This window comes from Haematobia irritans, chromosome 1, assembly GCF_050003625.1.
Source record: "Haematobia irritans isolate KBUSLIRL chromosome 1, ASM5000362v1, whole genome shotgun sequence".
NCBI classification, from domain to species: domain Eukaryota; kingdom Metazoa; phylum Arthropoda; class Insecta; order Diptera; family Muscidae; genus Haematobia; species Haematobia irritans.
In genome coordinates this window covers 264,808,591-264,949,847 of record NC_134397.1, presented here as the reverse complement: position 1 = coordinate 264,949,847, position 141,257 = coordinate 264,808,591, and the positions used below count along the sequence as shown (strand labels likewise).

General features: G+C 30.9%; 5 protein-coding genes and 2 long non-coding RNA genes across 8 annotated transcripts; 4 read left to right on the top strand and 3 right to left on the bottom strand.

Annotated features, from left to right (window-relative positions):
- Nucleotides 1–3,341: 3,341 nt before the first annotated feature.
- LOC142236147 (uncharacterized) lies at nucleotides 3,342–4,187 on the bottom strand. Its single transcript, XM_075307407.1, has one exon. The coding sequence runs from the start codon at nucleotides 4,185–4,187 to the stop codon at nucleotides 3,342–3,344; it is 846 nt and encodes a 281-aa protein (XP_075163522.1).
- Nucleotides 4,188–22,522: 18,335 nt separating this feature from the next.
- Nucleotides 22,523–23,122, top strand: LOC142219700 (uncharacterized). Its single transcript, XR_012717712.1, has 2 exons — nucleotides 22,523–22,866; nucleotides 22,934–23,122. It is a non-coding gene; the product is annotated as an uncharacterized LOC142219700 (long non-coding RNA).
- A 2,751-nt stretch (nucleotides 23,123–25,873) lies between these two features.
- Nucleotides 25,874–26,408, top strand: LOC142219699 (uncharacterized). The gene is made up of 2 exons (XR_012717711.1): nucleotides 25,874–26,138; nucleotides 26,206–26,408. It is a non-coding gene; the product is annotated as an uncharacterized LOC142219699 (long non-coding RNA).
- Nucleotides 26,409–26,817: 409 nt separating this feature from the next.
- Nucleotides 26,818–85,321, top strand: Gpdh1 (Glycerol-3-phosphate dehydrogenase 1). Of its 2 annotated transcripts, none has more exons than XM_075292411.1 (7): nucleotides 26,818–26,959; nucleotides 34,826–35,387; nucleotides 35,567–35,744; nucleotides 77,377–77,772; nucleotides 77,834–78,171; nucleotides 78,241–78,333; nucleotides 83,870–84,463. In XM_075292411.1, the coding sequence occupies exons 2-7, from the start codon at nucleotides 35,344–35,346 to the stop codon at nucleotides 83,904–83,906; spliced, it is 1,086 nt and encodes a 361-aa protein (XP_075148526.1). In that variant the 5' UTR covers nucleotides 26,818–26,959; nucleotides 34,826–35,343; the 3' UTR covers nucleotides 83,907–84,463. The 2 variants fall into 2 exon arrangements, with proteins under 2 accessions (XP_075148526.1, XP_075148534.1); XM_075292419.1 differs by lacking the exon at nucleotides 83,870–84,463 and adding an exon at nucleotides 84,602–85,321 and having other exon boundaries at nucleotides 26,819–26,959.
- Nucleotides 33,202–34,138, top strand: LOC142236129 (uncharacterized). The gene is made up of 2 exons (XM_075307389.1): nucleotides 33,202–33,811; nucleotides 33,870–34,138. Exons 1-2 carry the CDS (start codon nucleotides 33,202–33,204, stop codon nucleotides 34,136–34,138), a joined length of 879 nt encoding a protein of 292 aa, XP_075163504.1.
- On the bottom strand, nucleotides 54,095–65,843 carry LOC142222319 (uncharacterized). The gene is made up of 2 exons (XM_075292381.1): nucleotides 65,347–65,843; nucleotides 54,095–55,374 (listed from the first exon to the last, which is right to left on the bottom strand). Exons 1-2 carry the CDS (start codon nucleotides 65,361–65,363, stop codon nucleotides 54,495–54,497), a joined length of 897 nt encoding a protein of 298 aa, XP_075148496.1. The 5' UTR covers nucleotides 65,364–65,843; the 3' UTR covers nucleotides 54,095–54,494.
- Nucleotides 85,322–112,570: 27,249 nt separating the features above from the next.
- On the bottom strand, nucleotides 112,571–140,505 carry LOC142222325 (carbonic anhydrase 2-like). Its single transcript, XM_075292395.1, has 6 exons — nucleotides 140,061–140,505; nucleotides 121,544–121,638; nucleotides 117,382–117,472; nucleotides 117,055–117,317; nucleotides 112,970–113,200; nucleotides 112,571–112,901 (listed from the first exon to the last, which is right to left on the bottom strand). The coding sequence occupies exons 1-6, from the start codon at nucleotides 140,122–140,124 to the stop codon at nucleotides 112,764–112,766; spliced, it is 882 nt and encodes a 293-aa protein (XP_075148510.1). The 5' UTR covers nucleotides 140,125–140,505; the 3' UTR covers nucleotides 112,571–112,763.
- Nucleotides 140,506–141,257: the final 752 nt, after the last annotated feature.

Sequence of the window (141,257 nt, the reverse complement as noted above, 5' to 3'; positions counted from 1 at the left end):
TTAATTTTGTAATAACAAGCAACAACCACCAACTTAATTCAATATCGCTCCCTGTTAAAAAGCGTTCCAATCTACTAAACACATATATGTTTATAGGCTATTTCTAAATTAATATATGTTTGCATCCAAGCATATTATATTTACAAACATTTTATGTCCCAAACATAATACGTTCTAACATATTAACATATATGTCCCAAACATGTTATGCTAGTTTATGAACATTATATGCTGGCACTCAAAAATATTGTGTTTACAAATTTGTGTTCCAAACATATACTGTTTATAGCCAAACATATGAAAAACAGTCTTTTTCATCCTTGTAGAAAATGTTGTCAAAATTTTAATTCTATAGAGAATTTTGTCAAAATTTTAAATCTTTTGAAAATTTTGTCAAAATTTTATTTCTATAGAAAAATTTGTCATAATGTTATTTCTATGGAAAATTTTGTTAAAATCGTATTTCTATACAAAATTTTGTCCAAATTTTACTTCTATAGAAAATGTTGTCAAAATTTTATTTCTATAGAAAATTTTGTCAAACTTAATTATATACGTATTTACCCAAGTAATTCGATTGTGGATGACAGTCTTCAGTAGAAGTTTCTACGGATCCATGGTGGAGGGTACATAAGCTTCGGCCTGGCCGAACTTAAAATCTATATCACAAAACTATGTTTAGTCTTCCGTTGCAATAGTTTAAAGAGTAAACACACTGAAAAAAACAGAGAGCCCATCAGGAAAGAAAATTTAATTTAATTTAAAATAGAATAATTTTAGTAAATTTTAACTAAACTTTATTAAAAACGCAGATGTCACGGCGATTTCACAACAATAAGTAAATAATTTTTGAAAAATTCAAGAAAATTTATTAGACAAAATTATTATTTTTCACTTATTAAAGAAAATTTCATAGCTTGAAGGAAAAAATTGGAGTTCAAAATTGCCAAAAAAAAATGTTTGTGCCATACGAAGTTCATGATGGGCGCATTACACTAGTTTACACTGAAAATGTACATTTGATGAGAGATGACTTTTCTTATGTATTTTGATCTGCTGAATTCGAAAAAATATTTTAAAAAAATTTAAACTCGAGATATAATTTGTTTAGTGAAAAAAGAGCGAAAAACTAAAGGTAACGGGATATCTCAAAAACTGTTCCATAATTTTTTTTTATTTTTTTTCGAATTCAGCAGATCAAAATACATAAGAAAAGCTACATTTCATCAAATGTACATTATTTTGTAAACTAGTGTTATTGGGAAAATTTACAAATTTTAAGAAATTCTAAACTATTTTGTGGAAGACACGAATTTAGTTAATCTTTATGCTTCATTTGTGATTTAAATCGAATTTTATTTTTCTCTATACACTCAAAAAAAGTGAACCCCCTATTTCACTAAAGCTAATTTAACTATATTTTAGTTCATGGAATTCTTATGTTTGGAAAAAGTTTCCATTACTCTAATAATTTTTTTGCGTACCTTGGTTAAGTGAACTAAAAAACGCTAAGAAAAATACAACAACAAAAATCGACAAATTCTTAAGAAATATATAAAATTACAAAAAACATATTTCATCTTCAGATAAAATAATTATAAATAATAATATAATAAAATAATTGATAACTCCAATAAAAAATCAATCAAATTATGCAACCAAAATCATTTAAATAATTAAATAACATAATTAAACAATACATGAAGTCTCCAAAGAAGCAATTTCAGTTAAAAAATAATTAGATCAATTAACTTCGTGATTGAATCAAAAAAAAAAAATGTTCGTGTATATTAGTGTTTTATCATTTGCTATACAAATATGTAGTCATCTGAGGCCAAAGAAGTCGCCTGTTGCAAACTATAACATTAAACCTAGAGCCTCAGTATAAGGTACTGTTGATAGCATACAGATGATACGAGTATATCAACCCAGCTCTGAACAGTGTGTCAAGGTGTTTTCTCTATGCACTTGTTTATGTTTGGTACTATTTATTTTAAAATTCTAGTTTTTTGATTTAATTTATTTAGCGAAAAAATCTAATTTATACACTTGCGTCATTGCCTAAGTATGTGATATATCTAACAAAAAGACTATTAAAAAGCTAATAATGTCTTCGAAAGTGGAGTCACAGTTGAATTAAAAATTCTCACTTCTACTCTTCAATAAGATCGATGTAATCAGACTCAAAAATGATTGTAGCTGTTGTTTATCGGTAGGTTGCGGTGCCTCTGAAATTGCCTAAATTTTTTTCATCCGTTGGCCTGATGCCGTGTTGATTTATCTTAAATACGAAAAATTGCACCTCGTTTACTGCAAAGATACACTTGTCTTTTTTAACCTTTACTATTGCCTCCAGTATCCTTTGAAGAACTGATTTTGCAAGTTCACACATCTCCTGAACGTTTTCATCACCAATCAGTATATCTTCGAGATATACTACTACCCCTTTCAACTGTCCTAAAAGGAATATACTCGGAGCTGTAGATATGCCAAATGGTAATCTGGTCACCTCAAAAAGTCCATGGTGCGTATTAATTGTCAACATTTTCGCAGACTCGGCATCAACTTTTACTTGTGTATATGCTCTATCTAAATCCAATCTTGAAAACCACTTACATTTTGCTAACGTCGCCAAAACGTCAGTATTTGTTGGTAATGGATATGTCTCCTTACACAGCACTTGGTTTACCGTACACTTGTAGTCGCCACAGATGCATATACTGCCGTCTGGTTTTATAACTGGAAATATTGGCGTGGCCCATTCGCTATAAGTTACTGGACGTAGAACCCCATCGTCTTCCATCCTTTTAAGTGCCTTTTCAATCCGGTCTTTCAATGCAAACGGTACAAAATCTTGGCTTACTTGATTTTTCCGTTAGTAGTTTTATTGGGTTACCTCTATAGTCTCCAAGAGTGTCTTCAAACACAGAGCTAAATTTCATTATAGGTTCGGGCAAACTTGACCACATTTTATATACTGCGCTTGTTATTGAAATTTCCAATTCTTCAAACCAATTTCTACCTATCAATGCTGGACCATCACCCCGGACAACCAATAGTGTCAACTTCTTATCTACCATCCCCGTAGACACAAGTACATCTACTGCACCACAAAGCTGCAAATTATGATTTGTTCCCCACGTTCTTAACTGTATTGAACATGGTCTCAATTCAAGATCTTCAAATTTTCGTCTAAACTAATTTTCGCTTATAATGGAATGACTCGCGTCTGAGTCAATTTCCATTTCAACTGGTGTCCCATAAATTTGTATGGTTTTCCTGATGGATGACATACCACTGCTGTTTACGGATAGAATATATTCCTGATTTTCTTGAGACATTTAAATTTTGTTTATCCTGTTCTTAATGTTTGTGTTTGCATTGCGTATGCTTTTGCTACCCATTTTTGTCTTGGTTATGCATGCCTTTTGTATATGGCCACGCTTCTTGCAGAAATGACAATCAACTTCCTTAAACTTACACTGGTCCGGTGAATGCTTACCACAACATCGAAAGCAATTCTGCACACTGGTCTTGGAACTTGATTCCTTAGCTTTTGCAATTCTGTTGATTTCTGTAGGGTTAAAAGTTGATTTTAAAGCAGCTAAATTCTTCTGAGCCTCTTCGCTGACGATAGCTTCCTCTTGCGCAATTTGTAGCGTTAATTTATCTTTTGATAGCAATCGTTTTTGCAAACTCTCATCCCTTAATCCACACACCAATCTATCACGCAACACTGCGTCAAGATCACTGAATTCACAGTGTTGACTTAACTTCCGTAGGGCCGCTAAAAATTCTGGAACGGACTCCCCATTTTTCTGATCTCTTCTATAGAATTGGAAACGCTGTATTATCTGGTTTGGTGGAGGGCAAAAATGTCCGGATAACAGCTGTATAGCCCTTTTGAAAGTGAACGCTTCTGATGAAATATCAACTGGAGTCGCAATTGACTTTAGCAGAGTATATGTATCACCCCCGCAGGATGACAAAAATATTGCTTTCTTTGCCTTTTCATCAGCTATACCATTTGGCATAAAAAAGAAATTCATCTGCTCCAAATAAATTTGCCAATTTCCCGAAGCCAAGTTGAACTGGTTTAAGTCGGCAAATTTCGATGCCATCCTTGTAGTTTCCTTTATTTCCTTGTTTTCCGTAGAGTCAGATTTATCCTCGTCGCCACTTAACATAACCAGGTTTTATTTAATCCAATTATTTATTAATATTTTGGAATATTTTAAAGGTACATGAAATCAAAAAGAAGTTGTGAAATATACTTATGCTCGCAGGAACAGGAAGAAGAGGAAGGACGATAAAAGTCAATAGATCAATAAAAATCGATTATTCACAGAGTTACCATGCCCGCTATATCACAACCGCCGTTGACTCGTTCTACAATTTTATGTGCTTAATACGATAAAAAAGCTCGCTTGCCGTAAAATGTATTTGTGTATGTTGGTGCATGAAGCCTGCAAATTTTATGGAAACTTTTATAATATGTTTTTACTAAATCGGTACGATACTTACCTTAAGCCGTACTCTATATTACAATTGGTAGTTGGTAAAATTTTATTCAATTTATTGCGGACTATTAAAAAGTAAATTTAGTGACTCTCCCCCGTTTTGCAAATTTTGTAGCGTCATAACATCTAAATATAGGGCTGTTTTCTTTTACCACTTTGTATGGGCTATCCAGAACATCGTTTCACTGGTGTTCTATCCAGAACAACTCATCAGTGCAAGTCGCGCCGATGTCGCCAGATTGTATTTTGATAAAGTGACGCTTCATTGATTCACAATAGCAATTTATTGTGACTAATTTATCGAAAAACATGGAATTCAAAGTGGTACAGTGTCATAAATAATCGCAGCAGTAAATATTTATTACTATGTGAGTATTTCATACATTAAAAATGTAAGATTTAACTTATTTTCTGTGACTGTTTTTAAACAGCTGATGACAGTGTTGCATATTTTTAGAGATGTTCTGGATAAGCGAGTACTCTGTTTTCTTTTAGTCCTTCATGGCTTAGGGTATCCAGTGCAAAAGAAAACAACCCTAATGTTGACAATACTATTTATTTGTTGCAACAACTACCTTACGTGCGTCCCATGATTGAACTAAAATTTGTTTAGTATACAGTATGTCAAGAAAGTCTTTTGACATTGCCAAATATTTCAAATTCCAGAAATAATTGAAGTAAAAATCGAGTTGTTAATTCGTTTTGAGAAAAATAAAACATGTATTCAAGAAAATAGTGTGAATTGCTTACAAATAATAATAAAAACAAAAATAAAGTCAAACGTTAAGGGAAGATAAAAGCCAAACATAAACTGTAATTCAAAATTATTATGTCAAGAAAGTGTTTTTAAATTCGATTTTTTTTTCTAATAAAGCTTAAAATATTTATTTAAAAAAATTTAATATTTGGTATGTCCACCTTTAGAGTCTATGACAGCTTGTAGTCTTCTTTTCATAGAACAAATTAAATGCGGGACATCGTATTCCAATGGTATTTGTTGCCATTCCTCTAATATTGCAGTTTTGAGATCTGTCCGATTTTTGGGGTGACGTTTGGCAACTTTTTTTTAAATATGCCCAAATATTTTCTAGTGGATTCAAGTCTGGACTCTGGGCAGGGGTATCCAAGACTTTTTACAGTTATAGAGAAGCCACAATTTAACGTTATGCTCTTTATGCTTTGGGTCGTTATCTTGGTAAAATTTAAAATTTGATTTGTTGCCCTCAAAAAATCCAAACTTTTGTGCACTATTTATCAAATGGGTTTGTAGAATCTGTAAATATTGTTTTGCATCCATGGTGTTTTCGATAAAAACCAAATCGCCGACACCTTTGCTGGATATACACCCCACACCATAACTGAAAGCTTTCCAAATTTTACAGTCGGTATAATGTTGCGGTTCTCCAATGCTTTAAGTGGCTGACGCCATACTCTATTGGGTCCATCATTGTAGTAAAGCATTATTTTAGTCTCATCACAGAATATAACATTATCCCAGTAGTCATTGGCCATTTCTATATATGTTTTGGCAAACGATAACCGTTTTTCCACATTAAGGGCAGAAAGTAAAGGTTTTTTACGGGCTACTCTGGACGTGTACTGGTTTCTCTTCAAGGCTTGTCGTATAGTTTCATGTGAAACAATTCCTTGACGCTTTTTCCTTTTTGATGATTGTAATACACCAACTGCACCACGTCGAATGTAACTCTTTTTCCAGGCATCACAAATCTTGACAGTTGCTTCGATAACAAGTAAAGGGTGATTTGTTAAGAGCTTGATAATTTTTTTTTAAAAAAAAACGCATAAAATTTGCAAAATCTCATCGGTTCTTTATTTGAAACGTTAGATTGGTCCATGACATTTACTTTTTGAAGATAATTTCATTTAAATGTTGACCGCGGCTGCGTCTTAGGTGGTCCATTCGGAAAGTCCAATTTTGGGCAACTTTTTCGAGCATTTCGGCCGGAATAGCCCGAATTTCTTCGGAAATGTTGTCTTCCAAAGCTGGAATAGTTGCTGGCTTATTTCTGTAGACTTTAGACTTGACGTAGCCCCACAAAAAATAGTCTAAAGGCGTCAAATCGCATGATCTTGGTGGCCAACTTACCGGTCCATTTCTTGAGATGAATTGTTCTCCGAAGTTTTCCCTCAAAATGGCCATAGAATCGCGAGCTGTGTGGCATGTAGCGCCATCTTGTTGAAACCACATGTCAACCAAGTTCAGTTCTTCCATTTTTGGCAACAAAAAGTTTGTTAGCATCGAACGATAGCCATCGCCATTCACCGTAACGTTGCGTCCAACAGCATCTTTGAAAAAATATGATTCCACCAGCGTACAAACCACACCAAACAGTGCATTTTTCGGGATGCATGGGCAGTTCTTGAACGGCTTCTGGTTGCTCTTCACTCCAAATGCGGCAATTTTGCTTATTTACGTAGCCATTCAACCAGAAATGAGCCTCATCGCTGAACAAAATTTGTCGATAAAAAAGCGGATTTTCTGCCAACTTTTCTAGGGCCCATTCACTGAAAATTCGACGTTGTGGCAGATCGTAAGTCTATTCATGATGAAATGTCAAAGCATACTGAGCATCTTTCTCTTTGACACCATGTCTGAAATCCCACGTGCACCCAGAAAAAAGTGACCCCTTCTTTAAGTTAAAATGAACTCATTGTGAAGAAAGTTGAACTTCGTATAGCGCCAAAGACATTTTTATTTGTTTGAACGATGTGATTTTCGTAGAAATTAGGAATAATGCATTCCATATATTAGTTAACATTTTCCTATATTTATATACCACTATACTACAGAATGAAAAAATTTAACTAATTTGAATTCATATATGGAATGATTTTATTGAAATTTTTTCATTCATTTCGACAAATCTTACACATTTGTGGTAAAACTTTTACTTCATAATTAGAACTTCTTACCTTCGTTTTTAAATACAATTTTATTTATTTCTATAAGCAATTTTATCTTCAATAAAAGACATGTTTTATTAATATATTGAATATATTTATTAAGAATCAACAGCATCGAATCTCTTTGAAATATTAGTTTATTATTCCACTATTTCCAATTTCCGTGTGATATTATCAACTGTAAAACGCACTTTTTCTTCTTCTTGTACTTTTCACTTTTAATAAGTTGCTGCCTAACGATTTTGTCCTCCTTTTACAATTTCAATACCTACAAATATAAAAAAATCATAAAACATTTTTGTTGCAAAAGGTTAGCGTCACTGAATATTACCTGATAATTGAAGATTCCAAAATGAAGACAAATGAAAGGTTTGTTATTCTGCTGGTGTTTTCTTTCTTTATACACTATCACGAACATTGATAGATTTATTTAAAAAAACGAAAATTTTTCTCACTAATTTAAAATAACAAATATTTTATATATTTTATTTGTTATTTATTATATTATTTTACCATATTATTTTTTAACAATCTCTCCGTATACCAAAACAACGCGATTCCAACTAAAAAAACAACCGACGCGCAAATATATCGATTACACCCACGCGCAAACACATCGATTACGATGACAGGTATCGATTACAGGTAGACAATAGAAATGTAGGAAAATTTCCTATATTCTAAGAAGTGTGTTTCCTTAAGTTTTGAAAGGATTGCATACTTCTTAGTACGAATGAACTAAAATATTTTTCTATGCCAAGTGTTGTTCGTATGTATGAAATACTTTCTATTATAAAGGAAATCGCACTTATCATTTTATAAGAAATTTTACTAATTTTGAGGAAACTTGGTTTTAGTTCGGTTTTTGTTTATTTTTACGAATGCTTTGTTATCGGTGAATAAAATTTTCTTTTTCAGTAGTAAATTCTTATACCCAGCGAAGAAAATAGTATGAGTAAAATTCCATGCCTTATTCTAGTTAATGAACTAATCCTAACTGCTTACAGTTTAGGATTTTTTTACTGAAACGAGTAAATTTTATTATTTTTCACAAAAATTTACCTTAATGGAAATAAAATGGATAAACTATATTGATGAAAATTTTTTCCTTTAGTTTCGAAGGCACTTTTTTCTGGGTGTGATCTGTCAAATACTAATGCATGAAAATCCTAACCTCAAAAGAATCACCCTTTATATTTGAATGCTAAAAAATAACTACGCCACACGCTTGCTGATCGCAGTGAATGTGTCTACCGATCTAATAACGGTGCATTTACAGTTATCCTAGTTTACTGCGAAAAAGGGCTGAGTAACAAAATGTAAAAACACTTTGTTGACACACATGTATGGAAGATTTTTGTGTTTGCTATTGGAATTTGTTTGTTTGCATTTGAAATATTTAATTTTTTTGCAGCAATGCTGTGTACGTATGTATACTTTGCAAAATACATAATAAAATATTTTTTAAAATTTCATTATATTTAATTTTGGAACAAAACATAATTTTTATCCTATTGTCAAAACACTTTCTTGACATACTGTATGTTACTCAACTTTTGGTTATACTAACCATTTGTTGATTTTCATGCTGTAGGTCTCACTAGGCTGGTGGTTAGCTCAACAATTTTATGAAACATACAACTAAATTGATCGGCATTGGTTGTTGTAACTAATTGAATGGTTATGGGAATTCCTATTTGATTTTGAGAACTTTTTTACAGTTGTGTTTGATATATAATGGGGTAAATAATCAAAACATTGTTCTTGTAACAAAAAATAGGTTACTGTTATTATCTCCTTATTGTAATGATCAAATTGCAACCAACCATTTCTCTGGGTACAGTATTGGGATTTTTTCAAGAAATTGGGTTATTTTTCAGTGGATGGGGACGAAATCTTTGAGTTGGGGACTTGAGGGGGTACTCTGTTTACTTTTAGTCCGTCACGGCTTGGGTGGGTATTCGGTACTATTGTTGTTTTTGTAATACTGAAAGTACCTTCTTCAATAAGTCTTGAGTATACCATTGAATTGATTTTATTAATATTTGTATACAATGTCTTAACCATGTCTTAGTGGAATCTTTTTGGTTATTTTTTGAAATTCACCGACTTATTCTGTTTCAAGTTTTGTTCTGTGTGATTTAGTGAACAAGGTTCTGTCTTTATGTACCATCGTGTTTATTAAGGAAGCTATATGCGTTATAATGCTAGCGCCACAATGGTCTCTTTTATTTTGTCTTGTTTCTTAAAGATTTCAAGCAAGCAGTTCGATGCATTCGCAGAGGTAGTGGTTAAATGCTGAAAGACAAAACATAAATGATTGCCGTTTGGCAAACATCAAGATTCGGCGTTAATCGACTGTTTGACATTCATATTCAAATTTGAATTTTCTATCACACATAGATAGCAGCAACAAATATAACACGTATATTACGTATCTACTTATTTATCCATCAATCGAATAGTATTTCGTGGTCTAGCTGATCTGTGTTGTTTAACTTCGTTGAGCGAATTGAAAGAATAAATTAGTCCAAGAAAATATTTCCGCTATATTCAAACCTCATCCATTCGAATGCATTAGAAAAGTTGTAGTATGGCTTATTGCTAAGATGGAATGAAACTAAAAATGTTTTATTAAAAAAACTTATTCAAAAATGATTTGCCTAACATTAAAAGCTATTCAAGAACAACGAAATGCCAGTTTAATTCTTTATTCCAAAACTACTTTCAAACAAAGATGAAAAATCTTCAAAACAAGTCTTATGCTATGTTCCCACTGACTCGTTTTCCTCATTCATTTTTCCAAAACATTTCACCGTTCATACCGAGTTTAGATGATTTAGTTTGACGGTTGCCATGGAAATTCGAAATTCCCATTTACTCTAAATTCAAATATACGCACCGTTTGTTCAAATAAATACCGCGTTCGCAAAGGGGAAACAATTTTTAAGTTATTTTCACATTCCTATGTTCTTTAAAGCCTTTGTTTATTCGGTTTTTCTATGAAATTTATTTCAATAGTTTTACATATATTTTGAAACGAGTATGTTCAGTCAGAGCATATTCCAAATTAGGGGCGTTTACTGCCCATGTTCCCAAATCCACTTCCAGGTGAATGTGAATCAATTCCACGATTTTCGTGTCCTACAATCCACTTTTACCGGAATTTTCGTGAAATCAATTCACTTGCAAAAGTCTTGGTGAAAGTTCAATTATGTCCAAGATGGGTGTATTTCCGGTTAAAAAAAGTACTCGCGTAAAAAATTTGAAATGCTTTATATTTAATACATGATTTTTATTAGAACTGCGTAATTTTTAATTAAAAAAAAATAATAAATTATAATAAGTCTATTGATTCCACTTATTTTGATATCCGCCTTAAGGTGGGTATTAAGTTCGAGTTTAGCCGCTAAAAACGTCATTTTTTCACGATTACTTTTCTTTGATAATCCATTTTAAGGAATACAAACTTTGTGAAAATTTGCTTTGGGCTTTTCCCCATCAAGTTATAATAAAATTTGCAACAAATAAATACGTATAATTTCATGCATTTTTATACCCTGCGCCACACTGTGGAACAGGGTATTATAAGTTAGTGCATATGTTTGTAACACCCAGAAGGAGACGAGATAGACACATGGTGTCTTTGGCAATAATGCTCAGGGTGGGTCCCTGAGTCGATATAACCATGCCCGTCCGTTCGTCCGTCCGTCTGTCTGTGAACACATTTTTGTGATCAAAGTCTAGGTCGCAATTTAAGTCCAATTGACTTCAAATTTGGCACATATTCCTAATTTGGGTCAGAATAGAACCCTATTGATTTTGGAAGACATCGGTTCAGATTTAGATATAGCTCCCATATATATCTTTCGCCCGATATGCACTAATATGGACCCAGCATCCAGAGTTTAATACCGATTTGCTTGAAATTGTGTACAAACATAAAACTTAGTCGTGTAGTCAAGTGTGCAAAATTTGATTGAAATCGGTTCAGATTTAGATATAGCTCCCATATATATCTTTCGCCCGATATGGACTTATATAGCCCCAGAAGCCAGATTTTTGGCCGAATTTGGTTGAAATTTTGCACTAGGAGTACAATTAGTAGTATAGTCAAATGTTCAAAATTTGATTGAAATCGGTTCAGATTTAGATATAGCTCCCATATATATCTTTCGCCCGATATGGACTAATATAGTCCTAAAAGCCAGAGTTTTGGCCCAATTTGGTTGAAATTTTGCACAGGGAGTAAATTTAGCATTGTAGCTATGCGTCCCAAATTTGATTGAAATCGGTTCAGATTTAGATATAGCTTCCATATATATGTTTTTCTGATTTCGACAAAAATGGTCAAAATACCAACATTTTACTTGTTAAATCGCCACTGCTTAGTCGAAAAGTTGTAAAAATGACTTTAATTTTCCTAAACTTCTAATACATATATATCGAGCGATAAATCATAAATAAACTTTTGCGAAGTTTCCTTAAAATTGTTTCAGATTTAATGTTTCCCATATTTTTTTTTACTAAAATAGTGTTCCACCCTAGTGCATTAGCCGACTTAAATTTTGAGTTTATAGATTTTGTAGAAGTCTATCAAATTCTGTCCAGATCGAGTGATATTTCAATGTCTGTATTTGGGACAAACCTTTATATAGCCCCCAACACATTTGACGGATGTGATATGATATCGAAAATTTAGATCTTCAAAGTGGTGCAGGGTATAAAATAGTCGGCCCCGCCCGACTTTAGACTTTCTTTACTTGTTCTTACTGATTTAGTTTTCACTTTAGCGATTTTAGCGGCTAATCTCGAACTTAATACTCACCTTTGGTGTATTTCGGTTTCTCTAAGCTCTATCTAAACGACAAGTTAGACGAAAATCAATGCGAACGAAAACGTAACGTTACACTAAAATTGGGTTTCTCTAACTCCATTCGTTCGCATTTTGTCGAACAGAAATGTCAAATCCACTCACTTTGCACAAACCATTCGTTTTGTGGAAAAAGGCATTCATAAATAGAGAAAAGCTTAATAATTGATAAAGTGATTAACGTTTTTTGGTGCAAATATATGATAAAAGTGGTTTATATCGATCTATTTATCTTTATAACCGCCATATAGACCGTTTAACAGAAATTCTAAAACGAACAAACGCATACATTTGGAATGAAACACTCATTAAAAGGAAAACCGAAACCTAATTATTGCAGATATATAGAAACAAAGATAATTGAGTATAACAAGATTAAGCATTGTGCTCTTGTAAAGAGAAAACAAATGTCAAGGTGTAGAGGGAGAAAAAAATTGTTTTATTTGTCAATTTTTTCCAAAGCAGCTCTGCCCAGGAATAAATTCAAAACGGCAATATTCACATAAAACCATAATGAATATTCGCTTTAAAATACACATACGTGTTATTTTAATTGTCTACAATCGTTTTGGTATTGCTTTTGTGGGTTTTTATTCAGAAATTTATGAAAAACACAAATGTTATGATATTTTCCGACGCAAACGGCAGTACATTTGAGAGACACGTCGACGCAAACTTTATGATATTTTGTTGGCAGAGTCCTCTGGTGCTTCAGTTTTGCTATGACAAGACTGCATCTTCTTCTCAATTATCTTTGATAGAAATACAAATACATATGCCAGATTGAATTTTATGGAAAATAATTTTTAAAATGTATGGGCCTTTTTCAAGTAATTGAAATAATTGAGATCTGGTAATATTAGCATTTGACAGTAACGTAAGCCATGCGAACGAACGAAAGGAAGTTAGAGAAACCCAAATCTAGACGAAAGTGAGTGACTGCCGTTCGTTCGCAATTGCTTTCGTTCGGATATCAGAAATAGGCTGTAAGAACACCAAATTTTCACGTACGTGGATTTGACGTGAATAATGGAAGTGGAATTGAAGTGGATATTGGACATTATACAATTTACGTGTTTTGGAGGAAAACTTTTGTTTTGAACTTCATTTTTTGTATGGCGAACGCCGAACGGCGTTCCACATTGCAGTGAAACCACTTAGAGAAGCTTTGAAACCCTCAGAAATGTCACCAGCATTACTGAGGTGGGATAATCCACCGCTGAAAAACTTTTTGGTGTTCGGTCGAAGCAGGAATCGAACCCACGACCTTGTGTATGCAAGGCGGGCATGCTGAGGTGGGATAATCCACCGCTGAAAATCTTTTTGGTGTTCGGTCGAAGCAGGAATCGAACCCACGACCTTGTGTATGCAAGGCGGGCATGCTAACCATTGCACCACGGTGGTTCAGTTAATTTAAAGACGATTTCTTTAAATCAAACATTTTGTTCTTTAATTTAAAGAAAATTTTCCTTAGTTCAAAAACATACGACTTTAACAGTCGACGGCAAATTTCCAAGACACGTGACCTAAATTTAATAAAAATAATTTTCGAAGCAATGACTATAAACTTTCTTTTAATTAAAGTGTTCATTACTTTAAAGAAAATTGTCCTTAACATTGTGTTAATTGAGTGTCCTAAACTTTAGGTTGCATAATCTTTTATATTAGCTCACTATCTTTTTCAGTGAATAAATTTTACATAAATCATGTCTATTTTCATGTTCGTGTAACGCTAAAGACATTTTATAAGTATTGAAACCCACACTCAAAATAAAATGACTTCTTCTTCTTCTTCTTCTTCTTCTTAAACTTCGTATAGCGCCAAAACACTTTTTATGTATTTAAATAATAAAAAAACAAGTAAGAAAAGTCTAAAGTCGAGCGGGGCCGACTATATTATACCCTGCACCACTTTGTAGATCTAAATTTTCGATACCATATCACATCCGTGTTGGGGCTATATATAAAGGTTTGTCCCAAATACATACATTTAAATATCACTCGATCTGGACAGAATTTGATAGACTTCTACAAAATCTATAGACTCAAAATTTAAGTCGGCTAATGCACTAGGGTGGAACACAATGTTAGTAAAAAAATATGGGAAACATTTAAATCTGAAGCAATTTTAAGGAAACTTCGCAAAAGTTTATTTATTTTTTTATCGCTCGATATATATGTATTAGAAGTTTAGGAAAATTAGAATCATTTTTACAACTTTTCGACTAAGCAGTGGCGATTTTACAAGGAAAATGTTGGTATTTTGACCATTTTTGTCGAAATCAGAAAAACATATATATGGGAGCTATATCTAAATCTGAACCGATTTCAACCAAATTTGGCACGCATAGCAACAATGCTAATTCTACTCCCTGTGCAAAATTTCAACTAAATCGGAGCAAAAAATTGGCCTCTGTGGTCATATGAGTGTAAATCGGGCGAACGATATATATGGGAGCTATATCTAAATTTGAACCGATTTCAATAAAATTTGGCACACTTGACTAAACTACTAATTGTACTCCTAGTGCAAAATTTCAACCAAATTGGGGTAAAACTTTGGCTTCTGGGGCCATATAAGTCCATATCGGGCGAAATATATATATGGGAGCTATATCTAAATCTGAACCGATTTCTTTTCAAAATCAATAGGGTTCTATTCTGAGCCAAAACACATACTTGTGCCAAATTTAAAGTCGATTGGACAAAAACTGCGACCTAGACTTTGATTACAAAAATGTGTTCACGGACAGACGGACATGCCTATATCGGGACTCAGGAGCCCACCCTGAGCATTTTTGCCAAAGACACCATGTGTCTATCTCGTCTCCTTCTGGGTGTTGCAAACATATGCACTAACTTATAATACCCTATTCCACAGTGTGGCGCAGGGTATAAAAATATTTTTCTATGCTAAGCTTTCTATAACAAAGGAAGCCAGACTTAGAAAAAGCTAAACCCCTTTTTATACCCTAAACCACATAGTGGTCAGGGTATAATAAGTTTGATCGGCCAAAAAATGTGCCTACCAGAAATATTGATTTTAGACCCCATAAAATATATACCGATCGACTCAGAATCACCTCCTGAGTCGATCTAGCGCTTGGTGTCCGTCCGTCCGTCTGTCCATGTATTTGTTGTTCACAGTCGCAATTATTAACCAATTTGGATGAAATTTGGTACAGGGTGTTTTTTGGGCACAAGGACGAACGCTATTGAATTTGGAAGAAATCGGATCAAATTTAGATATAGCTCCCATATATATGTATCGCCCAATTTCGACAAATGGAGTCACGTTGCGCTTGTTTACAAACCAATCGCCATCAAATTTTGCACATAGTAAACTTTTTCATCACCCTTTAAGTCTGCAAAATTTCAACGAAATCCGTTCAGATTTAGATATAGCTCCCATATATATGTATCGCCCGATTTTCCCAAATTTGGCCATAAAAACCTTATTTATTAAGCGATCTTACTCAAACTTTGATTACTCTAATCTTTTATGGTACTGACAATATGTGCCAAAAATAATCGAAATCGGTTCAGATTTAGATATAGCTCCCATATATATTTTTCGCCCGATTTTGCCAAATTTGGCCGTAAAACACTTATTTAGCAACCGATTGTACTCAAAGTTGGCTAAATGTAATCTTCTATAGCTCTAACTGTATGTGCGAAATTTCATCGAAATCGGTTCAGATTTAGATATAGCTCCCATATATATGTATCGACCGATTTTAACAAATTTGGCCGTAAAACCCTTATTTATCAACCGATCGTAACCAAGGTTGGCTAAATGTAATATTCTACAGCTCTAACTGTATGTGAAAAATTTCATCGAAATCGGTTCAAATTTAGATATAGCTCCCATATATATGTATCGCCCGATTTTGAAAAATTTGCCCCTAATAACCTTATTTTTGACCATAGGGGCCTCATTTATTAACTGATCGTACTCAAATTTTACACAAAGTGACCTTCTGTGGTACCAATCATACCTGCAAAATATTATACAAATTGGTTCAGATTTAGATATGGGTCCCATATATATGCATCGCTCGATTTTGTCATATTTGGCCATAATACTCTTATTTATTAACCTATGTTATTCAAATTTTGATGTACTAGCTGATCGTATTTAGACTTACATGTAGCTCTTACATAAATCTATTGCCCTATTTGCAGAAATTTGGATTTATTACCCACAACTAATTGATCGATTTCCTCTTTTTTAATAATGGACTCAATATTAGTGGCACACTAACTCTTTTGGTGCAAAATAAACTATATCTCCTAATATTAGACATTTCTGCTCAGATTGTGACAAGACACCCATAAACATGTACCCCCCTTCATGTTCTCCAAAAACTTATACCAATGATATCCCACAAATGCTTATGTTTACTAATTCAGTAGGGGTGGTTTAGGGTATGATATAGTCGGTCCCGCCCGACTTTCTACTTTACTCACTTGTTTAGAATAAAATAAAGACCATTTTTATGAATACTCACCGAGAAGAAATCAGAGATAGTAAAATGTCATGCCTTATTCTAGTTTATGAACTATTTCTAATTGCACTGAAAAAATATTGTCGTGAGGCCAAAGATTTCCTGTCCTTCAAATACGAATTCAAATTTGGCTTAGCATAGAATACGCATAATATAAAGTTTATTTCCTTGTCTAAAAGTCGATAAACTTTTCAATGAAGTCGTATTGTTCTTACACTCAAAAAAAAGTTTACTTGGATCCAAAGATTTTGACCTTCCCTTAAGGATTTTGGTATTGATTCCGAGCCAAAGATGGAGCTTCTTTAAAATAAAGAATTATTTTAGCGACCTATCTGGCTTTAAATCTTGGACCAATAATATTAAAATTAGGATACAGATCTCTTTTATGAAATTTTCATTCTCTTTTCGTGGTTTATTAATAAAGGTACTCACTTACAAACAAATGCCAGTTTAAAAATCCAAATTATAACGGATACTTCAAAGTAAAACATGCTTTCTTAATTCCAAAAAACTTTAAACCAAAGACGCTAAATCCTCAAAATAAGTCTTAGCCTATATTTGAAGCGTTTTTATCTCAAATCTAAAGTTTCAATATTTCAGTTAATTTAAGGACAATTTCTTTAAATCCAAAATGTGTTTCTTTACTTTCATTATATTAAAGAAATTTGTCCTTAATATTTTGCAAATTTTTAATCCTAAAATTTAGGTTGCATAATCTTTAATATCACGTAAATATTTTTTTAGTGTATAATTAAGTGATTTTACTTGAAAATGGGTATCATAACATGAAAGAAAATTTTTTTGGGGTAAGGTCAACTTGACTTTAATAATTCAGAAAAATTCTTTAAAATTAATGAAATTGTTGTTATTTTGCATCTTGACTATAAAGCAAAAAATCGTTCAAAAATAGGACATGTTTTTAAACATTTTATTTTAAAGACTTTTTTACTTGAAATATAGCATACTTTTTACTGGAAGTCGAGTCTGAATTTGGAAAATAAAGTTTTTGTTAACTCGTTTTTAAATGACTTTGATAGCATATGAAGAAAAATGCTGAAAAACGAAAAATTAAAAATTAAAATTCAAAAGAGAATTGTGTCGTAAAAGTATCCTTAGTGTGTAAATATAACCATAGCGATAGGCGGTAGGCGAAACATTTTTGCCGCAACGGCAAATACAATAAGCTTGACGGCGAATAATTCCCTTTTTCACGTTTCCTAGCGTTTTTGTTGTCAATACAGCATGCTTTGACAATATTAAACAATGAAGTTGAATAAAAACATACAATGGCTTGTTATTCGTTGAGTTATTTCAAGAAAAAATAATCTACACGTGTCCAGGCAACAGCAATTCCTAGTGGTGAGTTAAAAAAATTGATAAGCGATTGCAACACTATACCAGTTTTCGCCAAGGAGTTAGAATAAGTTTTAATTTAGCGACACGCCCCTAGCCGTCACGGTATTCCGTCGCGGATTATGGGCTTCCCATAAGAAATACACGTAACTAAGTGCTCGACTACCGCCTATCAATATGGTTATATTTACACACTTACTTGTATTCTCTGCTTCTTAGGCTCGGAATCAATACCAAAAGTGGAGACAAAATCTTTAGAACCGCGCATGCTTTTATTAACCCAATTTTTAAAAAATAACACTTTATGCCATGCTTCTGTATATCGAAGAACTTGCATTCGTATTTCAAACAAAAATTTTAATATACCTATTTGTGATAATTAATGTATTCTCATACAAACGAAACGAACATTCAAAAATACAAAAACCCAAATTGATTTGAATTCCTGTGACTACATTTCTTTAAACTGGGGTCTTTCGTTCGATATCGGTACACATGCAGGGCATTAAACTTAAGATTCAAAATGGTCAATATGAGTCTAATGCCCTTTTTCTGTATATAATATGAATATATAATTGAATAATTGAAAAATATGGTAAATTTGTACTGGATGGCGTTCGCGTTTTGTCAATTGTAGCAACGAGAATAAAAACCAGTTTTACTCTCTTGCAAGTTTTTAATGGATAACTTTTAATGGAAAAGTGCGCAATTGGAGCTTAGTCAAAATTTTGGCCTTTTTAAATACTGGAAAATTTCAAGACAAGTCTTCACTTTTTCCAGAAAAATCTTCATAATCGACACTTATATTTTAAAAATCGGCAATGTAAATAATATTAAAATAAAACACAATTTTTTTCTTTAAAAACAAAAGTATTTTCATATAAAGAACAGAAAATAATTATGTACAACTATCCATTTATATAAGAAAAAATTTAGTTTTATATAAAAATTACATTAACATGATCATTTCTTTTTTTAACTATTTGATATAAAAATCAGAAATTACATAAACATAACTATTCAATAAATAACATAAAAATTGATTTTTCTATAAAAAAATGAAATTAAAAAAAACTTAATTCTTTATTTGTGACAAAATGGCCCTACGAAAATAAAAGCTGTATTATTTGTCGAAGTGTGAGAAAACATACAGAAAATCTATAATGACCCTTTACTTTACAAAATTGTGTATTTTTAATTGCATTGTAGTGCCCAACAATATTGAAAATATTTATAGCTTATCTCTATTTTAAAATAACATCGATGTGAATCGATGTTCATTACCTACTCTACAACAGCCGACAGTCGCCATTCATGTGTTTCCACCCTAATTTTATCAAAAAAAAAAAAAAATAAATTGAATGAGATTCTTAGACAACAGATGTCGCCTGTTCCATCACAGAGTTGGAAAAGCACCGTATTAAAAGTATTCGTGAATACGTACTTATTTGAGCAACTGTTCATATACAATACACATTTGCAACAGTGGTGAGATCTATAAATTTTCATTTTGTACCAACCACAATGTATGTACATTGTATGAAATTGCCACAATAAAATTCTTGGACATCCCAATAAACACAAACGTTTGAGAAATACTAAAATTCAATAATTTTTCAAACATTTTTTCAAAGGATTAGGGTAATATAGAAAATCGCGTTCTCAACAAAAACAGACATTACCCTCAACAGTAAAATTCAACACAATAGCAATAATTTCTCAATTGTAATCCTTAAATTGAAATGCATCGCTACTCAATAATTTCTCAAACAATTTTCAATGTGAGAAAAATAAAAAATTAGCATTGTTGCGAATACTTTCAAACCACAATTTGTATGAAAGTCAATCCTAGTTCTAACTGAAAGTCAATACTAAATTTCTAGGGATTTTGTAAATTTTATTATTTTTTTTTTTTTCGTTAACAAATATAATAATCTTAAAAATAACATTAATAATATATAAAAAATAATAATATAATACCAATCAAAATGTAATTATCTTATTAAACGTATTAATAAATAAAACTATGAATACAATACAATGTTGGTGTCAAATAACTATTATTTAATATGCTGGCAATTTGAAATAATTACTATCGGGGAACTTGCTGGCTTGTGTGTTATAATAGATTCCAGCAAGAGGAAATCACAAAATATCAAACTGATGACGGGATGTAAATTGATGTAAAATGCATATTTTCATCCAGAAGTTCTTAATATAGGAAGTGTTGCACTTTGTTTTAATTGATTGCACTTTGTAAGTTTTCTGAAAACTTTTCTTTTTTGTTTCCTTCATCGGTTTTTCATCGGCCAACATCTTCCAAGAATATACCATCCAATGATTTTAGTTTTCTGCAAAACAATCGAGTTTTGTGATTTCCATTATGTTTTCATTTCACTTTTTATTTTGACTTACCAATTTGTATTTCTTCCAACTGACCACGTACTTCGTGATTTCCTCAAGAACGTTGGTGTTACAAAATTGTTGTTATTAAAATACTGGCAATTTTCAGGAACTTGATGACCAGATAATTGGAATAAATTTCCAGCAATTTCAATTCACAAAATAACAAATTAAACCGATGATGCGATGTAAATTAAACTATCGATGTGATGCGAATTATCATCCAGTAGTTGTTGATATGGAAAACCATAAATACCAAGTTTTTTTGGTTGCACTTTGATTTTTGGAAACTTTCTCTTTCGATAAGTGTCCAAGAATCAGCATCCAAATATTTTAGTTGTCTGCAAAGAGATTTGAGTTTAATGACTTCCTTAAAGTTTTCATTTCTTTCTATTTCCTATTTCTATTTCCATTATTATAAGCAATTTCAATTGATTATTAAAAAATTTCCACATTTTTGTATTTCTTCCACGAACTTTGTTGTCCAAAGTAGTATTGAAAACCATGTGGTTTTTTCGTTGCATTTCAGGGTAGTGTTTTGTAAAAGTTTTCTCCAATTATCTTTAACACATTTTCAAAGTTTTCGTCAACATTTTGCCAAATTGGTTGTAATTCGCAAACAATTTGAAGATGTATTGAAGATGAGCTGTTTCAAGTCAAGTTGAATTTATGTTGAAAATGAAATTTACCCTCAAACTGAAAAGGTGTTGCATTTGAAAAACGCTCATCCTGTGTTTATTGGGATTCTTTCTTCATATGAGAGTGTATTTTTTTCAATATGAAGGCCGGTATGCACCTCTAGCGAAATTTTCGGTAGCAAAAATTTATTTAAATCTACAACAAAAAACAGGGCTGTGTACACAAATTTTAAACCAGCTAATCGCTTTTAAAAATTGTTAATATATGTTCAAATATTCCTCAAATAAATTGTTTATTATTTACAGACCTTTTAAAACTTTTACGCACACAATGATTATAATAAATTAATGCCTGTATTCATAATAATTAATTGAAAGTTTATGGAAGGAATTTGTATGGTAATAATAGGTTTAAAGTTTACGTTAACTTTTATGAATAAGGGGGTTAATGTTTGCTGCCAAAATATGCTTTTGACAGCCCTGTTATTTTCATTAGAGGTGCGTACCAGCAGGTACTTCATTATCACTGGGAAAACGAAAATTTCTGTAATGCATTTTGTATACAGCGACATTATAACTCTGCCAACATTTTTTTAGATAAATTTAGAACGACGCCGATAAGAGCCCCTTCAAAATATCAGAAAAGGTGCATTTTAAAATAAGGGCTGTTTTCTTTTAGCACTGGATACCCTAAGACGTGAAGGACTAAAATAAAACAGAGTACTCGTTTATGCAGGACATCTCCAAAAATATTCAACACTGTTTAAAAACAATCACAGAAAAGAAGTGAAATCTTTCATTTTTAATGTATGAAATGCTCAAATAGTAATAAATATTTATTTGCTGCGATTATTTATGACACTGTACCACTTTCAATTTCATGTTTTTCGATAAATTAGTCACAACAAATTGCTATTGTAAATCTAAGAAGCATTATTTTATCAAAGTATAACCTGCAACATCGGCGCGATTTGCACTGATGAGATGTTCTGGATAGAACACCAGTGCAACGATGTTCTGGATATCCCATACAAATGTTGTATCCAGTGCTAAAAGAAAAAGACCCATAGTTGTAAAAGAATCATTGTGGTCAAGTTAAGCACAATCGTCTAGATATTTATCAATTTGATTAAAAATTTATAAATTCTTATAAATATAACGTTTATACGACTATCACACCACATTTAACATAATTTGTTGCATTAATAACAGAATGATGTAGAGTTACAAGTAGCAAGTTACATCCCTGCCAGCATTTCAAAGTTCCATTTCATCCTAATCGCTACCACAGACTCGTAAGTGACACTGCAACAATCGCCAGCTGTAATGGGGGAACCGTATGAAATGTACATGAAAGTATTTTGCCATCACTATTGTTACAAGAGCCATTTTACCCTGCCAACATTTCAAAGTTCCATTTCATCCTCATCGCTACCACAGACTCGTAAGTGACACTGCAACAATCGCCAACTGTGATAGTATTTTGCCATCACTATTCGCATGAAAGTATTTTGCCATCACTATTGTTACAAGAGCCATTTTATATTTTGTGAAACACCAAGCACAACTAGCTTCTTATAATTTATTTAAATAAAAATGATAATGAAGTGCTGAAAACATAGTTATTTCGCTTAAAATTGTGAAAGGTACATTGGTGAACAATTTTTGACTTTCCAAATGGAATAAAGTGATAGTTTTTCAAATATTTTCCAGACACGCTGCCTCCATTGGGAATAAAAGCACTCGCTGATAGACGCTATAACATGTAATTTGCAACTTGTAACTCAACATCAATCTTTTATTAATGCATACAAATATGTTAAATGTGATGTGATAGTCGTATAAATGTTATATTTATGAGAATTTATAAATGTTTAATAAAATTAATAAACATCTAAACAATCGTGTTTTACTTGACCACAATGATTCTTTTACAACTATCTTACAATGCACTTTTTTTGATTGTTTGAAGGGGCTCTTATTGGCGTCGTTCTAAATTTATTAAAAAAAGGCACCTACTAATTGCACTCATGCGATACTTTTTTGTAGTAACTTGGCGTGGTACAACTTGTCAATAGTGATGGCGCTTTTCCGACGAGTTTTGGATATCGTATACGGCTGTTTTCGACGTAGTGGGGATTCTCAGAAGCGCCCCCAAATTCAAAAAATGTTGGCAGGGTATATTTTGTGAAACACAAAGCGCATCTAGCTTCTTATAATATTTAAATAAAAACGATAATGGAGTGCTGGAAGCATAGTTATTTCGCAACTATTTGGCGATTGTTGTAGTGAGATTTACGAGTCTGTGGTAGCGATGAGGATGAAATGGAACTTTGAAATTGTAAACAAATCGAGCATTAATTAAGGTAAAAAAGAATAATATATTAATGAAATCTTACATTTATATGTTTTAGAAGCTCTTACCTTGCAAATATTTTTTGAATTTAACGCCACTTCTTAGAATCCCCATCACGTCGAAAACAATCGTATACGATATCCAAAACTCGTCGGAAAAGCGTAGTCACTATTGGAAAGTTGTATGAGTGCAAGTATTATGCGCTTTACAGAGTATCAGTTATTCCGGACGGAATGTCGGTGTTTGTAAAAAATCTTACAATGTGTCGGATCGATATGACTTGTCGGCGATGACTAAATAATCGGTAAATGTGTTATCGATCCCATAAACATGCAGCAGTATCGATTATGCCTTCGGACTTAATTTATAATGTGCACAATATATGGGATATGTTCGACACGAGCACTGTCGTCCGGAATAACTGATAGACTGTAAAGCGCATTAGGTGCCTTTTTAGATAAATTTAGAACGAATATCGAAATTATTTCACCAATATCTTTTCACAATTTTTGGCTTAATAACTATTTTCTCAGTATTTAATTTTTGTTTTTATTTAAATAATTTATAAGCAGCTATTTGCGCTTGGTGTTTCAATAGTGGTGGAAAAATACTTTCATGTACACTTCGTACTTTTTGATACATTTCCCCATCACAGTTGGCGTTTTTTGTAGTGTCACTTATGCGCTTTACAGACTATCAGTTAGTGTGTAAATATAACCATAGCGATAGGCGGTAGGCGAACACTTATTTACGTGTATTTCTTATGGGAAGCCCAAAATCCGCGACGGAATACTGTGACGGCTAGCGGCGTGTCGCTAAATTAAAACTTATTCTAACTCCTTGGCGAAAACTGGTATAGTGTTACAATCGCTTATCAATTTTTTTAACTCACCACTAGGAATTGCTGTTGCCTGGACACGTGTAGATTATTTTTTCTTGAAATAACTCAACAAATAACAAGCCATTGTATGTTTTTATTCAACTTCATTTTTTAATATTGTCAAAGCATGCTGTATTGACAACATTATTCCGGACGCCAGTGCTCGTTTCGAACATATCCCATATATTGTGCACATTATAAGATCCCTGCCAGCATTTCAAAGTTCCATTTCAACCTCATCGTTACCACAGACTCGTAAATGTCACTTCAACCATCATGAAAAGGTACATCAAAAAGTACATGCAAGTAATTTGCCATCCCTACCGTTAAAAAAGCCATTTTTTTTGTGAAACGCCAAGCGCAACCAGCTTGTTATATTTTAATTAAATAAAAACGAAAATAAAGTTCTGAAAACATAGATTATACGCTTAAAATTGTGAAAGGTATATTGGTGAACAATTTGGTGATTTTCCAAATGGAATAAAGTGATTGTTTTTCAGATATTTTACAGACACGCTGCCTCCATGGAATAAAAACACTGGTTGATAGACGCAGCAACATGTAATTCGCTACTTGTAACTCAACATCATCATTAATGCCAAAAATTATGTTAAATGTAATGTGATAGTGGTATAAATGTTATATTTTTAAGAATTTGTAAATGTTTAATCAAATTAATAAATATCTAAACAAACGTGTTTTACTCGACCACAATGATTCTTTTACAACTATCTTAAAATGCACTTTTTCTGATTGTTTGGAGGGTCCCTTATTGGCGTCGTTCTAAATTGATCTATAAAGGCACCTAATAATTGCACTCATGCGAAACATTTTTGTAGTAACTTGGCGTGGTACAACTTCTCAATAGTGACGGAGCTTTTCCGACGAGTTTTTGATGTCGTATATGATTGTTTTCGACGTAGTGGGGATTCTCAAAAGAGTCCCCAAATTCAAAAAATGTTGGCAGGGATATGTCCGAAGGCATAATCGATACTGCTGCATGTTTATTCCGGACGGAATGTCGGTGTTTGTAAAGAATCTTACAGTGTGTCGGATCGATACGACTTGTCGGCGATGACTAAATAATCGGTAAATGTGTTATCGATCCCATAAACATGCATCAGTATCAATTATGCCTCCGGACTTATCTTATAATGTGCACAATATATGGGATATGTTCGACACGAGCACTGTCGTCTGGAATAACTGATATCCTGTAAAGCGCATAAAGCGCATTACGAGTCTGTGGAAGCGATGGGAGTGAAATCGGAACAATGCAGCGATATCAGGTGCTTTTAATTGTTGCAAAATAGACGCATAATAAAAATACTCTAATAACCCTTTAATTTAGTAACTTGAAACGGCACAACTTCTTTTGGTGGGTGGGTTTCAATTTAAAAAAAATTTTGACGGTATATCCCTGCCAGCATTTCAAAGTTCCATTTCATCTTCATCGCTACCACAGACTCGTAAATGTCACTACAACCATCCTACTGTGATGGGGGGCAGCATATCATAAAGTACAAAATGTACTTCATACATGTATTTTGCCATCACTACTTTTACAAAAGCCATTTTATTTTTTGTGAAACGCCAAGCGCAACCAGCTTGTTATATTTTATTTAAATAAAAACGAAAATAAAGTTCTGAAAACATAGATTTTACGCTTAAAATTGTGAAAGGTATATTGGTGAACAATTTTTGATTTTCCAAATGGAATAAAGTGATTGTTTTTCAAATATTTTACAGACACGCTGCCTCCATCGAATAAAAACACTGGCTGATAGACGCTGCAACATGTAACTCGCTACTTGTAACTCTACATCATCATTAATGCAAAAAATTATGTTAAATGTGATGTGATAGTGGTATAAATGTTATATTTTTAAGAATTTGTAAATGATTAATCAAATTAATAAATATCTAAACAAACGTGTTTTACTCGACCACAATGATTCTTTTACCACTATCTTAAAATGTGCTTTTTCTGATTGTTTGGAGGGTCTCTTATTGACGTCGTTCTAAATTGATCTATAAAGGCACCTAATAATTGCACTCATGCGAAACCTTTTTGTAGTAACTTGGCGTGGTACAACTTCTCAATAGTGACGGCGATTTTCCGACGAGTTTTTGATATCGTATATGATTGTTTTCGACGTACTGGGGATTCTCAGAAGCGCCCCCAAATTCAAAAAATGTTGGCAGGGATATTGTATACTGTGTAAATGTGATACTGCTACAACTTGTGCATGTCCTTAAAATGGTACAAATTCGCTAATTTGGCCATCACTGTTGGATAACATGCGCGCTTATAGGAACGTTTTTTTTAAAATATTTTTTGGAACGCTATTGAATTATGTTGTACCATCTACCCATCTGTCAATGATACTATTTTCCGAACGGACATAGTTAAATATTTTTAAATTGTAAATATATTTGATATTTATACCTCGTCAAATGTCCAAAAAGAGTAAAACTATTAAATGATGAATATTTTAGTTTGGTGAGCATATTAAGTGATGTTTTGTAGTGTCGTTGATCGAAAGAGCCGTCACTGTGAAGTGTGTATTTCTACTTTCCATCCGCCCCCTTATCAAGCCGGTGTATTTTGGCAAAAAGTTAATTACATAGAAAATATTTAGTATTGCTTCGCTTGTGGAAAATCATTTTTGTTAAGTTGTTTGTTTTTCAGTAGTAGTTTTCGACAAATTTCAGGAAACATTTCGTCCTACTCAAGGTCATGTTAGTTAGGGTAATATATACAGAAGGAATCCAATTGGATAAAATATTCACAAAAATTTACCAATTGGAAAAAATCTACGAAATCTGTTCAATAAATTTTGATTTTAAAGAAATGGATTGTTTGAAAAATACAAGGGCCTTAAAAGTCTACTTACCAGAAACTATGTACCTGATTTAATTGATCTCCTTACATTCATAAGAAAGGCCAAAATTGGCCAAATATAATGAACACAACATAATAAATTACATAGTCCGTTTGGACCTAGGAATCATACACATCATGACAGATAACATACACACATATAATTTACTAAACATATCCATCAATGAACACAAACCATCACATCCCAGCAAAAAAATTTGGAAGTTCTTCCAAAGGCACAGCTTTAAAAGAACTTCCAAAAGATGTACCCCAAAAATGTTCTTTATTTTAACTACACAGGAAGTTCTTTTAATTCAATTATTTATAACTCGCATGTTTCTTATTTTTTAATGGGTAAATTTAATTTTGTTGCTTGGTTAAAAACAGTGTAAGAATTAATAAAATTGTACAAATTATTGAAAATTTGTCAAAAAAAATTCTAAATCCATTCAAGAAATATTGCGAATTTTTCGAAATATTTTAATTCAAACGTTTCACCCAAGCTTTAGAATGAATTAAATCGTAAAAAATTATACAAATTTTTTATTTGGCAAAATATGACAACATTTATTAATTCTCATTCAAAACACTGAATTCGAATCACAGCGTAAGAAGTGATGCAAATTCAGTGCATCGGCTGTTGAAATGGTGGACATACGTCCTATGACAAGCCCATGTTAAATTCATCGCTTCTACGCCAATTTTTTTTGCACTACTTCCGGATCCAAAAAGAATATTTTCACTACTTTTTTGGCGACGCGTTTATCGCTGGGATGTAGGATGTAGGACACCTGCTCGAAGAACCCTGGCGTATGCGAGAATCTATCTCCGCCAATTAACCAAAGTCCAAGAAAAGAAATGGATTGATGGAAGCTACTTGATCGGATAAATTTCAATGCCACCAAAATATAATGTGGTAAGATAATTCGATTCGTGAGTTGTAGCTGACATTGGCCATATCTCCGTTTATGACTATGAAATTTGCTTCTACATACTCTGGGCACAATGGAAACAATTTACGGTACGGCTCAATGATTGCTTTGCTGTCTTGGCACTAACGCAATACTAATTGCCCTTGTACGATTTTGCCTCAAAAATGTTGCAATTTATAAAGCCATCACCAATCAATATAGGCCCATAATTTTTTACAAACCCCCAAAATAAACTTGAGTACTTATTTCCTGTTTGATTTCCTGAGTGATCAGAGACAGTTGTTATATTTTATAGTTTGTGATTACCTTTATTTTCTAGCATTGTTTGTGATACATTCATTAAAAAATTGTTAGCACATTTTTCATGCGTAATAAACAGGGAGCCACAGTAGCGCAATGGTTAGCATGCCTGCCTTGTGTACAAAGGGTCAATCCCAGTTTCGGCCAACCATCCACAAGTATTTCAGCGGTGCATTATCCCCTATCAGTAGTGCTGGTGATATTTCTGAATGTTTCAAAGCTTCAAAGCTTATTGGTTTAACGACAATGTGGAACGCCGTTCGAACTCGGCTATATAAAGGAGGTGCCTTGTCATTGAGCTACTACTACTTCTTTTTCCGTCACTGTGTTCCACATTATTCCAAACGAAATCGCCACAAATGAGCCTGAAATATCTGGCAGCCACTATTCCTACTGGGCAAACAATTTTGAACTATAATTTTTACATTTGCCCTATAAAGGGTGATTTTTAGGAGCTATAGGAAAAGTTTGGTATACTCTTGGATCTTGTTGGATAGATGTTGAGTAACTTATAGTATAATTTAACATAATTCACTCTTTTTTTCTATTCGCTCACAATTTTTTTGTTTTTTTTTTTTTTTAATTTTGGTGTATACGAATATAAATAGTGTTTTTTTCTCTTCTTATACCCTCATTTTTTTGTTATTAAACAGCCTTAAGAAAAGAATTGGAAAACATAAAAACTGAAAAAAATATTAGAATAATTAAATTAATAAAATAAATTAAGTAAGTTTTTATTAGAACTAAATATTATTGGAGCTAAATATTTAAAATAAAAAAAATCACATCTTGTATTATTGTTATTTTAGTAGTAATAAGTTCTTTTTTATGTCAGTGTTGTTTTTCTTTCCATTGTTTATTAGTAGTTGCTCTCACTTTGTTTTAAAGTTACTTTTGTAGTTTTTTTTATAACCGTTTTATATTGGCCTAAAGTCTTGGTTATTTTTACAATAAATATAAATAATAGAGTGACCGCAACTTATATGGAGCAAAAAAAAAATGTCGGAATCTTATGCTCCTAGTGGCACCAGGTCGCGTTTTCGAAGCTAAAGGCTGGCGTAACTCGGTTTGACTCAGCGACGAGCGGCACGTGTTATCGTCGTTAAATCGGGCTCAAATTTTGGCTATCCCAATATCTGGAAAGGGGATTCATTTTGTGGGGTTAAGGCGAACAAGATTCCGACATTTTTTTGCCCCATATAAGTTGCGGTCACTCTAATAAATAAATAAAAAATAAATATAGGCCCACAAAAAATCTAATCCCGAAATAAAATGTATACCGAACTCGCCTCTCAATAACTCCATGTTTGCGAGTGCTGTGCTATAACAGGTTGGCTGATAAGTCCCCGGTCTGAAACATAGATGGCGTCGCTACTATTAAATGCATATTATTTTTATATAGTACCAACCTTCAAATGATTTGTGTCAAAATTTGACGACTGTAAGGCAATTAGTTTGTGAGATAGAGCGTCTTTTGTGAAGCAACTTTTGTTATTGTGAAAAAAAAAATGGAAAAAAAAAGGAATTTCGTGTTTTGATAAAATACTGTTTTCTGAAGGGGAAAAATACGGCGGAAGCAAAAACTTGGCTTGATAATGAGTTTCCGGACTCTGCCCCAGGGAAATCAACAATTATTGATTGGTATGCAAAATTCAAGCGTGTTGAAATGAGCACGGAGGACGGAGAACGCAGTGGACGTCCGAAAGAGGTGGTTACCGACGAAAACAAAAAAATCCACAAAATGATTTTGAATGACCGTAAAATGAAGTTGATCGAGATAGCAGAGGCCTTAAAGATATCAAAGGAACGTGTTGGTCATATCATTCATCAATATTTGGATATGCGGAAGCTCTGTGCAAAATGGGTGCCGCGCGAGCTCACATTTGACCAAAAACAACAACGTGTTGATGATTCTGAGCGGTGTTTGCAGCTGTTAACTCGTAATACACCCGAGTTTTTCCGTCGATATGTGACAATGGATGAAACATGGCTCCATCACTACACTCCTGAGTCCAATCGACAGTCGGCTGAGTGGACAGCGACCGGTGAACCGTCTCCGAAGCGTGGAAAGACTCAAAAGTCCGCTGGCAAAGTAATGGCCTCTGTTTTTTGGGATGCGCATGGAATAATTTTTATCGATTATCTTGAGAAGGGAAAAACCATCAACAGTGACTATTATATGGCGTTATTGGAGCGTTTGAAGGTCGAAATCGCGGCAAAAAGGCCCCATATGAAGAAGAAAAAAAAAAATTGGCTGCAATGAAGAGGTGGTCGCCGAAACTGAGGCCTATTTTGAGGCAAAACCGAAGGAGTACTACCAAAATGGTATCAAAAAATTGGAAGGTCGTTATAATCGTTGTATCGCTCTTGAAGGGAACTATGTTGAATAATAAAAACGAATTTTGACAAAAAAATGTATTTTTCGTTGTTAGTCCGGGGACTTATCGGCCAACCTGTTATGTGACACCGTTTTGTTGAAACCAACTGTCAGGCAAGTCAAGCTCTTGCATTTTGGCAAAAAACAAAAAAGTTATATATCATCACATCGTAGCACTTAGTTACGTTATCTTTGAAGGAGTATGGTCCAATGATGCTGGCAGCCCATAAACCGCACCAAACAGTGACGTTTCGTATTATGTTTCACCGTTAAACATCTTCAGTTTTTTATCTATAATTTAACCATCCTAATCCTATACAATAAATGCAAATATTACCCGTTGATAACTGGTGCATTGATTGTAGGTACGTTTTTAATAAACTGGACATGGACCAGTACTCTATTCTAGGCCCTGAGTAATTAATGAGAAATTTAGACAAGTATACACATGTATATTTATAAACTATATAAATCAATGCTAGGTAGAATAGAAACGATTTTTAAATAATAAATATCCTCTATATACTTACTCGGTGTTGCCTTAAAATTATTTACATTACAATTCCCTTTTCAGCCAAAACCAATTTGTCGAATTTTTCCAGTCGATTTGTTGAGTTTAATAACCACTAAATGTTGATTTCGAAAAATATCAAATGTTGATTATCAAAAAATTTCAAGTGAGCATTATATATTGCTTCATTATTTTTATCAAACTAAATTTTAATTAAAATTCTAAACTCAATGCCTTAGAGTTTCAAATTGTCATTATTTCAAAATCACAAACAATTGATCGAGTTTTCAAAATTCCTCAGAAGACCACCTTAGTTGGTATTGTCCTTCAATTACCAATCTCAACTACATTTATCTTTTGAAATAAAATACCTTAAAATATTACCAATGCTATCGAAAGACTTCACTTGGATAACAAGTGTATATCGTCATATGAAATCAAAAAAGGCGTAAGTTACAAAAAATTCTAAATCGACTTTTTGATTGATTACTATGCACCGCATCAAAATACACGGACCTGCTAAGTTTTACAGTCATACGACTAAAACCGGCGATTTTATTAACAAAATTCTAAAAGCCGTAACTGCAAGCGCAAACATTTCATAAACCAAACAGGTAACTTACGCCTTAAAAAAAAAAAACTAACGCAATAGAAGAAATAGAATAGAAAAGAAACAAACAAGAGAAGAGAGGCATTCAATGGGTTTTTAAAAAACAGTTAGGTTTTGTTTTGTTGTTTTTGTAATTAGAGATCTTTCTGTTTTGTTATTTTTGCATTTTTGGTAAGCAGTTTGTCTTTCTTTCATTGTGTTTCTAAGAAAACATACTTCTTAAAGCAAGCAATTCATCAAAGTTAAATAAAAAAATCTCGATTAAAGTGCATTTATTAAAAATGAATATTGAAAAAAATTTAAATATGTCAGTAAAGAAAAAAAAAAAACAAATCAAAGACATTTAAATGCTAATGACCGAATGACTGGTAAAATGTATACAAGCCTCAATAAAGGAATTGTGTGTGTAAAAAATCCTCGAATAATGGGGATAAGATGTCAGTCTAAATTTTGTGAAAAGAGCTCATTGCGTCATTGCTCCCACTTTGCTGAAAATATACGCCAACAAATATTTGATCGATTTTGGAATATGACTTGGGGAGAAAAAAAGTGTATGTAAGAAGTCACGTGGTCGTTTCTGAAAAAGCACGAAATAGGAACATTTTTTCAAGGCGATCGCTGTCCAAATGTTACTATTTGCAAGCTAAGGCAACTCGTATCCAAGTTTGCCAGAAAATGTTTACTTCAACTCTTGGAATAACTGAAAAAACTGTACGAAATTGGGTAGATGAAATCTTTTTAAATAAGGAACAGCCGGATAAAGTTATTCCGAGAAGAAAGACCTCGATTAAAGATAAAAAATACGAGAAGCGTCATAACTTTTTAAAAAATTGGTTAAATGATATTCCGAAGCTTGAATCCCATTACCGAAGACAGTATACCAAAAAACTTTATTTGAAAACAGATTTTAAATCATTCAGCCAAATTTATAAATTATATTGTGAAGAATGCATTAAAAATAGCGATGATGAAGTTTCAGCAGTATCGTATCCCAAGTTTATGCTTATAATAAAAGAACAAAATATTTCATTATTTAAACCAAGGAATGACATGTGTGATACTTGTGTATCATATGAGGCAAGAAACATAACTGAGGATCAATATATCAGTCATAGATCAGAAGTTGATGCCATGCGAGAAGAAAAAGCAAACGATGTCGAAAATGCAAAGTCTGGAATTGTCTTATTATTATGCATGGATATGCAAGCCGTAAAATTGATTCCTCAAACAAACGCAAGTGCTTCATATTATAAAATGAAACTGCAAGTACATAACTTCACTATTTATAATATCATTAGCCATGAATCTGACAATTATATCTGGGATGAATCTGAAGGGAATCTGGTAGCGTCTACTTTCACAACATGCATTATAAAACACTTAAAAAATTGTATACTTCAGTCACCAGATATTAACCATATTATAATATATTCGGATGGCTGCTTTTATCAAAACCGCAATGTCATATTGTCGAACGCATTAATATCCTTGTGTATTAACAAAAACATAACAATTGAGCACAAATATTTAATAGTTGGACACACCCAAATGGAATGTGATTCAACTCATTCGTTAATCCAAAGAAAAATAAACAATAAGAAAATTAATCTACCTTCTCAATTCGTTGAATTTGTTAACGATTCCCGTAAATATCCATTTCCACTCAACACCCATCATCTTACTCATTCATATTTTCTGGATTATGATTCTCTTCCTAAGCTTTACTCCTCCATTCGTCCAGGTAAAATTGTGATAATACATATTTATGACCTGTAAATACTATCAAAAATATTTTGCAGGAAAAATTGCTGGAGATCCCACCGTTAACATGATTCGAGCATTGGGATACGATACGTCTGGAACTATTTACTTTAAAACAAACATTAAAGAGGAATATGCAATTCTTCCAAACCGAAAAGCAAAAGATACTCATGACAACCAACCTTCTCCATTACATTCTCAGAGAATAAAAATTTCTAAAAAAAAGTGGGAACATTTCCAGGATCTTAAATCCTTCATACCAGAAGATTGCCATGATTTTTATACAAATTTTCCCTATCAAAATTAGCAATAAAACAGTATCCTATACTACATTATATTTTTTATCTATTTATGATATGAAATCTTTTTACTGAAAATGTTTTTTTTTTGCTGAATTACTTTTTATGTTTTGTTTACTATAAGTATGTTAATAAAAAACATTTATAGTGGATCTATTTAATGAAGAACATAGTAAAACATTTCCTAAATCGTAGCAAAATTTTTTTATTGTAACTTACGCCCTTTTGGGTTTCAGAAAATCTAATCCTCATAAGGCGTAAGTTTCATAGCTCTGTATATAATACAAAAAATTAAAATTTTTCTTCAAATACTAATTCGATAGTAACAACTTAGCTTAACCTAAAAAAAAATTTTAAACAATTTGGTCTATTATCCATTTTAGGAAGTTTTTTGTTTCTCCTGTAAAATTTTTGCAATGTAAGTTACGCCTTTTTTGATTTCATATGACGATATATAGCATTTTTATCAACCAAAAAAAAAATAGGAATGTATCGTAAAATATATTCCTTATCATTTACATTGTGAAGGGATTAGATATAATATCATTCATTAGTATCCCATAGTCGTACTTGTCTAGTAATTTATGTTATTATCCATTACGACTACATATGGAGAAGACAATCCTTTCAATGCATGTTAAAACTCATATCAGTTTTTAATATTTTTGTTTCCTACAAATGCATTCCTCTTTTAGATGGAAAGACGAGTATCCAAATGAAGATTGCCCCCCCACATACACAAAACCCTATTTTGTAGGCCGACCACATGTTAAGAGAAATAAGAGAACCATTGCTGAGGAGATTCATAGTAGCCACCCTATAGCCAACGACACAACCAAAACAGAGAATAACAGCCAGCCAATACAAAGAGTATCTACATATATATGCTCTCATAGTGTTTCAGATTGTGGTGCAGCAGCGAATGTCTACGAGTAGAGTAACGACACTAAAAAATAAAATTAATTTTTTCTAGTCAGTCGTAGTTGCTGCTTCGGCCGTGTTTAACGTGTCATTTGATGTTCGTAGGAAAAACGCTCACTAAAAGAAAAGTAACAACAACGTATTAACGCAATCTTTGCAAAAAAACAAAAATAAAGAGCGACAAGTGAAAAGTACAACGTAAAGTAAACAATTAACGCTAATTTTATTAAATATTAAATCTCATTGTAAAAACTATTAACAAGTAAACAACAAATCAAAAAAAAAAAAAAAAATGGCACAAAAGACCAGCGTTTGCATTGTGGGATCCGGAAACTGGTAAGATTTCCGTTCTTATGGATAATTAGTTAATAAAGATGATGCATTTTCTTGTAATTTTGCAATAAAAAAAAAAACTAATTATATAATATCTCTTTTGAAAATGCAAACCAAGCAATAGGATTACAACATCACTATAACCTTTTAACCAAAACTGTTTATTTTTTATTTTCTTATAGGGGCTCAGCCATAGCCAAGATTGTAGGTGCAAATTGTGCCAATCTTCCAGAATTCGAGGAACGTGTCACCATGTATGTTTATGAAGAAATGATCGATGGAAAAAAATTAACAGAAATTATTAATACCACCCATGAGAATGTTAAATACTTGCCTGGCCATAAATTGCCCCAAAATGTGGTAAGTAATTGGTTTATTTTTGTTGGTTATTAATTCTAGATTATCCCAAAATTGGTGAGAGAATAATAGGTCATCTGACACTGGAGTATGATAACCCTCATATAAATAACGATAATCATAAATACCATTTAGCAATTGTACTAGGCAACAATGTTTCTTTTCTATTTTTAAGTGTGAATCATTAGTAAATTTAGAATAGAATATAAAAAAAATAACTACATCTTCTTCAATCATATATTTTTGTGTGTGTTTTTTTGCGATATTATAAAGAAATGCAATGGGATAATTTCGTAGGCTGCCATAAAATTGTTGATACTTAAAAAAAAGTCTAGCTAAATTAGTTTGAGGGCGTACCGGTTATTTCCTTAACATGCGGCAAAAACAAACTTGTTTTGCAGATTTTTACATAATCTTTTGTTAGTTTGAATAAAGTTGCAAAACTCTATAGCTTTGTCTAGTCTTGCTTAATGGTTGAAAAAGATGCTGCAAATTAATTATACAGAAATGTGTGTGTGTAACAGAATATCCAATTAATTTAACCTAATTATTATGCGGTTGTCATAGCATTAGTAGAGGGGCTCGATCTTTTATTGTTCCATAGACTAATATACGATAGCAGTAAGAAATATTTTCCAAAAATGTATTCAACAGTTACACACACAAAAAAAATTCAGGAAATTTTTCCAATTAAAATTTTAATTGAGTTTTAAAAAATATTCAATTAAAAATGTAATTGATTCAACAAATTTTTTAATTGAAACAAAAATCAATCACAATCAATAATAGTATCAATTAATTTTTTAATTGGATCAATTAACTTTTTAATTGACCTTCAATTAATTTTTTAATTGGAACTATAATTTCTGTGATTGAAGACATTTCAATTAACCCTGGACAGTCATCCTTCGTCAAAATGACGACGCGTAATTTCATTTTCGATTTAAAATGCATTTTAGTCGTTTGGGAAATCATAAATTTAAGTTATACTAATTCAACCATTTTACGAATTTTTGTTTTATACTAATTAAAAACAAATTGAATAAGAAAATAAACTCAATTTTGGTTCTCATTTTTGCTTACGATGTAAATTATAGCGTCTTGAAATAAGTCGTAGTCAAAATGACGAAGGATGACGTTAGTGTATAAAAAATAAGGATGACTTTCCAGGGTTAAAAATTAATTGGATCAATTAATTTCGCGATTGAATCAGAAAAAAAAAATTTTGTGTGCAGGCTTAACAAAATACATCATTGAGATCGTACTGGCCGTATTCATAAACCCTCAACCTTCGATTTGAGGTTTTAATATACGCCATAGAAAATCTTAATTATTTTTAAAGAAAAAGAAATTAAATAAAATCTAAGAGGTGGGTATGTGTAAAAGTGGGGAAATGTTATACCAAAAAAGTTGCATAATGGAATGGAATGAAAGGGACATTTTATGGAGGGCTAAGGTCGTTATTTGTGAGGATTATACACAGTGGTGGTGAAAAATGGTTCAAATTGGAAGGAATAATTCTAATTTCTATAGGAAATTAACATATAAGATAGAAATTGAATCTCTCACCCCGCCAGATCTACCCTAAAGCCTATGGAAATTTGTATTAGACAACAATGAAATATATGTCTATTTAGGCTTGAGGAGCTTGGTATCTGGCAATGTCTTTTCAATATCTTAATAATACCAATTCCTTAATCTGCATGTCCAATAAGCTCGTATTAAATAATATTGTAATAAAAGGTAATTTCATGAAATGTTGTTCAGTTAATCCTTACATTCTTGCTAAATGATATGTAATATTATTAGACCGAGGGTTTACATTTTTTTCATTTCGGTCTTGCCAAAAATTTGTTCGCACTTATATAGCGAAATTTTATCAATATGAATTTACGAAAGTCAAAACAAGTTGGTGCTAGAAAAAATAAAATTCCGCCAAAAATTTCAACCCTAAGGTTAAAGTGGCAGCCCGATTAAGATTCAGGCTCACTTAGACTATTCAGTCCATTGTGATGTGATGAAAATTTCAACCATGGTCAGATATCCAATTACAATTTAATTTCCAACATTCACCACAAAATGTACGAACATAAAATTTTGGAGTTCTGATATAATAAAAATAGAAAAAGTGAAATCAAAGTTTTTTTTTAATGGTTATTTTTAAAAATAAATATAAAAATTAAATAAAACCTTACAGGATTTTTTGAGTGAGTATTTTTATACCCTGCGCCACACTGTGGAGCAGGGTATTATAAGTTAGTGCATATGTTTGCAACACCCATAAGGAGACGAGATAGACACATGGTGTCTTTGGCAAAAATGCTCAGGGTGGGCTCTTGAGTCGATATAGCGATGTCCGTCTGTCCGTAAACACATTTTTGTAATCAAAGTCTAGGTCGCAGTTTTAGTCCAATCGACTTCAAATTTGGCACAAGTATGTGTTTTGGCTCAGAATAGAACCTTATTGATTTTGGAAGAAATCGGTTCAGATTTAGATATAGCTCCCATATATATATTTCACCCGATATGGACTTATATGGCCCCAGAAGCCAGTTTTTTACCCTAATTTGCTTAAAATTTTGCACAAGAAGAACAATTAGTACTATAGTCAAGTGTGCCAAATTTTATTGAAATCGGTTCAGATTTAGGTATAGCTCCCATATATATCGTTCGCCCGATATGGACTAATACGGTCCCAGAAGCCAGAGTTTTACCCCAATTTGGTTGAAATTTTGCACAGAGAGTAGAATTAGTAGTGTAGTCAAGTGTGCCAAATTTCATTGAAATCGGTTCCGATTTAGATGTAGCTCCCATATATATCTTTCGCCCGATTTACACTCATATGACCACAGTGGCCAATCTTTTACTCCGATTTAGTTGAAATTTTGCACAGGGAGTGAAATTAGCATTGTAGCTATGCGTGCCAAATTTGGTTGAAATCGGTTCAGATTTAGATATATCTCCCATATATAGATTTCGCCCGATTTACACTCATATGACCACAGAGGCCAATTTTTAACTCCGATTTAGTTGAAATTTTGCACAGGGTGTAGAATTAGCATTGTTGCTATGCGTGCCAAATTTGGTTGAAATCGGTTCAGATTTAGATATAGCTCCCATAAATATGTTTTTCTGATTTCGACAAAAATGGTAAAAATACCAACATTTTCCTTGTAAAATCGCCACTGCTTAGTCGAAAAGATGTAAAAATGACTCTAATTTTCCTAAACTTCTAATACATATATATCGAGCGATAAATCATAAATAAACTTTTGCGAAGTTTCCTTAAAATTGCTTCAGATTTAAATATTTCCCATATTTTTTACTAACATTGTGTTCCACCCTAGTGCATTAGCCGACTTAAATTTTGAGTCTATAGGTTTTGTAGAAGTCTATCAAATTCTGTCCAGATCGAGTGATATTTAAATGTATGTATTTGAGACAAACCTTTATATTTGACGGATATGATATGGTATCGAAAATTTAGATCTACAAAGTGGTACAGGGTATAATATAGTCGGCCCCGCCCGACTTTAGACTTGCCTTACTTGTTTTAAACTGGAAATGCATTCATTGCGGACATATAATTCTTCAACTTTCACCATGACTTATGCTAGTGAATTAATTTCACAAGGTAGTAGGTATGGGAAAAAGAACATATGTGTAGCCACTTTGCTAAAAAATACCTATTAGGATACTATCACTCTAATTTGGGTATTTTTGTGAAAATTCGCAATTGTTGGTTATTTGATGCACTTAAATACAAGACCAAATATGAAAATATGATATAAAAAAAATTTTTCGATATAATCCATGCTAAATATGGCTTATACACAGAAAAAAATATCACCAAAATATTTTAAATTAAAAAGTTAATTGAAGTTGAAAATGTTTTCAATTAATTGATACAATTAACTTTTTAATCACGATAGAAACATTAAGTTAATTAAGTCAGTGATTGAAATTTTCAAAATTTTTAATTAAAAAATTAATTGATACAATTAACTTTTTAATCAAATTCGGAAGACTAATTCAGTTAAAAAAAGTGCTGATTTTTTTTAATTTTTATTTAAAAATGTATTTGAAACAATCATTTGTTAATCCAAATAAAAACTCTAAGCCAATTCAGAAAGTAATTAAAAATAGTTACCTTTTTTAATTGATAAATTAATTGAGTTTTGTAATCAACATCAATTAAATTTTTAATTGAATCAATTAAAAAATTAATTGAAATTTGCTGAAAAAATAAATTAATTTGTTAATTAAGAATTTTTTCTATGCACAATTAAAACTGTGATTGATACTATCATTTTCGTGATTGAAGACATTTCAATTAAAAAATTAATTGGATCAATTAATTTGGTGATTGAATCAGAAAAAATTTTTTTGTGTGTATTCATCACTTAAATATAGCCTACGATTTAAACTTACAGGAAAAAATTCTGAATGCTCAAGTAGGAAAATCTGGGTATGGACGTATATGAAGGTCGAGACTATTGGGGTCCAAAGAATTTTGGTTTATCCCATCTTTTAGCTTTGCCTTCCCCCAGACAAAAAGGACGATAACTTCATTATTCTAATATTGACAATGAATATGACTAGATCATCTAAGAATTTCTCTCTGAGAAAGATCGGTAATCGACCATCAATTGATCCGCATGAAATTATATCGTCCACACTATGGTAGGGTACTTGCACGTTATCGGTGATAACTCATGATTTGACTCGAGTCGACCCTTCATAATATATGAGGGAGGCTAAATTACATAGCACAAGTTTTACTGGATTGCATTAATCCGTTGAGCTACTGTGATCAATAAATATAAATTGACATGCTTGATATAAGACTTTTTTATTTTGGAAACCCCTCATTAATTATATTTTTATTATTATTAATCGGAATAAATATATAATCCCTGATATTTATTTAAATTGGCTAATGTTTATGATTGATCTGCCCAAATTACCAAAAATACTATATTTACATTCTTATCAATGTGTTCTCCATAAAAGTGATGACATTTAAATTCTATCTATAAATGCATATTTATTGGATTAAAGTACAATATTAGGAAAAGGGGTTTTAACTAAATTTATAGATATAGCAAAACTTCAAAGGTTAACTAATAAATTTCTAAAATGATTTCACCTACATTTCACCTTTTCGCCCCCATTTTCAGGAAGCTCCGTTAGTGCTACGTTAGCTAACGAACTTTTAAACCGTACTAAGGACATGTATGTCATCATGTCCATATATTCCATATGCTAGTTAGGAACTTAACTGCTAAAAATTGTTCTGTTAAAGTTAACCGGAGAGAAGATATTTCGATTTTACTTTCTGTTAACTGGGAGTTAAAGTCTAACGGAGATACATGAAAATGGCCGTAAATTAAATAAGTTAGTCCTGATGTAGAATTTTTATTCAAATAATCACACAATAGCTGTATTGTTTTTTTTTCGAAACGTTATGGGGAATGTTTTGAAAAACAAAACATGATAGACTTTTGCGTTTGAACCAATTGTGGAAGGAGTTTTATCACTCTGATTTAGGTATCTCCAAAACATGCATTCTGATCGTATCAACTGCTTTTTCAGGTGTCGATTTTACTTTCTGTTAACTGGGAGTTAAAGTCTAACGGAGATACATGAAAATGGCCTAAATTAAGTTAGTCTTGATGTAGAATTTTTATTAAAATAATCACAAAATAGCTGTATTGTTTTTTTCAAAACATTCCCCATTAAGATTAATAGACTTTTGCATACGTTTGAACCAATTGTGGAAGCAATTTTGCCACTCTGATTGAGATATCTCCAAAACATGCATTCTGATCGTATCAACTGCTTTTTCAGGTGTCGAAAATCGTTGACCTCTCATTTTGTTTTTGTCGTACGGGAATAAAAAGAAGTCATTCGGTGCCAAGTATACTGCGGATCGATATCAAATCGATGTTTTGAGTGCTAAAAAACAGTTTTATAAGCCGATGTGTGATTTCTTGGAAGACAACCGGCAAAACATGATTGTTTTTATTCCAATTTTTTTGAATTTTTCATCTGATTTGTCAGATATTTTAGTAACAAAATAAGTCGATTTTTCGAAAATTTTAAAATTTAGATATTTTTTTTTTATTTTTGAGAAAGTCCCAAGGTGATTTTTTCATAATTTGGAGAAGTTGATTATTTGCAAACTTGGCTTGTTTTGAAAAAAGTTGACTTTTGACATACATACACAATTTTGTTGCCTTTTGATAGAATCCAAATGTTTAAGTAAATGAAAGTACTTATACTCTGCGCCACACTGTGGAACAGAGTATTATAAGTTAGTGCATATGTTTGCAACACGCAGAAGGAGACGAGATAGACACACGGTGTGTTTGACAAAAATGCTCAGGGTGGGCTCCTGAGTCGATATAGCCATGTCCGTCTGTCACACACATTTTTTGTAATCAAAGTCTAGGTCGCAGTTTTAGTCCAATCGACTTCAAATTTGGCACAAGTATGTGTTTTGGCTCAGAATATAACCCTATTGATTTTGGAAGAAATCGGTTCAGATTATATGGACTTATATGGCCCCAGAAGCCAGAGTTTTACCCTAATTTGTTTAAAATTTTGCACAAGAAGAACAATTAGTACTATAGTCAAGTGTGCCAAATTGTATTGAAATCGGTTCAGATTTAGATATAGCTCCCATATATATCTTTCGCCCGATATGGACTAATACGGTCCCAGAAGCCAGAGTTTTACCCCAATTTGGTTGAAATTTTGCACTAGGAGTACAATTAGTAGTGTAGTCAAGTGTGCTAAATTTGGTTGAAATCGGTTCAAATTTACATATAGCTCCCATATATATCGTTCGCCCGATTTAAACTCATATGACCACAGTGGCCAATCTTTTACTCCAATTTAATTGAACTTTTGCACAGGCAGTAGAATTAGCATTGTAGCTATGCGTGCCAAATTTTATTGAAATCGGTTCAGATTTAGATATAGCTCCCATATATAGCTTTCGCCCGATTTACACTCATATGACCACAGAGTCGAGTTTCTATTCTAATCTCAATTAAGAAAGGTAACATAAACGACTTTTCGATTATTATGTTTCAAACTTGGTCAATTTTGGTCAACATTAAAACTCGATTAGTAAATTTTGGACAAGATCAATTGGTCAACTTTCCCAGCATATTTGAGTAAATATTGAAAAACATTAATAATTGTTAAATTTAAGATTACAATAAGTAATAATTAATTGGCCACCTAAGGCTTCGAATTACAAAATAAAATCAAATTAAATTAAGTCGACTTATACATTTCGGCTTAGATACCGTCCATTTGTATCCCTACCCTTGATATTCTATGTATAGGTGTGTTTGGGCAAAATGCTTTTATACTGTACACCACACTGTGGACTAATGTATTAGAAGTTAGTGTATAGATGTTTGCAACACCTAGAAGGAGAGGAGACATACACATGATGTAGGCCGGGCACTGTGTCGATCTACACACAAAAAAATTTCACGAACATTTTTCCAAATAAAATTTTAATTGATTTTTAAAAAATATTCAATTAAAAATTTAATTGATTCAACAAATTATTTAATTGAAACAAAAATCAATCACAAAAATAATAGTATTAATTAATTTTTTAATTGGATCAATTAACTTTTTAATTGACTTTCAATTAATTTTTTAATTGATACTATCATTGAAGACATTTCAATTAAAAATTAATTGGATCAATTAATTTCGTGATTGAATCAGAAAAAAAATTTTTGTGTGTAGCCATGTCTGTTTGACTTCGCATTTTTACTCCAATCGACTTCAACTTGGCTTTAGTATGTATTTTGGTTCAGAATAGAACCCCACTAATTTTGGAAGAAATCGACTCAGATTCAGATATAGCTCCCATATATATTTTTCACCCGATTTACACTCATATGACCAAAGAGCCCATATTAGTACTCCGATTTATTTTACTAACATTATGCATCGTTCTAGGGTTCAAATCTTAAGTGTAAATTTTTTTTTCCAAATCGGTTCAGATTTAAATATATGTATACGGGAATATAATCCTTTATTTATAGCACTCGAAGAATTTGAAAGATTTGAGATGGTATCGGAAATGTTGTTCTACAAAATGGAGCAGGGTATAATATACCATAGTCGGCCCGCCCGACTTTAGACTTTCTAACTTGTTAATCTGGAGTTTAACCATGCAATTTCCAATGCAAGTGTATGTACACAGAAAAAAAATATCACCAAAATATTTCCAATTAAAAAGTTAATTGAAGTTGAAAATTTTTTCAATTAATAAATTAATTGATACAATTAACTTTTTAATCATGATAGAAATATTAAGTTAATTAAGTCAATGATTGAAATTTTTAAAATGTTTAATTAAAAAATTAATTGATACAATTAACTTTTTAATCAAATTCGGAAGACTAATTCAGTTAAAAAGTGCTGATTTTTTTTTTTACTTTTTTAATTAAAAATGTATTTCAAACAATCATTTGTTAATCCAAATAAAAACTCTAAGCCAATCTAACTACACAGAAAAAATATCACCAAAATATTTCCAATTAAAATGTTAATTGAAGTTGAAAATTTTTTCAATTAATAAATTAATTGATACAATTAACTTTTTAATCATGATAGAGACATTAAGTTAATTAAGTCAATGATTGAAAATTTAAAAATTTTTAATTAAAAAATTAATTGATACAATTAACTTTTTAATCAAATTCGGAAGACTAAGTCAGTTAAAAAGGTGATGAACATTTTTTAAAATTTTTAATTAAAATTTTTTTTCAAACAATCAATTGTTAATCCATATAAAAATTCTAAGCCAATTCAAAATGTAATTGAAAATAGTTACCTTTTTTAATTAATAAATTAATTGCGTTTTGCAATCAACATCAATTAAATTTTTAATTGAATCAATTAAAAAATTAATTGAATTTTGCTGAAAAAATCAATTAATTTTTTAATCAAGAATTTTTTCTATGCCCAATTAAAACTGTGATTGATACTATCATTTTCGTGATTGAAGACATTTCAATTAAAAAATTAATTGGATCAATTAATTTGGTGAGTGAATCAGAGAAAAATTTTTTTGTGTGTAATATTGTTAGATTTCGTTAATATTGGTAAAGGTTAATTAAGTGGACGATTCAAATGACAAATTCAAATGATACAGAAAAACCCAACAATTTGTTTTCTTTTATGAATATTTGTAATCGTCATCTTTAGCATGAAAAAAATTTAAACAAGATAAATATTAAAAAAAAAAACAATTATGTGAAAAAGATATTTTTTTTCTTCGCAAAAAATATATACTCGTAAAGAGTAAACAAATAATTAGAACATTCTCGTTGCTAGTAATTAATTCATAAAATGTTTTATGAAAATATGACAAGATTGTTGTTGGACTGCCAATGGTTTTTTTTTTATCAGCGACGAAAACACCGTGGACAAATAAACAATGAACACACAATATTAATTATCTTGGGTACTTGTTATAGTCATTATACCATAACCATGAAGCAATCGAATAAATTCACGATACACATTGACTTTGACTTTTACACCGTCCTGTTGCTGATAACCCAAATATTGGAGACTTCAGTTTTTTAAAATATATTTAATCATATACATTTTCCTAGGCTGATTTTTGTTGTAATTTTTTTATATAACAAATTTCTATTAAATGGGCCAATTTTTTGAGAGTTATTATTCAAACCAGTATGTGCTCCATAAGAATCTGAAAGCCATGAAATATTTTTCATCGAAACATACGTAGGGTCTTCGGTTGCAGCAAAAAATGGAAGATTTTGTTCATAACTTTTTTTTTATAGTTCGTTCTTACTAGATTGTTTATTATAATAAGAAATAGGATTGCTCTCAAAACCCTCTAATGTCCAATCCTTCGTTAAATCAGAAAGCTTTTAACAAAACACTCCTTAACCCAACAAAAATGGATAAAATAAAAAGAAAACTTAGTTAAAACTGTTCAGTTTAGTTTTCTTCCATTTGTGTCGTTAACAGTAAATATTTAATCAGCTGGGGCATTAGAGGGTTAAACTAAGACGTTTTATTTTATTTTGTATGCAGCACCGCCATCAATATATTTATGTTCGAAAATGCTTTATTAGATTCTGAAGATATTGTTCTAAAGTTCATCTGTCCAATTGGGTAACTAGTTTTGCATTTCTTTGTGGACTTTGTCATATTAGCAACGAGTCTAGTGAATCTACTTTTGTGTTCTAATGTTTTTTTTTTTTTTTATAAAAGTTCAAAGTATGAACAGTTATTTATCCAGACACTTATTCTAAAATTCTAAATCGATATAACGATGTCCGTCCTTCTGTTTTAATCACGCTACAGCCTTCAATAATGTCTTTTTGTCTGCAGGCAGGTCAAATTCGTAGATAGGCTACATCGGCAGACGTTTCTATATAGCCCCCACATAAACCAACATCGTGATTTGAGGTCTTTAGCATTGATACATCGCGATTTCTATTCGATTAGTCTGAAATTAGAAATCTAAAGGTATTTTCGGCCTGCAAATAGGTAGGCCAAATATTGTTTGTATTGGTCTAATATAGACCAATCTCCCGAATTGATTTCCTAAACTTCTAGAGACCGAAAATTTTATCCGATTTTTATCGGTCCATGTTTTGCTATAGCTCCCTTTATAACTACCTTTCTACCTATTTGATTTCTGGAGCGTCTATACGCTCCAATTACTATTGGATTTGCCTGAAATTTAAAATTTAGAGAAACTTTAAGTTCACTACACAGAAAAAAATTTCACGAAAATGTTTCCAATTAAAATTTTAATTGAGTTTTAAAAAATATTCAATTAAAAATTTAATTGATTCAATACATTTTTTAATTGAAAACAAAATCAGTCACAAAAATTAATAGTATCAATTAAATTTTTAATTGACCTTCAATTAATTTTTTAATTGATACTATCATTTCTGTGATTGAAGACATTTCAATCAAAAAAATTAATTGGATCAATTAATTTCGTCATTGAACCAGAAAAACATTTTTTGTGTGTAATAATATCGTATTGAGTATCGATCTACATTTTGGCCTAGTATATGCTACAAAATATTTTCCACATTTGTGGGTAATATGATAATACATAACAGTTTGGCTGATAAGTCCCCGGTCTAACAAAGAAAAACACATTTTTTTTGTCAAAATTCGTTTTTATTATTCAACATATTTCCCTTCAAGAGCGATACAACGATTATAACGACCTTCCAATTTTTTGATACCATTTTGGTAGTACTCCTTAGGTCAGGCCTCAGTTTCGGCGATCACCTCTTCATTGCAGCAAATTTTTTCCCTGCGAGCATTCTATCGAGGTCTGAGAACAAGAAAAAGTCACTGGGGGCCAGATCTGGAGAATACGGTGGGTAGGGAAGCAATTCGAAGCCCAATTCATGAATTTTTGCCATCATTCTTAATGACTTGTGGCACGGTGCGTTGTCTTGGTGGAACAACACTTTTTTCTTCTTCATATGGGGCCATTTTGCCGCGATTTCCACCTTCAAACGCTCCAATAACGCCATATAATAGTTACTGTTGATGGTTTTTCCCTTCTCAAGATAAGCGATAAAAATTATTCCATGCGCATCCCAAAAAACAGAGGCCATTACTTTGCCAGCGGACTTTTGAGTCTTTCCACGCTTCGGAGACGGTTCGCTGTCCACTCCGCCGACTGTCGATTGGACTCAGGAGTGTAGTGATGGAGCCATGTTTCATCCATTGTCACACATCGACGGAAAAACTCAGGTGTATTACGAGTTAACAGCTGCAAACACCGCTCAGAATCATCAACACGTTGTTGTTTTTGGTCAAATGTAAGCTCAAGCTGACATGAATGAATGATATGACCAACACGTTCCTTTGATATCTTTAAGGCCTCTGCTATCTCGATCAACTTCATTTTACGGTCATTCAAAATCATTTTGTGTATTTTTTTGATGTTTTCGTCGGTAACCACCTCTTTCGGGCGTCCACTGCGTTCACCGTCCTCCGTGCTCAATTCACCACGCTTGAATTTTGCATACCAATCAATTATTGTTGATTTCCCTGGGGCAGAGTCCGGAAACTCATTATCAAGCCAAGTTTTTGCTTCCACCGTAATTTTTCCCATCAGAAAACAGTATTTTATCAAAACACGAAATTCCTTTTTTCCATTTTTTCACAATAACAAAAGTTGCTTGATAAAAGACACTCTATCTCACAAACTAATTGACTTACAGACGTCAAATTTTGACACGAATCATTTGAAGGTTGGTACTATATAAAAATAATATGCATTTAATACTAGAGACGCCATCTATGTGTCAGACCGGGGACTTATCAGCCAACCTGTTAATATCATTCTCGTAACAGTAATCTATAAAATATGGAAACGCAATTCCATAATAAAACCTATCATAGGTGAAAGTGGCAGCCCGATTGAGTTTCAGGCTCACTTAGACTATTCAGTCCATTGTGATAAAAACCTATCATACATTTATCATCATAGGTGCGAATTGGATATATGACAAAAGAAATGTAATTATAAAACAAAAAGGCAGTCATTCATAACGTTAGGTATAACTTACGTAAATAAATAAAACGCCATTCACTAAAAACGAAATTGCAATCTGAAAACATCTGAGCTATGATTCAATTGTGTACTAAGATGACAATAAAAATGTGTAAAATTTACTGTTTACTAAAAATTTTAGAAAATATTAACGATTATTAAAACCCTAAATAGGCTAAATTAATTAAGCTAAGTTATAAATATTGACTTCTTTATTCTGAAGACAATCTCTTACATATTATCCAATTTAACCCAACCACCCCCCAAAACTGGAAAAAAGTAAACAATTTGTAGTATTTCAATAATCCATTTTAAATAACTTTGAATAGGATTTCGAAAGTAATAACGTGAGCAAAGAGTAAAATGAATTAATGGCAAGACTGTTTATAACATCTGGGGCAAATTTATTTACTTTTATTTTCATTGTGTAATTTGAAGCCACATAGCGGCCAATTTATATAAATTATAATGGACTACTAACTATGAATAAAGTACAATTCAAATTCCTTGTCAATATCATTATCATAAATATACCTTTATGAGAAATTACGATTCGGAGAGATTAACCAGAGAATCCTGCCAATACCTCAACAACACCAACTTCTAATTTCTGAATGATACTTTTTTTATCTCTGTGGATCTCTTTGCCTTCATCAATACAATTCATTCACAACGCTTATTAAGAAATCACTTTACAGATTTTGTTCTCAATAGTCTATCTTTATACCCTGCGCCCCACTGTGGAACAGGGTATTATAAATTAGTGCATATGTTTGCAACACCCAGAAGGAGACGAGATAGACAAATGGTGTCTTTGGCAAAAATTCTCAGGGTGGGCTCCTGAGTAATCAAAGTCTAGGTCGCAGTTTGGTCCAATCGACTTCAAATTTGGTACAGGTATGTGTTTTTGGCTCAGAATAGAATTGATTTTGGAAGAAATCGGTTCAGATTTAGATATAGCTGGGAGCCACCGTGATGCAATTGTTAGCATGCCCGCCTTGCATACACAAGGTCGTGGGTTCGATTCCTGCTTCGACCGAACACCAAAAAGTTTTTCAGCGGTGGATTATCCCACCTCAGCAATGCTGGTGACATTTCTGAGGGTCTCAAAACTTCTCTAAGTGGTTTCACTGCAATGTGGAACGCTGTTCGGACTCGGCTATAAAAAGGCGGTCCCTTGTCATTGAGCTTAACATGGAATCGGGTAGCACTCAGTGATAAGAGAGAAGTTCACCAATGTGGTATCACAATGGACTGAATAGTCTAAGTGAGCCTGATACATCGGGCCTAACCTAGATATAGCTCCCATATATATATTTCGCCCGGTATGGACTTATATGGCCCCAGAAGCCAGAGTTTTACCCTTATTTGCTTAAAATTTTGCACAAGAAGAACAATTAGTATTATAGTCAAGTGTGCTAAATTTTATTGAAATCGGTTCAGATTTAGATATAGCTCCCATATATATTTTTCGCCCGATATGGACTAATACGGTCCCAGGAGCCAGAGTGTTACCCCAATTTATTTGAAATTTTGCACTAGGAGTACAATTAGTAGTGTAGTCAAGTGTGCCAAATTTTATTGAAATCGGTTCAGATTTAGATATAGCTCCCATATATAGCTTTCGCCCGATTTACACTCATATGACCACAGAGGCCAATTTTTTGCTCCGATTTAGTTGAAATTTTGCACAGGGAGTAGAATTAGTATTGTAGCTATGCGTGCCAAATTTGGTTGAAATCGGTTCAGATTTAGATATATCTCCCATATATAGCTTTCAACCGATTTACACTCATATAACCACAGAGGCCAATTTTTAACTCCGATTTAGTTGAAATTTTGCACAGGGAGTAGAATTAGCATTGTAGCTATGCGTGCCAAATTTGCTTGAAATCGGTTCAGATTTAGATATATCTCCCATATATATGTTTTTCTGATTTCGACAAAAATGGTCAAAATACCAACATTTTCCTTGTAAAATCGCCATTGCTTAGTCGAAAAGTTGTAAAAATGACTCTAATTTTCCTAAACTTCTAATACATATATATCGAGCGATAAAAAATAAATAAACTTTTGCGAAGTTTCCTTAAAATTGCTTCAGATTTAAATGTTTCCCATATTTTTTTACTAACATTGTGTTCCACCCTAGTGCATTAGCCGACTTAAATTTTGAGTCTATAGATTTTGTAGAAGTCTATCAAATTCTGTCCAGATCGAGTGATATTTAAATGTATGTATTTGGGACAAACCTTTATATATAGCCCCCAACACATTTGACGGATGTGATATGGTATCGAAAATTTAGATCTACAAAGTGGTGCAGGGTATAATATAGTTGGCCCCGCCCGACTTTAGACTTTCCTTACTTGTTTTTCTTATTTATATGCCTCGTTTTGGTGCTCCCTTGCTTCGTTTCTAGCAAACCTTTCCAAGGACCTTTGTAGAGATACATTAACAAACCCCTTTCTTTTGTCACATTGCATACATTTTAATTTAAATGTTGGCGCCTGAATGTATGCAAATAATTTTTTGGGAATTAGAAAACGGTAAACAGGGTTATCGTCCTGCTTGTTAGCTTAACAAACATCGACCTTAGACGAGCTAGCTTAGACCAAACGATTGGTTTCAAAGTTTGTACATCATTCATGCTCTTTATATGAGAGTGCGTCACTTTGCATTAGGGCTGTCACCCGGGATAAATCCCGTCCCGAAATCCCGGGATTTTAGTCACGAATCCCGGGATTTTTTTATTGTTAATCCCGGGATTTTTCGGGATCCCAAAAAACTAATTCAAATTCGTTAAATGTGTGGCTTCTTAGCATTATTTCTTAATAAATTGGTGTCTTCATCCCGACAAAATTCGTTAAATTCGTTACTTTTTTTACATTATTTATTAATAAATTGGTGTCTTCATTCTGTGCAAACGGCCCTTAGATTTCATACCCGACCAATTGAAGTAATAAACATTTATGGTACACCTCGAGTAAGTATTTATTATACTTGAGGTATACTATAAAAAGCACAATTTCACCAAAAATCGAAGTAAACGAAGGTCCTCAAGCAATGATATAAGTCCATCGACAATATGACAAGATCGCGTTTATCTGATAAAAATTGTAATGCCTTGATATATTTAAGAAGATACTTAAAACCATGAAGTACAAAAGGATTAACACAAGTGTACGAATCAAAATCATTATACCTAATCTAATCCGAATACCGGGATTTTTAAAAATTGATCCCGAATGACAGCCCTACTTTGTATTCTAAATGACACTGTTTTTGACACTTTTTGGAAATACTCCCCTGAAGAAAATATTTTTAATATAGATGATGTAGAATTAAGATTTAGAAAACATAAATCATTTAAACTTGTCCGATTATAGAAACATGAATGACTTTGGATTATCGTTATATCAGTAACATTTAAAATTAAACATATGCAGCTACTTCAAGAACCCATGATAAGTCGAGTTAATACACTTTGGACTTAACGATAAGTGCCGACATACATAGATGTGTATGTAAATTGGTTGCAGTTAACTAAAGCTATGCATATACAGAATGAATGTCCTCTTATCTAACAGAAACAACAACATTGACATTGAAAACTCTTGGCGGTGTTATTTTTATAGAAGAAAAAAAACGTATGCCAAAATTAATACATACATATATACAAAAAAAATTCAATCAAAAGACATTCAAGTGAAAATAAAGACAGCGGCAGTAAAAGTGAATTTAAATGTTTGGTCATATGTTAATCGTATTTTCAATATTATGTCAGCTAAATGAGATAGATTCTTGCTATGATAACAATGGGGGGGAGATGTAAAGAAAGTTAATTGGTATTCTCTTTTTCTTAGAGGTGAGCGAGGTGACCGCTATTTTGTCTTTTTTAAAAATTGCATTCAACATTAAGTGATTAGACATTACTGAGTGAATATTTTCTCTTTAGTTTGTGAAAATTTCATACTCTATTCTCTTTGGCATTTCTCTGGGTGAAATGAAATTTCTCTCACTCTATGGGACCGGTTTGTTTTTGTTTTCCTTTTGGCTTATGGTACATGCTGTTGTGGGGTGGTGCAAATGTTTTACATTTCTCTTACATGTAGTTGTAGTTGTTCATATGAATGCTATACCGATGAGTGTTTGCTGCATCTGGTAGTGGCATTGTAGGGGGATATAGACAAATAAATATGTATGCAAAAATAGGTATAGGTCAAGGCTGTTTAAGAGTAACAGCCTCAAAACATCACAGAAAATTAGACAAAAAAAATGCACACATTCATGTTAATGGCAACTTTGTTATTTGTTTGGCCAATGTATATGCTTGTGAATAATATGGCAGTTTCTTAAAAATTAACCACATAAAATTTAATCAAAAATTTTTTTGAAAACTTGTTTTTATGATATCAATAAACTCTTTTCAATGTTTTGTTGAAATTTTAAGAGATGTGGCATAATGATATAAGATCGAAATTAAAAAAATCAGGTTTAAATGTGATTTATGTTAACATTTTGTAAAAAAAATAATCAAAACCGAATTTCATTAATCTTTAAATTCGAATAATTTGATATTTTGAAAATCTGCTCAAATCGACTGATTTTTTTATTGATGCTGGTCAAAATCGATCTGTAAACTTTTAACAATAAACTCGTGAAAGGTCGGTACACGAAAAAAATTATTCTTTCCCCCCAAACGAAATTTTAGACAAACAATCATCTAAACGATGATGTTCTTTTCGCTGAAAGGAATAATGTTTTGAACAAAAGTATACACTTTTTGTGATAAACGTTGACTCTTTTAGAGGAAGTGAAAGTTTTTTAATGAAGTCTAGCTACATTTTTTTTTAATTCCTGGCTAATTTATGATTCCATATGGTTTATTTAGTTCTCAGCATTTTTTCTGTAATACAAAACATTTAGAAGAAATTATTCGATTTTATAAATTTTCATTGCCGAGTCCGAACGGCGTTCCACATTGCAGTGAAACCACTTAGAGAAGCTTTGAAACCCTCAGAAATGTCACCAGCATTACTGAGGTGGGATAATCCACCGCTGAAAAACTTTTTGGTGTTCGGTCGAAGCAGGAATGGAACCCACGACCTTATGTATGCAAGGCGGGCATGCTAACCATTGCACCACGGTGGTGGAGGGTACATAAGTTTCGGCCTGGCCGAACTTACGGCCATATACACTTGTTTCTTTATCGCTGTGACCTTCTCTAAAACAATCAAAATTATAAATTAAAACCTAACCTAACCTATTCCTGTTAAATCTTGATATAATGAAAACGAAAAAGAAAGTAAGCATCAATTGAGTTAACTCATTAAAATTCTTTAAATCGAATCGAATTGTAATAAAGTAACCATGTAGACCTAAAGCCTTAAAATGCTAATGTGATGTAAATCTTATGTGAAACATATATTTTTGGCCTTAACTTTCATAAATGTCATAATTTAAATGAAATTATTTATATATTCAAAAGCAATATACAGCATCTGTTTTGTATCTCAATTTTCTATTACAGAGTGGTAGATTAAATTTCAATTTACATGTAAATATGCGTTAACGCTTTCACTATGGAATTAAACCTTATGTTAAAAAAGTTTAAATAAAATAGTTGTACAAATCCGTGAGAGATTTCTGAAATTGTGGACTGTATTATTGTTGACTCACAGTTTGTAAAAGCAAATTTCCCAAATATGAAAAGAAAAAAAAACGAAAAAAAAGGAAGCAAAGGTTTTGGTTTTAAAATTGAGTTCACATTTATTTTCCTTCTCCTTTTCTGCTTCTTACCACTTCGATTTACAATGCTTAAGTAAGTGATGGTTACATGACAAAAAAATTGGAAAGCAATTGTAATGGATATTCAGCAACAAATAATTGCAACAATAAATATAAACTCAAACATGTAAGCATTTTATCCGTTTGAGCGAAAGCTTTTCAACATAGAGTGGGTAAAGAATTCAATTCTGATTAATAATAGAAATTCATATTAATTTTAAGTACTTTATAAATTCATTGTATGATTCAAATTAGGTATAGAACATAAATTCTCTGTATATGTAATAGTATCAACTAAAACTAGGTATTTGTTAAACACAGTTGAACATGCCGCACCCTCTTGCGATATCGCAACCTTAATAATATCGGGCGCCTGAAATAACCCAACCAAAAACTGTGCTTTGGGCGATTGGCATTTGGCTAGCTGTTTGAATTAACCCGGCTTTTAGAATCTTCGGCATTTCATCATTTCCTATCATAATATCAATATTAACGGGATGGTAGAAATGTGGGTCTGCCAAATCTGGTAAGTGACTATAGGTATCTTCCAAAATTTTGTCTTTGACTTTTTCAGGCAGTGTTGTGTTAAGTTTCTCACGTACCACTGCATGAATTTGTACTTTGAATGCTTTATCGTGAAATGACTGGAGGTTTATGGTACAAAATTCGTCACTACCTCTCTTTGTTGTTTGGAGTTGATGTCTCACAACAAACGATCTTAAAATGGCAGATTCCGTAGTACCAGAGTTAAGAATTAAACGTGTCTTATTCGTACCAGATTTAGTAATGGCTCTGGCTAGAGCCGTTGGTAAAAAAACATGTTTTCTGGATTTCCCTCCGAGGCGGTCTTGTATGTTTGATTTTGATTCTCGTACTGAATGTTTCGTTAAGAATACTCTATTTCGCTTCGGTTGTGCTTTGAAAGTCGACATATTGGTATCGTTTAAGGATGCACGTGATGTGGATTTACTAGTATCAGATGTGTTTTTCCGTCTCTCCGTCTTTGGTTTTATAAATCCCCTCGGGCGGTCAACGTGCAATTTGGTATGGTGGTTGCGATTGCAAACTGCACAAGTATTTCGGGAACGACACCATTCTCTCGTATGGGACGCACAAAGACAGTTGAAACAATATCCATTTTCCTTGGCCACATTTACTCTCTCCAATACCGTCAGTTTGTTAAATTGCCGACAGAATCGCAAGTGATGTTTTTCGTGACAAATTTTGCATTTTTGGCTGTATAAATGGTATAAGTTAAGATTATTATGCAAGATAGGGATTTAGTGTGAGTTATTTATTATTTGGCAAGATACATAATTTTATAAGAGGGCGAGTAAGTGTACCATCTCGAGTTCGTATATCAGCTACTCGAACCTTGGAATCGGTTCCTGTATATACTTTAACTACCCGCCCCAGCCTCCACTCCGTTGGAGGGAGGTTATCATCCTTTATGACAACTAGATCATTTTCGTTCAAATTCTGTTGAGTATTCTTCCACTTATATCTCTTTTGTAATTCCGAAATATACTCATTTTTCCAACGTTTGGCAAAATGTAACTGTAATACCTTTAGCCGCTGCCATCTATTTATAAGAGAAATGTCGTCCGAATATTCTTCAGGTATCGCGAGTAATGGTGATCCTTTTATGAAATGGCCTGGGGTTAAAGCAATAATCTCCGAAGCGGTTTCACTTATAGGCGAAATAGGTCGTGAATTTAGAATGCTTTCAATACGCACCAAAAGTGTTGAAAACTCTTCAAAGGTAAATTTAAGATTCCCAGCAACTTTCTTCAAATGCAACTTCATACTTTTTACTCCCGCCTCCCATATCCCGCCCATGTGAGGTGCCTGGGGGGGAATAAAATGCCACGAAAATCCATGAATATTGTATTTATCTACCAAAGCCTTTTCTGCTGTTCCTAAGAACTTCTTATACTCATTCAAAAGTATTCGATTAGCGCCAACAAAATTGGTACCATTGTCGGAAAACACTTTGGATGGATAACCCCTTCTACCTACAAACCGGTCAAATGCTGCCAAAAATGCTTCTGATGTGAGAGACGAACAGGTTTCCAAATGAATAGCTCGAGTAGATAGACAAACAAATACAACTGCATATCCTTTTTCTAGCTTAGCATTTCGAAGTCTTGATGTCTTAATATCAAATGGCCCAGCGAAGTCTATTCCCGTGTTTGTAAAGGGCGGTGAGTAGTTACACCTCTCTGGCGGTAAAGAAGCCATAATTTGGTTACGTATTCTATGTTTGTAAATAGTACAAATTTTGCAAGTTCTTATGCATTGCTTTATCATATTCTTCAAACGAATGACATAAAACTCCTGACGTATGCATCTAAGCATATTTTGATGTTCTGCATGCATCAAAATCTTGTGAGTGAAATCTACCAATAACTTGCACAGTCTCGATTTTTCCGGAAGTATTATTGGGTAACGTTCATTGAACGGTAAATCAGAATTGCTTAACCTACCATTGACTCGAAGAAGTCCATTACTATCCATGAAAGGATTCACCGTCAATAGGCGACTCTTTGAATGAATTGGTAAATTTTTTGAAAGGCAATTGTATTCTGAAGGGAAAAATGCACGTTGTGCCATCATTATCGCTCTGTATTTCACAAAGGAAATCTCTTCTGAAATTATCAGATCATCAGGAGAATTGATATTGGGTAATCGGCGACATTTCCGAATAAACCGAAACATTAAAGCTAGAACCCGTAAGGCTCTTTGATATGAAGAAAATCTGTCCAATATATCAGTATTTTCCGTTAGAGTCTGAAAACTATTGGTATTTTTCTTTTCCATAGCGTGCTGATTGATAGCGGGTTGTTGCGGCCAAGCTGTTCTATCGCTTTTAAGCCATTGTGGCCCATGCCACCATAATTTATTTACCCCAAGATCTGCCGCTGTGCAACCTCTGGTCCCTAAATCGGCAGGGTTATCTTCACTTTGTACATGAAGCCAGTTGGAATTTCCTACGTGGTCAAGAACTCTAGACACCCGATTTGCAACGTAAGTTTTCCACTGATATGGTGGCTTGCTGAGCCAAGCTAACGTAATTGTGGAGTCAGACCATAAATACAAATTTTGAGGTTCAAAATCAAGATGGTCACATGTAGACTTTGTGAGACGAGCAAGTAGTACCGCCGCGCAAAGTTCTAATCTCGGTAAACTGATTGTTTTCAATGGAGCCACTTTAGTTTTAGATACAAGTAAATTGCATGAAATGTCACTTCCAGATTGCTGAACCCGAATATAGAGGCATGCGCAATACGCCTTTTCGGACGCATCACAAAACCCATGAATTTGAATTTCCTTGTTAGGTCCGTATCCTATCCACCGAGGTATCCTAATGCTTGGAATTTCAGAAAAACTCTCAACAAATGCTATCCACTTTTCCAAAGAATGTGGTTTCACTTTTTCGTCCCAGTCGGTGCCATCCATCCAAAGTTGCTGTATCAATATTTTCGCTGTAACAACAATGGGTGCTAACCAGCCCGCCGGGTCGAATAGTTTCGCAACGACGGATAATATTGTTCGCTTTGTAACATGGTCAAACGGAATTTTAATGTCGTAAACATTATAGTAAAAAACATCCATCATGGCATTCCATCGTATTCCCAAGGTTTTTGTCTCACTGGAATCTTCTAGTTTAAGAAAATCTTCATCTAACAAATCTTCCTGCGGAACAGTTTGTAGAATCTTGGAGTGATTCGCAGTAATTTTCCTCAAAGGAAATCCTGCGGAAGATAGCAAATCCACCAATTCAGCTAAGTTCTGTTTCGCGGTTGATATGGTATGACACCCAGATAATACGTCATCTACGCACCCTCAAAAAAAATCGCTTCTTTAACATATGTTCCAAACATATTTTGCAGGAAGCACATATATTATTGGATACTGCCGAAACATTAATATGTTTGTTTTATGTGAACATATTATATGTTTGGAAGCATTTTTAGCCAAAAATATTATATGCTTGGAAGAATTTTTCCCAAACACGATTGTGCTCATTTCCTAACATACTCGTAATTTTCACTTCCACGAATTTTTTTAGTTCTTGGCACCTTTTTCTGTAATACAAATAATGTTGAAGAAATTATTCACTTTTATAAATTTTTTAAATTTTATCTTTCGCCTGCACGGAGAATCGAACCGAGAACCATACAGTTTGTAAGCCAACACACTATCCACTGGGCTACGTAGCTGTTATAGTCACCATTAGATTATTATAGTTATAAGTTACATTTATATAGCATAGTTTGCAGCGCCCACGAGCCCATGCAAACATAACATTATTTAACAGAAACATACATTTGTTTGCCACGTGGAGCAGTGGTTAGCATGTCTGCCTTGCATGCAAAGGGTCGTGGGTTCAATCCCTGCTCCGACCGAACACTTTTTTTTATTTACACATATATATTTATACTATATTAAATTTTTATAATGAAACTTCGAAATGCGGCTTATTAAAGATTTATAGTCAGTAACAGTGCTTGATATAAACGAAAGTGACTGATTTTTGGATAAAATATTATTTTTTATTGCAAAAATAACAATTTTGTAACAAAAAACAGTTTTTGGTACAAAACTTTAAAATTTGGAAATTTGGAAAAACTCTAACAAAAGAAGAACGTGGAGTCGAGTATAAACATATATAAATAATTTTATAATATAAACATAAAATTATTTAGGCGTGAACAGTTTTTTACTAGCATTTAACACCATCGCTCTAAAATGCCTTTTATTTTTCTTTAATAATTCATTTTAAAGAAAATAAACTTTTTAAATTGTTTTAGCTGTAAAACTCGAACTTAATGTCCGCTTTTATATTTGATGGTGCCCGTCAACACCTCGTGGACTACTTATTAATAAAGAGGAACTAAACTTTGTTTTTATACATTTTACTGTGTAATTTTTCACTATTTCCCCCTTATTTCATATTACTGTCCTAACTCTAAAAAGAGTATAGGGCCCTTTCGTTATTTTTATGAAGACCCCTGATTTCTTTTAACGAACCAAGAAAAAAATTGAGCCCATAATGCCAAAATGATAAACAAAACACATGTCCACAGATACATAAAATGCTGCTCTCAAGGCGAAAACATATGCTGTTTGTTTTTCAAATGTCTATTCTCTTGGTTCCGTATGTCTATTCTCTTTATTCAAATTAAATAATATTTAGACTTAAGCATATCAAATTTTTGGCCTTATCATAAAACAGTTTTCCGAAAAACATACAAGCGGTTTCACAGAAATTGTTCTCTTTTGATTCTTTTGCTGTGTTATGTTGATATCTTTCGTCAACTCTCCCGGTTTCCATCTCTATTTCTTTCTCTATAGTCTCTCTGTCGCTTTGAACATATGTATGTTTAGTCGAAATTTGTAAATTTATATATGTTTGCATTCACACATATGATTTTTATGAAACATTCGTGCCCCAAACATAATATATTCTAACATATTAACATAGATGTCCCAAACATTTAGTGTTAGTTTAGGAACATTACATGTTCGCACTTAAATATATTGTGTTTTAAAATTGTGCCCGAAACACATTTTGTTTATATCGGAACATATGAAAAACATATTTTTCTAACAGTGCGTAAATGTCCTTTTTAAGTATGGCAGAAGCATTTGGATGACTTTTTTCCCCGTCTTTGCTGAGTTGCAGCAATGTCCTTATCGCAAGGTACGGCGCACAATTGATTCCAAACGTTACAGTATTTAAGGCGAAGTCTTGTACATTTTCGGTAGGTGATTTTCGAAATAAACATCTTTGATACTGCCAATCTTTTTCGTCTACTAATATTTGACGATACATTTTTTGAATATCGCCATTAAAGACGTATTGAAAGAATCGCCATCGTAGAATGACGTTCATTAAATCGTTTTGAAGTGCAGGCCCCGTATAAAGAACATCATTTAATGATAGACCGCTTGTGGTCTTTTTAGATGCATTAAAAACCACTCGTACTTTGGTCGACGTTCTCTCAGGTTTCACAACCGCATGATGTGGCAAGTAAAACGATCGATAATTTAAATTCTCACATATTTCGTAACCTGAAACCGCAGTCATGTGATTCAGGGTCAAATATTCCTGCAGCACCCTAGAATATTCCTCTGAAAGCTCTGGAGAGTTTTTTAAGGTTTTTTCCATTCGGAAAAATTGACCCAATGCTGTTCTTCTGGAAGAACCTAATGATAATTCCCGAGGAAATTCTTTCCTGAAAGGTAGTCGGACGACATATCTTCCATCACTTCGGCGTATAGTAGTTTCCATGAAGATTCGCTCACATTCCTTATCTTCTTCGGACTGTTGTGGTTCCTCAGGAATTTCCTCCGCTTCCCAGAATTTTCGGACCTCATCGTTCAATGAGGTAGAGTGGTGCGTTGCCCAAGCTGCGAAAGTAGTGACACATCGTGTATTTTGTGGACCACTAATATACCATCCAAATTCGGAATCCTGTGCCAATAAACCTCCGGAAATATTTCGATGAACACCGGACTTTAATATACAAGGAAGAACATCGCTGCCAATTAGCATATCTATACGCGCAGTTTTATAGAATTGTGGATCCGCCAAATCAAGCTGATTCAATTTCTCCCAATCATCTATTTCATGCGTTGAGGATGGCATCAGGTGATTCAAGCTAGAAATAACTATTGCCGTAGTTCTCAATGCAAAATTTGATTTCCTGGATCTCAATTTTACGCTACATATCATCGAAGAAGTCTCTAACACCGCACCCCCGAGACCCGAAATTTTCGTGAACGATTTTTCTGTAGGAATATGTAACTGATTCACAATTCTTTTTGCTACAAAAGTTTCTTGTGAACCTTGATCCAAAAACGCGCGAATCGTAAAATGATTACCTAAATGTTCCAAATCAACTAAGACGGTAGGAAGAATGGTTCCACGCAGAGATTCAGAAAAATTCAACTGCACTTCTTGCGGCTCATTATCCAAATGGAGAGGTTCTTCCTCATCTTGTGTTGCAAGATGGAACGAAGTATTATTTGTCGGAGAAGAACGGCTTCCATGTGGTCTAGAATTCTGGGATTTATATTGACCTGTCCCAGAATGCAATAGGGTGTGATGTGCCTGATTACATTCCTGACACTTCTTTTCGCTTCTACAACTAGAGATTGTATGTCCGTAACACAAACAATTCTCACAAATTTTATTCTCAACTACAAACTTCTTTTTCTCGTTAAGAGACATAGATTTGAATTTCGAACACAGCCGTAAAGCATGGTTTTGATGGCAAATTTTGCAATTCCGATACGTAGTATCAGATTTCATATGGAAAGCCTGTGTTTTCTGGGATGTTGATGCGTTGTTGGATACTGGTTTCCTTATATCATTAATCGATTCTAAAAAATCCAGACGATTTGTAATAAATTCATTCAAGTTATCCCAACTTGGCATTTCTTTGTGGTTGCGAATAGAACTTTCCCAAGCAGCTAATGTTTCTTGTGGTAATTTAGACGAAATCCAAAAAACCAATATCGGGTCCCATCCAATTACAGTTATATTGTATGATTTTAAAATGGACAAACAATTGTTAACTGTGTACTGTAAATTCCTCAAACTTTTAACTTTTTCCGTAGGAATTGCTTCAATATCGAATATCTTCCGAAGCTGCTGATTAATCAGAATTCTTTTATTTTCGTATCGTTCGCACAAAGCCTTCCATGCCAATTCATAATTCGAATCAGTTAGAGCAAATCCCTTAACTATTTGATTTGCCTCCCCACGAGTTTTGGCCCTTAAATGATACAACTTTTGTGCGGGAGATAGTTTCGGATGTTTACCATATATTGCAGAAAACATATCCCTAAAGCTTGGCCACTTATCGTACCCACTACTGAAAATCTCTGTATCACATGGTGGTACTTTTAAGGAACAACTCGAAGCATCAGCCAAAATTACATCATGTCTGCTGTTGGAATCTGCCTGAGCATCCACAAGTTTCTGCCTTTCTATTGAAAGGAGATCTAAAATCGACGCTTTGCAATCCTTATATGAGCCATAGGATGCTGCGAATTTGGATTGTGTTGACTCTCGCTCCTCTTCACTAATATCGGAGCTCCCAGTTATCATCAAAGATTCGTATTCTCTCACCAATTTTTCATATCGGCGCTCAAGTTCCTCCAATTCCACCTGCAGCTCAGACTTCGTCCGAACTTCCCTGGAGTTTGCGAACACAGCACAATAAGTCACAACTTGATCGGATAGAAATATGAATTTTTTCGAACCCATATTTTAGTCAAGGAGTTGGCAAATGCGTCAAAGAAAAGAAACCCTTTTCCAAATTAGTATTTCTATCAACACTTGTAACTCAGTGAACTAGTAATTTCCTGTGTCAAGTACACAGAAAATCTCGAGACAATATTCCTAAATATTCCAACGAAAAATTATCCGCAGAAAAAATTTAAATTTTCACAAACGCCGATATCACAAAATAAGTAAATGTTCTCCAACAAATTCAAGAAACTTTATTACATATAATTAATTTTTCTGTTTTCATTCGTTATGAAAAAGATCGTAGTTCCTAAGAAATTAACGTGTAGTCCAGAAATGCAAGAATGTTTTTAGTGCCATAAGATATTTTTATTCGTAGTAAATTTTACAAATTTAAAGTAATAATAAACTTTTTTGTGAGAAGTACAAATTTAGTAAATCTCTATGCTTTATTTGTGTATAATGTTTTCCAGTTTCCTAGTTTACTTAACTAACGTATGCAACCAAAATATTACAGTAAACGAAACTTCTTTCAACCATAACAATTCCATGAACTGGAATAAAGTCAAATCGCTTTCAGATTTTTCTTTTTTCTTTCGAGTGTATAACAAGCCCAGAATTGTATAACAGACTTGAGTACACTTGTAATTTTTTTTTTTTTTTTTTTTTTTTTTTTTTTTAATCTCTAATAAAAGAGATTACTCGTGTCTGTATATTAGAAATTCCGATTATGCCCTCTTTATCCTTTCGTTTCCTTTCCAATACTTCATACTTTAACTAAGCACATCAGACTACACCAAATTTCCTCAATGGGCGTTCCAAAATGAAAACAAATGTTTCAGTTTAGAAATAAATCGTAAATCATGCATATATGAAAACTTCAATGAACATAATTACATGAATTCAAATTTCTATCGTAAAAATTTAATAAGGTCAAACTATGTCTCTTGAATCCGATTTGAATTTGAAAATTTCCTGATAATTTGAAAATTTCCGTCGAATTATTTTGGAACGAGAAGACCTTTTATCTCGTTAAACATGGGTCTCCGAATATCTCAATCCTTTCCCTTTCTGGACCAGAATTAAAAGAACATATACAGGTCGTCTATCGCCTTATTTTCAAATTAATTCTTCCGATACGCTGTATTCCACAGAGTAACATTTTCCACATATATCATTACCTATATCTAATTCGGACTCCAACAAATTTTCTCGGCACACTGTTCCTTGTAAATTAAAAGTCAATGGTATGACTAGAAGAGATCTTTCGATATACCGCAAAGTAATGACTTGGAAAGAATATTCACAATTTTTGCCGGGACAGTCTTGTCTCACATTCGATAAACCAACATCTCATCAATATAACTCAGTTAATTGAAAGAACAATACAACTAGTCACAAACTATATAAAATGTAGTGCCCAATTGTGACACATTGTAATAGCAAGAATCGAATAATTCACTACGAACATACACAACAATTTACCTTAATGCGTATTATGACTGTCCAAGACTTTATATCATGGTAATAATGATGATCCACGAAAGTTAATTAAATATCGAATTCACTAAAGCGCATTCACTCAAGCCGATCCCAAACAGTAATCAAATCGAATCGATATGCTTTTATACCACATGAAGAATGTAAAACAAATCACACTCTCATTCACTAGAGTATCAGCACGCACATTTGTTCATTTGCCGATTTTGGTTCAAACCGATGTCTCCAAATCGTTATCGAACTGAAACGATTATATTGTTATGCCAAATCAAGACGAATATAATAGGAAGTCAATCTCATACACGTGTACGTCAAACGTTAATAGAAAAAATGTTGAACCCGTTTCATTAAGAAAATCGCTATATTCACAATATTCTATCATATTAATCATAATATATGATATAATTTCACGATTACCAATACGTTTCGTGGCAGAAAACTCCCGAAAACTTCATCCATATCATAACACGATCACTCTATCCATGGCAAGCACAATTACAATTTCTTGACAAGGTAAATTTAATATACCTCCAATATCCCACTTGGGAGCTATCACGCGTTTCACGGCCAAACTTAATGTAGAAACTAAATCCAATTGCGAACTCACAATTTCCAAAAGCAGTGTATAGAAAACAAGTTTGACAACATACGGCAAATGCAAGGAGGTAATTGTTCTTAAGGTAAAATTAACAGGGAGAATTCTACTCCCACAGTATTGACATTTGTGCTCACGTGTGGTATATCAGTGTCATACTCTTTTATGATTCATACTCTCTTACAACACTCTATACCTATACCGTAGAGAAACTGATCATGTTCCGCTTTGTTATTCCAATTTAGAGAAACGTATTTATCTTCGATTCTCTTAGAAATGTCTACAGTATATGTCTCTATGTGACGGTTCTAAAGCCGAAGTAATTTTATGTATACTACTGAAAATTAAAGTCATAAGATAAGCAAACATAAATAAGCCAAGAGTGCACATGCAAAGTTAATCGAATAATGGGGAATTAAGTAAATGAATTAGTTTGCGGCATGTGTTTGTGATTATGTTATGAAAAACTTTCCTCAAATTTTACTTAACGTTATTATCACAAAACAGATGAACCGAAATTTTAAACAGTCATGTAAGTATTAGCGTTAACACCAAGCGACATGACTTCTGTTAACTCCAATTACAATGTGGTACGGTAACATAACCAACTATATATGTCTCTAAGATTATGTTACTATCATAATTAACATACAAATGACTACGTGTCTAATTCCTCGTGTCGCAGGCAAGAACTTTCGATCACAAATTTTAATAGCGAGTATCAGAATAAAATGATATCAATCGGGTTGCCGTAGAACAACCTATATTCAATCCCAAGTTATTATAATCTAATCGCCAAATGTTGAACTCACACCAAACCCGAAATGCTTGATAATAAATCTTAGCTTACCTTTGGTTATGGCTCATTATTCTTCCGCAACAACGGTGAATTTGGAAATTGTCTCTATTATTAATTTAATCGCTTTGTTCCTTGTTAAGGTTCGTAAGGACCATGTACAAATCCGTGAGAGATTTCTGAAATTGTGGACTGTATTATTGTTGACTCACAGTTTGTAAAAGCAAATTTCCCAAATATGAAAAGAAAAAAAAACGAAAAAAAAGGAAGCAAAGGTTTTGGTTTTAAAATTGAGTTCACATTTATTTTCCTTCTCCTTTTCTGCTTCTTACCACTTCGATTTACAATGCTTAAGTAAGTGATGGTTACATGACAAAAAAATTGGAAAGCAATTGTAATGGATATTCAGCAACAAATAATTGCAACAATAAATATAAACTCAAACATGTAAGCATTTTATCCGTTTGAGCGAAAGCTTTTCAACATAGAGTGGGTAAAGAATTCAATTCTGATTAATAATAGAAATTCATATTAATTTTAAGTACTTTATAAATTCATTGTATGATTCAAATTAGGTATAGAACATAAATTCTCTGTATATGTAATAGTATCAACTAAAACTAGGTATTTGTTAAACACAGTTGAACAATAGTTCTAATTAAAAAATTGATTAATGTTGAAAACGTAATCAATTAAAAAATTAATTGATATAAATAACTATTTAATCAAGTATAAAAATTATTGATTTTTTTAATTTTCATTTAAATGGAAGTAATATTTTAATTATATAAGAAACCCATTTAAAAATATAATTGAATAATTAGTTTGGAAATAATTAGTTTCATACTATTCACTTGTTCATTAAATTTTGACTTAAATCTAAAGAAAAATCCAAAATGCGTAAAGAACAAGTAAGGAAAATCTAAAGTCGGGCGGGGCCGACTATATTATACCCTGCACCACTTCGTAGATTAAAATTTTCGATACCATATCACATCCGTCAAATGTGTTGGGGGCTATATATAAAGGTTTGTCCCAAATACATACATTTAAATATCACTCGATCTGGACAAAATTTGATAGACTTCTACAAAATCTATAGACTCAAAATTTAAGTCGGCTAATGCACTAGGGTGGAACACAATGTTAGTAAAAAAAAATATGGGAAACATTTAAATCTGAAGCAATTTTAAGGAAACCTCGCAAAAGTTTATTTATGATTTATCGCTCGATATATATGTATTAGAAGTTTAGGAAAATTAGAGTCATTTTTACAACTTTTCGGCTAAGCAGTGGCGATTTTACAAGGAAAATGTTGGTATTTTGACCATTTTTGTTGAAATTAGAAAAACATATATATGGGAGCCACACCCAGAAAAAAGGGGCTCTAATGCCAACTGAACTTTATTTTAGTTCATGAAGATTAGTTGATTTTAGTTAAATTTTGCACAATATGAGTAAATGTTCCTTAGTTGAATAATTTTTTGCTAACTTTAATGACATGAACTAAAAATAAGAAAAAAAGTTGTATACAAATGTATAAATGGTTCATATTTTATTAAACTGGCAGAAGTTTGCTTAAATTGAGTTCATAAGTCTCTCAAATGAGTAAATTTTACTAAAATTGTACCTGTCATGAACTTCGTATAGCGCTAAAGACATTTTAACAATATTTAAATCCAATTTTTTCTTTCAACATATGAAATTTTCTTAAACAAGAGAAAAAATTAATTATTTTTAATAAATTTTCTTCAATTTGACAAAAAGTATTAACTTATTTGTAACATGTTGCAAAGTTAGAAAACAATTTTAGTTAAAATTTTCTAAAATAAACCTACATTTTCTTCCACGCTGGGTTCACTTTTTTTTGGGTGCATGTCTAAATCTGAACCGATTTTAACCAAATTTGGCACGCATAGCTACAATGCTAATTCTACTCTCTGTGCAAAATTTCAACTAAATCGGAGTTAAAAATTGGCCTCTGTGGTCATGTGAGTGTAAATCGGGCGAAAGCTATATATATGGGAGATATATCTAAATCTGAACCGATTTCAACCAAATTTGGCACGCATAGCTACAATACTAATTCTACTCCCTGTGCAAAATTTCAACTAAATCGCAGCAAAAAATTGGCCTCTGTGGTCATATGAGTGTAAATCGGGCGAAAGCTATATATGGGAGCTATATCTAAATCTGAACCGATTTCAACCGAATTTGGCACGCATAGCTACAATGCTAATTCTACTCCCTGTGCAAAATTGCAATTAAATCGGAGTAAAAAATTGGCCACTGTGGTCATATGAGTGTAAATCGGACGAACGATATATATGGGAGCTATATCTAAATCTGAACCGATTTCAATAAAATTTGGCACACTTGACTATAGTACTAATTGTTCTTCTTGTGCAAAATTTTAAGCAAATTGGGGTAAAAATCTGGCTGCTGGGACCGTATTAGTCCATATCGGGCGAAAGATATATATGGGAGCTATATCTAAATTTGAACCGATTTCTTCCAAAATCAATAGAGTTCTATTCTGAGCCAAAACATATACTTGTGCCAAATTTGAAGTCGACTAAAACTGCGACCTAGACTTTGATTACAAAAATGTGTTCACGGACAGACGGACATGGCTATATCGACTCAGGAGCCCACCTGAGCATTTTTGCCAAAGACACCATGTGTCTATCTCGTCTCCTTCTGGGTGTTGCAAAGATATGCACTAACTTATAATACCCTGTTCCATAGTGTGGCGCAGGGTATAAAAATCCTAAACCATTTTTTTCACAAAAGGTTAGCGTCACTGAATATAACCTGATAATTGAAGATTCCAAAATGAAGTCGAATGAAGGGGTTGTTATTCTACTGGTGTTTTATTTTTTTATAAACCAATTTTCAAAAAACGATCATTTTTATCACTAATTTAAAATAACAAATATTTTATATATTTTATTTGTTTTTTATTATATTATTTTACTATATAATTTTATAACAATCTCTCCGTATACCATTACAACGCGATTCCACCTAAAAAAAAATCCCACGCGCAAACACATCGATTACATCGATGACAGGTATCGATTACATCTACACGCTCACAAAAAATCGCTTCTGTAACATATACTCCCAAACATATTTTGCTTCAAGCATATATATTTTTGGGTATTGCCCAAACATTTATATGTTTGATCTCCTCCAATATATAATATGTTTGAAAGCATATTGGTTTAAACAATATATGTTTGTGTAGTCTAAGTTCCAAACATTTTGTATTTTTGCATCCAAATTCAATAATGTTGTCTTCCAAAAAACAATATGTTATTATGTGAACATATAATATGTTTGGAAGCATTTTGCAGCCAAAAATATTATATGCTTAAAAAAAATTCTCCCAAACAATATTGTGCTCAAAATTTTATTTATTTATTTATATATTTACAATCATAATGAATTATGAAAATAAACAGGTAATATAGGTGCTAACAACATAGGTTTTCGACCTGTATGCTCAAAATTTTGTTTCTGCCCAATTGTATATTCCCCGACATCTTTATCACTTCCACGAGATTTTTTAGTTCTTAGCACCTTTTTCTGTAATACAAACAATGTAGAAGAAATTATTCAATTTTATGATTTTTTTTTATTTTAATTTTACCTTTTGCCGGATGGGGATTCGAACAGCGGGCCACACAGTTTGTAAGGATCAAAGAAGTAGCTGATCAATTGCCCAAGGAAAAATAAAATGTTAATTTTGTAGTAACAAGCAACAACCACCAACTTAATTCAATATCGCTCCCTGTTAAATAGCGCTCCAAGCTACTAAACACATATATGTTTATAGGCTATTTCTAAATTAATATATGTTTGCATTCAAGCATATTATATTTACAAACATTTTATGTCCCAAACATAATATGTTCTAACATATTAACATATATATCCCAAACATGTTATGCTAGTTTATGAACATTATATGCTTGCACTCAAAAATATTGTGTTTAAAAATTTGTGTTCCAAACATATAATGTTTATAGCCAAACATATGAAAAACAGTCTTTTTCAACCGTGTAGATAAAAGAAATGTAGGAAATTTTCCTATATTCTAACAAGTGTGTTTCCTTAAGTTTTGAAAGGATTGAATACTTCTTAGTACGAATGATCTAAAATATTTTTCTATGGCAAGTGTTATTCGTATGTATGATAAGCTTTCTATAATAAAGGAAGTCAGAATTATCATTTTATAGGAAATTTTACTAAATTTGAGGAAACTTGGTTTTAGTTCGATTTTTGTTTATTTTTACGAATGCTTTGTTATCAGTTAATAAAATTTTCTTTTTCAGTAGTAAATTCTTATACCCAGCGAAGAAAACAGTATTAACATAGTAAAATTCCATGCCTTATTCTAGTTAATGAAATATTCCTAACTGCTTTCAGTTTAGGATTTTTTTGTGAAACAAGTAAATTTTATTATTTCACACAAAAATTTAACTGAATGGAAATAAAATGGCTAAAATAAATTGATGAACATTTTTTCCTTTAGTTTCGAAGACACTTTTTCCTGGGTGTATAAGCTGTAGGTTTTGTATCAATTTCGATTTACTAGAGACGTTTAGTAGAAAAATGGTAACAAAATTGGGTAATTTTCGTTGGTTGTTAAAGAAGATTACTAAAAATGCATTTTAGTATTCACCAATATGGAAAATATTTATAGCGTATTTAGATTACAGACTCTAGTTTAAATTATCATCGAGAGATAAATCAAAACTAAGTAGGGAGTTTGAGTTTGGTATCGTTTTCGAATATCCTCTGTAGTGGACATTGGTAGTCAAAGGGTTAATAGCAAATGTGAAACGTGTGAATATAGTTTCCAACTCAGCAATTTTATGATCTAAATTTGCCACACCTACCTATAAGTGCTTTTCTTCACACTCACCTAAAAAGATTCTTATCAATGTTTTAACAATTAGAAAAATTCTTACGATACGATGACGACAGACGGACATACTGATGATTGAAGAGTACAATTTCAATGTGAAGTACTCGAAACACTTGTATGTGATAACCTTTAAACGGACGACTGGTATTTTTGTTTTTTTTTTGTGTTAAGAATAATATTAGGAAAAAAAATCAACAAACATTGTGTTGAGTAAAAATAATTTTTTTTATTAAATTTTTATTATGAACTTATTTCCAATTTGCTTTAATCCATCCATGTGTATTTTTTGCTTTATGTTGTAATTTTTCGAATTCGATTCTTAAGTTTAATGAACTGTATACCTTTTGTGGGGGTACTGTTGCGGTAGGCCGCTTATTTTGTATTTACAAAATGTAAACTTGTTTTCAACAACGTAATTATTAGTATGCATAAATTATGACGTTATACTATAGATTTATTACACAAACAATGATTTGAATTTAAATCATTGAATCACTGGTGCTATTACATTGTTAAAAAACAAAACTACTGCTGTGGGCAAAAACTAAAACGTTATAAAATTCCTTCTCAAAAAATTGTGTATAAAGCGGATATTAGTAACGCCTGAAAATATGCAAACATTTTTTTTTTGGAATTTTCATATGAGCTGTTAATTTCAAGGATTAGATTTCGATGAAATGATTGTTGAATTTATTTACTTTTAGTTTAAAAATGTGCGTTCTCATAGTTTCATGGAAAAAAAAACTTTAATAAACTCTAATTTAAAAAAAACAATTAATTTAGTTGGTATTTGTATACCCTAAAACACATAGTACACAGAAAAAAATATCACCAAAATATTTCCAATTAAAAAGTTAATTGAAGTTGAATGTTTTTTCAATTAATAAATTAATTGATACAATTAACTTTTTAATCAAGATAGAAACATTAAGTTAATTAAGTCAATGATTGAAAATTTTTAAATTTTTAATTAAAAAATTAATTGATACAATTAACGTTTTAATCAAATTCGGAAGACTAAGTCAGTTAAAAAAAGTGATGAACATTTCAGAAAGTAATTGAAAATAGTTAACTTTTTAAATAAAAAATTAATTGGGGTTTGCATTCAAAATCAATTAAATTTTTAATTGAATCAATTAAAAAATTAATTGAAAATTGCTAATAACATCAATTAATTTTTTAATCAAGAACTTTTTCTATGCCCAATTAAAACTGTGATTGATACTATCATTTTCGTGATTGAAGACATTTCAATTAAAAAATTAATTGGATCAATTAATTTCGTGATTGAATCAGAAAATTTTTTTTTTGTGTGTAGTCATGGTATAATTACTTTAATCTGCCAAAAAAATGTGCCTACCAGAAATATTGATTTTAGACCCCATAAAATATATACCAATCGACTCTGAATCCCCTCCTGAGTAGAGGTGTGCACGTGAGTAATATTTTGCTCACGCTCACGCTCACGCACACTCACGATGGAGAAATCTTATTCACGCACGATATTTTTTGGTAGGACTTACGCTCACGCACGCTCACGAAAAGAAAATTTGTACTCACGCACACTCACGCACGAAAATCTTTTAAATATCGTGACTCACGAAAAACCTCGTGACTCACGAATAATTTTATGAGTAATTTACCTACAGAACCTGACTGAAAATATGAGTATGATTAAAATCGAGAGCGTTATAAAACTCTTAACACCTAAGATATCACAAAAATTATAAATGAATTCAACTCCTAAGCATTTTATGTTCGTAAGTGGGATTATTTTCGTGAGCGTGTTTTTCCGAAATTCGTTACTCACGCACGCTCACGAAGATATTATTTTCGTGAATCACGCTCACGCACGACATTTGGTTGGTTAATCACGCTCACGCACACTCACGCAGTTTCCCTTAGCGTGACTCACGACTCACGCGTGAGTCACGAAAATTTTCGTGAGTCACGATAATTTCGTGTCACGTGAACAACTCTACTCCTGAGTCGATCTAGGCCTTGGTGTCCGTCCGTCCGTCCATGTATTTGTTGTTCGCAGGATTCCGGTCGCAATTATTAACCGATTTTGATGAAATTTGGTATGTAGCGCTTTATCGGCACAAGGACGGAAAAAAATCGTATCAAATTTAGATATAGCTCCATATATATATGTATCACCCAATTTCGATAAATGGGGTCAGATTGAGCTCATTTACTAACCGAACGGCGTCAAATTTGTCACAAAGTAATCCAATTAACCACCCTTTAAGTGTGCCAAATTTCATCGAAATCGGTTCAGATTTAGCTATAGCTCCCATATATATGTATCGCCCGATTTTACAAAATTTGATCATAATAGCCTTATTTATTAACAGATCTTACTCAAATTTAGCAAAAAGTAACCTTCTGAGGTATCGAGCAAACCTGCAAAATATCATCCAAATCGGTTCTGATATAGATATAGCTCCCTTACATATGTAGCGCCCGACTTTCAAAAATGTTTCCACTATAACCTTATTTATGACCATAGTGGCCTCATTTATTAGCCGATCTTACTCGAATTTAGCACAAGGTAACCTTCTGTGGTATAAACCAAATTTGGAAAATATCATCCAAACCGGTTCAGATTTAGATATACCTCCCATATATATGCATCGATCTTTCCCAAATTTGGCCATAATACTCTTATTTATTAATCAACGTTGCTCAAATTTCAAATGTACATGTATTAGCCGAACGTATTTAGAATTGCATGTAGCTCTTACATAAATCTATTGCCCTATTTTCAGAAACTTGGATTTATTACTCACACAAATTGAGCGATTTCATCTTTTTTAATAATGGACTCAATATTAGTATCATGCTAACTCTTCTGTGGGTTCAGAATCAACTATAGCTCCTAATATCAGACATTTCTGTTCAGATTGTGATAAAACTCCCATGTACCCCTTAATGTTCTTAAATATGGTAATGCGGTTTTCCCCAAACCTATTCCATTGGTAACCCACAAACAATGTTCACTAATTCAGTAGAGATGGTTTAGGGTATGATATAGTCGGCCCCGTCCGACTTTCTACTTTACTTACTTGTTTCTTTATAAAAAAGTGTATTTTTTTTAATAAGTGTAACACGCACAAAAAAAAAAATTTAATCAATCACGCAATTAATTGTTTTAATTAATTGTTTAATTAAAATGCCTACCAATCACGCAATTGTTCTAATTATTTTTTAATTGAAATCCCCATCAATCACAGTTTTAATTGGGCATATAAAAAATGTTTGAATAAAAAATTAATTGATTTGATTCGAAAATTTCAATTAATTTTTTTAATTTATTCAATTAAATTTAATTGGTGTTTATTGCAAAACTCAACTATTTTCAATTACTTTCTTATCTGATTTTTCGTTCTTATTTTAATTAAAAAATTGATTTTTTGAAATAATTTTTTATTTAAAAAATTAAAAAATGCCATCACTTCTTTCCTTCCGAGTTGACTAAAAAATTAATTGTATCAATTAATTTTTAATTAAAAAAAATTTCAACTTCAATCAACTTTTTAATTGGAAATATTTTGGTGATATTTTTTCTGTGCAACTTTTATTGAAAGTGACACTTTTTGTGCCACCTTTTAGAAATTCTCAACGGTGCCGCTGCCCCTATTTTGCTGCAGTAGTTCTCCAGTCTTTTTCTTGGTTGTATAACCCCGAATCGCCTTTCCAACCGTCTCTCTGTTCCATATTTCTTTATTGATCCCCCGTGTCCAACCGAATAAATGGCACAAATTTAGTAACAAAAACCAAAAAACAACAAAACAAAACAACAAAAAACAAAATAGCTGAACATTTCTTAAAACACTTACTAAAATAAAAATTTTTTATGATGAAATATATTTCAAAAAAAAAAAAAAAACAAAAAAAAATAATAATAATAATAATAATTAACACAAATTAATCAATTATTCCATTAAATGTGTTAAGTGATTTGCATCATGTTGGCAAATATATTTTTGGTAAAAAATCTACTACACTATCTTTTGTGTGACGACTTACCCTATTAGAAAATAAACACAAAATCAACCAACCTACTCTATAGAAATGTATATTAATAATATACGCATTTTATACATAATTGAGTTGATGGCAACATATTTTGATTTGTTTTTTGGCATTTAACCAAATACATTCATGGATTTATTATTTTGATAAAAAAATAATGTATATTCTTATTATATAAATACGTATTTGTTTTTAATCTAAATACATACATATATTTTGTTATTTTGTTTGATTTTGATTCTATATATTTATCAAAGAAATACATATACACTCAAAGATGTATGTTATTATTGACACCAAATAAGTTAGATAAAGGCGTAAAAGGCTGTAGAAACCCAGTAAAAAATGGAGCACTACTTCAGCAGGATTGTAAGGGAGAGAGACATAAACTAGTTTGATTACTCGTTTACGTTATTGCCACCGATTCATGCAGGGTGGATGCACTGCCTACTTTATTGTATACCAAAAAGCGCAACTAAACTCTTATGTTAACGTTCGCAAAAAATTATTAAAGAAAAGGAAACTTTCTCCAAACATTATAATTCCATGAACTAAAATAACGTTAAATTGGCTCTAGTGAAATAGAGAGTTCACTTTTTTTTGAGTGTACCAAAAAAGGTAAATTTTTTACTGTTTGGTAGATTTTGCAAAATATTCTTCTCCAAATAAGAGACACTTCAATTTTGTATAGAAATAAAATTTTGATAAAGTTTTCTATAGAAATGAAATTTGGACAATTTTTTTTTATTTCCACAATTTTGGCAAAATTTTCTATGGAAATAAAATGTTGGCTAAATTTTCCATAGAAATAAAATTTTGGCAAAATTTTCTATAAAAATAAAATTTTTGCAAAATTTTCTATAGAAATAAAATTTTGGCAAAATTTTCCATATAAATAAAATTTTGGCAAAATTTTCTATAGAAATACAATTTTGACGAAATTTTCCATAAATAAAATTTTGGCAAAATTTTATATAGAAATAAAATTTTGGCAAAATTTTCTATAGAAATAAAATTTTGGCAAAATTTTCTACAAAAATACAATTTTGGCAAATTTTTCTATAGAAATAAAATTTGGCAAATTTTTCGATAGAAATAAAATTTTGGCAAATTTTTCTGTAGAAATAAAATTTTGGCAAAATTTTATATAGAAATAAAATTTTTGCAAAATTTTCTATAGAAATAAAATTTTGGCAAAATTTTCTATAGAAATAAAATTTTGGCAAAATTTTTTATAGAAATAAAATTTTGGCAAAAGTTTCTATAGAAATAAAATTTTTGCAAAATTTTCTATAGAAATAAAATTTTTGCAAAATTTTCTATAGAAATAAAATTTTGGCAAAATTTTCGATAGAAATAAAATTTTGCAAAAGTTTCTATAGAAATAACATTTTTGCAAACATTTCTATAGAAATAAAATTTTGGCAAAATTTTCTAGAGATCTAAAATTTTGGTTAAATTTTCTAGAGATCTAAAATTTTGGTTAAATTTTCAAAAAAAAAAAAATGAAATTTAGAGAACATTTTGTAGAGAAATAAAATTTTGCCAAATTTTCTAGAACTACCAAATGCTGATAAATTAATACGTTTTTTTTTTAATTTGTTAGAATTTTCTTCAAATTTTGGTACATTATTTTTGGCACTAGTGGCAAACCGTGGTATGAATCCGAAAGTAAATAACAGTCGACTGTATGGATGTTTAAAGATGAACCAAATCCAACAAAAGTTGCTCGCGCACCTAGTATTTCAAAGCAAAGGATAGCCAGTTTTTTTTCGGTAAAACAAGACATGTCGCAATCAGTGTTGCCAGTATTGGAGATTTTTCGCCAAATTGGGGATATTTTGGAGTAGTTGTTATTGCAATTTAACCTATATAGGCCCATGGCTTAAAATTACGAGCAAATAAATAATTAAAATAAATAGGAGAATTTTCATAAAGTGTGTGTGTGGAGAGTTTCCATAAACTTGGGGATTTTTTTGACATCGATTCAGTATAAACTATCATAGTTAGAAAGAATTAAAGAAGCCTAGCTAATCGTCAAAATTTAAAAAAGAAAAATTTGAGAGCCTATTTCTTTATTTTTTTTTTCTCACAAAAACTTGTTAATAATTTATCGGGAATTTTTGTGAGGATTTTTAATTGAAATTGGAGATTTTTGGCGATGAGAGTGTTCCAAGTTCCAAAATACTAGCAACATTGTACCACTAGAACAATCAATACTGAGCAGAGAATGAAACCGCCAAGTCGCGCCGCTGATTTCAGTTGCCGCCGACCATGTTTTGAAATTCAGCCGCCAATTAATCAAAAATATCGATTTAAACAAAACAAAAAAAAAACTGTATTAATAATTTTCGTATATTTTGCCAACATTTTAAGCCTTCAATCAATCAATTTCAAGCTGCTGTAATAGTTTGCAAAAATGTAGCTCTGAAAATTTTAAGGATATATAAATTTGATTGTATGATTGGTTGTACAACTAATCTCATTACCATTCGAATAACTTTGAATTGATTTTATAATGGATAATTGTCCGCCGCTGAATGGACACATCGGCAGAGCCGTCAAGTCGCTGCCGCCGGAGGCAAAAATTTAGTGTCAGCCGCCGCCGGCAAAAATGGATCAGCTTCATTCTCTGATTCTGAATGGTACACAGTCAGTTGTCTTCCATGAAATCAGAAACCCGTCGAAGTCGGATCACTCTTCACCATGCAAAAGTGTAGGGATGATATCTTAGTGGATGATATCTATTAATATTTGTTCTCTAATCCCAAAATATAATTGACTGCCCTCGGATATACATGGAGATTATAAATTTAGGGTTTATGTTATATAGGTTATATTTTTTTGTGTGTACATTTTCAGTCTTAATACTACGAATGTAGTAATTGCGAGGTTATGTAGAAGTATATCTAGTTATCTTCAGAAATCAGACATGGCTATTACGAGTCATATCAAGAGTTAGTGAAATTATTGTCAATTATTAATTGACATTACTAATTGATTCACACTACAATGATTAGCCTCAGTTATCTCCATCAATGTTAAAACACATTTTATTCTTATCTATGCCAAGTACTTTAGTTAATTGTTATTTAATGGATTTTTTTCAGATTGCCGTACCCGATCTTGTTGAGGCTGCCAAAGATGCCGACATTTTGATTTTTGTTGTACCACATCAATTTATTCCCAATTTCTGTAAACAATTATTGGGCAAACTTAAACCCAATGCCATTGCGATTTCCTTGATCAAGGGCTTTGATAAGGCCGAAGGTGGTGGCATTGATTTAATCTCACACATTATCACACGCCACTTGAAAGTTCCCTGCGCTGTATTGATGGGTGCCAATTTGGCTAATGAAGTGGCTGAGGGACAATTCTGTGAAACCACCATTGGTTGTCGGGATCCTAAATACGGTAAAGTTTTGCGTGATCTCTTCCAAGCCAATCATTTCAGAGTTGTGGTAGTCGATGATTCCGATGCTGTAGAGATTTGTGGTGCTTTGAAGGTATACAAAAAGTTGGAACAAAAAGAAAACAACGATTACATCTATTTTAACTTCTTTACAGAACATTGTGGCCATGGGTGCTGGTTTCGTCGATGGTTTGGGCTTGGGTGATAACACCAAAGCTGCTGTCATCCGTTTGGGATTGATGGAGATGATTCGTTTTGTTGAAATCATGTATCCCGGTGCCAAATTGTCCACATTCTTTGAGAGCTGTGGTGTTGCCGATTTGATTACGACCTGCTATGGTGGTCGTAACCGTAAAGTTGGTGAAGCTTTTGTGAAATCTGGCAAGACCATTCAACAATTGGAAACTGAATTATTAAATGGTCAAAAACTCCAAGGTCCCCTCACTGCCGAAGAAGTTAACTACATGTTGAAAAACAAAAATTTGGAAGAAAAGTATTTTACGATAATTTTAATTGAAATATGATCTATGATTATTAATTACTCTTAATTTTGTTTTATTAGATTCCCCCTCTTCACCGCCATTCACAAGATCTGTTCTGGTTCCTTGAAACCCCAGGATTTGATTGAATGCATACGTAATCACCCTGAGCATATGTAAGTTGGTTTTTCACTGTTGCCCATAACTCTATTGTGTCATTAGGATAGTACTACGTATTTTGCCTTTCTTTGCATCTTGATCAATTGTCAATTGGAAGTTATTGATTTGAGAGAAATTAGTATATCTTTTAGTTTAATTTCTTTATGTTGTATCTAATTAAAATAATGTGATTGTTTTTTTTTGTTTATTTATTGTACTTAGTATTATAAGAGTGCGATTGATTATTTGTATTGATATAGGTCTGGGCTTTGCAATTATTCATAAATTTATTAATGCCGAAATTTTTAAATTGTGTGAAAATCCCATGTCGTCCAAGGTGGACACTTTTGAAATATTGCCAAATTATTGATTTTTGGCAAAATTGGACTTATAGATTCTTTCACATGACGACGTTAAAGGAATTTGTTAGTTGACGCAGTAGCAAAATCTGCTAAAACAGCAAGAAGTCGGCTGAATATCTAGTGTGCGGCAGGGATGATAAATGATGCTGACGAAAAAATGCTAAAAATTTATTAAAAAGGTGCTAAAATTATATCAAATTTAAAGACTATTGTAAAATTATACATATATTTTAATTTAGACCGATTTGGACACTTGTTTTTTAGATTTTCTAAAAAATATAATTATGCAAAATTTTATTTCTGTAGAAAATTTTCTCAATTTTTTTTTTTCAGAAAATTTTCTCAAAAAAGAAAAATTTGTCAAAATTTTATTTCTATAGAAAAGTTTGTCAAAATGTTATATCCATAGAAAATTATGTCAACATTTTATTTATATAGAAAAGTTAGTCAAAATTTTATTTCTATACAAAATTATGTCAACATTTTATTTCTATAGAAAATTATGTCGAAATTGTATTTCTATAGAAAATTTTGTCAAAATTTATTTCTATAAAAAATTTTGTCAAAATTTTAATGCTATCGAAAATTATGTGAAAAGGTTATTTCTATAGAAGATTTTGTCAAAATTTTATTTCTATAGAACATTTTGTCAAAAATGTATTACTATAGAAAATTTTGTCAAAATTTTATTCCTATAAAAAATTATGTAAAAATTTTATTCCTATAAAAAATTATGTAAAAATTTTATTTCTACAGAAAATTTTGTTCATTTTTTATACTGTAGGAAATTTTGTCAAAATTTTATTTCTATAGAAAATTTTGTCTAAATTTTATTTCTATAGAAAAATTTTTCAAATTTTTATTTCTATAGAAAATTTTCTCAAAATTTTATTTCTATAGAAAATTTTGTCAAGATTTTATTTCTATAGAAAATTTTGTCAAAATTTTATTTCTATAGAAAATTTTGTCAAAATTTTATTGCTATAGAAAATTATGTCAAAATTTTATTGCTATAGAAAATTATGTCAAAATTTTATTGCTATAGAAAATTATGTCAAAATTTTATTTCTATAGAATATTTTGTCAACATTCTATTTCTATAGAAAATTTTGTCAAAAGTTTATTTCTATAGAAAATTTTGTCAAAATGCTATTTCCATAGAAAATTCTGTCAAAATGTTATTTCCATAGAAAATTTTGTCAACATTTTATTTCTGTAAAAAATGATGTCAACATTTTATTTCTATAGAAAATTTTGTCAAAATTTTATTTCTATACAAAATTATGTCAACGTTTTATTTTTATAGAAAATTATGTCGAAATTGTATTTCTATAGTAAATTTTGCCAAAATTTTATTTGTATAGAAAATTTTATCAAAATTTTATTGCTATAGAAAATTATGGCAAAATTTTATTTCTATAGAACATTTTGTCAAAATTTTATTATTATAGAAAATTTTGTAAAAATTTTATTTCCACAGAAAATCTTGTCAAAATTTTTATTCTGTAGAAAATTTTGTCAAAATTTATTTCTATAGAAAATTATGGCAAAATTTTATTTCAATAGAAAAGTTTGTCAAAATTTTATTGCTATAGAAAATTATGCCAAAATTTTATGGCAATAGAAAATTATGTCAAAATTTTATTTCTATAGATTTTGTTAAAATTTTATTTCTATATAAAATTATGTCAACATTTTATTTCTATAGAAAATGTTGTCACAATTGATAGTAAATTTTGTCAAAATTTTATTTGTGTAGTAAATTTAGTCAAAATTTTATTTCTATAGAAAATGTTATCAAAATTTTATTGCTATTTTATTTCTATAGAACATTTTGTCAAAATTTTATTACTATAGAAAATTTTGTCAAAATTTTATTCCTATAAAAAATTATGTAAAAATTTTATTCCTATAAAAAATTATGTAAAAATTTTATTCCTATAAAAAATTATGTAAAAATTTTATTTCTACAGAAAATTTTGTTCATTTTTTATACTGTAGGAAATTTTGTCAAAATTTTATTTCTATAGAAAATTTTGTCAAAATTTTATTTCTATAGAAAATTTTGTCAAAATTTTATTTCTATAGAAAATTTTGTCAAGATTTTATTTCTATAGAAAATTTTGTCAAAATTTTATTTCTATAGAAAATTTTGTCAAAATTTTGTTGCTATAGAAAATTATGTCAAAATTTTATTTCTATAGAATATTTTGTCAACATTATATTTCTATAGAAAATTTTGTCAAAAGTTTATTTCTATAGAAAATTTTGTCAAAATGTTATTTCCATAGAAAATTCTGTCAACTCATCGCAATTTCCTAACTCATCGCAGTTTCCTGGTTGCCGGGCATATGGGACCTGGCCATATCGTTGAGAGATTTGCGTTGAAACATCACTTCATAGCCAGTTTGCCAGCTCGTTTATGGCTAATATTTCACCATGGTAAGGTAATCTTTTCGCGATTTCAATTTCCAGTCCAAAACACAATTGTCCATCCAATTTACAGCCATCGGTGTAGAAATCTATATAATGTTTATTTCCCAGGGTCTGTGTACACCACGGCTCACTGTTGAGAATTAGAGTTTCAATTTTTTTTCTAAAAGCTGTTTCGACAGAGTGTAATCCACTAAGTTTGGCACATCCGGCATCATTTTTTTTTCGACCACAGCAATAGCTCGCGCAACCGTCAGTCGTTGTTGTTTTTTGTTGTAGCCCTTTGGAGTTTGTATTTATTTATTTATTCATTTAATCGACCAACGCCTCTATGGACTATATGTTGATAGATTTAATACAATTCAAAGCAATTGCTTAAAACTAACTCCTAGCGCGCAATCTTTTAATAAACAGTAAATTTGAAGTAATATTTGTAAAAAAAAAAGTAGGAAATAAATTGGCAGTATCGGAGCCCATCAATGTAAAATATTCGAGAAATCTAATTAATTAAATGAAGAAGGTCTAGCTGATCATTTTTTTAGATTGTGAGACAGCAAATTCCATAACCTTGCCACACGCACTGAGAAAGAACGCTCAAAGACTACATGGAATAAATGCTCAATAAGAACCTGACAGTTTCTACTAGAGTTCAAGAACGGTATAGAATTAAAAATATACAAAGGAAGACCCTACGTGACCACAGACAAGGAAAAATAAATACACCTAAATCGCGAAGAGTTGTCAAACCACCAACCTAAGAGAGAGAAACATACATATTTTCGAGTTTTTCGGGAAATAGACATGGGGGTTGGCAGTCCTTGGACAGAGTTGAAAACTCTGTGTCCGCCCCGAGCCATAGACCCGATTGCAACGAGGGCGGCGTCAGCCGTTGTTGCAACTGACTGTTGGCCAATATGTCTGAAGGCAATGGCTCATATATATTATTCACTTGATATGGATATCACAGGTGGTGAACTTGTCTCTATTATCAATAACACTAGGCAACAAATCACAAACTTTTCTCTGTGAATTGTTTCTAGCATATTTTTTCTTATTGATTATGACCTACTAAACACGAAAATGATTTTTAAAAAATTTTCTGTCGATTGGTTTTCGAGATATAATTTTTTTTTTTAATTTTTGGAGGTACACCTACAATTTTGAGCATATCTTTCGTTTTCTTTGACCTTTTTGATCCGAATACTACTCAAATTAAAGAAAATTGAGCCGTCTACAACTCATTCTCAGAAAATTTTCAAATCGGTTAAGTAGTTTGGATGTTAGCGGCTTAAAAAGGTAAAAAAACGGCGTTTTTTAAGTAAAAATGTGGCAAAAAAAAACATATAAAAATTCATATAAAATATAAAAAATTATTAAATAACGGCAATTTTTTGTTTTTTTTTACGTGTAGCTGGAATCTTTACAAAGAAATTAAGACCTTACTTAACAACAACACAATACAACAAATAGCGGACTGATAATTTTTTTTGTAAAGTTTCCAGCTACACGTAAAAAAACAAAAAATGCCGTTAGAATTTTTTTTATATTTTATATGATTTTTTATATGTTTTTTTTGCCACATTTTTACTTAAAAAACGCCGTTTTTTACCTTTTTAAGCCGCTAACATCCAAACTACTTACCCGATTTGAAATTTTTCTGAGAATGAGTTGTAGACGGCTCAATTTTCTTTAATTTGAGTAGTATTAGGATCAAAAAGGTCAAAGAAAACGAAAGATATGCTCAAAATTGTAGTTGTACCTCCAAAAATTAAAAAAAAAAAATAAAAAAATTATATCTCGAAAACCAATCGACAGAAAAATTTTTAAAAATCATTTTCGTGTTCAGTCGGTCATAATCAATAAGAAAAAATATGTTAGAAACAATTCACAAAATGGTTGTTGGCTAGTGTAATTGTTGTCCGATGCTATTAAATAGTTTGCTTAATATATGACAATTTGTATGTTTTCTATACCAGTCGCACTCCAAATAATGCAGGACCTAAAAATGTGTACTAAAAAAAATCTATGTATTATTTAATATTTTATTTTATGTTATTGTAAAGAAGAAAAAACACATTAAACTCACCACAAGCATAATTCAATGTGTTCAATTTATATGTAAAAGTATTTTATAAGAATATAAAATTGTTTGTAAAACGCACCACCAAAACATGTATTTGTTTCAAAGAATGTAGAGATGATATGATTAGATATAATTGAAAAATATATAGAAAAATCTATTTTTTTTTAAATACGATTGAGCTACAAAATATCTTTCAGCATGCATTATTATTAGTAGTTAAAAAATTATGGATTATGTACAAAGATACGACTTTTCAATATTTATCTCGTCAATAAAGACAATTTACGAATTGTAAAAAAATTAAATAATTAAAGTGGGAAGTGCTCCATAACTATTTTAAAATTTTGAGATGAGCTTGAAGCAAAGTCATGGAGTAATAAAACGATAGTAATGATTTTTATTGTAAGAAATATTGTTCCAAAATTATTCCAAAGCATGCTGTAAGATATTCAATATTCGGCCAAAGCCGATTTAAAAATTAGCTTTTCATTTAGCTTTTATTATTATTTCATTTACTTATTTTTTCGTTTTTTAAGCTTATAACTACACTTTTGGTTTCATTTTATTATAGAAATTTATTTTAATTTATTAATTTCCTAATTCTCTCCCTTTCATGATCCTAACCAATGTTTTTTGTCTTTATAACTTTCATCATTTGTTATCATTATTTTCTAGGGATTCAACATTACTGGCACCGGCACCAAAACTCTAAAAAACAAAAAATAAATAAATAAAATAAAACATGACTCATGTTTACGCACAAACAAAAACAAACACCCTATAGTCATCTTCGTTGATAGATTTTTGTAATATATCAAAAAAAGAAATGAAATTACCACCCGCAAGCAAAGCAATTTTGCCCAACTAAAACCAATTCCCCCCTCCGGATCATACATCAAAAGTCTGCAGACTAATCAAACATTTGTTTGTTGTTTTGTTTATGTTTATAGTGCACTAGCCCAGAATCGAAACAACAAAATCATGCTGCAATCAATCATCAATCAATACTATCAATCATAAGAAAAAGTTTTATTATTTTTTTTTTCGTTCGTTTATATATTTTTTAATTTTATGCAAGACTTGTTTTCATTTTTTTTTATATACAACATTTATTATTGATTTCATTTGTATTAATTTGTACATAACAAAGTGTAATTAAATTGTTAAATAATGCATTATGAAACTAAAGACAATTTTAAAGCCATACATACAATTGTTAATAAAGAGAATATTGGTTATTTTCTAGAAAATTACAAATTTTAATAAAAAGTTTTTTTTCGTTGTTGTGTTTAATTGGCCCTATAGAAATTCCCAACAAAATTGGCATGTATCTGAAAATGTTTTATTGTGTTAACGCTTTTATGAAATTCGATCTTAAAAACAAAATGTATTTTCTTTAATTCGCAGGCAAAAATTCTAAATTCATATTTACAAAACCAAAGCAAAATTATATCGATGGTAAAGCCTACCAACCAAAGTCTCCCATCATTGCAACGTCATTTGCTTCGTTCAACAAACCAAAAACATTTATTGCTAACATTTTAAGATCAGCTCTAAATAGCTACCAAGGAAAAAAAAACAAAAAATGCCAAAACTGTGATTTGTTTTCATTTTAAAGTAAAATATTAATATTTAAAAAAAAACATTTCACATTCTCTCAAACACACATACAAAGACACACCAAAGCAGCTTTAGAAAGAAAACCAAAAAGCACAAATTTCTTTTTATATATGATATCAATGTGGGAAGCCAATCTCTGAAAAAAAGTAAACTATACACATTTTTAAACTGGACACTTGTTAAACTAAGTTTTTAGACAAACTAAAACCGGGCATATCTTCCCATCAATTTTGTCCTCAACATTTCTTAAGATCATCCCCAAATCGTAAATCATTTTTTTTTCATTTAAGTGGAAAAAAATATGGAAACCCAGGTACCTAATATTTGTTAAGGTAACAAAACCAAAAGGACAATTGATTTTATTTTATTTTATGTGTGTTCACAACAAAAGACCACAAAAAGAGTAGTTATAATTTTAAATAGTAGAAGAATAAAAGAACAAAAAACAAACATACAAGTTAGTATGAAATATTTGTGAAAATAAAAATAATTATGAAAATCGAAGAACCCAAGATTTTTTATTGAAGGACGATTTTCCAATTTTTCAAGTCATTTGTTTTAATTAGATATACACACAAAAGTCTTTGAAAAGTTGGAAATTATTTGTTAAAAATTTAATTTGATGCATGTAAGTAAAAATATTATTTTCTGATTAACGGCCATTTTCATGTAGCTCCATAACCCAATTTCCTTTCTGGCGAAATACGTGTGTGCTTCGAACTACTATGTGAAGATAATGCGCTGAGAAAGGGAGAATTGAACGCCAATCTCACCCATAATTTTGATGGAATTCTGAATTGAAATTTAAAAAAAATTATGGATATTTTTTAAAATATTTTTACAAACCATTAGCACAAAAATATAAAAATTGGCATTTAGTAGCACAAAAGTATTAACGCACGAAAAAGTAACAATTTGCCCCCAGTGATTTCCACAGAATTGCCACATGTAACCATTATTTTTTTTTAATTTAGGACTCGAATCTTTGAAATTTGAACACCTCTGTTAAAGTCGTATGTCTTTGAAGTAAAGCAAATTTTCATTACAGTAAGGAAAAATATATTTGGATTCAAATATAGAAAAAGTTTTATGCAAATAAAGTTCATATATTCCTAAAATGAGTAAAGTTTGCTTAAATTGAGTTCGTAAGTTTCTCAAATAAGTAAATTTTTGTTAAATTGTGTCTGTTTTGAACTTCATATAGCGCTAAAGATATTTTAACAATTTTTAATTCATTTTTTTTCGTTTTTCTTCATTTTCTAATATAAACCTACATTTTCTTTCATGGTGGGTTCACTTTTTTCTGGGTGTGAAATTCTGAGTCGATCTAGCGTAGCCCGTCCGTCTGTGGAAATCAGGCCAACTTCCGAACGAAAACAAGCTATCGGCTTGAAACTAGGTACAAGTATTTGCTATTGTTGTCGGATGGTATTGCAAATGGGTGTTCCATATACAGTGGTGGTCATACAATTAGAAACGCTATTTGTGTACTGAATTTTTTTTTATCACCTTTGCTCCTATAGAGCAGAATTTAAGTAAATATGCAATACATATTATAGCTAGTACTTTATCTTATATATCCTTGCTATTTATCCTATGTTTTGTCTTATTCCCGAAGATGGCTTATTACAGTTTCGTCTTAAATCCAAAATTGTTGTGGTCACATAATTAGAAACAAAAACAAAAATTAATTTTATTCTAAATTTTCTGTGAATTATAATACATTTAAATTAATATAACAAGAATGAATAATAAATAAACTTAGTATTTCGTTGGATAACCTTTATTTTTAATAACTTCGGCCAATCTTCGTGGTAAACTCTCAACCAAATTCCGGCATCGTGAAGCTGGTATCGAATTCCAAACTTCCCTTATATTTCGAAAGTGATCTTCATTATTTTTAGGAGTCTTTGTTTTTAACATTCGTTCCACATCCCCCCACAGGTTTTCTATGGGATTTAAATCTGGACTTTGCGGTGGCCAGGACAAAACCGTGGTTTTTGTATTTGTAAACCATTGTTTTACTACACGCGAAGTGTGCTTCGGATCGTTATCCTGTTGAAAAATGTACGTTACAGGCATATGCGCGAATGAGTATGGTTCCATTATATTTTCCAATATATTTTTATATTGATGTTGGTCCATGCGTCCATCTATGCGATGTATCGGGCCAATACCATACCAACTGAATGCTCCCCATACCATCACATTTCCGCCTCCGTGTTTAATTGTCTTGATTGTGTATTTGGGATCCAATGATTTGTTCAGAGGCCTTCTAACGTAGCATTTTCCATCCGATCCGAACAAATTAAACTTTGATTCGTCACTCCATAGAATTTTTTTCCAGAAACTTCTAGAGGCTTCTTCAAGTGCTCCTTTGCAAATTCTAACCGTTTCTTAATATTTTTACTTGTAACTAGCGGCTTTTTTCGTGCAATGCAGCCATAAAGCCCAGCTTCATTAAGTCTGCGTCTGATAGTTCTGGATGAAATAGGCTGTGAAATTGGTGGGCTTACAATATCATTTATTTCACCCGAAGTCAAAAATGGATTGGCTTTGCTCGTTCTAGCAATAACTCTATCGTCCTGTTGAGTTGTTTTTCTAGGTTTTGGAGCTCTTTTTGGGTTCTCGAAGCTTCCCGTATCTCGATAAGTTTGTATCGCACCAAAAACCATTTTTTTGGAACAACAAAATCGTTTTGCTATGGTGGACATAGACTGCTTTTCTTCGTAATAGCAGCGAACAATCCACTTGCGAAGTTCCGGGGTACATGACTTATTCTTACCCACATTTTATCTGAATTATTTTATAATGTAGTTGGATGTTAATTAAAAATAAAAAGAAACACTACTTACCTTGAGGTAATCAAAATTTGCACCAACTATAACGGCGTTTCTAATTATATGACGACACTCAAGAACACGTGTAAGACAAATTGACACAATTATTTCAAAATGGTGCAAATGTTTATTTCAATATACACTTGCAACAACATGTTGAACAGTAGTGAGAACATAACGGGATTATCGAAAGAGAGAGATGAACTTTGAGAAAGTTGTGAACTCAAACGCAAATGAAAACTCATCGTTTCTAATTATATGGCCACCACTGTAGCTTCACTTTTGGGTGAAGCAATTCGGTTGAAAGTTGGTACGTCCCAATAAACACAAGCCTTGGAGAAATGCTTATATTCAATACGCTTTCAAACATTTTTTCAAAGAATTACCTTAAAATTCAATTTGAGAAATTGTTGAGAAAATCGAGTTCTCAACAAAAAACAGGCATTACCCTCAACAGGTTAGCAACAACTTCTCAACATATTATCAACAACTTTTCAAACTAAATTTAATCTTAATGCTTCAAACCTATTGGAAAATTTGTTGAAGGCAAGCAATTTGCAAGGCCATTTCAATTAATGTTGAATATGGGATTCACTATCAAATTGATATGGTGTTACTCATCCTTGTATTTGTTGGGGTGGTGTTAATATACGAGGGCAGTTCGGAAACTTCTTAGCCTAGCACAAAAAGCGCGGTATAAACAGAAAAAAGTTAAGTTTTTTGGAAACTTCCATCTCTGTTATGAACACATGTTAAATTTTGTTTCGATCTGGAAACTCTTTCAAATAAAATGGATTTTAAGCGTCGTTTCATAACTGTTGATGAGACATGGATCCACTACTATACTCCAGAGACAAAAGAACAATCCAAACAATGGACTGAACCTCGAGGAAGTGCCCCAAAGAAGGCAAAAACAATTCATTCGGCTGGTAAGGTTATGGCAACGGTTTTTTGGGACTTCAACAGTATTTTATTGATTGCCTATCTGCAAAAGCGTAAAACAATAAATTCACAGTACTATTGCAACCTTTGGATCAATTAAATGTAAAAATTCGAGAAAAACGTCCTGGCTTACAAGTGAAAAAAATAATTTTGCACCAAGACAACGCACCAGCGCCCAAGAGTGTTTTAACAATGGCTAAAATCAACGAATTAAAGTACGAGTTGCTTGACCACCCATCTTATTATACCCTCCACCATAGGATGGGGGTATATTAAATTTGTCATTCCGTCTGTAACACATCGAAATATTGCTCTAAGACCCCATAAAGTATATATATTCTGGGTCGTGGTGAAATTCTGAGTCGATCTAAGCATGTCCGTCCGTCCGTCCGTCCGTCTGTCCGTCCGTCCGTCTGTCCGGCTGTCCGTCCGTCTGTGGAAATCACGCTAACTTCCGAACGAAACAAGCTATCGACTTGAAACTTGGCACAAGTAGTTGTTATTGATGTAGGTCAGATGGTATTGAAAATGGGCCATATCGGACCACGTTTACGTATAGCCCCCATATAAACCGATCCCCAAATTTGGCTTGGGGAGCCTCCCGGAGCAGCAAAATTCATCCGATCCGATTGAAATTTGGTACCTGATGTTAGTATACGGTCTCTAACAACCATGCAAAAATTGGTCCATATCGGTCCATAATTATATATAGCCCCCATATAAACCGATCCCCAGATTTGACCTCCGGAGGCTTTTGGAGGGGCAAAATTCATCCGATCCGGTTGAAATTTGGTACCTGATGTTAGTATACGGCCTCTAACAACCATGCAAAAATTGGTCCATATCGGTCCATAATTATATATAGCTCCCATATAAACCGATCCCCAGATTTGACCACCGGAGCCTCTTGGAGGAGCAAAATTCATCCGATGCGGTTGAAATTTAGTACGTGGTCTTAGTATACGGTTTTTAACAACCATGCAAAAATTGGTCCATATCGGTCCATTATTATATATAGCCCCCATATAAACCGATCCCCAGATTTGACCTCCGGAGCCTCTTGGAGGGGCAAAATTCATCCGATCCGGTTGAAATTTGGTACCTGATGTTAGTTTACGGCCTCTAATAACCATGCAAAAATTGGTCCATATCGGTCCATTATTATATATAGCCCCCATATAAACCGATCCCCAGATTTGACCTCCGGAGCCTCTTGGAAGAGCAAAATTCATCCGATACGGTTGCAATTTGGTACATTTTGTCAATATATGGCCTCTAACAGCCATGTAAAAATTGGTCCATATCGGTCTTTAGTTATAAAGGGTGATTTGTTAAGAGCTTGATAACTTTTTTTTTAAAAAAACGCATAAAATTTGCAAAATCTCATCGGTTCTTTATTTGAAACGTTAGATTGGTCCATGACATTTACTTTTTGAAGATAATTTCATTTAAATGTTGACCGCGGCTGCGTCTTAGGTGGTCCATTCGGAAAGTCCAATTTTGGGCAACTTTTTCGAGCATTTCGGCCGGAATAGCCCGAATTTCTTCGGAAATGTTGTCTTCCAAAGCTGGAATAGTTGCTGGCTTATTTCTGTAGACTTTAGACTTGACGTAGCCCCACAAAAAATAGTCTAAAGGCGTCAAATCGCATGATCTTGGTGGCCAACTTACCGGTCCATTTCTTGAGATGAATTGTTCTCCGAAGTTTTCCCTCAAAATGGCCATAGAATCGCGAGCTGTGTGGCATGTAGCGCCATCTTGTTGAAACCACATGTCAACCAAGTTCAGTTCTTCCATTTTTGGCAACAAAAAGTTTGTTAGCATCGAACGATAGCGATCGCCATTCACCGTAACGTTGCGTCCAACAGCATCTTTGAAAAAATACGGTCCAATGATTCCACCAGCGTACAAACCACACCAAACAGTGCATTTTTCGGGATGCATGGGCAGTTCTTGAACGGCTTCTGGTTGCTCTTCACTCCAAATGCGGCAATTTTGCTTATTTACGTAGCCATTCAACCAGAAATGAGCCTCATCGCTGAACAAAATTTGTCGATAAAAAAGCGGATTTTCTGCCACTGATTTTGGTAATAAAATTCAATGATTTGCAAGCGTTGCTCGTTAGTAAGTCTATTCATGATGAAATGTCAAAGCATACTGAGCATCTTTCTCTTTGACACCATGTCTGAAATCCCACGTGATCTGTCAAATACTAATGCATGAAAATCCTAACCTCAAAAGAATCACCCTTTATATAGCCGATGACTTATTACACAAAAATTGGCCCATATCGCCAAAAATCTACCAAAACTTTATTTCCATAGAAAATTTTGTCAAATTTTATTACTATAGAAAGTTTTGTCAAAATTTCATTTCTATAGAAAGTTTTGTCAAAGGTTTATTTCTATACAAATGTTTGTCAAAATTTTATTTCCATAGAAAATTTTGTCAAAATTTTATTTCTATAGAAAATTTTTGTAATGTACCAAAACTTTATTTCCATAGAAAATTTTGTCAAATTTTATTACTATAGAAAGTTTTGTTAAAATTTCATTTCTATAGAAAGTTTTGTCAAAAGTTTGTTTCTATAGAAATGTTTGTCAAAAGTTTATTTCTATAGAAAATTTTGTAAAAAATTTATTTCTGTAGAAAATTTTGTCAACATTTTATTTCTATACAAAATTTTGTCAAGTTTTTATTTCTATAGAAAATTTTGTCAAATTTTTATTTCTATAGAAAATTTTGTCAAAATTTTATTTCTATAGGAAATTTTGTCAAGGTTTCATTTCTATAGAAAATTTTGTCAAAATTTTATTTCTATAGAAAATGTTGTCAAACTAGATTATATACTTATTTAATCGGTCTTTTTTGTTTAATATATACCCCGTATGGGCTAACTTACAATTTAGAAGACAGTGTTAAAAAGTTTTACGATACCTTGCCATCGGCAAGTGTTATCGCAACCCAAGTAATTCGATTGTGGATGACAGCCTTTAGTAGAAGTTCCTACGCAATCCATGGTGGAGGGTACATAAGATTCGGCCTGGCCGAACTTACGGCCGTATATACTTGTTCTTATATAGTCTTTGCTGGGTTCTGCCAAAATGTTAAACCTTCCACCCATAATTACTCAATATCAAATTGCTACAGTTGTGTGAAAAATAATAAGGACAGTCGCATTCACCGTCTATTGTGTTTACAAATTCATATAAAATGAAAGAATTTTTGAAAAAAGAATGTTGGTGTGCTATGCTTGTAGACGATATTACGAAGTACTGTTAGTCGTTTTCATGGCAAAACTTTTTCTTTGCAAAATGAGTGATTTCTGCTGTGAAAAATAATAAGGACAGTTTTGTTTTTTGTAAAAAAGATACTAAAAATTAAAAACCCTTTTCTTTTTGTAAGCAAATCCATAAAACATATTGATAGCTTCACATTAAATGCTAAATATATATGCATTTCTGAAAACTTTTTGTAAAATATGGATAGAAATAAGCGCTACGACCGCGCTATACAAAATAGTATTAAAAAATTAATTAAAAGAGGACATTCCTACAGAAATCCTACGGTATATCTAAAACCGATGGCGAAAATGCCAATAAATAGGTTCCCAAGGGTCAAATCCGTGACAGAGAACCTAGAATTACACCTACTATAAAGAGAAGTATCAATCTATTCGTAAAAAAGTGCTGCGCTTCAAGTAACTATCCAGAGCAAAACTTCCTTGTTTGTTTTAAATTCATAATTATTATTGTTTTTATAGTATACAGTTATTGTGTACTTAAGTTTTGTCGACGAACCAGAATCAAATGTGTTACCAATTTCGATATATTTTCATAGAAATGAAAACAGATACGAATTGGGGCGGTCTAAAAAATAGCAGTGACAATTAAAACTGAATATATTCTAAAACTTATGTTACGGAATTTACTTCTTATACTAATATAAATAATAATATTTTATTTATGCTAATGTAATATTTTGTTGCATGGCCTTTGTTTCGCAAGACGGCTGCACAGCGGCGCCGCATTGAATTTATTAATGCTGAACATCTCTCGTTGGGTATTTTTTCCCAAGCTTCTCTTGTAACGGTCCAAAGTTCGCGATTGTTCTTAGGTTTTAACGCAGCGACAGTATTTTTGACGTCGCACCATAAATTCACAATTGGGTTGAGATCTGGTGACTGCGCTGGCCATTCCATAACATTACATTGTTATCCTGAAACCATTTTTTTGCCAACCGACTAGTATGTTTTGGATCATTGTCCTGTTGGAAGATCCATTTTAGTGGCATTTCATACTGGGCATATGGTAACATAATATTATGAAGTATCTCAACATACTGCGCAGCATCCATTGTGTTTTGAATCCAGTAAATTGGGCCTACATAGTACGAAAAACATGCCCAAATCATTATGCTTGACCCACCGTGTTTTATAGTTTTTGTTGTATACCGGGGATCATATTCTTTATTCGGGGGACGTCGTACATACTTCCTGGATCCTGTTCCACCGTACAATACAATTTTAGATTCATCTGACCATAATATATTTCTCCACTTTTCAATTGACCATTCCAGATGAACTTTTGCGAAACTTATCCTCTTTGCTACATGTATTTTTCGTAAGAGGGGCACCTTTCTTGGGCTTCTAGCATTGAGGTTATGGTTTCGAAGTACTCTCCTAACAGTTTCAACACTTATGGATGGACAAACATTGTCTCTTATCTCAGTCGCTGGTGTTTGGGGATTTTTAAAGCTAGCATTTACTATGCGCCATTCTGTGGACTGAGTTACTATCGTCTTTCTTCCACGTGGTTTTGTTTCATAAGTAAGTGCATTTCTAATCATTTTAGCCGAGCACTCAAGTAAATTTTGTATCTCCTTATATGTTTTCCCTTCATTTACAAGCTTTCTTATGAGATTTCGCTTTTCCGCAGAACAATGTTTTCCTCGTCCCACTAAAAACATTAAATATTATTATATTATTTCGAAACTGTAAAATTAAACCTATAATTAATTACTTTTGACACGAAAAATATCCAAAAACTTTGATCCGGTAAGATTTATCGACATTTTATTTTAGCGCTGCTATTATTGTGACTGCACTTAATTAAACACGTTTCAGAAATAAACGCCATTTCTACAATAACAACAACAACAAATCCGTATAGACGCTCAATTGTTTTTGACAATCGTCAATACTGACGGTACATACAGTAAGGGCAATTAAAATATGTTTTGAAAGAAAAATATTAACACCTATGTATGAACGTAATGTGCACTGCTATTATTTTGACCGCAACTGTATATGAAATGATCTAAATATTGACGTTGATGCATTAATTATTCGAAAAACACACTTTGGATATGGCTATAGAGACGGCAGTGTAAGAAAAATGTTATTATTATCCAAAAATAATATTAAACAAAGATTACATTTTGCTAAAAATCAAATCGATTGGCCTAAGCAAAAATGGCGAAATATTTTGTGGTCCATTGAAACAAAAGTAAACTTGTTTTCTTCTGATGGAGGTGTCCACCAGAAGACAAAAATGAGTCGGCTTCATTCTCTAGTTAATGAGTATATTTTAAGTCAATTTAAAAATTTTTCTACTTAAACTAATAGACATAATATCATTTATCTTTCATGTATGTCGACTATAAAAAAAATTTCCAATTGTTTTAATTTTAAAAAAATTTATAAAATTTACTAACACATTGTGTACATACCATAGTTATGGATTTGTACTGTGGAATTTCGATATTTTATTTTGTACCTCCTTCATCTAAACATGATTTATAGTTTAAATAAAAAAAAAAATAAACCTCGTATCAACAATAGCAAAATGTAACTACAATTAATGGTTTTTATTGCTTTTATATAGTGTTAACATTTTATAAATAATAAACATAGCGTTTTATTTACAAATCATTTACAGTGTTACGATAACCGCAATAATAACAAATATTAATTGAGATCAAATATATTTTTGTAGTAAAATAAACCATTTCACATCTTGATTTTCATAACAAATGTGTGTTCACAACAAATTTGCGATAAATAATTGAATATTATTACAAGTAGAAAAAATCTTATTCACAATGTAGTCTTCAAAGGAAAGTATTTTATATGGGAAAAACTTTTGCTCTCAAATAAATATGGGTTGGAGACACGGGTGCCACTCGTGCCAAAAATTATCTACCAAAAATTTAAGAAAAATTTATCAAAAACGTAAAAAACTTAAAAAATCAAAATTTGTTTCTATAGAAAAGTTTGCCAAAATGTTATTTTTATGGAAAAGTTTGTCAAAATTTTATTTCTATGGAAATTTTTTCAAAATTCTATTTCTATATGTTAGAAAATTTTGTGAAACTTTTTTAAAGCTGAGATCAAAACAACAAACATGATTGAAGTACAAACCAACAATAACAAACAAAACGAATGATGATAGAAGAAGCACGCTCAAAAACAAACCCAGCCAACTACATTCAAATCGATGATTTGAGTTTGGCAAAGGAAAAGAGATGCTTGCAAATTTGTTTAGGCAGTAGCCGACTATCAAACCCTTTTTCGGAAGGTTCAATTGTAGTTCACTTTGGGTTGAGTGAATTACCCGAATTTATTCTGATAATTGGTTGATAGTTTTGCTGCAAGTAGAGGATGCTGATGAGGAATGTGGTAATTCCGAAACAGCTGTACATCCAACCATCTTGCAGTCTATAGGGCTTTGCCCAAATAAATTTGACAAGCATACTTTTCCTCTGTTGGTTAAGCTACACTTGTAGTTTAGTCAATGCATGGCTTTAAGCTGAGATCAAAAACAAAAATAACGATTGAAGAGAAGCCAACAATAACAAAAAAAAAAAAATATATTTTTATAGAACATTTTGTCAACATTTTATTTTTATAGAACATTTTGTCAAAAATTTTATTTCTATGGAAAACTTTGTCAAAATTTTATTTCTATAGAAAATTTTGTGAAAATTTTATTTCTATAGAAAATTTTGTCAATATTTTATTTCTATAGAAAATTTTGTCAATATTTTATTTCTATAGAAATTTTGTCATTCAGTTCTCAAAATGCCGTCCAAGCAAGAAGAGCAGCGTATCAAAATTTTGCTCGCGCATCGCGAAAATCCGAGCTACTCGCACGCAAAGCTGGCAAAATCGCAAAAAGTTGCCAAATCAACCGTTACAAATGTAATTAAAGTGTTTGGGGAACGTTTGTCGACAGCCAGGAAGTCTGGATCGGGGGGAAATCGAAAACCGGAAGCCGCTGAGACGACAAAGAGAGTTGCCGATAGTTTCAAGCGAAACCCTAACCTCTCTCTCCGAGATGCCGCAAATAAGCTGGGTGTATCGTCTACAACCGTGCATCGAGCCAAAAAACGAGCCGGACTATCGACTTACAAGAAGGTAGTGACTCCAAATCGCGATGATAAACAAAATACGATGGCCAAAGCGCGATCCCGGAGGCTGTACACGACGATGCTGACGAAGTTTGACTGCGTGGTAATGGACGACGAAACCTACGTCAAAGCAGACTACAAGCAGCTTCCGGGACAGGAGTTTTATACGGCAAAAGGAAGGGGAAAGGTAGCAGATATTTTCAAGCACATAAAACTGTCAAAATTCGCAAAGAAATATCTGGTTTGGCAAGCCATCTGTACCTGTGGCTTGAAAAGCAGCATTTTCATAGCTTCCGGGACTGTCAACCAAGAAATTTACGTGAAAGAGTGTTTATAAACGTCTGCTGCCTTTCCTGAAGAAACACGGTTGTTCCGTACTGTTTTGGCCGGATTTGGCATCTTGCCATTACGGTAAAAAGGCCATGGAGTGGTACGCCGCCAACAACGTGCAGGTGGTTCCCAAGGACAAGAACCCTCCCAACACGCCAGAGCTCCGCCCAATTGAGAAATACTAGGCTATTGTCAAGCGGAACCTAAAGAAGACCAAAAAAACTGCTAAGGACGAGCAGTAGTTCAAGGCAAACTGGCTTTCTGCGGCGAAGAAGGTGAACAAGGTGGCTGTACAAAATCTGATGGCAGGTGTCAAGCGTGAGGCCCGGCAATTCGGATTTGGAAAAGCGAAAGCCTAACTGAATATTTTTCCTGAATTTTATACTAATTGAACTTGAAAAAGAAATTTAATTTGATTTTTTAAATAAACGATTTCACCGATTTACACGCGTTTTCCCTTGACCAAATTTTGACCGTATCACCCTATATTTCTATAGAAAATTTTGTCATAATTTTATTTCTATAGAAAATTTTATCAAAATTTTATTTCTATTGAAAATTTTGCCAATATTTTATTTCTATAGAAAATTTTGTAAAAATTTTATTTCTGTAGAAAATTTTGTCATAATTTTATTTCTTTAGAAAATTTTGCCAAATTTTATTTCTATAGAAAACTTTGTCAAAATTTTATTTCTATGGAAAATTTTCTCATAATTTTATTTCTATAGAAAACTTTGTCAAAATTTTATTTCTATGGAAAATTTTCTCAAAATTTTATTTCTATAGAAAATTTTGTCAAAATTTTATTTCTATAGAAAATTTTGTACAAAATATTATTTCTATAGAAAATTTTGTAAAAATTTTATTTCTATAGAAAGTTTTGTCAAAATTTTGTTTCTATTGAAAATTTTGTCAAAATTTTATTTCTATGTAAAATTTTCTCAAAATTTTATTTCTATAGAAAATTTTGTCAAAATTTTATTTCTATGGAAAATTTTCTCAAAATTTTGTTTCTATAGAAAATTTTGTCATAATTTTATTTCTATAGAAAATTTTGTAAAAATTTTATTTCTGTAGAAAATTTTGTTATAATTTTATTTCTATAGAAAATTTTGTAAAAATTTTATTTCTGTAGAAAATTTTGTCATAATTTTATTTCTATAGAAAATTTTGTCAACATTTTGTTGCTGTAGAAAATTTTGTAAAAATTTTATTTCTATAGAAAATTTTGTTATAATTTTATTTCTATAGAAAATTTTGTAAAAATTTTATTTCTATAGAAAGTTTTGTCAAAATTTTGTTTCTGTAGAAAAAATGGAACATTTTCTCAAAATTTTATTTCTATAGAAAATTTTGTCAAAATTTTATTTCTATAGAAAATTTTGTACAAAATATTATTTCTATAGAAAATTTTGTCATAATTTTATTTCTATAGAAAATTTTGTAAAAATTTTGTTTCTGTAGAAAATTTTGTCAAAATTTTATTTCTTTAGAAAATTTTGCCAAATTTTATTTCTATAGAAAACTTTGTCAAAATTTTATTTCTATGGAAAATTTTCTCATAAATTTATTTCTTTAGAAAATTTTGCCAAAATTTTATTTCTATAGAAAACTTTGTCAAAATTTTATTTCTATGGAAAATTTTCTCAAAATTTTATTTCTATAGAAAATTTTGTCAAAATTTTGTTTCTGTAGAAAATTTTGTCATAATTTTATTTCTATAGAAAATTTTGTAAAAATTTTATTTCTGTAAAAAATTTTGTCATAATTTTATTTCTATAGAAAATTTTGTCAACATTTTGTTGCTGTAGAAAATTTTGTAAAAATTTTATTTCTATAGAAAGTTTTGTCAAAATTTTGTTTCTGTAGAAAAAATGGAAAATTTTCTCAAAATTTTATTTCTATAGAAAATTTTGTCAAAATTTTATTTCTATAGAAAATTTTGTCATAATTTTATTTCTATAGAAAATTTTGTAAAAATTTTGTTTCTGTAGAAAATTTTGTCATAATTTTATTTCTATAGAAAATTTTGTAAAAATTTTATTTCTGTAAAAAATTTTGTCATAATTTTATTTCTATAGAAAATTTTGTCAACATTTTGTTTCTGTAGAAAATTTTGTAAAAATTTTATTTCTATAGAAAATTTTGTTATAATTTTATTTCTATAGAAAATTTTGTAAACATTTTATTTCTATAGAAAGTTTTGTCAAAATTTTGTTTCTGTAGAAAATTTTGCCAAAATTTTATTTCTATTGAAAATTTTGTGGAATTTTTCTTTTTCTATAGAAAATTTTGTCAAAATTTTATTTATATAGAAAATTTCGTCAAAAATTTTATTTCTGTAGAAAATTTTGTCATAATTTTATTTCGCTTGATTTATTTTGTTTCTTGTTCGATCTTTTTCAGTTTAAATAAAATTCTTTATTTTGCCAAGCTTGAGATCTATTTGTTTTTATTATTTTAATATTAGGACGGATGAATTAAAAATAATAAAAGCAAATAGATCTCAAGCTTTGCAAAATAAAGAATTTTATAATTTTAGTTCTATAGAAATTTTTGTCAACATTTTATTTCTGTATACAATTTTTTTAAAAATTTTATTTCTATAGAAAGTTTTGTCAAAATTTTATTTCTATAGCGGAACCTAAAGAAGACCAAAAAAACTGCTAAGGACGAGCAGTAGTTCAAGGCAAACTGGCTTTCTGCGGCGAAGAAGGTGAACAAGGTGGCTGTACAAAATCTGATGGCAGGTGTCAAGCGTGAGGCCCGGCAATTCGGATTTGGAAAAGCGAAAGCCTAACTGAATATTTTTCCTGAATTTTATACTAATTGAACTTGAAAAAGAAATTTAATTTGATTTTTTAAATAAACGATTTCACCGATTTACACGCGTTTTCCCTTGACCAAATTTTGACCGTATCACCCTATATTTCTATAGAAAATTTTGTCATAATTTTATTTCTATAGAAAATTTTATCAAAATTTTATTTCTATTGAAAATTTTGCCAATATTTTATTTCTATAGAAAATTTTGTAAAAATTTTATTTCTGTAGAAAATTTTGTCATAATTTTATTTCTTTAGAAAATTTTGCCAAATTTTATTTCTATAGAAAACTTTGTCAAAATTTTATTTCTATGGAAAATTTTCTCATAATTTTATTTCTATAGAAAACTTTGTCAAAATTTTATTTCTATGGAAAATTTTCTCAAAATTTTATTTCTATAGAAAATTTTGTCAAAATTTTATTTCTATAGAAAATTTTGTACAAAATATTATTTCTATAGAAAATTTTGTAAAAATTTTATTTCTATAGAAAGTTTTGTCAAAATTTTGTTTCTATTGAAAATTTTGTCAAAATTTTATTTCTATGTAAAATTTTCTCAAAATTTTATTTCTATAGAAAATTTTGTCAAAATTTTATTTCTATGGAAAATTTTCTCAAAATTTTGTTTCTATAGAAAATTTTGTCATAATTTTATTTCTATAGAAAATTTTGTAAAAATTTTATTTCTGTAGAAAATTTTGTTATAATTTTATTTCTATAGAAAATTTTGTAAAAATTTTATTTCTGTAGAAAATTTTGTCATAATTTTATTTCTATAGAAAATTTTGTCAACATTTTGTTGCTGTAGAAAATTTTGTAAAAATTTTATTTCTATAGAAAATTTTGTTATAATTTTATTTCTATAGAAAATTTTGTAAAAATTTTATTTCTATAGAAAGTTTTGTCAAAATTTTGTTTCTGTAGAAAAAATGGAACATTTTCTCAAAATTTTATTTCTATAGAAAATTTTGTCAAAATTTTATTTCTATAGAAAATTTTGTACAAAATATTATTTCTATAGAAAATTTTGTCATAATTTTATTTCTATAGAAAATTTTGTAAAAATTTTGTTTCTGTAGAAAATTTTGTCAAAATTTTATTTCTTTAGAAAATTTTGCCAAATTTTATTTCTATAGAAAACTTTGTCAAAATTTTATTTCTATGGAAAATTTTCTCATAAATTTATTTCTTTAGAAAATTTTGCCAAAATTTTATTTCTATAGAAAACTTTGTCAAAATTTTATTTCTATGGAAAATTTTCTCAAAATTTTATTTCTATAGAAAATTTTGTCAAAATTTTGTTTCTGTAGAAAATTTTGTCATAATTTTATTTCTATAGAAAATTTTGTAAAAATTTTATTTCTGTAAAAAATTTTGTCATAATTTTATTTCTATAGAAAATTTTGTCAACATTTTGTTGCTGTAGAAAATTTTGTAAAAATTTTATTTCTATAGAAAGTTTTGTCAAAATTTTGTTTCTGTAGAAAAAATGGAAAATTTTCTCAAAATTTTATTTCTATAGAAAATTTTGTCAAAATTTTATTTCTATAGAAAATTTTGTCATAATTTTATTTCTATAGAAAATTTTGTAAAAATTTTGTTTCTGTAGAAAATTTTGTCATAATTTTATTTCTATAGAAAATTTTGTAAAAATTTTATTTCTGTAAAAAATTTTGTCATAATTTTATTTCTATAGAAAATTTTGTCAACATTTTGTTTCTGTAGAAAATTTTGTAAAAATTTTATTTCTATAGAAAATTTTGTTATAATTTTATTTCTATAGAAAATTTTGTAAACATTTTATTTCTATAGAAAGTTTTGTCAAAATTTTGTTTCTGTAGAAAATTTTGCCAAAATTTTATTTCTATTGAAAATTTTGTGGAATTTTTCTTTTTCTATAGAAAATTTTGTCAAAATTTTATTTATATAGAAAATTTCGTCAAAAATTTTATTTCTGTAGAAAATTTTGTCATAATTTTATTTCGCTTGATTTATTTTGTTTCTTGTTCGATCTTTTTCAGTTTAAATAAAATTCTTTATTTTGCCAAGCTTGAGATCTATTTGTTTTTATTATTTTAATATTAGGACGGATGAATTAAAAATAATAAAAGCAAATAGATCTCAAGCTTTGCAAAATAAAGAATTTTATAATTTTAGTTCTATAGAAATTTTTGTCAACATTTTATTTCTGTATACAATTTTTTTAAAAATTTTATTTCTATAGAAAGTTTTGTCAAAATTTTATTTCTATAGCGGAACCTAAAGAAGACCAAAAAAACTGCTAAGGACGAGCAGTAGTTCAAGGCAAACTGGCTTTCTGCGGCGAAGAAGGTGAACAAGGTGGCTGTACAAAATCTGATGGCAGGTGTCAAGCGTGAGGCCCGGCAATTCGGATTTGGAAAAGCGAAAGCCTAACTGAATATTTTTCCTGAATTTTATACTAATTGAACTTGAAAAAGAAATTTAATTTGATTTTTTAAATAAACGATTTCACCGATTTACACGCGTTTTCCCTTGACCAAATTTTGACCGTATCACCCTATATTTCTATAGAAAATTTTGTCATAATTTTATTTCTATAGAAAATTTTATCAAAATTTTATTTCTATTGAAAATTTTGCCAATATTTTATTTCTATAGAAAATTTTGTAAAAATTTTATTTCTGTAGAAAATTTTGTCATAATTTTATTTCTTTAGAAAATTTTGCCAAATTTTATTTCTATAGAAAACTTTGTCAAAATTTTATTTCTATGGAAAATTTTCTCATAATTTTATTTCTATAGAAAACTTTGTCAAAATTTTATTTCTATGGAAAATTTTCTCAAAATTTTATTTCTATAGAAAATTTTGTCAAAATTTTATTTCTATAGAAAATTTTGTACAAAATATTATTTCTATAGAAAATTTTGTAAAAATTTTATTTCTATAGAAAGTTTTGTCAAAATTTTGTTTCTATTGAAAATTTTGTCAAAATTTTATTTCTATGGAAAATTTTCTCAAAATTTTATTTCTATAGAAAATTTTGTCAAAATTTTATTTCTATGGAAAATTTTCTCAAAATTTTGTTTCTATAGAAAATTTTGTCATAATTTTATTTCTATAGAAAATTTTGTAAAAATTTTATTTCTGTAGAAAATTTTGTTATAATTTTATTTCTATAGAACATTTTGTAAAAATTTTATTTCTGTAGAAAATTTTGTCATAATTTTATTTCTATAGAAAATTTTGTCAACATTTTGTTGCTGTAGAAAATTTTGTAAAAATTTTATTTCTATAGAAAATTTTGTTATAATTTTATTTCTATAGAAAATTTTGTAAAAATTTTATTTCTATAGAAAGTTTTGTCAAAATTTTGTTTCTGTAGAAAAAATGGAACATTTTCTCAAAATTTTATTTCTATAGAAAATTTTGTCAAAATTTTATTTCTATAGAAAATTTTGTACAAAATATTATTTCTATAGAAAATTTTGTCATAATTTTATTTCTATAGAAAATTTTGTAAAAATTTTGTTTCTGTAGAAAATTTTGTCAAAATTTTATTTCTTTAGAAAATTTTGCCAAATTTTATTTCTATAGAAAACTTTGTCAAAATTTTATTTCTATGGAAAATTTTCTCATAAATTTATTTCTTTAGAAAATTTTGCCAAAATTTTATTTCTATAGAAAACTTTGTCAAAATTTTATTTCTATGGAAAATTTTCTCAAAATTTTATTTCTATAGAAAATTTTGTCAAAATTTTGTTTCTGTAGAAAATTTTGTCATAATTTTATTTCTATAGAAAATTTTGTAAAAATTTTATTTCTGTAAAAAATTTTGTCATAATTTTATTTCTATAGAAAATTTTGTCAACATTTTGTTGCTGTAGAAAATTTTGTAAAAATTTTATTTCTATAGAAAGTTTTGTCAAAATTTTGTTTCTGTAGAAAAAATGGAAAATTTTCTCAAAATTTTATTTCTATAGAAAATTTTGTCAAAATTTTATTTCTATAGAAAATTTTGTCATAATTTTATTTCTATAGAAAATTTTGTAAAAATTTTGTTTCTGTAGAAAATTTTGTCATAATTTTATTTCTATAGAAAATTTTGTAAAAATTTTATTTCTGTAAAAAATTTTGTCATAATTTTATTTCTATAGAAAATTTTGTCAACATTTTGTTTCTGTAGAAAATTTTGTAAAAATTTTATTTCTATAGAAAATTTTGTTATAATTTTATTTCTATAGAAAATTTTGTAAACATTTTATTTCTATAGAAAGTTTTGTCAAAATTTTGTTTCTGTAGAAAATTTTGCCAAAATTTTATTTCTATTGAAAATTTTGTGGAATTTTTCTTTTTCTATAGAAAATTTTGTCAAAATTTTATTTATATAGAAAATTTCGTCAAAAATTTTATTTCTGTAGAAAATTTTGTCATAATTTTATTTCGCTTGATTTATTTTGTTTCTTGTTCGATCTTTTTCAGTTTAAATAAAATTCTTTATTTTGCCAAGCTTGAGATCTATTTGTTTTTATTATTTTAATATTAGGACGGATGAATTAAAAATAATAAAAGCAAATAGATCTCAAGCTTTGCAAAATAAAGAATTTTATAATTTTAGTTCTATAGAAATTTTTGTCAACATTTTATTTCTGTATACAATTTTTTTAAAAATTTTATTTCTATAGAAAGTTTTGTCAAAATTTTATTTCTATAGAAAAATTTATGTGCCTCTTATTTGCAGAGGTATATTTTCCAAAATCTACCAAAACATAAGAATTCTACCAATTTACCAAAAAGTAAAAAAATCTACCATTTTTGGTAGAATTCTACCAACTGTGCAAACCGTGGTTGGAGACGGTAATGAAAAAACACGATGAAATGTAGATAATCTGATCACATGGTCTCAATGATCATTTAATTTATTTTGTGTGATAGTGTATTTTATGGTTTTAAATTTAATTTTTTAATTTAGGTAGAAAATTTTTTTAAATTTGTGTTGACACAATGACAGAATGGTTGTGTGTCGCCAAACAAACATTTTGTCTGCTGTAGAATACTTCTTGGCTTCAATAATTTTAGAATTGCTCTTATTAGTTCACGCAGGTAAGGAATATGGTCACCTCAAATGAAGTGCAAAATTATATTTTTAAACGGGGAACATGGATCATTTTTCTCGCACAAATGTTGTTAACACCATAGACCCTATATTATATATATGGTTCATCTGTGTCAAACGATGTTTGACAGTTCCGAAGATTAAGAATAAACGAAGAAAATAAGAGCACGCTTACATTCTCTTTCGTTTTCCTTTTTGTAGTTTGCCAATATTATACAAAATTAGAACGTTTATCATGCACCAGTGGATTTATAAATAAACTAATATATTAAAAGTTCATATTTGAACAAAAAATTGTGACCAAAACCGCGAAAATATGAAATTTAATTTTGAGCAGTATTTCTCTTTTTGCGAACAGCACAAAAGCAAATGACGGAAAATTAATGTTTGGGACTGACTGAAATCAAAACGAAATTACAGAAAATTAATTTTTGGAACTGACACATTTTTTCGCGGAGAGAAATGGATCATCTATATATATTCTATAATCTATGGTTAACACCAGCTACCCCGTTTGTATAATAATAGCCACTTGATTATCTCAATCATAAATATATTACTTCGTTTATCCCGTAACACTGTGCTTTAGATGAATATCCATTTTAATTATGGTCTCTGACCTACCATTCGTTATGCTACATTTTTTCCCCTTTATATGGATCAGAGACAATTTTGGTCAATATTTAAAGAGCATTGTCTTTGAGATCGCCAGAGGCTTAACTATTTTTTTAACTGACAATGAAATATGAATGAGCAATAAAGGAAGGCATGCGAAGGGCGACATTCCTGTGGGGTAAATGAAATGAATATGCATAAGTGTGTGTGTCTGTATGTGTGAGAGCTATTTTAATGAGCTTTGTAATGGAGATATTTGTGTAAGCTACTAAATTCCATTACTCTTGTGGGAGGGAGTTAGTCAGCGCAAATGGAAATAAATCAAAATTGAATTACATTTTGTTTAAGTGATCTTTAGTTTTCATGGTCAATGACAAAATATTTTTGAGAATTTCAACAATCAATTATCACAATAATTTAATGTATATTTGTGGGAAAAAATGAAATAAGTTTGAAATTATAATACAAGTTTTAATAGTTCATTGCTCATAGTCCCGCAAGCAATAAAAAAATTAATGGCATAGACTAAGAAACGTATAGATGTTCCAATGCAAAGCTCTGTTGTGTGTCAGCTCACCGTAGATGGCGCCTTTGTTCCGTGATACAATAATAGGGATAAATGACGCATAAGCAAAAAGAGGTGATCCACTACGGTGAAGGGTGAAGCCACAAATAAAACAAGTATATACAGCAGTAAGTTCGGCCGGGCCGAATCTTAAATACCCACCACCATGAACCAAATATTAGGGTTTCCTTTGAAATTTCAGGAGGGCTTGAGGACTTGAGGACACTTCCCGAAGATAAATTTAAAGATTTCACCTATGAAGACTATATCAGATTCTGGATTTATAAGAACCATTTTTGTTTGAGTTTTAGAGGAATCATTAACATCTCTTGTAAGTGTGCAAGAAAATTATAAATAACGTCTTGATTTGAAATCTTAAATCTGTAGATTTTCACCCGAGAAGTAAAATCTGGAAATTTTACATTGAGTTTCAAGCAATTTTCATGATCAGTGCGCCTTCTATGCCCTCAAGAAGTGAAGTCGGTCTATATGGAGGCATTACCAAATGGACCGATAAAAACTTAATCCGATACACGTTTTTGTGAGTCTAAAATACCACAATATTTACAATTTCAGGCAAATCGGATAAAAACTACGGTTTCTAGAAACCCAAGGAGTTAAATCGGGAGATCGTTCTTATGGGGGCTATACTAAAATATGGACCGATACTCACCGTTTTCGGCACACTTCTTTATGGGCCGAAAATACCTCTAGATTTCCAATTTCAGGCAAATTGGATAAAAACTACGATTTCTATAAGCCCAAGACCCAAATCGGGAGGTCGGTTTATATGGGGACTATATCAAAACCTGGACCGATATAGCCCATCTTCGAACTTTACCTGCCTGCAGACAAAAGACGAGTTTGTGCAAAATTTCAGCACGATTGCTTCATTATTGAAGACTGTAGCGTGATTACAACAGACAGACAGACAGACAGACAGACGGACAGACGGACATCGTTATATCGTCTTAGAATTTCTCCCTGATCAAGAATATATATACTTTATATAGTCGGAAATCGATATTTCGATGTGTTACAAACGGAATGACAAACTTATTATACCCCCGTCACCATTCTATGGTGGTGGGTATAAAAACGATGCATGACATAAAAAAAAACAAGTATATACGGCCGTAAGTTCGGCCAGGCCGAATCTTATGTACCCTCCACCATGGATTGCGTAGGAACTTCTACTAAAGGCTGTCATCCACAATCGAATTACTTGGGTTGCGATAACACTTGCCGATGGCAAGGTATCGTAAAACTTTTTAACACTGTCTTCTAAATTGTAAGTTAGCCCATACGGGGTATATATTAAACAAAAAAAGGCCGATTTAATACGTATATAATCTAGTTTGACAAAATTTTCTATAGAAATAAAATTTTGACAAAATTTTCTATAGAAATGAAACCTTGACAAAATTTTCTATAGAAATAAAATTTTGACAAAATTTTCTATAGAAATAAAAATTTGACAAAATTTTCTATGGAAATAAAATGTTGACAAAGTTTTCTATGGAAAAAAAATTTGACAAAATTTTCTATAGAAATAAAATGTTGACAAAATTTTCTATAGCAATACAATTTTGACAAAAATTTCTATAGAAATAAAATGTTGACAAAATTTTGTATAGAAATAAAATTTTGACAAAATTTTGTATAGAAATAAAATGTTGACAAAATTTTCTACAGAAATAAATTTTTTACAAAATTTTCTATAGAAATAAAATTTTGACAAACATTTCTATAGAAATAAACTTTTGACAAAACTTTCTATAGAAATGAAATTTTGACAAAACTTTCTATAGTAATAAAATTTGAAAAAATTTTCTATGGAAATAAAGTTTTGGTAGATTATTTTTGGCGATATGGACCAATTTTGGTGTAATAAGTCATCGGCTATATATAACTAAAGACCGATATGGACCAATTTTTACATGGCTGTTAGAGGCCATATATTGACAAAATGTACCAAATTTCAACCGTATCGGATGACTTTTGCTCCTCCAAGAGGTTCCGGACGTCAAATCTGGGGACGGTTTATATGGGAACTATATATAATTATGGACCGATATGGACCAATTTTTGCATGGTTGTTAGAGACCATATACTAACACCATGTACCAAATTTCAACCGGATGGGATGAATTTTGCCCCTCCAAAAGTCTCCGGAGGTCAAATCTGGGGATCGGTTTATATGGGGGCTATATATAATTATGGACCGATATGGACCAATTTTTTCATGGTTGTTAGAGACCATATACTAACATCAGGTACCAAATTTCAATCGGATCGGATGAATTTTGCCCCTCCAAGAGGCTCCGGAGGTCAAATCTGGGGATCGGTTTATATGGGGACTATATATAATTATGGACCGATATGGACCAATTTTTGCATGGTTGTTAGAGACCGTATACTAAGACCACGTACCAAATTTCAACCGGATCGGATGAATTTTGCTGCAAATTGCTGCCCAATTTGGGGATCGGTTTATATGGGGGCTATACGTAAACGTATTCCGATATGGCCCATTTTCAATACCATCCGACCTACATCAATAACAACTACTTGTGCCAAGTTTCAAGTCGATAGCTTGTTTCGTTCGGAAGTTAGCGAGATTTCCACAGACGGACGGACAGCCGGACAGACGGACGGACGGACGGACATGCTTAGATCGACTCAGAATTTCACCACGACCCAGAATATATATACTTTATGGGGTCTTAGAGCAATATTTCGATGTGTTACAAACGGAATGACAAAGTTAATATACCCCCATCCTATGGTGGAGGGTATAAAAATTATATACACGAAACTATGTATTGAATGTATTGAAGAAATTGTCACCCTAAAAAGATTTAAATTGAAAACCCCACAATCATAAGAAAAATCCCATAGAAGGCATTGTTATCGATTAAATACGTACAAATGTCATTACACTAAATGTCATGAGTTTTCGCCGTAAATTATATCAGAATTACGATTTCCGGTTAGGTTTGAAGACTCTTTATGTAATACATTTCTACTGGTACGACTTGATCCCGCTGAATAAATCCAAAATTCTAACACCAATATTAATTCACCTGTTTTTTGCTTCTTTCATATTTGGTCATATGGTCATTGGGATCATATTCTCATTGTTTTATTGGAGAAACGTCAAACCCATCAGTTCATCAAAACTCTTTCCGTGAGCACTACATTCTCTACCAGTACAACTCCCTTTTTCAATCTGCTTACAGTCTCAGACGCAAACAAATTCAAACAATTTTCAAACATTCCGTTTGGTTTGAATAGAGCTCGCAGAAAAAATGTGACTGAATGGGAAACTAAATAAAATTATTTTTGATTTTATTGTACACACAAACATTTTTTCCGATTCTCACGAAATTAATTGATCCAATTAGGTTAGGTTAGGTGGCAGCCCGATGTATCAGGATCACTTAGACTATTCAGTCCATTGTGATACCACTTAATTGGTGATTGATCCAATTAAGTTTTTAATTGAAATGTCTTCAATCACGAAAATTATCACAATCAATCACAGTTTTAATTGATTAAAAATTGATTAAAAAATTAATTAATCTCATTAGCAAACTTCAATTAATTTTTTAATTGATTCAATTAAAAAATTAATTGACGTTGGTTGCAAAACTAAATTACTCTTTCCTTAAAAACGTTACCATTTTGAATTACTTTCTTAAATGACTTACCCCCATTTTCATGAAGCTCCGTTAGTGCTACGTTAGCTAACTAACTTTTAAACCGTGATATCTACATTAGAGGTGTGCGCGTGACACGAAATTATCGTGATACGCGTGAATCACGTGAGTCGTGAATAAAATCTGAAGCAACTCTCGTGAATGTGCGTGAATGGGACTAAAACAAATATGTCGTGCGTGAGTAATAAAATCGGTTCGTGAATGTGCGTGAATAAAATTTCTGCAAAATCACGCTCACGAAAAAAAACAAGATTTAATTCTTAAGGTAAAATTACATACCATACGTTCAATGCGTTAAATGCGTCCGATGATTGAAGAGTTGAAATTTCTCTTTGAAATCAAAAGCTCGAATACTCTGCCACAAACAGAAAATATCAACCCTTCCATCAACGCACGGATTGACGCATAGTGTGTAATTCAACCTTTACTCGTATGTTAACTGACATTGATTTAGTTGTCGAACTATATTTTATTTATGAATTTTGTTACCCTTGCTCATTCCCGATGGGAAAATGTCATGAGTCTCGTGAATTTGTCGTGGATCACGTGAATTGTCGTGAATCGTGCGTGAGCGTGAGTCTGTAAAAGTACTTCGTGCGTGATTACTGCTTTTCATTTCGTGAATGTGCGTGACTGGGAGTGGCTACGACACTTATCGTGCGTCAGCGTGCGTGAATAAATATTTGACTTCGTGAATGTGCGTGAGTGTGAGTGAAATTTCACTCACGCGCACACCTCTAATCTACATATCTGTCATCTTGCGTATATATTCCATATGCGAGTTAGAAACTTAAATGCTGAAAATTTTTCAGTTAAAGTTAACCGGAGAAAAGATATTTTAATTTTTTGTTAACTGACAGTTAACGCCTAACGGAGCTACATTAAAATAGCCGTTAGTGTTTTAGTTTGGTTAAAAAATTGATTGTTTGAAATAAATTCTTAGTTAAAAATAAAAAAAATCCCATTACTTTCTTAAACTAACTTACCCCCATTTTCATGAAGCTCCGTTAGTGCTACGTTAGCTAACGAACTTTTAAACCGTACTATGGACAAATCTGTATCTTGCTAATATAGTCAAAATGCCAGTTAGGAACTTAACTGCTAAAAATTGTTCAGTTAAAGTTAACCAGAGAGAAGATATTTTCATTTTACTTTCTGTTAACTAGGAGTTAAAGTCTAACGGAGCTACATGAAATTGGCCGTTAGTCTTCCGAGTTTGATTAAAAGTTAATTGTAGCAATTAATTATACCCTTCACCACTACTGTGGTACAGGGTATAATAAGTTTGTGCATTTGTATGTAACGCCAAGAAGGAAACGTCTGAGACCCATCGTTTAGTATACCGATCGTCTTAGAATTATATTCTGAGTCGATTTAGCGATGTCCGTCTGTCTGTCTGTTGATGTATTTTTGTGTGCAAAGTACAGCTCGCAGTTTTAGTCCGATTGTCCTAAAATTTGGTATAGGGTCCTGTTTCGGCTCAAAGACGATCCCTATTGATTTTGGAAAAAATCGGTTCAGATTTAGATATAGCTGCCATATATATTTTTCACCGATCTGGTCATAATTGGCGTGTATATCAACCGATCTTCCTCAAATTCCGTACATCCGAATATTTTATGAGTCTCGAAAAACTTGCAAAATATCAGCCAAATCGGTTCAGATTTAGATATAGCTCCCATATATAGCTTTCGCCCGATTTACACTCATTTGCCCACAGAGGCCAATTTTTTGCTCCGATTTAGTTGAAATTTTGCACAGGGAGTAGAATTAGCATTGTAGCTATGCGTGCCAAATTTGGTTCAGATTTAGATATATCTTCCATATATAGCTTTCGCCCGATTTACACTCATATGACCACAGTGGCCAATCTTTTACTCCGATTTAATTGAAATTTTGCACAGGAAGTAGAATTAGCATTGTAGCTATGCGTGCCAAATTTGGTTGAATACGGTTTAGATTTAGATATATCTCCCATATATACACAGATAAAAATAAATTTGAGAACCAATAACTTTTGTTGGAAAACCAATAACAAAATTTGTTAATTTTCCTGCAACAAATTAATTTGTACTTTTAATAACCATTATTACAAAAAAGTTGTTAGCAATCGTTACAATCAGAAGGCAACAAATAATTTGTGTTCTCAATAACATAATTTGTAAGTAATTTGTTGAGCATCCAACAGTACAAAATATTTGTCGTTGAACGTTACGTTTAATACTCAACAAATATTTTTGAATTTGAACGAAAAAATTTGTATGTGGTTTGTTGGTGTCAATGCCCTGTAACAAATTTATTGGTGTATTGACAAAAAATTATTGAAATTGACAGAATTATTGCACAAAAATTGCAAAATTGCCGGAACGATTTTGGAGATATTTTGTTAAGTACACATAGAGAAGGAATATGACCAAAATGATACTTTTGGACGGGGAACATGTAACATTTTTGTGTCGAAAATCCTATACTCAGTTTTGTAAATGTATGACGATTTTAAATTTGAGTAGTCCAGGGTCTAGCAATAATTTGACAACTTTTTGCCCAGTGATATATATTCTAGTTAATTACAATTGTAATAACCCTAATCCCGATATTAATATGGTTTTATTAATTATCTCATACAACAAACACATTTAAGAAACTACCAAATTTAAAAAAATATAAATTTTTCACAAACATTTATAAATGCTTTTCTGTATTCTCTGATGAATGAGCTCTTTGCTTGCTATCATACACGTGCATGTGCGCATACTCATTTTGTTCTAACGGTATTCTTCGCATACTTCTTTTAGCTTTCGTACATGTTCTCAGCGATGTGCGCGTAACCAGTCTTGTATTTTTGTTTTTGTTTTCATATCGATAGCAGTCAACTATTTTCGCAACAAAACAATTTGTTGAAAATTCAGAATATTTCTATTATTTCCTCTGTCAACCATCTACAAACACATTTCAACAACAAATGCCTTATATTCAATAGACAAATTTGCTAGTGCATTAGCCGACTTAAATTTTAAGTCGATAGATTTTGTAGAAGTCTATCAAATTCTGTCCAAATCGAGTGATATTTAAATGTATGTATTTGGGACAAATACACACTTGACGGATGTGATATGGTATCGAAAATTTAGGTCTACAAAGTGGTGCAGGGTATAATATAGTCGGCCCCGCCCGACTTTAGACTTTCCTTACTTGTTTTTTAATTAGAAATTTTAAAATTTTCAATAATTTAATTAATTTAATGTTTTTATGTTTCTATCTTGACTAAAAAGTTAATTGTATCAATTGATACAATTTAATTTTAATTGGAAATATTTTGGTGATATTTTTTTTCTGTGTAGTATTAGAAAAAGTACATTTGAGCTCGTTTGGGGTATTACGATACATTGTCGTATTAAAAAGGACTAAAATTTAAATTAAAGTTCGTATCAAATTTTATTAATTTTTATTAAAAATAGTACAACGTAAAAAAATGCTATCTTAAACTCTTAAAATAGGACCAACTTAAAACGATTAAATCCGCATAATTTAGATTTTTATAAATAATTTTAAATGCAATAATATACGTATCAAAAATATAAAAAAATAATAATAATCGTTAAACTACTTCAGCCATCCAAGATATTTAAATGTTATTAAGGGTTTACGACGAAAAACTTTACGAAATCCTTTATGTTGTATGGGGCGAATATTTACGAATGTGTCATCACGTTCGTCTAAAATATTCCAAAATTTTGGAAGCTACAAAGAAAAAATATATTCATTAATATACTCTGAAAAATATGAGACACTAAAATTAAAAGTATTACCTCCTTATAGGAAATTGGTAAAATGTCCGCAAATATTATCCAAGACACTGACTCGGAACACGGCGGTGTTGTCAAGGAACCTTGATATGTATAGAAATCCTCACGGTTGATGTTACCCAGTAATGAACCTAATCTAATTAAGTTCATGGTTGTAGCAGAGCTATTGAACATCTGCAGATTTTCCAAATTGTCGTAAATTGCATTTAATCCAGGATAGAAGACATTTTCAGACTGGAAATTAACAAAAACGAAACATAATAAATTCAAACAAGGAAAGGCGGGGCCGACTATATTATACCCTGTGGTACAGGGTATAAAAATGGGTATACATCAAGTATATACGGACTTAAATCCGGCCGGTCCGACTCTTAAATACCCACCACCATGATTTTAAAAATTAGAATTGTTTGATTAGAAAACTCTTCGTCTGGTTTCTTAAAATATATATGGATTTGATGACAGATACGCTGACAACTAAACATATATACCAACATAGAAATCGGGAGACTTAACAAATGGGAGCTATACCAAAACATGGAACGATCCAATATCGGTCTATATGGGGAAAAACATGGACCGATACACACCACTTTCGACACACCTATTTGTGGTTCTAAAATACCTGTAGACTTTCCAATTTTAGGCAAACCGAATAAAAACTACGGTTTTTAGAAGACCAAGAAGTAAAATCGGGAGATCGGTCTATAAGGGGACTATTCCGATACATGGACCGATACACACCATTTTCGACACACCCATTTGTGGACCTAAAATACCCCTAGATTTCCAATTTTAGGCAAACCGAATAAAAACTACGGTTTTTAGAAGACCAAGACCCCAAATTGGGAGATCGGATATAGCCCATCGTCGAACTTGGCCTGCGTGCAAACAAAAAACTAGTCTATTCCAAATTTCAGGAAGATAGCGTCATTATTGAAGACTGTAGCGTGATTACAACAGACAGAGAGACGGCCAGACAGACATGATTATATCGTCTTCGAATTTCTCCCTGATCAAGAATATAAAGGGTTGGCTGATAAGTCCCCGGTCTAACAAAGAAAAACACATTTTTTGTCAAAATTCGTTTTTATTATTAAACACAGTTCTCTTCAAGAGCGATATAACGATTATAACGACTAGAGGTCTGCATCGAATAACATTTCACTACATGTATGCAATTCGCTGTCGAATATAGTACATACACTGTATTTCTCTCAGAGCGTAAGTAGTGAAGTGAAGAGAACACTTGCTTGTCAAATACCACCAAATACTTATCCGAAACAATATGTGTTCCGAAAAAAAGGAACAATAAAAATGTAAGTACTTGAGAAAAAGTACAACATGGATTCTCTTCACTTCACGTGGTACCACAAGTATTTCTCAGTTATGTGCGAAGCAAACGTTCCATTATTATTAATCATAGATATGTATGTATTTCACATATTTCATATATTTATGTATGTCACACACTTTGCTGTTCTTTATAACAAACCAAAACATATATTATGGAGAGTAACTGTTTTTTTTTGTATTTCTGAAACTGCACGTGGTACATGGAGTACTCTATGAAGTTTTGTTCTCGCAACATACTCGACGTGATCACTCTGAGTACACTTCAATAAGAGAGAAAGAGGAATATGTGTTTGTTGGTAGTGAAGACATCAGAGTAGCAACAAAAAGTTACTCGTGGCTTTTGGTGTTCATCAAAATGTGTACCAATAGTTTTGCGACTATCTCAAATAGATGTACTCATGTAGCAAGTACACGTGTACTCTGCATGTACAAATGGAATTGTGCAGACCTCTATTAACGACCTTCCAATTTTTTGATACCGTTTTGGAAGTACTTCTTCGGTTTTGCCTCAAAATAGGCCTCAGTTTCGGCGATCACCTCTTCATTGCAGCCAAATTTTTTCCCTGCGAGTGTCCTTTTGAGGTCTGAGAACAAGAAAAAGTCGCTGGGGGCCAGATCTGGAGAATCCGGTGAGTGGGGAAGCAATTCGAAGCCCAATTCATGAATTTTTGCCATCGTTCTCATTGACTTGTGGCATGGTGCGTTGTCTTGGTGGAAGAACACTGTTTTCTTCTTCATATGGGGCCGTTTTGCCGCGATTTCGACCTTCAAACGCTCCAATAACGCCATATAATAGTCACTGTTGATGGTTTCTCCCTTCTCAAGATAATCGATAAAAATTATTCCATGCGCATCCCAAAAAACAGAGGCCATTACTTTGCCAGCGGACTTTTGAGTCTTTCCACGCTTCGGAGATGGTTCACCGGTCGCTGTCCATTCAGCCGACTATCGATTGGTAGCGATGGAGCTATGTTTCATCCATTGACACATATCGACGGAAAAACTCGGGTGTATTACGAGTTAACAGCTGCAAACACCGCTCAGAATCATCAACACGTTGTTGTTTTTGGTCAAATGTGAGCTCGCGCGGCACCCATTTTGCACAGAGTTTCCGCATATCTAAATATTGATGAATGATATGACCAACACGTTCCTTTGATATCTGTAAGGCCTCTGCTATCTCGATCAACTTCATTTTACGGTCATTCAAAATCATTTTGTGGATTTTTTGATGTTTTCGTCGGTAACCACCTCTTTCGGGCGTCCATTGCGTTCACCGTCCTCCGTGCTCATTTCACCACGCTTGAATTTTGCATACCAATCAATTATTGTTGATTTCCCCGGGGCAGAGTCCGGAAACTCATTATCAAGCCAAGTTTTTCCTTTTTTTCCATTTTTTTCACAATAACAAAAGTTGCTTCACAAAAGACGCTCTATCTCACAAACTAATTGACTTACAGACGTCAAATTTTGACACGAATCATTTGAAGGTTGGTACTATATAAAAATAATATGCATTTAATACTAGCGACGCCATCTATGTGTCAGACCGGGCACTTATCAGCCAACCTGTTATATACATTATATAGTCGGAAATCAATATGTCGATGTGTTACAAACGGAGTGACAAACTTATTATACCCCCATCACCATTCTATGGTGGTAGGTATAAAAATAAAGGTATCTCGGCTATAGGAATTGTCATTGACTTTTTTGAGGGTACACGGATGAAAAAGACTGTTTTTCATATGTTTGGCTATAAACATTATATGTTTGGCACACAAATTTTTAAACACAATATTTTTGAGTGCAAGCATATAATGTTCATAAACTAGCATAACATGTTTGGGACATATATGTTAATATGTTAGAACGTATTATGTTTGGGAAATAAAATGTTTGTAAATATAATATGCTTGGATGCAAACATATATTAATTTAGAAATAGCCTATAAACATATATGTGTTTAGTAGCGTGGAGCGCTATTTAACAGGGAGCGATATTGAATTAAGTTGGTAGTTGTTGCTTGTTATTACAAAATTAACATTTTATTTTTCCTTGGGCAATTGATCAGCTACTTCTTTGATCCTTACAAACTGTGTGGTCCGCTGTTCGAATCCCCGTCCGGCAAAAGGCAAAAATTAAAATAAAATAAAAATCATAAAATTGAATAATTTCTTCTACAATGTTTGTATTACAGAAAAAGGTGCTAAGAACTAAAAAATCTCGTGGAAGTGAGAAAGATGTGGGGGAATATACAATTAGGCAGAAACAAAATTTTGAGCATTCAGGTCGAAAACCTATGTTGTTAGCACCTATATTACCTGTTTATTTTCATAATTCATTATGATTGTAAATATATAAATAAATAAATAAAATTTTGAGCACAATATTGTTTGGGAGAATTTTTTTTAAGCATATAATATTTTTGGGTGCAAAATGCTTCCAAACATATTATATGTTCACATAATAACATATTGTTTTTTAGAAGACAACATTATTGAATTTGGATGCAAAAATACAAAATGTTTGGAACTTAGACTACCCAAACATATATTGTTTAGACCAATATGCTTTCAAACATATTATATATTGGAAGAGATCAAACATATAAATGTTTGGGCAATACCCAAAAATGTATATGCTTGAAGCAAAATATGCTTGGGAGTATATGTTACAGAAGCGATTTTTTGTGAGGGTGTACTTTGTTTTCCATGACTTGATTTCTTACCTTAACCACTTTAAATAATACCGCTACAACTGCCAATCCATCTTCAAATCGCCTTGCCACCTCCACATTTGGATATTTGACATTTCGATGGAGAATATGCATCTCGATGTCATAACGATTACCATTTAGAATATGTTCGGAACCTTTACGAGTTGGAGAACCCCAATGAAAATGTACTTGCTCCACTTCATAGACATCATCCAGAAGGCCTCCTCGTAAATGAGGTTTCTCGCCGAGTATTGTTTGAGGTACTCTGAATTCCACTGTAAGAAAATTGTTTTGAAATCATATATTTTATTATTTTTTTTTTTCAACAAAATATAATACCTGTATGACCATTGTTATGAAGTTCTATGGATTCAGCTAGAGGTACATCGTAGTAACCAAAGTCCATAGGATTTACTAGAATATCAACCGACTAAAAGAATACAATCAAATATATATGTATAAATTAAAATCCATGTACATGCAGTAGGGTAAAATTATAATATAAATTCAATATATATGCGGTTGCCACAGGAGTTTGCAATTATCGACTAAAATTAAACAAATGTACCAAATTAAAAAAAAAAAAAACAAGTAAGGAAAGTTTAAAGTCGGGCGGGACCGACTATATTATACCCTGCATCACTTTGTAAATCCACATTTTCAATACTATATCAAATCCGTTAAATGTTTTGGGTGTTATATATACAGGTTCTTGTCCAAATACATACAGTATGTCAAGAAAGTCTTTTGCCATTGCCAAATATTTCAAATTCTAGAAATAATTCAAATATTAAATATTTTATTAAATTTTTAATTCTGTGTACGTATGTATACTTTGCAAAATACATAATAAAATATTTTTTTAAAATTTCATTATATTTAATTTTGGAACAAAACATAATTTTTATCCCATTGTCAAAACACTTTCTTGACAAACTGTACATTTAAATCTGATTCCATCTGAATAAAATTTATAATCTATAGACTTAAAATTTAAGTCGTCCTGGGATGGTACACTATGTTAGTAAAAAACAAGTAAGGAAAGTCTAAAGTCGGGCGGGGCCGACTATATTATACCCTGCACCACTTTGTAGATCTAAATTTTCGATACCATATCACATCCGTCAAATGTGGTAGGTGCTATATATAAAGGTTTGTCCCAACTACACGCAAAGAAAAAAAACGTTTGGAAAACGTGTACCGAAAACGTTTTTCTTTTGTTAGAGTTTTTTGAATTGCTTCGAAAATTTTAAACTTTTATCACCAAAAAAATTCGTTTGTTACAAAATTTTTATTTTTTCAATAAAAAAAGTTATTTTTGAAATAACAACACAGTCCATTTCGTTTATATCAAACACTGTTCTTTTCTGACTTTAGGTCTTTAATAAGACACATTTAACAGTTCAAAATTTAATATAGTACAATGTAATGTTGAACATTTTTTCGGAATCTTCCGAATATATCCGGAATATATGTAAAAAAAAACAAAAGCAAAAAAAAAAAACTTTGGCCGAAGCAGGGATCGAACCCACGACCCTTGGCATGAGAGTCGGACGTAGCTACCACTGCTCCACGGTGCCAAACTAAATGTTTTTTCCGGTAAATAAACTTTGTTTATTCGGTTCGTGGGCGCCGCAAGCTATGCTATATAAATATAACTTATATGGATATTTATCTATTGATGACCATAACAGGTACATAGCTCAGTGGTTAGTGTGTTGGCTTACAATGTGCATGGTTCGCGGTTCGATTCTCCGTCCAGGCGAAAGGTAAAAAAAATTTTAAAAATTTATAAAATCGTATAATTTCTTCTACATTGTTGGTATTACAGAAAAAGGTGTTAAGAACTAAAAATCCTCGTGGATGTGAGAAAGATGTGAGGGACAATGCAATTAGCAAGAAAATAATGTTTTTTTTTGAGCTAGTCTTTATGAAATTGTTTTTACATCCTGGTAAAGAATACACGTTTATCACAAAAAGTATATACTTTTCTTCCAAATACACTTCCTTACAGCGAAAAGCAAATGAGAAACGAACTTTGTTTGTCTAAAATTTCGTTTGGGAGGAAAGAATTATTTTTTTGCGTGTACATACATTTAAATATCACTCGATTTTGACAGAATTTGATAGACTTTTACAAAATCTATAGACTCAAAATTTAAGTTGGCTAATGCACTAGGGTGGAACACAATTTTAGTAAAAAAATATGGGAAACATTTAAATCTGAAGCAATTTTAAGAAAACTTCGCAAAATTTTATTTATGATTTATAGCTCGATATATATGTATTAAAAGTTTAGGAAAATTAGAGTCATTTTTACAACTTTTCGACTAAGCAGTGGCGATTTAACAAGGAAAATGTTGGTATTTTGACCATTTTTGTCGAAATCAGAAAAACATATATATGGGAGCTATATCTAAATCTGAACCGATTTCAATCAAATTTGGCACACATGACTATATTACTAATTGTACTCCTAGTGCAAAATTTCAACCAAATTGGGCCAAAACTCTGGCTTCTGGGGCCATATAAGTCCATATTGGGCGAAAAATATATATGGAAGCTATATCTAAATCTGAACCGATTTCTCTCAAATTTGGCACACTTGACTATACGACTAAGTGTTATGTTTGTACAAAATTTCAAACAAATCGGTATAAAACTCTGGCTGCTGGGTCCATATTAGTGCATATCGAGCGAAAGATATATATGGGAGCTATACCCAAATCTGAACCGATTTCTTTCAAAATCAATAGGGTTCTCTTCTGTCCCAAATTAGGAACATATGCCAAATTTGAAGGCGATTGGACTTAAATTGCGACCTAGACTTTGATCACAAAAATGTGTTCAGAGACAGACGGACGGACGGATGGACGGACAGACGGACATGGTTATATCGACTCAGGGACCCACCCTGAGCATTATTGCCAAAGACACCATATGTCTATCTCGTCTCCTTCTAAGTGTTACAAACATATGCACTAACTTATAATACCCTGTTCCACAGTGTGGCGCAGGGTATAAATATGGGAAACATTTTAATCTGAACCAATTTTGAGGCAACTTCGAAAAAGTGTATTTATGATTTATCGGCCGTAGGTTAGGTTAGGTTAGGTTAGGTTAGGTTAGGTTAGGTGGCAGTCCGATGTATCAGGCTCACTTAGACTATTCAGTCCATTGTGATACCACATTGGTGAACTTCTCTCTTATCACTGAGTGCTGCCCGGTTCCATGTTAAGCTCAATGACAAGGGACCTCCTTTTTATAGCCGAGTCCGAACGGCGTTCCAAATTGCACTGAAACCACTTAGAGAAGCTTTGATAGCCTCAGAAATGTCACCAGCATTACTGAGGTGGGATAATCCACCGTTGAAAAACTTTTTGGTGTTCGGTCGAAGCAGGAATCGAACCCACGACCTTGTGTATGCAAGGCGGGCATGCTAACCATTGCACCACGGTGGCTCCCTTAAAAATATATATACATAAAGACAATTTCATTAATTTTTTTCTACCAGTGTATGCCTAAGGTAAAACATCCCAGCAAAAATATTTGGAAGTTCTTCTCAAGACACAACTTTAAAAGAACTTCCAAAAATGCTGTTCTTTATTTGAACTGCACAGGAAGTTAATTTGAGTCAATTTGTTTTATAACTAGCTTTTTTCATATTTTTAATGGGAATTTTTTTTTGTTTCCAATAGGTTCAAAAATAGATTAATAATTAATAAAATGGTACAAATTATTTAAATTTTGTCGAAAAAATGCCAAATCCTTTCTGGAAATTTTGGAGAATTTTTGAAAATATTTGATGACAAAAGTTCCAGATAAGCATTATAATGCATGAAAAATCATAAAAATTATTTATTTGTCAAAATATCACAAAATTTCTTAATTCACATCCAAAACACTGAATTCGCCTCACACCCTTAAAAGTGATGCAAATTCAGTGCAGCGGCTGTTGAAATGGTGGACATCCGTCCTATGACAAGCCCATGTTAAATTCATCGCTTCTGCTTTAATTTGGCACCACTTACGGATCCAAAAAGAAAATTTTCACTACTTTTTAGGCGACGCTTTTTTTTGCTGGGATAATATGTTGGAACAATACAAACAATATTTTGAAGCAAAATGCGAATTTTTTTAGGGTGCAAAAAATATAAAAATTTTGTTTTTTTGTTTTCCACATATTTTTTTTCTGGGGTTCTATTTCATTTTGGTTTTGGGGCTGATTTTCATGGAGCCCATATCCATAGCCCCCTTTTTTTTTGCTGGGTATGTTCTATATTCCACGAAAATTTCAATTAAAGCAAAGAAAATTTTTATAACATAAATTTCCTGTTTACATATTCGAAGTCTTTAATATTTCACGCTTTGATCGAGTTTCTAAATTCGTTCAGAAATTACAGGTTATACCTTTTTGTGTGGTAGAGCGATACAAATTGAAGTAAATAATATAATAACTATATAAAAATTAAGAAGTTACATGCCGTATGATAATGGATACCTTTGGTGTTGATATAATTATCGGTGATTGTTTGCTACCGCCACATTGGGGGAAATCCAAATACCATTTCTCTGGTTCGTCATAGTTGAAATGCTCTGTAAATAAACAAAAGCCCATTAATGAATGAATAAATAACATTAAATTTTTATTGCACAAAATTGCTTTGTTAAAATTTGAAGGAAAAAAAAAAACAAATACAAAAACACCGAAAAAATACACAAATCATCATTATTATTACTACAGCGATTACACTTGGAATTATTATTTTGTGTAAAACGAAATATGTAGCAGTTGTATGCTCTGGAATAGACGCATGCGCAAAGCCTATTCTATTTTGTTTTAATACTTATGCTCATCCATGACCAAGCTTTCTTGGAGGTTTCCAGATGTCTTTCTTCTCTGTTTTTTTTTTCGTCTCATGACTACCAGTGTATGTAGTTACAATATGCAATCTGCATATGAATGACATGTCAGACAGGTGTCTTGGATATCTCGAATGATGTTGGTTTTTTGCTTCTTCTCCTGTTGTGGATATTTGAAATTGTTCCATTTTTACCAAAAGTAAGCATTTTTTTGTTGCTTCTTTCAATGAAATGGAACAACAAAGAGTTAAGAAAGAAAAGCCAAATAAGTTTAAATGTTTGTTTTCCGTTTGTCTCACGCTTTTGTTAAACTGTAACAATTTGACAGGCACAAGTGCTTACATACATGAATACGATTATCTGGAGAGACTGAAACAAACATGTTACAACGCCATAATAGATGTGTTTTATTTTTATAGAAATTTTTAAAATATCGAATATTTAAAAATAATCTATATGAGACTCACTTGGAATATTTTTGTTGGCGGGTTATGGCTTTATATACCTGACTGTGTATCCATTCATGTGCCGGAATCCCTCACAATCGACGATACTGTCTAAAAACACATCCCTTTCACGGTTGACACTCGAGCCCAAAATTTTGACAAAATTTTATTTCTAAAGAAAATTTTGTCAAAATTTTATTTCTAAAGCATACTTTGTGAAAATTTTATTTCTAAAGAAAATGATGTCAAAATTTTATTTCTATAGAAAATTTTTTCAAAATTTCAATTTCTCTAGAAAATTTGAATTTCTATAAAACAATTGTCAAAATTTGAATTTCTAGAGAAAATTTTGTCATAATTTGAATTTCTCTATAAAATTTTGTCAACATTTGAATTTCTATAGGAAATTTTGTCAAAATTTTGTAAAAAAAAATATTTCTATACGAAATTTTGTCAAAATTGTAGACAAGAAAAGTTTTTCATAATTTTTGTCAAAATTTTATTTCTATAGAAAATTTTGTCAAAATTTTATTTCTACAGAAAAATTTTGTCACAATTTTATTTCTATAGAAAATTTTGTCACAATTTTATTTCTATAGAAAATTGTCTCAAATTTGTCAAAATTTGATTTCTATAGAAAATTTTGTCATAATTTGAATTTCTCTAGAAAATTTTGTCAACATTTGAATTTCTATAGGAAATTTTGTCAACATTTGAATTTCTATAGGAAATTTTGTCAAAATTTTATTTCTATAGGAAATTTTGTAAAAAAATTATTTCTATAGAAAATTTTGTCAAAATTGTACTTCTGTAGAAAATGTTTTCATAATTTTTGCCAAAATTTTATTTCTATAGAAAATTTTGTCACAATTTTATTTCTATAGAAAATTTTCTCAGATTTTTCAAAATTTGAATTTCTATAGAAAATTTTCTCGTAATTTGAATTTCTCTAGAAAATTTTGTCAACATTTGAATTTCTATAGGACATTTTGTCAAAATGTTATCTCTATAGGAATTTTTGTCAAAATTTTATTTATATACGAAATTATGTCAAAATTTTATTTCTATAGGAAATTTTGTCAAAATTTTATTTATATAGGAAATTTTGTCAAAATTTTATCTCTATAGGAAATTTTGTCAAAATTTTATTTATATAGGAAATTTTGTCAAAATTTTATTTATATAGGAAATTTTGTCAAAATTTTATTTATATAGGAAATTTTGTCTCTATAGGAAATTTTGTCAAAATTTTATTTATATAGGAAATTTTGTCAAAATTTTATTTCTATAAGAAATTTTGTAAAACAAAATATTTCTATAGAAAATTTTGTCAAAATTGTACTTCTGTAGAAAATTTTTTCATAATTTTTGTCAAAATTTTATTTCTATAGAAAATTTTGTCACAATTTTACTTCTATAGAAAATTGTCTCAAATTTGTCACAATTTGAATTTCTAGACAAAATTGTCTCTAGAAAATTTTGTCAACATTTGAATTTCTATAGGAAATTTTGTCAACATTTGATTTTCTATAGGAAATTTTGTCAAAATTTTATTTATATAGGAAATTTTGTCAAAATTTTATTTCTATAGGAAATTTTGTAAAAAATTGTTTTTCTATAGAAAATTTTGTCAAAATTGTACTACTATAGACAATTTTTTTCAAAATTTTATTTCTATACAAAATTTTGCCAACATTTTATTTCTATAGAAAATTTTATTTCTATAGAAAATTTTTTTCAACATTTCTCTACAAAATTTTGTCAAAATTTTATTTCTATAGAAAATTTTGTCAAAATTTTTTTTCTATAGAATATTTGGTCAAAATTTGAATTTCTCTAGAAAATTTTGTAAAAATTTTATTTCTATCGAAAATTTTGTAAAAAAATTGAATTTCTCTAGAAATGTTTGTCAAAATTTTATTTCTGTAGAAGATTGTTTCAAAATGTTATTTCTATAGAAAACTTTGTCACAATTTTATTTCTATAGAACATTTTCTCAACATTTTTTTTTTCTATAGACAATTTTGTGAACATTTGAATTTCTCTAGAAAATTTTGTCAAAATTTGAATTTCTCTAGAAAATTTTGTCAAAATTTTATTTCTATAGAATATTTTGTCAAAATCTGAATTTCTCTAGAAAATTTTGTAAACATTTTATTTATATCGGAATTTTGAATTTCTCTAGAAAATTTTGTTAAAAATGTGAAGTTATCTAGAAAATTTGTCAAAATTTTATTTCTATAGGAAATTTTGTCAAAATTTTATTTATATAGGAAATTTTGTCAAAATTTTATCTCTATAGGAAATTTTGTCAAAATTTTATTTATATAGGAAATTTTGTCAAAATTTTATTTATATAGGAAATTTTGTCAAAATTTTATTTATATAGGAAATTTTGTCTCTATAGGAAATTTTGTCAAAATTTTATTTATATAGGAAATTTTGTCAAAATTTTATTTCTATAAGAAATTTTGTAAAACAAAATATTTCTATAGAAAATTTTGTCAAAATTGTACTTCTGTAGAAAATTTTTTCATAATTGTTGTCAAAATTTTATTTCTATAGAAAATTTTGTCACAATTTTACTTCTATAGAAAATTGTCTCAAATTTGTCAAAATTTGAATTTCTAGAGAAAATTGTCTCTAGAAAATTTTGTCAACATTTGAATTTCTATAGGAAATTTTGTCAACATTTGATTTTCTATAGGAAATTTTGTCAAAATTTTATTTATATAGGAAATTTTGTCAAAATTTTATTTCTATAGGATATTTTGTAAAAAATTGTTTTTCTATAGAAAATTTTGTCAAAATTGTACTACTATAGACAATTTTTTTCAAAATTTTATTTCTATACAAAATTTTGCCAACATTTTATTTCTATAGAAAATTTTATTTCTATAGAAAATTTTTTTCAACATTTCTCTACAAAATTTTGTCAAAATTTTATTTCTATAGAAAATTTTGTCAAAATTTTTTTTTCTATAGAATATTTGGTCAAAATTTGAATTTCTCTAGAAAATTTTGTAAAAATTTTATTTCTATCGAAAATTTTGTAAAAAAATTGAATTTCTCTAGAAATGTTTGTCAAAATTTTATTTCTGTAGAAGATTGTTTCAAAATGTTATTTCTATAGAAAACTTTGTCACAATTTTATTTCTATAGAACATTTTCTCAACATTTTTTTTTTCTATAGACAATTTTGTGAACATTTGAATTTCTCTAGAAAATTTTGTCAAAATTTGAATTTCTCTAGAAAATTTTGTCAAAATTTGAATTTCTCTAGAAAATTTTGTCAAAATTTTATTTCTATAGAATATTTTGTCAAAATCTGAATTTCTCTAGAAAATTTTGTAAACATTTTATTTATATCGGAATTTTGAATTTCTCTAGAAAATTTTGTTAAAAATGTGAAGTTATCTAGAAAATTTGTCAAAATTTTATTTCTATACAAAATTTTGTCAAAATTTTATTTCTCTAAAAAATGTTGTCAAAATTTGAATTTCTATAGAAAATTTTGTCAAAATTTGAATTTCTCTAGTTCTTGCGATAAGTCTACAAAACGACTTATAGTCTCCCGGTTCTTCTCACTTCGTACCATCTTATGGACTATATTGATTTCTCGGAGAGACAAGCCCAATTTCGGCTTTCCGTGTTCTGTCGCCGAACACATTTTGAGAATGTATGTTCGACATCATTCGTGACTTCATCTTTTTCGTAAAAACAGTTTTCTGGGCTGCATTTGTCCATATGGTGCAGATACTTTTAAAAGTAGCCGTGACAAGAGAGTGTCTGAGTCATGTAACATGTCACTTGTTCATAATTGTATGTCGGTGTGTCCATTTGCCCTATGCACCCAGAGAAGGAATATGATCACCTCAAACGTGTTTTAAGAGCAAAATGTTATTTTTGGATGGTGACCATGTACATTGGTTTTCGCAACCATGTTATTTTCTCGGAAATCATGTATCTGATTTCGGCAAGAAGGTTATATTTGACAAGAAAATAACATTTTAGTGACAAACATGCTACATGGTCACCATACAAAAATAACATTTTGCTCTTGAAACATGTTTGAGGTGATCATATTCCTTCTCTGCGTGTGTCTGATTTCTCCATCGTTCCTGCCATTTACCTTTGGCCTCTTGTGGAATGTTCGGTACCAAGTTTGTCGCGCCTTGTTGTTTGTCCTCAAAAACCTTTTGAGGCTTAATCGAGTGGTTGTCTATTGGGATCGTTTCTGCTATAACTAACGTGACTTCCCCTGGTACTGTGCTGTATGCTGTAGTGATTATCAGAGCTGCCGTTTTCTGCACTAAAAGAAGTTTATTTAGATTCGACGCCCAGATCACACATTCATAGTATTTTATTAAAATTGATCCAACGACAGTTTTTCATTCATGCAACGAATATTGTTCAATAAGATAAAAACTTTCTTTAATAGTACGAAAAGTTTCAGAAAATGCATCATAATAATGAAAAATCGCCGTGTCAACGAATCTTTTTCGTGGGTCTAATTTTAATGACAAATTTATTTGTTAACTTTTTTTCTTCAGTGTGTGGATCCACAACGGAAAACATCGTCCAAGATAGTTAAAGGTTTTGATAACGGTTGTTTATGAATTTCATGAACTGATCTTTGTATTTCCTGAAGCTTCATATTCAAAAGAAATTTGCTTGTTGAAATTTCCTTGTTTGAGCACTTCCGTGTGGTGCGGTTTTGCACTGAAAGCAAATTTCATTAACATTGAACCAATGAGATTTTTAATTATTACAACAAAAAATGTTCAAGAAAATGTTCATTAATAGTTATTTATTAGGAACATTATTAACCACCGTGGTATCACAATGGACTTAGTGAGCCTGAAATATCGGGCTGCCACTATACGTAATCTAACCTATATTAACGAACATTTTCATTGTATTAATGAAATTGTTTCGTTAGCTCAACTTTAATGACAATCTTCGTTAATATTATGAAGTTTTTTTTTTCGGCCATACATACTAGTTAGAAGTGCAAGAATGGACTTGAGTAAAATTTCACTCATGCTCACTCCAATTGACGATGGAAAATGTTTACTCACGCACTATCCCCTGATGCTCTCAATTCTAAAGTGTGATACGGTCCAAATTTGGTCAATATATACTTGACGTATTTCTTTCAATTTTGCATTTAAAAAACCTGAACACCCCTCATTTTGAAGGTGTGTGTGTAAAATGTTGCTCCTATTTTGATTTTGGAATTCACTCTTCAGTTGTCAAAATGCCGTCCAAGCAAAAAGAGCAGCGTATCAAAATTTTGCTCGCGCATCGCGAAAAGCCGAGCTACTCGCACGCAAAGCTGGCAAAATCGCTAAAAGTTGCCAAATCAACCGTTACAAATGTAATTAAAGTGTTTGGGGAACGTTTGTCGACAGCCAGGAAGTCTGGATCGGGGGGAAATCGAAAACCGGAAGCCGCTGAGACGACAAAGAGAGTTGCCGGTAGTTTCAAGCGAAACCCTAACCTCTCTCTCTGAGATGCCGCAAATAAGCTGGGTGTATCGTCTACAACCGTGCATCGAGCTAAAAAAACGAGCCAGACTATTGACTTACAAGAAGGTAGTGACTCCAAATCGCGATGATAAACAAAATACGACGGCCAAAGCGCGATCCCGGTGGCTGAACACGACGATGCTGACGAAGTTTGGCTGCGTGGTAATGGACGACGAAGCCTACGTCAAAGCCGACTACAAGCAGCTTCCGGGACAGGAGTTTTATACGGCAAAAGGAAGGGGAAAGGTAGCAGATATTTTCAAGCACATAAAACTGTCAAAGTTCGCAAAGAAATATCTGGTTCGGCAAGCCATCTGTACCTGTGGCTTGAAAAGCAGCATTTTCATAGCTTCCGGGACTGTCAACTAAGAAATTTACGTGAAAGAGTGTTTAAATAAACGTCTGCTGCCTTTCCTGAAGAAACACGGTTGTTCCGTACTGTTTTGGCCGGATTTGGCATCTTGCCATTACGGTAAAAAGGCCATGGAGTGGTACGCCGCCAACAACGTGCAGGACAAGAACCCTCCCAACACGCCAGAGCTCCGCCCAATTGAGGAATACCGGGCTATTGTCAAGCGGAACCTAAAGAAGACCAAAAAAACTGCTAAGGACGAGCAGCAGTTCAAGGCAAACTGGCTTTCTGCGGCGAAGAAGGTGGACAAGTTGGCTGTACAAAATCTGATGGCAGGTGTCAAGCGTGAGGCCCGGCAATTCGGATTTGGAAAAGCGAAAGCCTAACTGAATATTTTTCCTGAATTTTATACTAATTGAACTTGAAAAAGAAATTTAATTTGATTTTTAAATAAACGATTTCACCGATTTCAGAGTGTTTGAGCGTTTTGCGTGTTGTAAACAAAGGCTAAAGTAATTTTGCTTATATTTGTCAATAGTTTCTTGTTAAAAATATATAGGTCATCCCAACGAAAAAGTACTTTTTGGCCATTAACATTATTTGCCAAGCAATTAAAATTTTATAATTGACAATTAAAGAAAGGCAAAATGAAAACAAAACATGGCCAATGTAAATTCACAAATATTTATTATCATATTATATAATTTGGAAGCGGCAGAAGAAAAAAAATAAAAACATAATTTTTGTATAGCAAACATTTAAGACATCATTCACTCACATGCTTCGTTTAACGACATTCCCGCAATTATCTAAAATTTTCTAGTCACACATGCAATGGGGGTAAACCATAACAAAATCTTAAAACACCACCATTAACTCCTTTAAATATCCCAACAATTTGCCACCACAATAATAACCGCATACATTTTGAACTAATTTGTTAAATGAACAATTGTTTGTAGTTCTAAATTTTCTTAAAATATCTATTGCAGAAAAACATTTTCCATGGATGCTTTTAAATTTCCCACATGTAAGCCGTTACCCGAAGCCAATTTAAAAGTAAATGGTCCATTCAGAGTGCAATCATCACGGGTTTTATGTCCCACACAGCTCGAAAGTACTTCGTTATTATTACCCCATAAACGTAAATTTACTCTAATGACAGTGGCTGGGAATACCAAACCTCCATATATGGAATATATGCCCAATATTACGATAATGTCTCGTTATTTTCTTTCAAATTGTAATGTACTTAATTTAAGATATGAATCTATAGGTTGGAGCAATTTTAATTTAATTAAAAAAAATTATAACTACAAATTTGTTCAAAATATATTTAAGCAATTTTATAGAATTTTTAAATAATAAAAATACTTAAAATTTTAAAATATCTTTAAATCATGACTTTTGTATCTTTGCCCCCATTAGGAAAGTTGTTAGACTCAAAGAAAATTATTAATACATTGAAGAAATGTAGTTCAATATTTGAAACTACCCCATGGGAAATTAGTGCAAATTGCCACTGACGGACCTATAACAGGACTGCTGCCGGTGATCCAGTTTGTCGCAGTTTTTAAATAATCATAATTTAACGAATTCCATAGTTGCTTGATATAAAAATCTTATTGGATCTACACATTTAGTGAAGTAGAGTAACCAAAGTTTTTCAAAAAGTTTTTCATTTCTGGTGCGATTCGGATAACCAAAATGAAACAGATTCCTAACAGTTTGTCCAAGACTGTCTATGGAGTGCTACTACTAAAATGTCCCAGGACATGGCCTTAGAAACGAGTCCAAGATGTGTCCTAAAGTGTAAATTTACCCCGTCAATGACAAACCCATGTTGACCAGAACTAGGATTGGTCTATACACACCAGGGACTAGTCCTGTACCGGTTCTGTGGTTAATCCATTTCCCCTAGGGTAGTTAGTCAATTAAAAAAAAAAATAAATAACATAACAATAATATATTTTTTAAAATTTTTGTTACTACCATGGTGCCACTCAGGCCAAAAATAATCTACCAAAATTTTTAGAAAATGTTACCAAACTACCAAACCAGATTTTGCAAAATTTTATTTCAATAGAAAGTTTTGCCAAAATTTTATTTTTATAGAAAACTTTGTCAAAATATTATTTCTATGAAAATGTTGTCCAAATTTTATTTCTATAGAAAATTTCGTCAAAATATTATTACTATGAAAATTTTGCCAAACTGTATTTCTATAGAAAATTTCGTCAAAATTTTATTTCTACAGAAAATTTTGTCAAAATTGCAAGTAGATGATGCTGATGAGGAATGTGGTAATTCCGAAACGTGCGTTCATCCAACCATCTTGCACTCTATAGGGCTTTGCCCAAATACATTTGACAAACATTCTATTCCTCTGTTGGTTAAGCTACACTTGTAGTTTAGTCAATGTATGGTTTTAAGCTGAAATCAACAAACAACTAGAATGGAATGAAAAAATTTATAAAAAAAGAACATTTGTTACTACAAAGTAGATTTTAAATCCTATTTTCTTTACGTTTCGTAAAGTCAGCAGAGAACTGAACTGGGTGACGCAGACGCAAACTGTATGTTATTTGAGAGAAGCGCCGACAAAAACTGCATGATATTAGAGAAATTTTCTTCGTAGCTGCCACCTACTGACTCAGTTTTGCTTCACAGTTTCGTTCTCTTGTGTTTTTATTCTCTCTATTTGTGTTACTACCACGGTTGCAACTCGGGCCAAAAGTAGTCTACCAAAATTTGGAGAAAATTTTACCAAAAAACTACCAAACAAAACATCTTATTTTGCAAAATTTTATTTCTAGAAAAAATTTTGTCAAAATTTTTTTCTATAGAAAATGTTGTAAAAAATAGTTTTTTTCTACAGAAAATGTTGTCAAAATTTTATTTCGATAGCAAATGTTGTCAAAATTTCATTTCTATAGAAAATTTTGTCAAAATTTTACTTCTATAGAAAATTTTGTCAAAATTATATGTCTATAGAAAATTTTGTTAAAATATTATTTCTATAGAAAATTTTGTCAACATTTTATTTCTATAAAAAAATTTGTCAAAATTTGATTTCTATTAAATATTTTGACAAAATTTAATTTCTATAGAAAATTTTGTCAATATTTCATTTCTAAAGAAAATTTTATTTCTATAGAAAATTTTCTCAAGATTTATTTAAGCTGAAATCAAAAACAACAATAATGATTGAAGAATAAACCAACAATAACAAAATGAAAAATTTTATTTCTATAGAAAATTTACTTGTATATTTATCAGAGCGTTAAAAATCGAAAGACGAAGTAATAACTTCGTCACTGATAAATATACAAGGAAATTTTGTCAACATTCTATTTCTATAGTAGATTTTGTCAAAATTTTATTTCTATAAAAAATTTTGTGAAAATTTTATTTCTATAGAAAATTTTGTGAAAATTTTATTTCTATAGAAAATTTTGTCACAATTTTATTTCAATAGAAAGTTTTATCAAACATTTTATTTTTATAGAAAATTTTGCCAAAATTTTGTTTCTATAGAAAATTTTAGTTAATGTCAAAATTTTATTTCTATAGAAAATTTTGATAAAATTTTATTTCTATAGAAAATTTTGATGAAATTTAATTTCTATAGAAAATTTTGTCAAAATTTTTTTTTCTATAGAAAATTTACTTGTATATTTATCAGTGGGTTAAAAATCGAATGACGAATATCGTCGCACATTTCTATAGAATATTTTGTCAAAATATTATTTTTATGGAAAATATTATTTCTTGTCAAAATTTTATTTCTATAGAAAATTTTGATAAAATTTAATTTCTATAGAAAATTTTGTCAAAATTTCATTTCTATAGAAAATTTTGTCAAAAATTTATTTCTATAGAAAATTTTGTTAAAATTTTATTTCTATGGAAAATTTTGTCAAAATTTTATTTCTATAGAAAATTTTCTTGTATATTTATCAGTGGGTTAAACATCGAATGACGAAATTATAACTTTGTCACTGATAAATATACAAGGAAATTTTGTCACCATTTTATTTCTATAGAAAATTTTGCCAAATTTTTATTTCTATAGAAAATTTTAGTTATTGTCAAAATTTAATTTCTATAGAAAATTTTGATAAAATTTTATTTCTATAGAAAATTTTGATAAAATTTAATTTCTATAGAAAATTTTGTCAATATTTTATTTCTATAGAAAATGTACTTGTATATTTATCATTGGGTTAAAAATCGAATGAAGAAGTTATGATATCGTCACTGATAAATATACATGGAAATTTTGTCAACATTTTATTTCTTTAGAAAATTTTGTCCAAATTTTATTTCTATAGAAAATTTTGTCAAAATTTTATTTCTTAGAAAATTTTGTAAAAATTTTTTTTATAGAAAATTTTTAAAAAATTGTTATTGCTGTAGAAAATGTTGTCAAAATTTTACTTCTATAGAAAATTTTGTCAAAATTGTATGTCTATAAAAAATTTTGTCAAAATTTTATTTTTAAAGAAAATGTTGTCAAAATTTTATTTCTTTAGAAAATTTTGTCCAAATTTTATTTTTAAAGAAAATTTAATTTCTATAGAAAATTTGTCAAAATTTTATTTCTATTGAAAATTTTATCAAAATTGTATTTCTATAGAATATGTTGTAAAAATTTTATTCCTATAAAAAATTTTGGTCAAAATTTTATTTCTATAGAAAATTTTGTCAAAACTTTATTTCTATAGAAATTGTTGTCAAAATTTTATTTCTATAGAAAATTTTGTTAAAATATTATTTCTAAACATTTTATTTCTATAAAAAAATTGTCAAAATTTGATTTCTATAAAATATTTTGACAAAATTTAATTTCTATAGAAAATTTTGTACAAATATTATTTCTATAGAAAATTTTGTGAAAATTTTATTTCTATAGAAAATTTTGTAAAAATGTTATTTCTATAGAAAATTTTGTAGAAATGTTTTTGCAATAGAAAATTGTGTGAAGATTTTATTTCTATAGAAAATTTTGTCAAAATTTTATTTCTATAGAAAATTTTGTCAACATTTTATTCTATAGAAAATTTCCTATGTTGCTACTCTTGAAGTTTAGTCAACGTAAGGTTTTAAGCTGAAATAAAAAACACGAATAATGATTAAAGAATAAACCAACAATAACAAAACAAAACGAAAAATTTTATTTCTATAGAAAATTTTGTCAAAATTTTATTACTATAGAAAATTTTGTAAACATTTTTTTTCTATAGAAAGTTTTATTTCTTGTAAAAATTTTGATAAAATTTAATTTCTATGGAAAATTTTGTCAAAATTTTATTTCTATAAAAAGGTTCAAGTGTAGTTCACTTTGGGTTGAGCGAATTACCCAAATTTATTCTGATAATTGGTTGATAGTTTTGCTGAAAGTAGAGGATGCTGATGAGGAATGTGATAATTCCAACCCTCTTGCAGTTTATAGGGCTTTGCCCAAATACTTTTGACAAGCATACTTTTCCTCTGTTGGTTAAGCTACACTTGTAGTTTAGTCAATACATGGTTTTAAGCTGAAATCAAAAACAACAATAAAATTTTATTTCTATAGAAAATTTCGTCAACATTTTATTTCTATAGAATACGAGTATGTTGTCAAAAGTTTATTTCTATTTATGAATTGTCAAATCTACCAAAACGTTAAAAATTCTACTAATCTACCAAGCAGTAACAAAATCTACCATTTTTGGTAGAAGTCTACTAACTGTGGCAACCGTGGTTACTACTGTCAACATTTTCTTGTTATCAACTTTTCGAAAATCTACATTCTTATTACATACTTAATACCTTTCTAAAAAGAAGCAGGTTATACTATTTTTTGTGTCACTAGGGAATAATGACAAAGGGAGCACTGGGAACAATTACGATATACGCTACATTTGAAAGCCATTGACACCAGCCATTTATTTAATGATTTCCGTTTCAATATTATCGAATACTAATTTTGATCTTGAGTTCTTGTATAAAATGTCTTCGTATGGAATGTCTTGCAGTTAATGTAGAAATGTTCAGTGCAATTATATTTGCCGGTAGGTATGAGAAAGAGAATTTTATTTTTCTTAATCTACTTTATAATTTAAATGCTACATTGTTTAATTTGAAAGTGCAAATGTGTACATAATCAATTTATTTACATAAACTACATTATTAAATTAAATTATTAACTTGTTTAACTATATAATCAATTGACATATGTAACACTACATTCAATAATACTTCACCATACATGAAAGTGTATCGTCATTATTGGTGTGAACGTAATGAATGTTAAACGGAGAACGGACGCTGTCTAGATGTCAACAACAAAGTGAATTCATGAGTTGTCAATATAGCAACCACCGATTAAATCCTGAGAACGTAATGGGAAATTATATCTACACAGATAACATTTTTTTTCTAATGCAATCATGAAATTAATTGACTCAATTAATTATAAACTGGAATCGCTCCAATTAAAAACAAAATTAATTGAACATAAAAAAATATTTTATTAAAAAAAAACTATTTGATTTCTTCAGAAATTTCAATAAATTATTTATTGATTGGATCAAATAAAAATTTGATTTTTGACGCAAAACTCAAAGAATTTTTTTATTGAGGCAATCAAATATTTATTTAGTTATAATCATTTTACCTTATATGAAATAAATTTCTTATAATTTTATAAGATATAATACGATTTAGCATTTTTGTATGAATTTTCCAATTATAATTATAGTATGTCTGTTCATGCATTTTTGTGTGCAAAGTACAGGTCACAGTTCATTCTCAAATTTGGCATAGGATTTTTTTTTCGGCACATCCTATTGATTTTGGAAAAAATCGCTTCAGATTTAGATATAGCTGTCATATATATTTATCAACGATTTGGTCATAATTGAAGTGTTCCCATATATATCAAACTCTTGATTTAGAGTCATATCACCACTGAAGGCCTCGATTTACTTGAAATTTTGCACAGAGAGTAGAATTAACATTTTAGTAATGTGTGCCAAATGTGTCTCAAATCGGTTGTGTCTTTGATATAGCTCCTGATATGGGTACGCCTGATATGGGAAACATGGTAGAATATTTAAGTTTTTACACCCATTTAACTCCAAGTGACTTGATATTTTACACAAAGAATAGATTCAGCAGTCTATTTAAGTATGTCGAATTTGATCCAAATCGTTTCAGATTTAGATAAAGCCTCCACATATATGTTCTTGGGGTTTAACCAAATATGGCCAAAATACTCTCATTTTCCAAAAAATTCTGTGATGATATACCATTTTGTAATCATAGGATATGTAATGCCAGACTTTCCGACGAATGGTTGAGATTTAGATAAGGCACCGACTTGTGTAAATGTCGTCCAATTAGGGCAAATTTTGTATCAAAACCCACAATTGACCCCTATCGCCAAAATGTCTAGTATTTCTTGCCAGTCTAAAATTTTCATTTGATGTGCCGGAAATATACAAATAAAGTCTTCTGTCGTTCCAGATTTGGATATAGTCTTACATAAACCGTTTCATGAGCGCACAGAATCCCCCACATTCATGCGATTTGACTAAAATTTGGATCGTATGTTTATTTTGGGACCACAAAATAAAATTAGTGGTATATTGTTGATATCGGCTAATTCTTTAAAAAAAAAAAATAAATCCGTAGGTAAACTAATGCTAATATTAACTTATTTTTATTGCAAAAAAATTATTTGTTGTAGTTAAATTTTATTATTGTTTGCGATATTTTCAGCAGCTAAATGACATTTCTTAAATATGTCTCAAACTTTTTATGAACTAAACTTGGGTATAAAGTTCAATGACCATACACATAAGTTCAATATGAACTAAAGCAAAAGACAATTTTCGTACGATTCCCAAAAATAGTAAGAATGAACTACAATATGGTTAAAAGGGTCAATTTACAATACTACAATGGGATTTGGCAATTGGCAAATTTTTTCTTTTTTTTTACTTTTAGTTCATTTTTTCTTCCATGAGAGGATTTCGTGAATTGCTGTTAAAAAGACCACCAGACCAATTTCAATTTAATTAAAATCTATAACTACAAATTTCTGTAAAATATATTTAAGAAATTTTGTAGAATTTTTGAATAATAAAAACATTTTAAATCTTAAAATATCTTTAAATCATGACTTTTGTATCTTTGCCTCCATTAGGAAAGTTGTTAGACTCCAAGAAAATTATTAATACATTGAACAGAAATATAAATATAAGATAAACAATATTTTGTTTTGCAAAATTTTATTTCTATAAAAAATTTTGTAAAAATTTTATTTCTAAAGAAAATTTAGGCAAATTTTTTTTCTAAAGAAAATTGAGGCAAAATTTTGTCAAAATTTTATTTCTATAGAAAATTTTGTCAAAAATTTCTTTCTATAGAAAATTTTGTCAACATTTTATTTCTATAGAAAATTTTGTCAAAATTTTCTTTCTACAGAAAATTTTGTCAAAATTTTCTTTCTATAGAAAATTTTGTCAAAATTTTCTTTCTATAGAAAATTTTTTCAAAATTTTCTTTCTATAGAAAATTTTGTCAAAAGTTTATTTCTATAGAAAATTTTGTCAAAAGTTTCTTTCTATAGAAAATTTTGTCAAAAGTTTATTTCTATAGAAAATTTTGTCAAAATTTTCTTTTTATAGAAAATTTTGTCAAAATTTTCTTTCTATAGAAAATTTTGTCAAAAGTTTATTTCTAAAGAAAGTTTTGTCAAAATTTTATTTCTAGAAAAAATTTTGTCAAAAGTTTGTTTCTATAGAAAATTTTGTCAAAATTTTATTTCTATAGAAAATGTTGTCAAAATTTTATTTCTTTACAAAATTTTGTCAAAATTTTATTTCTTTAGAAAATTATGTCAACATTTTATTTCTGTAGAAAATTTTCTCAAAATTTTCCTTCTATAGGAACTTTTGTCAAAATTTTCTTTGTATAGAAAATTTTGTCAAAATTTTCTTTCTATAGAAAATTTTGTACAAATTTTATTTCTAAGAAAATTTTGTCAAAATTTTATTTCTAAAGAAAATTTAGGCAAAATTTTGTCAAAATTTTTTTTTATAGAAACTTTTCTTTTTTTTCTATAGAAAATTTTGTCAAAATTTTATTTCTATAGAAAATTTTGTACAAATTTTATTTCTATAGAAAATTTTGTCAAAATTTTATTTCTATAGAAATTTTTTTCAAAATTTTATATCTATAGAAAATTTTGTCAAAATTTTCTTTCTTTAGAAAATTTTGTCAAAAGTTTATTTCTATAGAAAATTTTGTCAAAATTTTATTTCTATAGAAAATTTTGTCAAAATTTTCTTTCTTTAGAAAATTTTGTCAAAATTTTATTTCTATAGAAAATTTTGTCAAAATTTTCTTTCTATAGAAAATTTTGTTAAAATTTTCTTTCTATAGAAAATTTTGTTAAAATTTTCTTTCTATAGAAAATTTTGTCAAAATTTTCTTTCTACAGAAAATTTTGTCAAAAGTTTATTTCTATATAAAATTTTGTCACAATTTTATTTCTATAGAAAATTTTGTCAAATTTGTTTTGTTTTATATGTCAACATTTTATTTCTATAGAAAATTTTGTCATCATTTTATTTCTATAGACAATTTTGTAAAAATTTTATTTCTATAGAAAATTGTGTCAAAATTTTATTTCTATAGAAAATTTTGTCAAAATTTTTTTTCTATAGAAAATCTTGTCAAAATTTTTATTTCTATAGAAAATTTTCTCAACATTTTATTTCTATAGAAAATTTTGTCAAAAGTTTATTTCTATAGAAAATTTTGTCAACATTTGATTTCTATAGTAAATTGTGTCGTATCGGAATTTGCAAATTTAGGGTGTCGTTAACCCGTTTCTGAAGGATTTGATAGCATATGAAGAAAAAATATGAAATCACTAATAAATTCATATTTGTTTCATAGTATCAAATACGCATAACTTGCATTTAATTCTCATGTCCTTAATGTATCCTTACTTCAATTCTGCTCTTCTTTGGCTCGGACATAAATACCAAAATCATTAGTGCAAAGACAAAATCTTTGGAACCGGGCACACTACCTGCGCCACACTATGGATATTGCCAAAGACATATGGTGTCTTTGGCAATATTGCTCAGGGTTGGCCTCTGAGTCGATCCGTTTGTCTGTGAACACATTTTTGTGATCAAAGTCTATGTCGCAATTTTAGGCTAATCGACTTCAAATTTGGCACAAGTATGTGTTTTGGGTCAGAATAGAACTCTATTGATTTGGGAAGAAATAATGTTAAATTTTAGATATACTCGTAGCTCCCATATATACCTTTCGTCCGATATCTACCAATATGGCCCAAGATGCCAGAATTTAAGCCTGATTTGTTTTATATTTTACACAAGGAGTGCAATTTATAGTGCCGTACAATGTGCCGAATTTGGTTGAAATCGGTTCAAATATAAATATAACTCCCATATATATTTTTCTTCCGATTTACATTCATATGACTACAGAGGTCAAATTTGTAATCCGATTGAAATTTTACACAGGGGGTAGAATTCACATGCTTTTCTTTCAGTGTACTTGTGCTTAGTTCATTTTACTTTTTCTTTTGAATTCTATTCTGTCCGTTAAAAAGATAACATTGTTTTAAATTGTCGGCAGTATATTAAAAATGTACACTTTGTACAGATAAAAATGAAGCCGAAATTTTTTTTTCAGAAAAGGAAACACTATCATCTTTCCATAATCATTTCATAATTTTTTCTAATTTTGTTTAAATACAATAATGAACTTTTTTATATGCTCTCTAGTCAACAAATGTGCAAACCATTTTTGTAGAATTAAGTGTAGAATTTTTCAGATCCCATCTAAATATAAAAGTGTGGATCCAACATAGATTCATATTGATCACCCAGAGAAGGAATATGATCACCTCAAACATGTTTTAAGAGCGAAATGTTATTTTTGGGTAGTGGCCATGTAACATGGTTTTCGCAACCATGTTATTTTCTCGGAAATCATGTATCTGATTTCGGCAAACAGGTTATATTTGACGAGAAAACAACATTTGTAGTGACAAACATGTTACATGGTTACCATACAAAAATAACATGTTGCTCTTGAAACATGTTTGAGGTGATCATATTCCTTCTCTGCGTGATCATATTGTAAGGTTATACAAATTCTTTAATTATATTCCAAAAAATTCATGACGGTTTATTTCACCACTTTCCGGTATTTATTTCCATTTCCTCCAATTGACATCACATTACAGCACTTGTCAATCTCTTTTTTATTTACGGCGATATTAATTTGATGAATTTTAATTGAATTTTAAATTAAAACCACGTTTAAGACTCTATAAGGAATACCAAACACTTTTTGACCCGATTGAATTTGAGCATTATGCGGTCATTGTTCAAATTTCCCAAAAATTAAAATAAAAAAAATTACAGACATTTTGATAGTTTAATTTTATTTTTTTGAGTTTTCATTCCCTAAGTACTGCTATATTGTCAATGTCAAAATTTGCAATGCTTCTTGTTTTTGTTTTGTTTTTTTTGTGTTTTTTTTTTTTTTTTGGAGACAGACATAAATGCATTTTCCGAATGAATGAAATTGAGTGATACACCTGATCAATTCCGATATTCCGACAAACGGATGGACGACGGACGCATTCGAAAAGTAACTTGTGTTATTAATTTGTCTTATTTTCGTCGTTTTGGTTAACGTTGTATTATTGTTTTATTATTATTGTTTACATTGTTTATTGGCATTCTAGCCATGATTTGATGGGTGGTTGAATGTGATGATACATACCGGCAGCCAATGGCAAAATAAATAAAAGACGCTGATAAATGCTACCAAACACCGGAAAACTCATAATTCGATTTGGCGTTTCTTTGTAAGGAATATTAAACACTTCACTATTAAAAATTATTACTTATTTGTTGTAGTTGTTTTTTTTTTGTTTTTATAATTTTTGAATAAATTGTAGAAGACACTTTTCCAATGCTTCTTTGTTTGTAGATATGCCTTGAAGATTTTTTTTTGATTTAGATATTTTTCTTATTATTTATTTTTAATATTTTTATTATTATTTCAATGAAATTTCAAAATATTCTCAATTCCCACTTTTGTCACTTCAAATTTCCGTTTCTTTTCTTCAATTGTTAAATATGTGGTTCTTGTCGTTACACATGCGCCATGTGTCTCAGTTTCAAATGCCATCGCAGACTAACGTCTATGTTGTTGTTACCATTATTTCTTATACGCCAACCAAGTTTGTCTATAAAAGTTTTGGTCTATGGCAACATTGAGTCAAACCAAAAAAAAAAAAAATCAAATTCAAAATTTGTTTTTGAAAAATATCTTTGGTATATGAGTCTCTATTGTGATTGTTTTTCTCTATGTGCCTTTGTATATTGGGATTGAGTGAAGGCTTTGTTTAACGGATTATTGGTTTTGAAGTATGAACGGAGATCAAGACCATATACCAAGCAAATGTAAAGACGTCTCAAGTCAATTCACAATGATTTTTTTAGGATGCATAACATAGATTACACTCAGTTGCGCATGTGATTTACTCAATGTCATTTTGGAGAACGTGAATTGCCGTTCAAATCACTCAAATTGCATTACAAAAACGGCTGGAGTTTTATATTCATTTAGAAAGTTTCCTTTTCATTTTTATAACCGTCACCGTAGAATGGTGATGGGGTTTCATTTTTGCCTACGTTAGTTAAATGAACTAAAAAACGGGAAAATTAAACAAAATTAAAGCATAAAGTTTTACTAAATTCGTGCTGTTCATAAAATAGTGCATTATTTCTTTAAATTTGTAAACTTTACTACAAGTGCGACCACCTTGAACTTCGTATGGCACTAAAGACGTTTTTGCATTTTGAACTCCAATTTTTTCCTTCAAACTACAAAATTTTCTTTAATAAGTGAGAAAAAAATGAATTATGTCTAATAAATTTTTTTGCATTTGTCGTGATATCGGCGTGATAAGAA

What these genes read in the sequence shown, in the direction of transcription:
- LOC142236147 (XM_075307407.1), bottom strand. Translation starts at nt 4,187, where the DNA reads ATGTTAAGTGGCGACGAGGATAAATCTGACTCTACGGAAAACAAGGAA.
- LOC142236129 (XM_075307389.1), top strand. Translation starts at nt 33,202, where the DNA reads ATGCGAGAAGAAAAAGCAAACGATGTCGAAAATGCAAAGTCTGGAATT. An exon ending in TTACTCCTCCATTCGTCCAG is followed by an intron (nt 33,812 to 33,869) that starts GTAAAATTGTGA and finishes AATATTTTGCAG; the next exon opens with GAAAAATTGCTGGAGATCCC.
- Gpdh1 (XM_075292411.1), top strand. Translation starts at nt 35,344, where the DNA reads ATGGCACAAAAGACCAGCGTTTGCATTGTGGGATCCGGAAACTG. An exon ending in ATAAATTGCCCCAAAATGTG is followed by an intron (nt 35,745 to 77,376) that starts GTAAGTAATTGG and finishes GATTTTTTTCAG; the next exon opens with ATTGCCGTACCCGATCTTGT. An exon ending in CGTAATCACCCTGAGCATAT is followed by an intron (nt 78,334 to 83,869) that starts GTAAGTTGGTTT and finishes ATTATTTTCTAG; the next exon opens with GGATTCAACATTACTGGCAC.
- LOC142222325 (XM_075292395.1), bottom strand. Translation starts at nt 140,124, where the DNA reads ATGAGTTTTCCGGTGTTTGGTAGCATTTATCAGCGTCTTTTATTTATT. An exon ending in TATTTTGCCATTGGCTGCCG is followed by an intron (nt 121,639 to 140,060) that starts GTATGTATCATC and finishes GTTTATTTACAG; the next exon opens with AGCATTTCAACTATGACGAA. An exon ending in TACCAATTTCCTATAAGGAG is followed by an intron (nt 112,902 to 112,969) that starts GTAATACTTTTA and finishes TTTTCTTTGTAG; the next exon opens with CTTCCAAAATTTTGGAATAT.